We start from the raw sequence: 108,723 nt of genomic DNA on the forward strand, positions 1-108,723 counted from the left end.
GGGTCTGCTGTCCAGACCTCTGGCAGTCTCTATGGGGGTGCCACAGGGTTCAATTCTTGGACCGACTCTCTTCTCTGTATACATCAATGAGGTCGCTCTTGCTGCTGGTGAGTCTCTGATCCACCTCTACGCAGACGACACCATTCTGTATACTTCTGGCCCTTCTTTGGACACTGTGTTAACAACCCTCCAGGCAAGCTTCAATGCCATACAACTCTCCTTCCGTGGCCTCCAATTGCTCTTAAATACAAGTAAAACTAAATGCATGCTCTTCAACTGATCGCTGCCTGCACCTGCCCGCCCGTCCAGCATCACTACTCTGGATGGTTCTGACTTAGAATATGTGGACAACTACAAATATCTTGGTGTCTGGTTAGACTGTAGACTCTCCTTCCAGACTCACATCAAACATCTCCAATCCAAAGTTAAATCTAGAATTGGCTTCCTATTTCGCAACAAAGCATCCTTCACTCATGCTGCCAAACATACCCTTGTAAAACTGACCATCCTACCAATCCTCGACTTTGGCGATGTCATTTACAAAATAGCCTCCAATACCCTACTCAACAAATTGGATGCAGTCTATCACAGTGCAATCTGTTTTGTCACCAAAGCCCCATATACTACCCACCATTGAGACCTGTACGCTCTCGTTGGCTGGCCCTCGCTTCATACTCGTCGCCAAACCCACTGGGGTTTACCTAGACCCTGCTAGGTAAAGTCCCCCCTTATCTCAGCTCGCTGGTCAACATAGCATCACCCACCTGTAGCACGCGCTCCAGCAGGTATATCTCTCTGGTCACCCCCAAAACCAATTCTTTCTTTGGCCGCCTCTCCTTCCCGTTCTCTGCTGCCAATGACTGGAATGAACTACAAGAATCTCTGAAACTGGAAACACTTATCTCCCTCACTAGCTTTAAGCACCAGCTGTCAGAGCAGCTCACAGATTACTGCACCTGTACATAGCCCACCTATAATTTAGCCCAAACAACTACCTCTTTCCCAACTGTATTTAATTTATTTATTTTGCTCCTTTGCACCCCATTATTTTTATTTCTTCTTTGCACATTCATCCATTGCAAAACTACCATTCCAGTGTTTTACTTGCTATATTGTATTTACTTTGCCACCATGGCCTTTTTTGCCTTTACCTCCTTTCTCTCCTCATTTGCTCACATTGTATATAGACTTGTTTATACTGTATTATTGACTGTATGTTTGTTTTACTCCATGTGTAACTCTGTGTCGTTGTATCTGTCGAACTGCTTTGCTTTATCTTGGCCAGGTCGCAATTGTAAATGAGAACTTGTTCTCAACTTGCCTACCTGGTTAAATAAAGGTGAAATAAAAATAAATAAATAAATAAAAGTCACATTCAATAGGAATCAATAGGCACATCATCAACCTTAATGTCCCCCAAAAAAACCACAAAGAAATGCTCATCCAACCCTTAAGTCACAGGGGAGTCAAATACAGACTTATTTTTGTTTTAATATGAATGCCATCAGAGGATGGACTGTTTAAAGTAAGACCGTAATGGAGCCCAAGCCTCATAAAACAGTTTGGGGTTCCCACGTGTATTTAATTACATATTTTTCTAATTTAAGAGAGCAGAACACATCTCCCACTCAATATTTATAAGATGGGGGAGCTGCCATCTTCCAGTTCTGTAGTATTAGCCGTCTAGCTAAAAGAGTTGTATAAGCAACAGTGTCCGACTGAATTCTTGACTGGGGGGTACATATGGGCAGTATTCCAAAAAGGGCTGTAAGGGGAGACGGATCTATATCAGTATCATATATATATCAGAGAAACATTTCCATGTTAATTCCCAGAAACCTGACAGTTTGTGACAGCCCCAAAACATATGATACAGTGTGGCTGGTTCCGTTTTACATCGGACACAGGTAGGATCAAATTCAGAGAATATTCTTCCAAGTTTGGCATATACATCTGAAATTGTACCCCTAGGAAGCTAGTTTGGCTCAAAGATTCTCTCTATAGCTGTATTCGCAGGCCTATGGGGAAATGCAGGTGTTTTAGCTCTGACAAAGTTCCTAGTCTGGAGATAGCGGAAGAAGTGGGATTGGGGGAGGTTGAACTTTCCCTGTATAATCAAAGAATAATTGGGCTAGTGAGGAGGCCCAGTGAGTGCCAGATGCCAAAAGCCCCATCATTTAAAGCCTCAAAGGCTAAACGGAACTGATTCCAAATTTTAAGAGACAATTGGGTTGACACACATTTTGCCTAGGGATACTGGGAGAGACGAGCACAACACAGAAGAAAGTGCAGCAGGTTTACATGATTCAGACTCCATCTGGACCCAGAGTGGTCTTGGGCCAGTAGGATCAGTCTGCAGCCAGTATAAAAAGGGCTCTGAAATTTGCAGCTCAGTAGTATGTCTGAGAATTTGGTAGAGCTAAACCACCCAATGCCTTAGGCTTCTGTAAATGTTTTCTTCCAATCCGTGGTACTTTTCCATCTCAAACAAAATACATGAATGTTTGATCCAGTGAATTTAAAAAAGATTTTGGGATGGAAATGGGTAAACATTGAAATAAATATAAACATTTGGGAAACACATTTATTTTAATGACATGAATCCTTCTTATAGGTAGAGACTTCCAAAAAGTAAAAGATTGTTTCAAACTGTCTGCTAGAGCAACAATGTTTTCCTAAAACAAATTTGAATATTTACTTGTCACTTTAACTCCCAAATAGGTGAATTGATCCCGGACAATCCTAAACTGAAAGCTTGTAAAAGAGCACTTTAAAGCAGCCTTATTTACAGGAAAAAGCTCACTCTTGCCTAGATTCAGCTTGTACCCCGAGATTGATCAAAACTTTTTAAGAATAGATCATGTATATTATAGATAGAACAGATATGGTAATGAGGTATCAGGGTTGGAGATAAACAAAAGGAGGTTGTCAGCATATAGCGAGACTTTCTGCTCTAAGCTCACCCTGATTATACCTTGAACGGCATCATTAGAGTGCAGTGCGACGACGAGGGGCTCGATTGCCAAAGCAAACAACAAGAGGGAGAGTGGACAACCCTGTTTGGATCTGCTGTGCAAGGGAAAATAGTCAGAGGACAAGTTGTTAGTCTGTACCGAAGCCATGGGAGAAAAATAAAGAATCTTTATTCACAGAATGAATTTGGATCCAAAGCCAAATCTATAAAGGGCAGCTGTTAGGTAGTCCCACTCACTGGTCAAAAGCTTTTTCCGTATCAAGCGAGACCACCACCTCCGGGTCCCCCGGCGCTGGGGAGTACAGTATATTCATAAGGCGTCTAATATTGAAAAACTCATTCCTATTTCTCATGAAGCCAGTTTGGTCATAGTGTATTACTTGGTGTATCGAGCCTTCCATACGGATGGCTAAGAACTTGGCTAGGATTTTGTAATCACAGTTAAAAAGCGAGATTGGGCGATAGGATCCACATTCCAGGGGTCTTTGTTTTTCTTTAATAGTAATGAAATTGAGGCCTGATAAAAGGCTAGGCGGTAGCTTTGATGTATTAAGGCATGAGGCCTCAGATTTACAGATCTGATGTGCAAGAAGTTTACTGGCCTTGTCGCCTTGTTCGTACACTCTGTATCAAGCGCGTAAGAGTAATTGTTCAGCTTGTCTGGTAGAAAGCTCATTAAATTCAGATTGGAGTACTTGATGTTCTTTATGTAGATCAGAGGAAGGATCTGTAGCATACTTCTCATCCAATGTGGCTATGGCTTCGCTCAGGTCTCGAAGCCGCTGAGAGCGAGCTTTGTTTTTGTTGGCTTGTATAAGAAATAATTTAGCCACGTATGTATGCTTTGAGAGACTCCCATATGGTAGAGCAGGACATACCTGGCGTTGAATTAATTTCTAGGAATAAGGTGATTTCAGAAGAAATGAAATTGACAAACTCCTTATCTGAGAGTAAAATGGATCAAATGAAACGTGTAGCCCCGGAACATTTACAGTTTACTGGGTCGGTACAAACGGATGCAGTAAACAAATAACCCAAAATATTTTGAGTCAGTGAGACACTATGTAAACAAACTTAATACAATTAAATTAAAATGACTGAATGCTTGTAAGGCAAGCACACTAGATGATCATAACATGAGATCACATCAAATAAGCCTGAGTGGGTTCGCCAACTCCCCAACTATGCAATAATAGTATGTTATAACTAAACATAGTTGTACCACAGGTGGGCTACTTACTTACTATCCACAGATCAGAACTGAACAGTTGCTGATAGACTCCTCCGAAGAATCAAAGGTGTAGTCTTTACCATCAAGAGTAAGCCATAGTTAGGCAGGACATCGCAGTCCATACTTTACACCTGGATGGTCCCGTAGTAGTCATTTGGCCTGCCCCAAAGCTGTGACTGCCTGGACACAGTGGGGGAGTAGTCCTGGTAGATGGAGAAGCTCTGTCCTTGAAAGCTCAGAGTGGTATTGCGGGCTCGTCGGTGAATCTCCATCTTCTCATGGAAAAGGTGCACTTGAATGATGTCACGGGGCCTTCCACCATCCCGGGGCTTTGGGTGCAGTGGCCGGTGGGCACGATCAATCATGGGCTTCTCATCTCGTCTCGTCCCGCTGGATGGTTAGATCTGCTTTTAAAGTATCAGAAACATCCTGTATTCAGGCCTCAATCATAGCAACTACCTCTGTTTTAATTTAAACTATCTCAGAGCGTAGTAGTTTGATGGCATCGAGAATGTTCATTTCAAAATAGAAAGCCGATTCTAGATTTGATTTTGGATTGGAGATGATATGAGTCTGGAAGGAGAGTTTACAGTCTAGCCAGACACCTAGGTATTTGTAGTTGTCCAGGTATTCTAGGTCAGAACCGTCCAGAGTAGTGATGCTAGTCTGGTGGGCGGGCGGGGGCGGGCAGCGTACGGTTGAAAAGCATGCATTTGGTTTTGCTAGTGTTTAAGAACAGTTGGAGGCCACGGAAGGAGTGTTGTACGGTATTGAAGCTCATTTGGAGGTTAGTTAACAGTGTCCAAAGAAGGGCCAGATGTATACACTGTATTATCCTCAAAGCGGGCAAAGGAGCTGTTTAGTTTGTCTGGGAGGAAGACGTCTACACTTGTTTACGAAGCATGTGACAAATCAAATTTTATTTGAATTACAGCATTACTACAGCTGCGTTCACACAGGCAGCCCAATTCTGAGATTGTAGGCCATCATTGTAAATAATAATTTGGTGTTAACTGACTTGCCTAGTTAAATAAACATCAGATCTTTTTCAGAGGCAATTAGTGAAAAGCATAACAGAATTGGGCTACCTATCTAAAAGCAGGCTACTAATGTAGTGTTACAGAGAGCTGCATTGAAAACAGTGTGAACAAGGTGTATTCCTGGGCCTAGAGTGTGAAAAGGACGTCATGTTTTTATTCTAAAATGCTGAAGAAAATGAACTTTATTGATATATTTAACAAACATTCAAGGGTATTAACCTAATAAAAAGAACATTATTTCAAATGATATGTACAGTAATGATTACAGTCAGAATCTTATATTTTATTAATGTTTCAATGTATTTTAAGACAATAAGCATCCATATAAAACAAACATTATAAATAACAATATGTGAATACGTTTGAATAAATAAACATTATATTGTTATGGCTCATTGCTTTTTCCTAATGGTGTCCAGCACCAGCTACAATTTGTTCTGGGTGTTGAAGTAATATCATTCAGCCACATGTCTGTACTGTATAATGACAGTGAAACAACCTCGATACATTACAGTATATTTAAACATAGTTAACATACACAACCTTTATATTGACGAAATATAGTAATTCCATAACATATCTATTTAAAAACGGCCTGCAATTAATAGAAGTTACAATGCAATCTTGTATAAAATAATAATTAAGACAGCAATTTTGGTCCATTTTGACATAGGCCTACATAGGAAAATCTCATGCAACTAAAATATTGCAACATCATCAGGCTCAATGCCAAACCAGTTTAAAATTTAACTTTGTGAAAGGACATGGACACTCTTTCAACCCTGTTTAACCCTGTTAAAAGAGAAGTATTACCTTGAATGTTGCCAAACTGGCCGGCTCCTCATAAACTGCTACTCAAACATGTATTTCTGTATTAATTAAAATAAGATACTTTGGAATTTAGATAAGGAAATGATGGGTGACCTGCCTGAATTGTTTATAGGCCGTAACAAAAACAAGAAGTGCCTGCACATTTGAGCCTGCACATTTTCAGGATCGGCCTGAATCATCATGATTTAAATCGGACTTTCATCCCTGACTCAATAGAAAACCCAACTGTTTGAAACGTTCAACGTACTCCGACCGTGCCCTGCCTTATGCAATGTAAATATTTAAAAGTGCATCATGCCCTTGCATAACCAACATGTTGGTATCTCACTGTGCTATACACACGGTCTCATCCACCTATCCTCATCAACTCATTCCTGACTTTAGCAAGAACTACCTCGACATATACTGTAAGACTCTTTCTAGTGATGGGCACAGATCATCTTATTAATTCACCTCCTTGTTTCAATCTAACATGCTCTTACTCAAATTGTCTTGTGACCACTCCATCCAGACAATTCCAAATCACAAACTCACTAGGACTGAGGCACTGGTGCATGGAGATATCTCCCTTAATGTTATCTTGCAAAAGGTTGCTTCAAACTCAAAGCCCATTTCTCTGGCCTGCCTAGTCAAGTTCTTGGTCAGTACTTCACTCTTTCGCTGTCTTTTCCACAGCCGTTTTGATAGGACTGCCTGGGCTATTGGAATGCAACACCCGCAAAGGGTCGTCACAAGAAGTGATGGTCTCCTTGGAAACGGCACCAGCTCGTTCTTGGTCCTGTTGCATATCCTGATCAGACATGATGGGCTCTGCTTCTGGGTTCTCTGCGTTGACCTGTTGGCTCCTCTTCTTTCTGTAAACCAGGTGTCTCTTTAGCAAGTCATGCCTTTTAACATGGATCTTCGCCCCTTCCAGGTGGAGCAACAGTCCGTTGCTAGATGAATAGAACAGGTCAACATGGTTCTCCATCTGCAGCTGCAGGAAAAGGCACTCTTTCCTGCTGTCCATCTGGTGGGGAGTGACAACAGAAACACAACTTGAATTTGACATGAATAGGTCATATTAAATCTACAAAGTCATATGGTACAATGAATGTGAATAGTGATTTGGGAGAGCAGATTTGACTGTTCCCAGAGTGGCCATCCATGGGTGACCATGCCATGCAATACTTACAGAACTGAACAACTTTCCCTCGATGTCCACACATAAGAAGTGTTTACTTTTAAAGTCCAATATTGGCACACAGTCACTTGTTTCTGTTCTTATTGGGAGGACAACTATGGGAAAATGAAAAAAAAAACTAATTTCACACTAAGTATGGAGACAGACAATTTAAGCAAATGATTTAACAATCCTACAAAATAAGACACTTTGTTGAATTAGTTCATTTGGACACTTGGGCTCTATTTACAGCTGGCATTAAGTGTCAAATGCATTTGTTTTTGCAATTTCTTCATGTAAAAAACTGGCGCACTGGCATTTTCCAGCCCTAACGACCAACCTGTCTAACAACAGCTCGCTTGTGCTGAGTAGAAGGGGTGGTAATAGATGAGGTGTGTCCTTAAAAACAAGTGCAAAACTGACCATTTCATGCAGCGCTAATGGGAGGTTAAGACCCACATAAGCTAGTTAACGATATCGCAGTTGATATTGGAATGGATTTTGAGAGCTGAAGCGCAGCCTATCCAGCCTCACAGTGCCCATGGAAGATTGTGCATTTTGTGCTGGTGAATGCCCTATTTAGAAACGTAAAACACTATTGGTTTCTGGCTGGGCCAGTCAAGGACATTCAGAGACTTGTCCTGAAGCCACTCCTGCATTGTCTTGGTTGTGTGCTTAGGGTCATTGTCCTGTTGGAAGGTGAACCGCCGCCCGAGTCAGAGGTCCTGAGCGCTCTGGAGCAGGGTTTCGTCAAGGATCTTGCTGTACTTTGTTCCGTTCATCTTTGCCTCGATCCCGACTAGTCTCCCAGTCCCTGAAAAACATCCCCACAGCAGGATGCTGCTACCACAATGCTTCAACGTGGGGATGGTGCCAGATTTCCTCCAGACATGATGCTTGGCATTCAGGCCAAAGAGTTCAATCTTGTTTCTCATAGTCCGAGAGACCGTTAGGGGCCTTTTGGCAAACTCCAAGCGTGCGGTCATGCGTCTTTTACTGAGGAGTGGCTTCCATCTGGCCACCATAAAGTGCTGCAGAGATGGCTGTCCTTCTGGAAGGTTCTCCCATCTCCAAAGAGGAACTCTGGAGCTCTGTCAGAGTGTCACCTCCCTGACCAAGGCCCTTCTCCCCCGATTGCTCAGTTTAGCCGGTCAGCCTCTCTAGGAAGAGTCTTGGTGGTTCCAAACTTCTTCCATTTAAGAATGATGGCGGCCACTGTGTTCTTGGGGACCATCAATGCTGCAGACATGTTTTGGTACCCTCCCCAGATCTGTGCCTCGACACAATCCTGTCTCGGGGCTCTACGGACAATTCCTTCGACCTCATGGCTTGGTTTTTGCTCTGACACGCACTGTCAACTGTGAGACCCTACATAGGCAGGCATGTGCCTTTCAAAATCATGTCCAATCAATTTAAATTTACCACAGGTGGACTCCAATCAAGTTGTAGAAACATGTCAAGGATGATGGAAACAGGATGCAACTGAGCTCAATTGAGTGTCATAGCTGAATACCTATGTAAATAAGGTATTTCTGTTTTTAATACATTTGCCAAAATGTCTAAAAAGCTGTTTTCACTTCGTCATTATTGGGTATTGTGTGTAGATTGATTAAATACATTTTTTTCCTCATCAGTTTTAGAATAAGGCTGTAACGTAACAAAATGTGGGAAAAGTCAAGGGATCTGAATACTTTCCGAATGCACTGTATATATAAATAATGTAATGAAATTAGATGTATAAACTTTTTTACATATATAAACCAGTAGGGGAGCCTAAAAGATAAATAATCCACTTGGTCAGAGAGAACATTTTTCATTAGTTAAGTAGTAACATTTCAAGTGAGTATGTTTGGGGCAATCAATGCATGTCAAAATCATCTATTAAAAACTAAGTGTGACTAGGCATTGGTCTGAAGCCGAAAAACAAAGGAAATTCACATCAACACCACAACGCCTATTTCACCCATGCTCTACCAAGGTTTTCCAGCACACAGCTTTGACCTTCTACAGCAGCTATGTTGGTATTGTACTTCACACTATGTGTAGGCAGGCTGCTTAGGATTCAAACCTTCTCAAACAGCCCAATTCAGGCTTTTAGAGGAGGTGCTTCCACAATAATGTGATTTGTACCGCATATAAGATAAAGCATTGGATTATTCACACACCACAGTAAGACATTATCCCATTATGCTACTTTTTCAAGCTAAATGAAAGCTAACTTTGCTTTTATATGTACAAGACCATCAGGCTTGTTTAAGCAGTTTTGTCTTGTAGTAATGTGGGTCATGCCTGTATTTCCTTAAACCTTTATTTTAGCAATACATGTCATTTAACATTTTTTATCATAATAACATCCTTTTTTGGTCAGTAGGTGCCCAACATAACAGGTGGCTGTGTGTTAGACACAGTAGCTCAGATAGATATAGCCTGCCTGCATTCCTGATTTCTGTAACTATTAGCTCACCTGTGTAATATTGAATTAAGCTCAGAACCACTTGTGTTTCAAACATGGTCCTGTTTTGTCAATCGCTGTGCTGATCAATATACAGTTCATTACTTCTGTTAAAATAATGTGTAGCTTAAAGTTGGGTTTGTACTTGTATTTTTTTTTTTGCGATAAAGATGGTGATGCAACAATAGTTCACATTTGCCCCGGTCCAACTGTAAGTGCTGTTATTGTGAAGTGGAAATGCCTAGGAGCAACAACGTCTCAGCCACGAAGTGGTAGACCACACAAGCTCACAGAAAGGGACTGCCAAATGCTGAAGGTTGCAACACTCACTACCGAGTTCCAAACTGCCTCTGGAAGCTAAATCAGCACATCACTTATTTTTACAAGAAACATTAATGTTTTGAAAATCCCAAATTGTTTGCATAGTCAACTTACACACTTATCCCACCAGACATTCCACCAGGCGTCTTTTCACAGTCCCCAAATTCAGAACAAATTCAAGAAAGCGTACAGTATTATATAGAGCCCTTATCGCATGGAACTTCCTTCCATCTCATATTGATCAAATAAACAGTAAATCTGGTTTTAAAAAACAGATAAAGCAACACCTCGCGGCACAACGCCTCTCCCCTATTTGACCTAGATAGTTTGTGTGTATGCTTTGATATGTAGGCTGTGTACTTAAAAAAAAAATGTAAGTAGTTCTGTTCTTGTCCAATGATGTTCTGTATTATGTCGTTCTGTATTATGTTTCATGTTTTGTGTTGGACCCCAGGAAGAGTAGCTGCTGCTTTTGCAACAGCTAATGGAGATCCTAATAAAATACCCCAAAAAAACTGTTCGTTGGGAGCTTCATGAAATGGGTTTCCACGGCAGAGCAGCCGCACGCACACAAGCCTAAGATCACCATGCATAATGCCAAGCATTGGCTGGAATGGTGTAAAGCTCGCCGCCATTGGACACGGGAGCAGTGGAAACGCGTTCTCTGGAGTGATGAATCCCGCTTCACCATCTGGCAATCCGACAGATGAATCTGGGTTTGTTGGATGCCAGGAGAACGCTACCTGCCTCCAATGCATAGTGCCAACTGTACAATTTGGTGGAGGAGGAATAATGGTCTGGGGATGTTTTTCATTTGTTCGGGCTAGGCGCCTTAGTTCCAGTGTAAAGACATCTTAACGCTACAGCATACAATGACATTCTAGACGATTCTGCGCTTCCAACTTTGTGGCAACAGTGTGGACAATTCCCCCGTACACAAAGTGAGGTCCATATGCGGCAGGTGGTTAGTGGTTAGAGTGTTGGACTAGTGGTCAAATCCCAGAGCTGACAAGGTACAAATATGTCGTTCTGCCCCTGAACAGGCAGTTAACCCACTGTTCCTAGGCCATCATTGAAAATAAGAATTAGTTCTTAACTGACTTGCCTAGTTAAATAAAGGTAAACAAATACAGAGATGGTTTGTTGAGATCATTGTGGAAGAACTTGACTGGCCTGAATAGAGCCCTGATCTCAACCCCATCGAGCATATTTGGGATGAATTGGAACACTGACTGCGAGCCAGGCCTAATAGCCGAACATCAGTGCCCAAACTCACTAATGCTCTTGCGACTGAATGGAAGTAAGTCCCAGCAGCAATGTTCCAACATCTAGTGGAAAGCCTTCCCATAAGAATGGAGGCTGTTATAGCAGCAAAGGTGGGAAAACTCCATATTACACCTGATTCTACTATTCATGGTCTTGATGAACCGCTGAGTAGAACAGACAAGCCTGCATAACGCTGTGGATCGTCAACAACAAGTTTGATAACTCCTGATACAAACGCTGCAAACAGAATGACAAACTACTGAGAAACGGAAACACCTGTAAAATACATTCATTAGACAAGTACAAAAAAACTCTTAAGAAAAATTATGGACATATTTACAAATCTGCACTGGGACAGGTTCTGTAAATCCTTGAACACAAAACTTCAGCTCAGATGTCCTAAGCAATGCCTACACAGCTGTTCAACTCCAGAAAAAGAACATGTCCTCGTTTATAAGTGGCAGTGTAAATTGAACACTCGCTTTTAGTTTGTGTGTGAAATAAAAACGAGTCTAAACTTACATTTAACAATTAGATAACTTTAAAATAAAAGCATAGTGTGAAAATAGTTTATTACAGAAAACTAAACTTACCCAGAGAGTTTATGTCGATGGCTTTATGTACATGTCCATTCAAATTCACCTTCAATAAATCATCTCCTACATCGACAGACTCTGGGCGCTTGCTCGTTCCTTTAATTGTTTTGCACGGCTGCGATGGGTCTTGGTGCACAGGGAAACAATTTACCGGCATTGATTGGTGTAGAGCAGCCAGCCAAATCGCGAAGATAGCCGGGTGCATGTTGGGGAAATGTGCGGGTTCACACGCTATTCCGCGAGGTGCTCTAGCTGCAGTGTTGACAACAATTGACGGGAAAAGAGGCCAAAAGTTATATTTGAGAGTGACAGCTCTGTGACTGGCCCAATCCTGTCGATGTTTTTTTTGTTTTACCGGATGTTAGTTTGAGTTTCAAAAACTCATTATATAACACGGCTAACAGTACATTATGCTCGCTTCTACCTAAAAAAAAACGTGTCCCAGGGTCAACAGAATGATGTAGTTTATATGTGCGGGAAATGATGTATGGAATCGTTTAAATCATACATTTAGTAGGGAACTTCACCACCCTCACCTCAAAGGTAATTGGCCCATGTGCCATTCCTGCTCTCTGCTTAAGCAATCGCCTTTACAGGGGTCTGCATTTCTATTGGTTGGTACAGTTTATTTGCATTTTACCTGCATGTAGAGGTTGCCTATCTGAGGGTCTGGGCTCTCTTGTTTATTCTCCCTAGCCTCTTCTCTTGTTTATAAATACTGGACAGGTTAAATCTCTCTCTCGCTTGCTCACACACACACACACACACACACACACACACACACACACACACACACACACACACACACACACACTTCTGTCCAGTTTTTGTCCCTTGGCTTATCCCTGAACACATCTGGAGTGTAGAGGCCCAAATGGAACCATATTCTTCCCAAAACGTGGCTATATTTATTTTTGCCAGAGGAGGGAGCCCCAGCTGCACACACACATCATAGTAATATGAGTGTGCTTAAAAAGTGCAGTATAATCCTTGAAAGAGTTCAGTTTACTTATCAATTGCCACAAAGAAACACTCGCTGGCTTATTTTATTTTGAATAGTGTATAATACACTTCTCAATCTAAAATATTGACTAACTAAATCAATACATAGGAGGTTCTATCATATAAATCCAGTTCACAATTGACATGAACCATAGGCATAACAACAACCCATATAAAACATGTTTTATTATTATTGCAGGGATACAGTTGACTGTTGTGCACAGCACATACGTACAAAAATAAAAGGAAAGCCATTTTTGATATATTAGTATTCTTACTCGTCAACATATGCTTTTCCCCCCAGAAACAAATGATTGGAGAAGTCTGTTTTTCAAACTAATTTACAATCATTTCAATAAATCGGAACTAAGGCAGAAGGTAAGGTATATGTTAAAAAAAAGATGAGGGGGATTTCAGAGGATGCACACTCCCCTCAGTACAGGAATATAAAACTGAGTGAGAACACAAACTAAGGCTGCAGACACACAGGGCACACACAGACTCGCTACCGCCACCTTTGCACACGTTGGAGAGCCCACAATGGATTGCATTGTAAGCTACTGTAGGCTTGAACACCATTTGCGTATCTAACACTCTTTGAGCAGCTTTAATGCATTTAGTACAAAGACTTGTGTGAAGGTCTAACAGGTGTACACTAAACTAGGTGCTCTTTATGACATAAGAAACCATTTTTGACTGAGGCACAATTCCCACACTTCCAAATATCTCTATTTCAGTTCATGTATTTGCTTGTTAATAATAATAATAGATGTATTTTATATAGCGCTTTTCATACAAAATCTCAAGGTTGTCCAGATAGTGTCCTGTTGTCCATATAGACCGGCCCCAAAAATATGAATGATAAATACAATAGGATGTTGTTGCACCACCCAGATTAAATGAAACCATGAATCCTGCTACGTCATCCCAGAAAGACACATGCAAAGCGGTAGAAAAGCTCGTTTTCATTCATTCCACAATCCTGAATAGATCATTCTCAAGACATTTTTCAGTTACATTGTGACAATATAGGTAGGCTTGATCTGGTGCTATCTGTAGAGATAACTCTACTTGGAAGACTGAACAAAACTCCATAATGGCCCACATCCAAAACAGCCTTTGTGTTACATATTTTCATTGTCTGCCATCCTCTTTGTTTGCCATCCGCCTTGTATACCATCTTCCTTGGAAGTAGTGCTTTGCGAGCACTGCACAGCAGGACAATTCCATCTTATTCCTGACTCAAGGTAAATTGATCTGATAACACCTCTGCTTTCTCTTTTGCTGTGGCAGATACAGAGTATGATGGGTGTACACATGGATGCTTTCTGTGTTCCATCTCAACTAGACACTGCATCGAGCCTGCAGCCTGTCTCTTCCTACTACAAGTACTTGGGGGAAGGTCAGCACCAGCTCAAATCCATTTGACAGTTGGCTACCGATGAATGCTGTGTTGGAATAAGAATTGAACTGGTGTAAATGTAAAAGAGGTAAACGATGACAACATCTTATGGATTTTACTCTGACACACCAAACATACCTATAGCACTGTAATAACCAAAGATAAACCGTCTTTAAATCAGATTATGTCACTCCGTTCCCAATAAGTCCATGCTCATTGCCCACCAGTCAAAGAGAGGTACAGAATCATCAAACCACTTACACCTAAACAATCACTGTATGTCATTCATGCAAGGTTTTCTTCGAGCTACATAATCAACCACAAATAAATAAAGGAATAACAGAGCGAATGTAGGTCAAAGGGGAAAAGAGATCCGGGTCAACCCCGGGTCAACCTGAACATCACGTGCCTAGACACAGTGAAAGAAGTCTATGACTCTGACCTTGGACTAAAATGGCTCCGGATGGGAGAGGAAGGATACTTCTGGAATCTCATGGCCATTGTTGAACAAAGGCTTTTACAGTGTCCACTGGACAAGGGGGGTCTGCTCGGGTATTTGGGGAGTAGCTTGTCCAAAATGATCTGCATCCTTAGCAGGTTAAAAGAACAATGGGTACCACATGCACAGTCCCATATAAGTACTCTTCTTCATGTCAGTACAGCACTGTATGGGTTTATCGCTCCACTATGGAAACGTACAGTATTCGAGGAGGAGAGCAAGTAAGCATTGACTTCAATGCACAAAGCCCAAACATCACTACTGTAAAGCCTTTGGGGAAATGCTTTGAGACATTGCTTCTGTTTTTCTTTCACACAAGACCTTACAACTTAACAACTGCTATAAGCAATGAAAGAGAGAAACAGGTACCTATGAGTACAATCGTTATGATCTAACTATCAGATATTATATGTAAAATACAGATTGCACTAGCTACCTGAAATATTGTTAGCAAATCTCAGTTGCGTGAAATAAGCAACATCCCTCAAAAAAATGTCAATGTAATATTGGCATTACTTCAAATGAATGTAGCTGACCCTCATTTCCAGAGTGAATGTGAAAACAAGCACCATTTCTGCAGCTCAACATTTACTGCAGAAATGGAGATACTGTAAGTGCAACAACAGACATCGAACCAGCGCACAAGTTAAGGTTTCAACCCTCATCAGTTTCAAAAGGAATCAAACTGTTTGATTTGTACAGCAGGCTCCCTTTAGTCCAAGACCAGGCACATACACACATTTCAATCTGGTCTGACCATCAAGCCATCATACACTTAGCCTCATAAAACCATCTAGCCTCATAGAAACTAGCCTCATAAAAGCCAGGATTGTCAAGCCCCCTAGGATGGTGGGTCTCCAGCTCTAGCTTTCCACATCAATGGCTTTGAGCTCAGACACAAGAGTCTCAATTAGAGTCTCAATTACTTGATTGACGTTATTCTGAAAAGAAAAGAAACGGAAGATACTTGTGGGCCTTTAGGAATCGGGCTAAAGCCCCCTGGAGTGTATGAGGTTAGTGATGACCTGCGTGTCATCCCTATTTCTGACTGAGGGGCACATTTCTCACATGCAAGGGAAGGGGCTCTCAAGTAGGAATCAAAGGCACACACCATCTCATCACAAAGCAAGGAAACAAGCAAGTGCTCTAGTTACCCTTACTATACAATGGTATAATGTTGACACAGAGGATGGAAAATGTCTAGTCCTTGATTGATAACGACAAAAGTTCAAATTAAACAGGCATTCTTCTCAGTAGAAATTTCATGCACACATTTCTTTCCATTCGGTGACGTGACGCTTTGAGGTAATGAAAAGTATCCATTTCACTTCTAGAGGCTGAGCTGTCATCCACTGACAGGGCAAGGTCTCCACCAGATATGGCAAGCACCCATATCAAGTGGAGGGGACAGACGAAGCTTCTCCACCCCTTATATAATACTCATTAAAATAACAAGCAGCAAATAATGGCATATCCATAAGTTGTAAAACAAAGTAAGCTACCGAAATGTACATATAAAAGACTGAATAAATACCATCATATATAGTGGTATTTCTTTCTTTTGCAGTCCATTTGTATTGGTGTATGCGTGTATACAGTATAATGTTACCTGGAAAACAATCCACATGTGCAAATAAGTGAGTTATTGCCAGTTTTGCTCATATTCTGGGGAGGAAGTGTGTGACAGTCATGGCAGTGGTGGCCTTTTTGCCTCTCTTCAGACGGCCATGCTTGTTGAGAGCAATGTAGGAGCCTCTGTAAACGGAAGACTCATAGGCGTTGTAGTTGTTTGGCAGCATGCTCTCTCTGAACTTGCACTCATCATGGAAGACTGTCTGAAAATAGCAAAGGAGAAAAAGCCTAAGAAAATGCGTGGCCAAGTCTAGTTTCACAGCTAGCAGTTTGATATGGTTGTACAGGATGCACAGAAAAATACTTGCCATGCAATCATTTCATCCTCATCCAGGATTGGTTCACATGTAAAGTAGGGGAGCCATGCACTAATATATTGGAGCACATTTGGGGCTGATAGCAGGCCATGAACCTGCAAACCTTTGTCTCTGAAGACTAGTACATCTCTTGCTCAATCTAAAATTCATAAGAAATAAAAGTGTTTATAAAACCTTGAGGTGATATCTAAACGAAAATTACATTTACCACATAGTTTTTGAAAACTGGAACTCCAAACTTTAAATCAACTGAGATCATCTTGACATATCATATTCATTAAATTTCAAAGGAAATTACAATGTGAATGTTTCTGTTTTGGAGTCATTTGTTCTATTGGGAGCATGCTAACAGAGGCCCTACCACTCCCATACTTTGTGCTTGATAAAGACAATGCTAAACTGCAGCTTACTGAACAAAAACAAATGTTGGTTTGCTTACTCCCTGGGTCTATTGACTTATTTTTGTGTATTAATAAGATGACGCAAATGTGAACCTTCCCTTTAAACATCAATAACTGGGGTATTACGCACAGGTAGCACTGCTGTGACACTTATTTGTCACCCATATGGGTAATTAATTAGCATATTAACCCATGTGTTATTTGTGAAATGATCGATGTCAAAAGGTTTTTAATTGCATACACTTTGTAAGTGTATTTTGGGGGGGGGGGGCTGTTCATTCATGCGCAATTGGAGAGCTGTGGGCATTCTTGTGCGCACCTTGCACTTTGTTAATTGCTAATCGTGTTTGTTTAATTGTCTAACAATATTTTTCAGAGTATTTGTTGGATAGACATTTTTGAAAATGTTCTGCAATAATACGTTGTGAAAAGACGGGATGTGCTGGGACTTCCAACAAGACTGCCTAATGACGTCCGTCAGAGATACCCTAATGGAATCACTTTTGAAATCATCATTCCTGACTCCTGGTTCAATGTCCATAATCAAAGGATGCACTTCGATCAGTGATAGCCATAGCCTGTGAGTGTAACCTAACATGTAAATAGGCCTAATATTCATATTTAAAGGACTAATTACATACAGTCCCAGGTCCCGATGACAGGTTCTGGAGTATCGGGGGGCTTTCCCTCGCACGCAGGGCCGTATTACAGCGCGTGACACAATTATGCGTCTGTTAACCTCATCATTATAGCCGAAGGCAACTCGACCATTAACAGGCCCTTAGCTCATTTACTACTTGTAATTTCAAAAGAATGCATAATAAGATTGGGGGAACATATCGTTAACAATACCAAATAGCCTACCATTCCATTATCATATTTATTCTCACATAATTCACAGCACACGTTAAGATAGGCACACCCAATAGTTAATATGACATGCAAATAAAACCCGACCAGTCATAGCGTAATAGCAAAGACCACTATTCTCGGAGCCATTAACAAATATTGCAGGAAAATAAATGGAATAGCCAACTGTGCATACCTACCGTTCCGTATAACCTTCCTCGGCTATTCATTGCGACAAACAGCTCACTCCTTACCCCATACAAGCTAACCACTCCTCGCTCTACCGTTGAGATCTCTATTAGACCTAATTGAACAAAATACCAGATATTAGATATTGGAAAAATACATCCGATCAGATAGGTACAAAATATGGTTCATAGTGGTTATAGCATATGCTGTGCGTCTGTGGGTGTAACCTTGCAGATTGCTACGCAGGATGCTGAGTCTTTGTTCTATATAAATTCCCACGTTAAATGTTCGATATATGCTCAGAAATGTATAGGTTTAGGCTATCATGTGGACTTAATAATTGCCCTTTTGAACGTACACGGTGACTGTTAGTTTCTCGGCCGCTGTAGGAGCCAGTGTAAAAATAGGTTGTTGTCTAAATACGTCCATACATTCATGTCATGTTTGAGATTAAGGAGACAGTTAGCACTGGTGGATACTGTTTTTAATAGATTTGTCTTTGCTCTAGAAGACATTCAATGCTCCATTCGCGGATGATGACATATCATGCAAAATGGGCTATAGATGCTGTTAGATCCATAATTATCGACGACGGCCCCTTTATGTGATGTATATTGCGTTACATCTGTGGAAGCAACTCACTGTACTGGTTTTCATTATGTACACCATTTATCCTCCCGTCTGGGAGGACCTGGAGGTGAAACCCGATACCCGCGTTGCAGTAGAGCCTCCGGACTCTTTTGATACCTAGCAAATAGTCACTCTCCCAGTTCAGGTCCGATTTCTCCCCCGAGATGCCCAGAATGGAGCGGGAGAAGAGGGTCTCCCATCTTTTCTCCAATAACGTTGCATTTGTCCTGCTCGGAATAGGATATGATGACACAATCCCTACTATGAACCCCAAGAGAACAATCGCAGTCAACGTCCAGTGCGTGCTGGCCTCGTAGGACATACTGATGAGGAACCTTTGCGCAATGGCCATCCGGTTTACCTTCGGGGCACGTGGTCAAAATGAATGGCCCTAAAAATACCACTCTTCTTGTTTTTCTTCCTTCGGCATGCTGGCAGAGGATTATTTTTGGAAAGCTGATCAGGGGTCTGGGCATGAGACGACAGCCCCAATGCAGAGGAGTAGAAATGGGAGTGCGCGTGGCAGTGCTTGAGATGGTGGCGGTGATGATTACCATGTTTTGCAGCCCCGCGCCTCCCTCTCTCTGTGGGCAACGCAGGCCGTGGATAACGCCACTCACCAAAACCCTGTTTCACCTTGCCAGGCTATCGCATCTCTAGATTACATCATGCTGAGTTCACTGCTGCCCCTTCGAATAATACAAGGGCGGAGGATGGGGAGAGTGAAGTTGCAAGCAAGCAAGAAAAGAGGCGCTGAATTGCAGTGCCAAGTCTGTGGAGAGTTCAACTGAACACTGTCACAGCGCCCGTGAAACCGAGGACGGGAGAGATCGCATTGGGTGGCAACTGCGGAACATGATGGACACTTTGGCAGCTCCCAAATTGGGTCGGTGGTCATATGTCTGACAGGCTGCTTCCTTATTTAGAAGGAAGGTGTAAAAACAGTCCACTTGTCACCGGAGAGCAATGGCACCCTTGGGGGCCACTTCCTATGCTGCTGGTTCAAGAACTTTCCAAACCAATTATTCTCTTAAAACACTTGAATAGGCTTACAATTAAAGTGAGATGCATTCATGAGCACAGTGGTGCGTAATTTAGTTACCCGAAACGTCTCTCATAGACTATTCATTCCCCTGAAACATAAATGCATATCATATTTTCTTTGTAATGATGACACCATGGAGCATATGCCTATACGTCAGTGGCGCGCTTCCACCGGTCCCCTCAATGTCATCCAGTTGGTTGGGAATTCCAATAGATGGCGCTATCTCCAAGGTTTTAACTGTGCTTCATGCGCAACCATCATTGACCATAGTTCAAAACATTTCGACAGACGACAAAGTTGTTCTCAGTGACATACAAAATCTCAGACAAGCATTTTTCAATGCAGTACATTTATTTTGTATTAAAAAAAAATCTATTTGGTGACTGCACAATACCCAAGCTGAGGGATTTATAATCAAAATAATATTATATGATTTTTATGAAGGCTGAAAACACAAAGAACAACACATTTGGAGCACGAATTAAAACTTGAGGACATAATGGCAGATTCATAATTCATACAGTCCTCATCAAATAGGACCAATGTGAATAGATCCCTGATTAAGTCTTATACACCCCAGCACATTTACAAAACAGTTTTGTCAATTAACCAAAGCCATCTTAAATGTGACCCTTGGCACTTGCTATCTTGAGACCCAACTAACCTAAACACTGGGCATTTTGACACATAATTAAAGAACCACAACACTGTTGTTAAGTTATTGGAATTCAATGGTTACTTACGCTACATGACCAAAAGTATGTGGACACCTGCTTGTCTAACATCTCATTCCAAAATCATTGGCATTAATATGGAGTTGGCCCCCCTTTGCTGCTATAACAGCCTCCATTCTTCTGGGAAGGCTTTCCACTAGATGTTGGAACATTGCTGCGGGGACTTGCTTCCATTCAGCCACAAGAGCATTAGTGAGGTTGGGCACTGATATTGGGCGATTAGGCCTGCAGTCAGCGTTCCAATTCATCCCAAAGGTGTTCAATGGGGTTGAGGTCAGGGCTCTGTGCAGGCCAGTCAAGTTCTTCCACAACGATCTCAACAAACCATTTCTGTATGGGCCTCGCTTTATGCACAGGGGCATTGACATGCTGAAACAGGAAAGGGACTTCCCCAAACGGTTGCAACAAAGTTGTACGCACAGAATTGTCTAGAATGTCATTGTATGCTGTAGCGTTAAGATTTCCCTTAACTGGAATTAAGGGGTCTAGCCCGAACTATGAAAAACAGCTCCAGACCATTATTCCTCCTCCACCAAACTTTACAGTTGGCAGGTAGCATTCTCATGGCATACGCCAAACCCAGATTTGTCCGTTGGGCTGCCAGATGGTGAAGCGTGATTCAGCACTCCAGAGACTGCATTTCCACTGCTCCAGAGTCCAATGGCAGTGAGCTTTACACCACTCCAATGGACGCTTGTGTGCGGCTGCTCAGCCATGGAAACCCATTTCATGAAGCTCCCGATGAACAGTTATTGTGTTGACGTTGCTTCCAGAGGCAGTTTGGAACTCGGTAATGAGTGTTGCAACTGAGGACAGATGATTTTTATGCGCTACGTTCTTCAGCACCCGGTGGCAACTTTCTGTGAGCTTGTGTGGCCTACCAATTCGCAGCTGAGCTGTTGTTGCTCCGAGACATTTCCACTTCACAAAAACAGCACTTACAGTTTACCGGGGCAGCTCTAGCAGCGCCGAAATTTGACAAACTGACTTGTTGGAAAGATGGCATCCTATGACGGTGCCACGTTGAAAGTCACTAAGCTCTTCAGTAAAGGCCATTCTACTGCCAATGTTTGTATGGAGACTGAAATGCTGTGTGCTCGATTTTATACACCTGTCAGCAACGAGTGTGGCTGAAATAGCCGAATCCACTAATTAGAAGGGGTGTCCGCATACTTTTGTATATATAGTGGATGTCTAACAAATATCAACAAAACGAAATATAGGGGAAACTCAACACAGAGAAACAATACAGTGGTTATAAATGATCCTGATGCAACAGTATCGACTACTTCCTGTTTACTAATAAACAAGGATACAATAGGTTGTTTACCATACTCTGCAAAGGTATTAGTCATCACGAAGACATGCACATCCAGCAAAGTTGCTCCTTTAAAACCAGAACTCATAGAGGAAATAGTCCGGATGAAATAATGATTCGTAGTATAACATTCCTACAGGGACACATTGACAGCAGTCGAGATCAATAAGCTATCTGACTGTAAGCAACCCACGATGAACGAGTGGGATGGAAGAAAATTCAAATCAATTATAGCGCTGAAGTCAAGATGTCTCTTAGCACATCTACACAAAAAATAACAATTTATAATTGTTTTTCACAGAAATAGCTTTTGACAGATGCAACAAAAAAATAATGCTAGATACTTTAATATGTGCTTATGATTTTTAAAAGATCAATAAATAAATAGTTATGTCCAAAAAATAAAAACATTTCGAGAGGCACTTGCAAAACGTTGCTATATTCCCAAGGCGCATGGCAGTATGTCCATATGCTCTACAGTACGTCAGATTAGTATTTACTTGTCTGTGTGCTGGGGGGAATTTTCTCAAAGTCAACTGTTATTTTCACAAAGTTACCGTGTCTGTTTAGTAATTGGTTTTCAACGATGAGTGACGTGGTATTATCTTTCACGAACTGCCAATGAAATATTACAAAAAACAAGTTCATTTTGACCCCATTCTCAAAATGAGATTATATATCCAATAGGGCCAACTGTATTTAGCCAATCTCATCATTGCATAAATGAGCTATTACATTATGTTTGGTTATTATACAGCCATATTTCTGATTGAAAGTCAGAAAAAGTAGGCAAATCATACACCGAATGCATATAACATAACATATTGATTGTAACACAACCGTTTTACTAACAAAACTCCAAGTTTGAAGAATAACCGAAGGCCACAATATATTTAGATTACTGTGTGTGTATTAGGTACACCACCCTGTTCATGAAAATTGTTCACTCCTACAGACAGTGAGTCACCTGGCCGTGGCTTGCTATATAAAGCAGGCAGACAGGCATCGAGGCATTCAGTTACTGTTCTATTGAACGGTCGAATTGGCAAAACGAGTGACATAAGCGACTTTGAGCGTGGCGTGATCGTCGGTGCCAGGCGCCCCGGTTCCAGTATCTCAGAAACGGCCGGCCAGTGCCTAGGGTTTACCGAGAATGGTGCGACAAACAAAAAACATCCAGTTAGCAGCAGTCATATGGGTGAAAACAGCTCGTTGATGAAAGGTCGAAGGAGAATGACAAGAATCGCGCAAGCTAACAGGTGGGTCACAAACAGGAAAAGAACGGTACAACTTGTCAGTCCTTGTCACGGATGGGCTATTGCAGCAGACCACCACACCGGATTTCACTCCTATCAGCTAAAAACATGAAGAAGCGTCTCCAGTGGGCACGCAATCACCAACACTGGACAATTGAGTGGAGAAACATAGCCTGATCTGACAAATCACAGTTCCTGTTGTGTCAGGATTTGGCGTAAACAGTATGAGTCCATGGCCCAATCCTGCTTGGTGTCAACTGTAACAGTTGAGCGAAGTTTCCATGCCCCGAAGAATTCAGGCTGTTCTAGAGGCAAAGGGGTGTCCGACCCAGTACTAAATGGTTGTACCTAATAAACTGGCCACAGTGTACAGCAGCAGATGAGATACAGAAAGTCTGTAGCTTATAGCTATTATTTGTGTGCAGTATTCTGTTAGGTGACTGGAACTCCAGGAGAGACTGCATCCAAAGTCATGTCATGTTGCCCTGCTCTCTCCACTACACTATGAAATTCACACACACGTTTGTTTTACTATCCTTGTGGGGACCAAACAATTGAGTCCCTAAACCTTAACTCTAAACCTAACCCTTACTCCAAACCCTAATTCTAACCCTAACCTCTAAATCAGCCTTTTTCCTTGTGGGGACCGGTGGAATGTCGCCACTTGTCCGAATTTTCCTTGTTTTACTATCCTTGTGAGGACTTTTGGTCCCCACAAGGATAGTAAAATAAACAACAACAAAAAACAGACACGCACCTTTTCACAGACCCATGTTGACCTTCAAAAGAGATGTACAATACACAGAGAAAAGGATAAAAAATATGACAGAACACAAAAGACTGTCATCTTGCATACTAAAACTATTTTCAGTAACCCAGTTCACTGTAACGCTGCAGTGTTGCTAGTATGACTTTTTGGTATTTTGCTCATGGGAATATTAATTGAGTTTCCAAAAAGACGTGCACCTGAATTTTTTACAGCATTGGTTAATTCACCTCATTTACTTTCCTACTGTCATTTCAGATTGAACGTGATAATGGCAGTAGAAATTATGTAATAAATAGCACAATATGGCACTGTCTGAAATTTCTAGAAAAGAGGTGACTATCCTGAGATGACAGACTTCAAACAAAAATGCAATGATGCCATTGAGCCACTTCATTCTAACAACACCACAGTTACACAGATGACCTCACCTAAACAGGTTGCATAAGAAATTCCCATAGGAATATAAATATATGAATTCATATCCAAAATATATACAGTAAACCTGTTTATTATCAAAAACCATCCAAAACTAGGGGCCAGTTACTCTAGGGGCCAGTTACCCCAGTTATTCCCAATTTTTCTATTTGCAGTTTCTTGACGAACAAGTCCAACGGTCTCATTGAACTTATCACGTGTGTGATAACATGTATGTTTCAGTAAGCAATGCAGAATCCATCCATTGTGACTGCAAGCACAACCTGGCTGAGAATAACAAACAGACAGAAATGCCCCTACATTAGCAGCATGGAGCTATGTGAGCCCAGATCCTTTCCCAAGCAGGTGATGGGCTCTCCAGATTGGGTATTTTTCTCTCTTGGCCAGTCTGCATGAGAAGTGGGCAATAATCTCCTGTTGACTTTGACTAAGGGCTGGATTCGATCCATATTGCAGAAGTATCGCGGAAGATCCACGTTATAGGCAATGTTCCCGCATTCCCGCGTACTGCATTCACGGTAAATGCTGTCGGCTTATTCGGAAATTCCATTTACATTTTAACACAGATCTTCCACAGTACGGATTGAATCCAGCCCTAACAGCAGACTGTTTTAAATATATAGCATTGACAAACTCCTCACATAGATGTGAGTGAAATGGTAATAAATCTGTATTCCAGTTGTCTAAGGGCCGATGGAGTCCGCTCATGCTGTGAAGCTAGCTGTACCTGAGGAGAAGGAGAAATGACCCTTCTGAGAGGCCATCTACGTGTCTGAGAGGAACAAGGTGAGAGACACTCTAAATACACAGACACGGTCTCTCTCTTGTAGACACAGTAACTAGCTGCAGTAAATTCTGGAGGGAACAATTGTCATGGGTATACATTTTCCTTTCATTCCTGCCGCACACTTACACACAAACGTATAAACGGGCTGCCTCATTGCAATCCATTGGTAATGCCATGGCAACGGTCAGCGAAGACACTGGAGCGTTGCAAGCGCAGGGAGTGGTAGTGCAGCCAGGGGTGCATTCCTTCACTCTCGGTTCCTGGTTCTTTCAGCTCTTGAGGTCCTTTTGGTCAAAGATGATGTGGTTGGCCAGATAGATGGCGATGATGCCAAAGATGGCGGAGGAGGCCATATAGGCAGTGACGGATTTTGTGAACTGAACGATCATGCCCATGAAGAGAGTGGGAAAGACCTGAGAGAGGAGGAAGGTGCTATCCAGGATGGCAAAGTCCAACCCTACGCCGCGCTTCTCGTAGCCCTCTGGCTCATCCTGCTCGGGGCCCGTGGCTTTGTGGGACGACCCATTCTGGCCTTGGGGAGGGGGGTAGTAGTCTGAGCCGTCTTGGCTGAAGAAGGCATGCCCGTTGTTGCCCCCCAGTTTGTGGGCCAGCCCCCCCTCCTCAGCCACGGGTGTCAAATGCGTGATCGAGTCCTGCTTGATCACAATCCCGTACTTAAGCACGTTTTTTGTTTTCTTTTTTGGCATGTAAACCTGAAATGCAAAGAGAGAGAAGTAAATTCAATACACAGTCTAGGGTTAGGCAGTGTGTGCAAGGGAGTTTGTTTGTGTAGGGCTGGACTGGGTATGTGTACGGAGGGAGGGAGAAAAATGATATGACTATGACCACAATGTGAGCGTTTGTTTGTATTGGAACATATATGGCTGTTTACTCAGCCCTGAAAAATGGCTGTTGACTCCTACGGCATCTAAAGGAGTCAACAGAATAGTATCACAGTTAAAATATGATTTCATATGTACACTACGCTCACGAAGTACAGGGACCACAGAGTAAAGTATGTATGTATGCCTTTCTGTCCTTACCTCCATTTCCTTGTGGTAGTGGCAGGTGAGGGTGTACGGCAGCGTCTGCAGCGTGGCATAGGCAAAGCCGGTCAGAGCCGACATCACGGTGACCAGGACCACACTCTTGGACATACAGATGACCAGGGCAGAGATGGTGAAGCTCACCATGCTGCTCAGGTAGACCCGGCGCGAGCCAAAATGGCGGACCAGTCGGCTCATGAGCAGGGAGAAGACAGTAGAGGTAGCACACTGCAGGAACAGGCCCAGGCTGCCCATACGGATGCCTGCAAGACAGGATTGAAGTTGTGGTAACAAAGTAAGATACAAGATTATGTAATATCAATTATGTCCCTAACATTTATGGGTACAATAATTCTACATGATTATAATTCCTATAATTCCAGTTTGTTAACTAGCTAATCGTCCTAGATTCATGCATAGACAAACAGACACAACCAAAGAACAAGGTCAAACATACGGTACTATAACACCACAACAGGTTGTGGTTGAAAATGCAAAATACGACCATTAACCTCATCCGGACACTTACTATTAAAAAATACCCCTGTAGGAGCCGGCTTTATGATTTAAGTTATTATTGGGGGGTGTTCCATTTCACAGTCTCAACAACACATAATACTTTAATCATGTTTACAGATACAGAACTCTTCACCACATATTAACCTAAAACTGCTTTTACTGTGGCGCATGAATGGACCTTTATGTGTTTTAAATTCTCGGTTTGCTCATGCCAGTACTCGATACCATCTACTGCATCTTGCCTATGCCGTTCTGTACCATAACTCATTCATATATCTTCATGTACATATTCTTTATCCCTTTACACTTGTGTGTATACGGTAGTAGTTGTGGAATTGTTATGTTAGATTACTCGTTGGTTATTACTGCATTGTCGGAACTAGAAGCAGAAGCATTTCGCTACACTCGCATTAACATCTGCTAACCATGTGTATGTGACAAATAACATTTGATTTGATCAACACACGGAACAGATCAGAGCCCTAATCTACGAATCAGGGTTGAGGAGTTAGTTAACTTTGGTCAACTCTGAGTTCAACTTGGGATAACCTGTCCCACGAAAGTGTCTCAACTTTTAGCCAGGTTAATGTCTATGACAACGAATCCTTCAGAACTAACCTGCTCCGAAGCATAAATATCATACCCCCCCCAAAAAAAAAATGCTAGCCTCCCCGGTTATAGTAATGGTGAGAGGTTGTCTTGCGCGTAACTTGCGCGTAACTTTCTCACTCATCATTATGGTTCATTCAGGGTTATCTGTAATCATGATAGCATCCACATTAATGTAGAAGTGTTTAGAAACGTATTCTGTTCTTATTTACAATAACAGTGACTCCAAAATGACACAATACATTATTTACCATTAGTTTCTATTGGGCACAAAATCATCTGAAACACACACACACACACAAAAAAGCTAATGCATCCAGTCACAAGCTTAATGTAGTCATTGTGTGCTAGGAATATGGAACCAAATATGAAACTTTTACTACTTTATACACATAAGTACATTTTGACCAATACTTTTGGTTCCCTAAAATGGAGGGTCTATGTACAAAAAGTGCTGTAATTAAAGCTGACAGTCTGCACTTTAACCTCATAGTCATGTTTAATTTCAAAACCAAAGTGCTGGAGTACAGAGCCAAAACAACAACAATGTGTCAATGTCCTAATCAATGTTCCCTAAAAAAAAAATGCATCTGTGAGCAAATTTCAGGTCTGCTGAGCGCAAACTTGAACATTGTGAAATTTCTGTGCAACTTCTAGTGCGCGTTTACTGTGAACACTGAGGCTTTACCCTCTTTAAGTTACTGTTTTAACAGTGGCCAAGCAAGCTACTGTGGCTATTGATCATAATGTAGGCCTACCATCACAGTCTACCTCAAAGTAAACGGCACAGATCCATATATGGCAATGGTCTATTTGCATATAAGCCCACTGCAGCTCTGATTGGTTATGCTGCACCGGTCTTTGTAGAGTATGGGCTAAGTTGTGTGTAAATGCAATAGAATCCTACTCCGATGCGTTCTGCCTATAACAAAATATATTGTATAGCTAGTTTTGCATACTAAGTCTTGCATAGTTTGTTTTGTTTCAGTGAAAGTGGTTCATATTGTGTTGATTCCATCACGATTGCCACAGTAAAGAGAATGATGATATCCTTTCAAATCGTTCATCTGTGCTTGATTGAGTATGCCTGGCTTAATGGACCAATAGAATAGTCCCAAAACTGCAAACCCCACCCATATTGCACTTCAGGTAAGCTACAGCAAACACTCCAAGTATTTGAAGAGTTGCAGACTCCGCAGCACAAATACTGTATGTCTGAAACCCAGTTTGTTCTACCTTTCCTAGTCTACATGGCATCACAGGAAGGGTCTTCATTCCAAATCAACACAATAAGTGGCCTACAACTCCTATGGAAAGGTGGCTGCCGTATTTAAAGCGGTTTGATATTACTGTTAGCTGTAAGGGGCCGATTTAGACTTAGGAAATGTACACCTTCGTATGCATGCCTTTCCGACACACTTCTCAGTAGTTGGTATTCAGACACCTAATGAAGTCGCGTCATGCGCTCTACAGACGTGGCTACCTTTCACACACTGAATACATTTAATTCAACCGCTGAACACCCTCCGACTTGCTGGCCAACAGATTTTCTCGTGGCGTTTTCATTCGATAGGGTTTCCAGGACATTTATCTTATTAAGCCATCCCTTTAAATACGGTGTACCTTTAACTGGAATTTTGTTGACAGACTGACTAAAATACATTGAGAGAATGGGTTCAGAATATAGGGATCAATGAAAGAAAGCCATCTAAATATATGAATATTCGTCTCTGTTTCAGCACCAACTGGTAGCTTTAAAAATACTTTGATCTTGTAGATTATTTAGGCAAATATTAGAATAAAGAAAGTATGTACAAAAAATCGCCAATATTGATGAATCAAAAATACAGTGTTTTGATTCATCCTGAAAGTTGCCATATTCAAGTTCAATCCATGACATATTAAAATGGTGGAAAAAAGTGTGCAATAGGGGATGAACAATAGTCCTATAAATCTTCCCTAATTCTCACTAATCATGGAACTGTATGACAACGGTCCAGTCGTCGTGAACGTGTACCAGGCTCCAGGTTTAAGCTGCTACTTGTGGCCTGAGTTCCATAATGATTCAAATAGGCTACATGTCCCAAATGTCCACAACATCAGCCTAATATGATCCACTATTGCTAGCGACCCTCAGGAACAGGAAATAAAGCTAAACGGAGTGGAATGGAATGATGCAAAATGTAGGATACAAATTGAGCTAGGATTCCATCCAATTGACAACAGATTTTTATGTGAATATAAAACTATCTGCATAGAGAAAATATGCACATTTTCCTACCAGTGGTGTGTTTCCACCAAACGGACTTGTTGTGGATAAAAAATCAGTGCGTGATGGTAGTGCACACAAAAGGTACATTTTCACGCAAGTTTTCATGTTCCGAATAAAAACCGAAAGTTCAAAGCATTTTAAAAACTTGTTACATAAAAATGTTTCACTAAATAACATATGCCTACTCTGGTCTTGGCACTTGTTCTCTAGCCTACAGCTCACAGATACAGTGCAGGTAGTCTGTGCGGGTACGCTAGTCTACTTGATGAGATTATTATGGATATTATTCTGGATATTTTTATTTGTCAAACGGCAGTCAATCATTGATCATCATGTCACCAGAATAAGACCCTAGATATTTATTGGAAAGCAGCATCAAGCCCATCACCGTGCCCTTTCACCACCCTGAGAAATTCATCCCAATTGATTTAAATCTGTAGCCTAATAATGTTGAATGAACAAATTATCTGTTGGCATCTATAACATTTTACCGAGACTTCCTGTTTCCATCACAGCTGTCTTGTATTTTTATTTTACGGTATGACTTTACCTGCATAAAAGCTGTGGATGAAATGTGGTTACTGGCGGTGGCTCCCGATAGTGGTTAATATTTAACATGATACAAATTGTAAGATAAAACTGAGAAAAGCCCAGGCATATAATTAAACATTGTAAAGCACATAAATCAACTCGGCAGGTTTGGCACTACAGAAGTCTATAGCTTGGGTCTCCAAATTTCATCCCGGCAAATTACGAGGGCATACAATTAAAATTCTGAACAATGGCACAGCTATTTATAGCTTACTTCACTGTGGAGTAGAGGCCACAATACATGACCTGTTGATGTGATTTTCAGTTTGCTTCCATATGACTGGTTTCACATTCGTTCTCAGGGATCATAAGGAAAAATAATCTAAAACAATTGCTAAATGTATTTACAATCCCTTACGTAGCTCTTATCAATAGCTGACACTGGTGGAGACTCTTCAGAGGAGGAAGGGGAGGACCCTCCTTCTCATTGAATTTCATAAAAATAAAATGTTAAAAACATTTAAAAATATACTTTTTAGATACAACTATACTAAATATATTCATGTTACCAAATCATTTATTAAAACACACTGCTTTGCAATGAAGGTCTACAAAGTAGCCTCAACGGCACCATGTAAGATAGCACCATGGTGTAGTCGGAGGACAGCTAGCTTCAGTCCTCCTCTTGGTACATTGACTTCAATAAAAGAGGATTTTGGTCCCTTCCTGGATCTCACCCCCTTCCATAGACTTACACAGTAATTATGACAACTTCCGGAGGACGTCCTCCAACCTATCAGAACTCTTGGAGCATGAACTGACATGTTGTCAGAGAATTAATATATTACTGAGATCATTAGCTACAGCTAAAATGTGGTGAGTAGTTGACTCAAAGAGAGAGAAAGACAAATATTGAACAGGTTATGACTATCCAACACAACACTGGAACTCTTCCAAGTCAAGGGGACTTTTGGTTTTATACATTTATTTCAACCAGGGCCTGCCGGTGAACTGCTAAATTGCTTACTGACTATACACTAATATTACTGCATGATTGTATTAGCTACGTTGACAAGGACATTACTATAGCTGTGTGCAGCATTTTTGATATGGTTTGGCTTAGAAAGGTTTTTTCGCCTGGTCACATACAGCTGATGTGTTGTTCATTGAAGTCCACAAACAAAGGGAAAATGTGAGAGGAGGAGAGGGCATAGATGTGAGAAGGAATACAATGTGGCTGCTAAGAAAGCGAACTGTGTTTGCGCGTGATCAGAGGTGTATTCATTCCGCCGATTCTGTGCAAAAACATTTCTTGAACGGAAGCAAACGAAACGGGCATAAAAATACCTGAATTTGTACAATAGAAACTCTTGTTTGCAACTGTTGAACTAATGATTACACCCTATATCAGCTAGATGCAGGCAAGAGTGTGCAAGGCGGTATTGAATGTGTCACTTCACTCGATCTGTGTGCACCTACGCTGTAAACTTTATTTTAAAGGCTAGGTTGTAGCAACATCATGGTGGGTATAGGGAAAATTTGAGTATCATGTAGTAGCCTAACCATATGGCTGATACTGGTATTTGCCCATGCTTAAATTAATAGTCAGAATATGCGTAGAGACATCTCTGCATGGGTCTGGTGAAGTGTAATTATGAGAGAATTTACAAGGAGGTTGAACGAGATTTAACCGTTTGGGAGAAGTTTCCTGCTTCTTTACAAATTAGGATCGCTTCCATAAAGATGAATGTGTTGTCACGTATTAGTTTCCTGAGCCTGATGATCCCACTCCCTCCACCAGTAGGCTATTGGGGAATGATTGATTAACATATACATACATACCTTTGGAATGGCAAACATCCAAATATTAGGTTTGAGGTGTTACAACGACAGAAGTGTAATTGGTGGACTTGCATTAGCAAATGTTTGTATTTACCACCAATCTTGATCAGCCTACATCAGTCTCTTGGAGAACTATTGAGGAAGAGCTTGTTTCACCTACTAGATTGCAGGATGTGTTATTGTCTGGCATATCTAATAGGAAATGCATACTGTATTTTGGTCCTATCATTTCTAACACAATAGAGAATTTTAGCAAGGTTGAGAAGTGTGTAGGTGTTTCCTGGAAATGGCATCTCCATACCCCTCTATGGCATAACAAGGCTATCACTTCCTGGAATAAACCGTCAGAGTCTAGAGCCTGGTCTGCAAAAGGAGTCAATAATCTAGGGGATATATTTGGATTTATTTAACCTTCATTTAACTAGGCAACTCAAAGGGTCTTCTTTGTTTTCAGGAACGTTGTCTTCGTTTTGATTTGCAAGGGCCGTCATTCTTTCTATATTCTTAAGACTACAGTCAGCGCCATGTGCCTGTGGGGTTCCATGGGGTGTGGGGAAGGCACCCGGTGATAGAGTGGATTTTTACATTCCAGTCCAGCGGTTTTGTGTCTGCTATTTCTTCTCATCTTACAACGATTAAAGCAGAAAGATCTCTCAATGGTTAAAGCATGGGTAGATGATTTGGCCGTCGATGATGAGGCTATTGATTGGGAGAATGTCTGGGAGAATATATTTCACTCATCAAAGAACCCAAACCAGCAATTCATTCATTTGAAACTTTGTCATAGATCGTACTGGACACCACTTGTAAGATTTCATGCAAAACAGACCCATACTGTGACCTATGTAACCTCAATAGACTTGGTACATACAAACATATGAAATGGGATTGTCCTGAGGTTTATGAGTTTGAGGAAAGTGTCGTATATCCTCTCTGACATGGTTGATAAAACTGTACCCCTTGAACCAATTACGCTGTTGCTTAACGATGACACAGGTATGCAGCTGAATGAGTAACAGCTAAAAGTTTGGCTGGCTGGGTTGACTGCTGCCAAAAAAAATGTTGTTCAGCGCTAGTTGTCACCACATGACCTTAATAATATAAGGATTTTTTATTTTTACCTTTATTTAACTAGGCAAGTCAGTTAAAAACAAATTCTTATTTTCAATGACGACCTAGGAACAGTGGGTTAAATGGCCTGTTCAGGGGCAAACGACAGATTTGTACCTTGTCAGCTCGGGGATTTGAACTTGCAACCTTTCTGTTACTAGTCCAACGCTCCAACCACTCGTCTACCCTACCCTGCCGCCCGGCATACTTTCAGGACGTAATTATGTTGGAGTTATCCACTGCTTGTATGGATAAAGCCAGTCCTAGCACCCTGGAAACATGCAAAGCAGCCGACTCAGAAATCTCTGTTGGATGTGATGTAAAATTCTTACTTGATGGTGTTGTATTAGCAAATTGACTTTGCTGTGTATATTCTAGTGTAGTGCGTGTTGTTTATTTGAATTTTAAACAATATATTTATATAAAACAATTGGGGGAAATTGAGGGAAAAGTGTCATTTTAGTTTTATGGTTGGAGTGACCCAATAAAAAACAATTGTTCACAGAAAATAATTTGCGTAGAGAGAAAAGTGCATAAAAAGGGAATTAAGTTGAATTTATGCACACATAACTCAAGGTTTGAATTCCCCCCTAAGACACAGGTTCAGCAACATGCTAAAATTACATGGGGAAAGGATGTGGATGGACTAGCTGTTTGAAAGCAAAGGACCAAGCCCACATTACAAACACTGCATGAGATAGTGGACTAGCTTTAACCAGCATTGGAAGTTCAGGGTATACAATCACATTTTTTAATTTACCTTTATTTAACTAGGCAAGTCTGTTACATAAAGGAGGCTGGGTTGACTGGCCAGTCAACCCTGACATGTTGTTCAGCGCTAGTTGTCACCACATAAGGATTTATTTTTTTTAACCTTTATTTAACTAGGCAAGTCAGTTAAGAACAAATTCTTATTTTCAATGACGGCCTAGGAACAGTGGATTAACTGCCTGTTCAGGGGCAGAACGACAGATACCTTGTCAGCTCGGGGGTTTGAACTTGCAACCTTCCGGTTACTAGTCCAACGCTCTAACCACTAGGCTACCCTGCCGCCCCGATTTGCACTGAGGATAAACCACATTGTGGTGAAAAAGGTCATCTCAATTATGGGGTGTTGTAGTAATACTGTGTTGTGGCTACTTTGCGTGATGTACTGTTGTCTCTACCTTCTTGCCCTTTGTGCTGTTGTCTGTGCCCAATAATGTTTGTAGCCTGTCTTGTGTTGCTACCATGTTGTTTTCATGTGTTGCTGCCATGCTATGTTGTCATCTTAGATCTCTCTTTATGCAGTGTTGTCTCTCTTGTCGTGATGTGTGTTTTGTCCTATATTTTTATTTAATTTATTTATATTTTTAATCCCAGACCCCGTCCTCGCAGGAGGCCTTTTGGTAGGCCGTCATTGTAAATAAGAATTTGTTCTTAACTGACTTGCCTAGTTAAATAAAGTTTAAATACAATAAATAAAATTAAAATAACTTAAATAAATATGTCAGGCTTCAGACTTTTGTGCTTGGCCTCTGCCCTGTACCTGAATGAACATGCTCTTTGTACACTGATTGTTTGACATTAATGCACTGTGAGTGTGACATTCCTCCTTGTCCTGCAGGCATGGGAGGGATGGGGGTGGGTGGGAGGGATGAGGGTGGGGGAGAAGCAGGAAGCCTTGCAGAGCTCCACTACAGACCTGGGAAACTTCTCAGTGTGGGAGAAGGTGTTTCCTTTTGTCCCTTTCACCATTAGTTTTTCTCTCACTTTGTCTCTCTTATCTCTGTTTTTCTGCTGAGTCTGGGGTATTATGTCAGTCAGATTCAACGCAGTTTGAAGGTCTTCTTTTACACTGATCATCTTCTCCTGATCCAATAAAGCTATGCAATATTCTAGGGGATTAGGAACCAGACTCTTAATGACTCTTAATGCACACTTTATTACCAGGGAGAACGGTACAGTGACTGGAAACTCTAGGTAATATTATGGCAACACCGAAGCTTGCTCCTCTGCCTGACTACCTCCCACCTGTGCCATTGGAATGTGCATGCATCCGGCCCAGCTGTGGCGGAGGGAGCTGTCCAAACCGGCAAAGCAGCTGAGTGGCCAGGTGGTGGTGGTGAAGGTGCGGACTGAGGACAGGAGTGGCAGGGTGAACTGGACTGGGGCTGTCTGCACTTTGAGGCCTCACTAGTAGGTTGGGGGAGGATTCTAACTTTCTCTATACAAAATCACTCTATTGGACGTGGCCGTTTGAGAACTTTGGGTTCTCTGATTGTGAATACATCAAAGATCAAGGATATAATGAAGCAGAGCTTGCCCAGCCAAAGTATGTATGTGATAATATCAAATATGGTCTACATGAGAGATGAAGAGGCAATCCGCCAAAGTAAGTGATAGATCACACAGTATATCCACAGAGAAGAAAGACAACTCACCGTCGTCGTAGCGCTGCCTGGAGGCAGTTCCGGGAGCGGCACTGGGCACGCCCTCATACAGCCCCTCCCCCACAAAGTCTGTGTAGAAGAGCATAAAGGACATGACGGCCATCCAGCTGCAGAGCTGGGCCATGCACAGCTGCCTCATTACCTGGGGCACGTGGCAGTAGCTGCGGTAGATGGCTGGCGTCATGGACCAGAACGTCCTCAGCAGGCACAGCAGCGGGCCCGACTTGAGCAGCCGCAGTTTGCATTTGAGCAGGTAGCAGCAGGAGCGTGGAATGCCGCAGCGGCCCGCCTCCAGGAGAGGAGCTGGCTCCAGGGCCGCCACACCAGCACACGGTGGCTCCTCCGACACCTTCATGGTGATCAGCACGCTGATCACGAAGATGAGGATGAGCATGAAGAAGAGGCACTCTGCCTGGCCGCCCAGGTAGACGGACAGCAGGCCCCGGCTCCAGTCCAGCGCAGGCAGCAGGTAGCCCACGCAGCCTCCGAGGCTAACCATAAAGGAAAACATGGCGAAGGCCTGGTTGCAGTCCTCCTCGTCGCGGTACAGGTCCGAGAGGAGCGCCTCTAGCGGCGTGAAGCACACCTGGCCACAGAAGTCAAGCAGGCCCACCCCGAGGATGAGGAAGGCCACTTCTAGGGTGCGTCCGCCCCAGGTGAAGTAGGCAGCCAGCAGGTCGGCATGGGGGATGATGAGGAGGGCTAGGAGGACACCCAGGGACAGCAGCCAGATGAAGGGCCGACGGCGGCCATAGCTGCTGTTGCAGTGGTCACTGGCTGAGCCAATCACAGGGATGAAGATGAGACCTAACACTGGGCCGATACCTGGGGGAGGAGAGAGAGAGAGAGAGAGAGAGAGAGAGAGAGAGAGAGAGAGAGAGAGAGAGAGAGAGAGAGAGAGAGAGAGAGAGAGAGAGAGAGAGAGAGAGAGAGAGAGAGAGAGAGAGAGAGAGAGAGAGAGAGAGAGAGAGAGAGAGAGAGAGAGAGAGAGAGAGAGAGAGAGAGAGAGAGAGAGAGAGAGAGAGAGAGAGAGAGAGAGAGAGAGAGAGAGAGAGAGAGAGAGAGAGAGAGAGAGAGAGAGAGAGAGAGAGAGAGAGAGAGAGAGAGAGAGAGAGAGAGAGAGATAGATAGAGATAGGAGGGCATCAGTGATGTTGATTCATTGGTTGTCAGTTACAAAGTCCAAGGGTTTCTAGGTTGGTGTGTAAAACCAGTTAGTTTAGTTATCAGTATCAAAGCAATAGTCACAAACACATAAAATAGTTAAATAGGTAAACACTGATTGAAATTCCCTTCAAGAACAATTGCGTGAGTTATAGGCCAACATAATAGTTATTGGATTTGAGTTTTTCCACAACATTTCCCTGTGAACTCCAATCCAACAAATGTCCTGGCTGCATCTGATGTTGTCTGGTATCTTCCAGTTTACTACCTTCCCCATGCTGATAGGGCTTGGAGGCAGGATCTCCGGGGGTCTGTGGCCCACTGGCCCCATCACTGTTCCATCCATCTCTCTGAGTGCTTGTGAAGGCTGCCTACAGATGGTTCTGTGCCCCAAGCTAACCCACCATAAGCCTCCCTCTCTTCCCCACTGCTGGATTAGGCTAATTAAAACACCCCATGGCAAAGGATGCTTGTGGAGCAACACAACTTACATTCAACTTACATTCCCCACAATGGCCAGATGTATGCCTCTGGTTTCACAATGGGAGCATGCGTGGGAGGCTTGTTTTGAAAACATGGTTTAAAATTCCATAGAGATGAAAAATATAACATTAATTGGATCCACATGAGGGATGCCATGAGGGTCATTCTGATCAAATATGTGTGTAGACTGGAGTACTGTATGAATAGGTACATTCCATTTTTCCATTCCCAGACAATGACCTTTTATGTAAGGGATAATCAACGATCTATGGAAAATAATGAACGACGTGGAAGGTGTGTTCCATGATGTGCTAGCCGAGTGGAACTAACCTTCCAAGGAGTTGCATTATTTCCCAGTTGATTATCCCTTTCATACCATGGCTATAATTGAACACATTTGACGCTAGAAATGTGTTCATTTTCAAGAAGGTATGTGCTCAACCCCCATTGAAGTAGCTTGCAAGTTTACTAGATAGCTACATTTGAAGACAGAAGCTTACATACACCTTAGCCAAATACATTTAAACTCAGTTTTTCACAATTCCTGACATTTAATCCTAGTAAAAAATCCTTGTCTTAGGTCAGTTAGGATCACCACTTTATTTTAAGAATGTGAAATGTAAGAATAATAGTAGAGAGTGATTTATTTCAGCTTTGATTTATTTCATCACATTCCCAGTGGGTTGGAAGTTCATATACACTCAATTAGTATTTGGTAGCATTGCCTTTAAATGGTTTAACTTGGGTCAAAGGTTTTGGGTAGCCTTCCACAAGCTTTCCACAATAAGTTGGGTGAATTTTGGCACATTCCTCCTGACAGAGCTGGTGTAACTGAGTCAGGTTTGTAGGCCTCCTTGCTCGCAGACGCCTTTTAAGTCTTGCCCACAAATGTTTTATAGGATTGAGGTCAGGGCTTTGTGATGGCCACTCCAATACCTTGACTTTGTTGTCCTTAAGCCATTTTGCCCAAACTTTGGAAGTATGTTTGGGGTCATTGTCCATTTAGAAGATCCATTTGCGACCAAGCTTTAACTTACTGACTTATGTCTTGGGGTGTTGCTTCAATATATCCACATAATTTCCCTTCCTCATGAGGCCATCTATTTTGTGAAGTGCACCAGCACCTCCTGCAGCAAAGCAGTTGTTTTGGAGCAGTGCCTTCTTCCTTGCTGAGCGGCCTTTCAGGTTATGTCCATATAGGACTCGTTTTACTGTGGCTACAGATACTTTTGTCCCTGTTTCCTCCAGCATCTTCACAGGGTCCTTTCCTGTTGTTCTGGGATTGATTTGCACTTTTCGCACCAAAGTACGTTCATCTCTAGGAGACAGAACGCGTCTCCTTCCTGAGCGGTATGACGGCTGCGTGGTCCCATGGTGTTTATACTTGCGTACTATTGTTTGTACAGATGAACGTAGTACCTTCAGGCGTTTGGAAATTGCTCCCACGGATGAACCAGACTTGTGGAGGTCTACAATTTTTTTCCTGAGGTCTGGGCTGACTTATTTTGATTTTCCCATGATGTCAAGTAAAGAGGGACTGAGTTTGAAGGTGGGCCTTGAAATACATCCACAGGTACACCTCCAATTGACTCAAATTATGTCAATTAGCCTTTCAGAAGCTTCTAAAGCCATTACATAATTTTCTGGAATTTTCTTGTAAACTTCTGACCCACTGGAATTGTGATACAGTGAATTTTAAGTGAAATAATCTGCCTGTAAACAATTGATGGACAAATGACTTGTGTCATGCACAAAGTACATGTCCTAACCGACTTGACAGAACTATAGTTTGTGAACAAGAAATGTGTGGAGTGGTTGAAAAACGAGTTAATGACTCCAACCTAAATATATTTAAACTTCCGACTTCAACTGTACCAAACAAACAGACTTGCTTGTTTAGCTAACCAAACCATCAGTCCTTGCTTGCTATTGTGAAAATCAAATTAAATAATGCCAATAATGTTTTCAATTAGATTTTTTTATTTCAAAAGCAGCTCAAACATGGAACATGTAAGATTAAACTATATGGTGTGTTATAGGGAATTATACAACGGGTGGGTCTAATCTTGAATGCTGATTGGTTAAAACTGCACTCCAGACGGTGTCTATTCCACAAGTTAACCACCAGCTAAATCTATGAGTGAAAATGCCGATCTACTCTGTTCCATCTGACTGCACAAACCACTCTCATCAGCCTAACCAGGCAATTTATAAACTTAATCTCCACAAAGCATCAAGATATAATCTCACATTTATTTTAGGCTAACATTTAGTTTTCAACAGGGGAGATTTGTATAAACCTTGCTATCTGTCTCTCCAACATTTGCAACCTTGTTTCAATATTCAAATTCGATCTCCAACGGTCGCATGGAAATTAATGTGTCGGGAGGCAGCTTTTCTTAGCCTGTCCAAATCGTGAATTAGCATTATTTTTATGGATATATACAAAGAAAAATCTATGGAAAACTGGTAAAAAAAATAAACGAAGTGCAGCTAATTTGCAGTCTTTACAGCTTCAGTTTGAAGTGATTGTGTTAGCGGTGTTGTTGGCTAGCTCTTCTGAACAATGTTCTGACGAGAGAGAACATGTTCTATGCCAGGCGAAATCGTGCATCATTCGCTCATTGTTATGGATGTATCCAAATAAATAGCACGAGAAAACAGCTTAAACAAATGCAAATGCAGCTACTTTGTTGTTATTCTGGCTCACTGTTTGACGTGACTGTAAGTTGCTGGTGAGTCTCTGATCCACCTCTACGCAGATGACACCATTCTGTATACTTCTGGCCCTTCTTTGGACACTGTGTTATCTAACCTCCAGGCAAGCTTCAATGCCATACAACTCTCCTTCCGTGGCCTCCAATTGCTCTTAAATACAAGTAAAACTAAATGCATGCTCTTCAACCGATCGCTGCCTGCACCTGCCCGCCTGTCCAACATCACTACTCTGGACGGCTCTGACTTAGAATACGTGGACAACTACAAATACCTAGGTGTCTGGTTAGACTGTAAACTCTCCTTCCAGACCCACATCAAACATCTCCAATCCAAAGTTAAATCTAGAATTGGCTTCCTATTTCGCAACAAAGCATCCTTCACTCATGCTGCCAAACATACCCTTGTAAAACTGACCATCCTACCAATCCTCGAACAACTACCTCTTTCCCTACTGTATTTATTTTATGTATTTATTTATTTTGCTCCTTTGCACCCCATTATTTTTATTTTTATTTCTACTTTCCACATTCTTCCACTGCAAATCTACCATTCCAGTGTTTTACTTGCTATATTGTTTTTACACATTTACATTTACATTTAAGTCATTTAGCAGACGCTCTTATCCAGAGCGACTTACAAATTTGCCACCATGGCCTTTTTTGCCTTTACCTCCCTTATCTCACCTCATTTGCTCACATTGTATATAGACTTGTTTCTACTGTATTATTGACTGTGTATTTGTTTACTCCATGTGTAACTCTGTGTTGTTGTATGTGTCGAACTGCTTTGCTTTATCTTGGCCATGTCGCAATTGTAAATGAGAACTTGTTCTCAACTTGCCTACCTTGTTAAATAAAGGTGATTTTTTTTTAAATAATAAGTTAGCTGTAGTTGGCTAGCTAGGAAGCAAGGGATAAGAATTTTGTCAGCCAGTATGGCAATGGAACATTTAAAACTGGGTCGTGTCTCTGGCAACCGAACCGATAGAATGAACAATCACCCGGCTTGGGTAGGAACTCTAGATTTGCGTTAGGACTATATCTTGTGGAAGGATGAAATAGTATGAATAAAATAATCAAAATAATGTTTTTAATGAGAATATGTAAATCATTTTTTGAACATGTTGGTAACCCTTTACATAAAAGTGATAATTCCCTTGAAGCCGCTGTTTGGAGGATATATTAGCACGGTTTGCTAACAACATCCGTGCCAATATATCTTTCAAACACCGGCTTCGCTGGCATTATCACTTAAATAATGCATGCTCTAGAATGCCAATCAGAAACGAGTGTTCAACTGTGCATGGTATAAGTATGGGATAATCTACCTTGATGGATATCTGACAACAACATATTGTTGAAACTGTTACACAACTAAATAAAATAAATGTAGTCGTTTTCAGGAATTTTTTTTGTACATTCTTGAGGTAAAAAAGACACCGTTATGTTGAGTAGAGAGGAAGGGGCACACTGTGCGTCAGATAGACAGACGGACAGATAGACAGAGTGGATCACTACAGTCCAACCCTCAGTCACATATTTGCCTGGCTGTCACAGGAGCTGTGGAGGCCCATCGTAACAATCCAGTGTGTACAGCTTGAACTCTCACTCACACACAACCTTACACTGCTTAATATAAGCTATCCTTACCTCACCACACCACATACAATACCGGGCAGTGACTTTGTCAATTGCTACAGAATCACACAGTGATTGTCACCAATACAAATCATCAGTGTGTCCTCGGCCCTGTCTGACATCAAACACTATCAACTGATATGAGAAAAATCCACAACAAGTCTGGCGACCAACAACCTTGCACAAACAGAACGTTGCATTGATAACTCTTAACTGGATATACACTGTATTCACCTTAAATATTCCCATTACAAACATAAATGTGCTCTCTAACTAGGGTTGGGCGGTAATCCAGACTTTCTTATCATCATATTGTCCTTCTCTCATACTTGGATATACGGTATTACCGGCTTAGCAGACAAGGGGTCGTCAAAAAAAAATGAGAAAAAAAGCCAATTGGGCATCTATTAACAGAACGCTAACAAAATGAGCACAAGTAATAGCACATTTCAATGGAGGCTGCTAGCTAAGTATGCTAACGAGAGCAAACAAAAATAAACTAATTGTAAAGACAGGCAATCCGGCTCATAAATGTATAAATACTCTATATAGGTAGGAGCTACCAAATGTAATTTTTGGTGAGTTTGGACATGTACATGCGAATGTGAACGAGAGACATTGTGCAAATTAACAAAGTTTGGACGCATGCTTGTCTGGCTCTGGAGCTGCATGTGTAGGCTACAAATTGTGTCTGTCTGGAGTCGCAATGGGCCTGCCTGCTCTGAGAAGATTGGGGAGGAGCAGACAGGCTGAGAGGAGGAAAAACGTAAGCAATTCAAGATAGTGGCAGCTGTACAAATAACTCATCCAGAAAGCTAACACAATATGAAGCCCCGTTACCTTGTTAATTCAGCCACTTACTTAGATGAATTAGCAAATTCAATTTAGGGGTCGCGTTCATGCAGAATTCTGCGTTTTTCACGCAGGGAAAAAATATAAAACGCATAACAATGATCTTGCTGGGTTTTGTAAACGCAGATGTAAAATGCTAGTTATTGTAATTTCTGCTCGGCATTAGACTAATTTCATGCTTCGGTTGCACTTCTCCACTGAGATGAGAACATGAAATGGCATTCTATCAGCAGACAGCGCTCTGACTGATGTGGAGCTATTTTTCGCCGGTACTTTTCTCAGTGTTGCCAGATACCTGATAAAATGCAAGATTAACTTTAATCAAAACACTTTTTATGATAAACATTAGAAATATGATAGCCATGCATCGATTTAGCAAAAAAAGCCCTTGCTTTTTAATTGTTAGCTCATTTACTTCTGTGGCTGCCAGCCAATTAGCGTTGCACTCTTTTCTTCCGAATGTGTCACACTAATGTCTTTTCTGTGAAGGAAAACTATACTGTAGCGACCCGCACAGACAGCTGTGTGTTTGTTATGTGTTAAGGCTCGGAGGTGGTTGTGTTGTACTGACCAGTACCCGGTGTTCGCGGGGTCCGACCTGTCAATCAACCTGCTATCTGCCAATCACGGGAATGCCTGGAATGTTCTGATGCCGGGCATCCTGGTGGTTGGCGGAGTGGCGTGGAGGGGGGTTGGGCAGGGGGGTGGAGCATTGGAAGTTAAGACCAGGTTCAGCCTTTGTTCTCTCTCTCTTACGTCTGGGTTTCACAAGAGAAGGTCACGATTGGCTTGTGGGTTATCTGTCATCTATTTGGCGTGTGCTACGGCCCAAACAGTAGCCTGTGTAAATTTGGTGTAATAAACCGTCAATTCGTAAACTCAAGCCTCTGTCTGGACAATTGTTCATTTATGATCTAGTCAGGTCATTACAATACTAACACGTCCCTGATCTATTGAAGCAAAGAAACACTGTTTACATTCAATATAAAATACAAACCCTGTCAATACAACTTCTGTCTACTTTCTCCCGTTGTGCTATTTATAAACAAACACAATGTAAAATAATGTGACAGGTGAAATGAAGAATGCAATCTGCTTCCTCTCCTAACGTATTGCACAAATTGACTGCAGGTATTTACTTAAAAAGTAGCCAAAAATATTAAAATGAGTTGGGCGATATACTGTGTTTTACAATATAACGGTATTGATGCACGGACCGTTTTTACTTTACCTTCTAAAACAGTCTTTGAATGTTTGATTTGTTAAATGTGATACACTGTGTGTAACGTCAATTCTTATAGTTTACTTCGCTACTTGAGTCATCTCTCTCTGCTCTCCCTCTCTCCGTGCTGCTTTTTACACGTAGTGCATTCGGAAAGTATCCCTTTTCCACATTTTGTTACGTTACAGCCTTATTCTAAAATTGATCAAATATATTTTTCCCCTCATCAATCTAAACACAATACCCCATTATGACAATGGAAAAAACAGGTTTTTAATCATTTTTTCCCACATGTATAGAAAAAATAACATAAATACCTTATTTACATAAGTATTCAGACCCTTTGATATGAGACTCGAAATTGAGCTCAGGCGCATCCTGTTTCCATTGATCATGTTTGAGATGTTTCTACAACTTGATTGGAGTCCACCTGATTGGACATGATTTGGAAAGGCACACACCTGTCTATATAAGGTCCCATAGTTGACAGTGCATGTCAGAGCAAAAACCAAGCCATGAGGTGGAAGGAATTGTCCGTAAAGCTCTGAGACAGGATTGCGTCGAGGCACAGATCTGGGGAAGAGTACAAAAAAATGTCTGAAGCATTGAAGGTCCCCAAGAACACAGTGGCCTCCATCATTTTTAAATGGAAGAAGTTGGGAACCACCAAGACTCTTCCTAGAGCTGGCCGCCCGGTCAAAACGAGCAATAGGGTGAGAAGGGCCTTGGTCAGGGAGGTGAGTTCCTCTGTGGAGATTGGAGAACCTTCAAGAAGAACAACCATCTCTGCAGCACCCCTCCAATCAGGCCTTTATGGTAGAGTGGCCAGACGGATGCCACTCCTCAGTAAAAGGCACATGACAGCCCACTTGGAGTTTGCCAAAAGGCACCTAAAGGACTCTCAGACCATGAGAAACAAGATTCTCTGGTCTGATGAAACCAAGATTGAACTCTTTTGCCTGAATACTAAGCTTCACGTCTGGCGGAAACCTGGCACCATCCTTATGGTGAAGCATGGTGATGGGAGCATCATGCTGTGGGGATGTTTTTCAGCGGCAGGGACTGGGAGACGAGTCAGGATCGAGGGAAATATGAATGGAGCAAAGTACAGAGAGATCCTTAATGAAAACCTGCTCCAGAGAGCTCAAAACCTCAGACTGGGGTGATCGTTCACCTTCCAACAGGACAACGACCCTAAGCACACAGCCAAGACAACGCAGGAGTGGCTTCGGGACAAGTCTGAATGTCCTTGAGTGACCCAGCCAGAGCCCGGACTTGAACCCGATCGAATATCTCTGGAGAGACCTGAAAATAGCTGTGCAGTGAAGCTCCCCATCCAACCTGACAGAGCTTGAGAGGATCTGCAGAGAAGAATGGGAGAAACTCCCCAAATACAGGTGTGCCAAGCTTGTAGCGTCATACCCAAGAAGACTCAAGGTTGTAATCGCTGCCAAAGGTGCTTCAAAGTACCATGTAAAGGGTCTGAATACTTATGTAAATGTGACTGACTGCCTTGATTCAGTCTTATGTAGTAAAAAAAAAAAAAAAACGGTGTTTTTTTTATACATTGGATAAAAGCAGGAAAACAACGCTACAAAATGGTATAGCATACACCGCTACAAAATGGTATAGCATACACCGCTACAAAATGGTATAGCATACACCGCTACAAAATGGTATAGCATACACCGCTACAAAATGGTATAGCATACACCGCTACAAAATGGTATAGCATACACCGCTACAAAATGGTATAGCATACACCGCTACAAAATGGTATAGCATACACCGCTACAAAATGGTATAGCATACACCGCTACAAAATGGTATAGCATACACCGCTACAAAATGGTATCGCATACACCGCTACAAAATGGTATAGCATACACCGCTACAAAATGGTATAGCATACACCGCTACAAAATGGTATAGCATACACCGCTACAAAATGGTATAGCATACACCGCTACAAAATGGTATAGCATACACCGCTACAAAATGGTATAGCATACACTGCATTTGAGGAACAATGGAAAAGTAATTCTGCTTTGAAAGTTAAAACTTGTAACCTCACTTTTGAGAAAATGGCCATTGAATGTTTTGGTATCTAGTGAGAGAGCTCTTCTTTGTCTACACCCATTCAGCATTGTTCACACCCTCTTAAGCTTTAGCCCCAACCATATCGTTGAGGGTTGATCGGAGTGTTCTGCCCTAACAGCAGCAGTCAAGCACCCAAGCTAACTGGCTAATTTGCTAGCTACTTCCAGACACAAATGAGAGAACAGCTCACTTACCATTTTCCTTGCCCTAGCAGAGCTGGTTAGGCTGTTTTGCTGTGACATTCTATTGAAATGGATGCTTGCATAGTGGAGTCTTTTGTTAAGACATGTAGCTAGCTAGCTAAATAATGAATCATAATCCCAACTCATGACGTTACTACCCTGCATGAATAGCTAGTTAACAATAGGCTATAACTAGCAACGCAAATGGCTCTGAAATACGAATAAAAAGATCATACACATAACATAACATTAGCAAGCAAGCCAGCTAACGTTAGCTAGCTAGCTAACAGTACATGTTAACTTGAAATAAACTACTTTCTGTCAAAATTAGAAACATGTAATATCTGAAAATGTAGCTAGCTAGACTATCTTATCCGTATACTTGGAATGGACACTTGGTTGCCCTTAGTTTGAGATGTAATCCAGAGACAAGTGTTTTCTCCATCTCCTTTGCTATCATACTCCAATTCCACTGATTTCAAAACTCGGTCCTCCAAAAGTGGAGAGCAACACTTAAGCAGATCTACAACGCAATATATATATTTTTTAAAGACGCGTTAAACAGGATTACCAATACATACTGACCAGCTCAAATAGACAGAAGCCTGCTATATGCCAGACCAATCCGAACTCATCTCTCAGCATGTCCAGCCCACTCATTATCTCAGCCAATCATGGCTAGCGGGAAGGTTTCTGACTTTTTCTTTGGCTAAACCAACTAGGCTCGTAATTTAACAATTGTATTCCTATTTACAGATGGCATACACATTTGTTATTAAGGCACATGAAATTTCACATGTTCCAGAAGGCATTTCTGCCCAAAAATGCATTTTTATGAAAAAAAAAACACATTTAAGTTCAAGGCTCTACTGTGAATTAGTGACCAACGACATACGCGGGGGAAAAAAACAATTTAATCCATTTTAGAACAAGGCTGAAACCTAACAAAATGTGGACGAAATCAAGGGGTCTGAATAATTTCCAAATGCACTGTACTTATTCCCGCCCCCTGTCACTCAAGGAGCGCATTTGTTGTTCCTCAACTACGAGAGAATTGCGTTCAGTCTGCATTGTTAAGGCAGCACATGCAACAATGTTGATGACAGCGATGCTGTTTTCACTTTGCTCCAATCAGAATGGAGAAAGACCCATTAAAATCACTTATAATGTATGTGTTGCCACCCTAGGGTCAGGCACTACTCAGAAAACAAATGTATAACTTTTATTATTAAAAAAACATAAAATACTGTCATTTTTCATACCGTGATATGAAATTTGGCCATATCGCCCAGACCTATTATAAACGGTATTGAAAAACCATCCCGTGGCTATTTCCAAATACCCAGTTATACGGTATATACAGTATACCGCACAAGCCTATCTCTAACTCATATGCAGTATACACACAACACCATGTGCTTTCCAAGTCATATTCAGTACAAACTCAACAGTGTGAATTTCTAACATAAGACATGCCCCTGGGCCCCTATCCAGAAAGCTTGCTTCCTCCTGACAGACAGAGAAGAGTCGATTAAACAATTAAAGAGTGGCAACTGGCAGTATTAATCCAGAAGTGGCCATTAGATCAAGTAGATGGCCTGCATCTGAGAATCTGACACTACTCCTGGGGAAATTAGCCTTAAGACCCCAGGACACAATATCCATCTCCATTACTAAACACTCTGCCGTTCCATTAGACAAAACTAAGGGGGGGGCATTTATTTTGTGCCATTTCCAGATGAGGTTTACGGGCTGTGGGGGATGACACAAATGCTATTTTTCTCCCATTCGCATGCAGCTGTTTAAAGAGAGAGATAGTGGAGTGTATGTGAACACACGTCATTTTACTGTATCTGTCTATTGGAGCTGTAATTGCCACATGCACGTTTTCGGAGTGGCAATCTGGATCCGTTTGATCACAATGTAATCTGGGAGAAAGAGAAGAAATGCCTTTACAGCAAACCATGTGATAGCCATTTGCGCGCGACAGGATAATGCAGCTACTCACATCGCCTACACAAAAAATGCCCTGCCGCGCGGTGACTATATATACACGGTGTCTTTAAAAAAAAACTTCTAATGTAGCATTAAGGTTAGGTCAAACACAACAACATGTCACTGATTTGCAAGCAATGAGGTCTAATAACAACAACAGTAACCCATCTTTGTATCTATCAGGAAGAGTAGGCCTCTGCTCCACATCTTTAGATTTGCTCTGCTGTTGTTAATGTAAAACAAATCCAAAGCCACAGTCCACAACCAGATTAGAAACTCAACTATGGGGATCTAAAATGAGTCTGTTCCATCAGGGGGAACGTGTGTAAGTTTTTTTGTAAATGAGGTACTGTACTATCAGGCCAGCACCCAAAGAGACAGCAGGTTGCTTTAGATACAGTATCCAAAGGGCTGGTGGGGCACAGCCCTGTCCCTCTACACCCTTCAGGACAGGACCCCTGTAGATGAAGACTCTTTCATGTGTAATGAATGTTTACCTAGCACCATGGTCATGTATTGCTCCTCTACCCCAGCCTCCAGAAGCAGGGGGGGCACGTATGTGATCCCAGCTGCCACGCAGATCTCCAGGCCGCAGGTCAGGGAGTTCAGCAGGACGAGACGGCACTGAGACCTCCATCCAGGCATATTTACAGGGTCGCTAATCCACCTCTACGCCGTTGCTGCCAGGAGAGGAGGAGGCAGACGGTTCCCCGTGGTACGAGGCTCGGGGTCGAGAGGACCACAAAGGAGGGAGAGCAGGGAGGACACACTGACACTGTCTCAGATGACCTGGAGGATCCATTCTGGTTTCAGCATTCTGGATCTGAAAGAACAGAACAGAGGAGAGAGAAACAGGCATTGACGAAAACAGAAAAACTGATTGACTCACTTTGGAAAGCATGAAGGCTGAGAGCTAAGACTGGATAGGTCACTCTCAGGCTAAAGCACCTGGTTGTCAGACGCCTCAGGCACTGAAATTGCTTGATTGCTGCTGCCACGGAGAGTCTTTCTCACAAGACAAAGAGCAGGACTCCAACACGAAGAGACAGGGACTGTTAGAAAGCCACAACCAGACACAAAGGGATTGATACACCAACTTGACTGCTCAGCTTCAGGGCAGCTTGAACAACAGAGAGATGAGTCAGCCCGATGTGGCAACGTGGCAAATGCACCCATTTGGCACTATCATTCCCTCTCTGTTTTCTTAAGGCGGGGAGAGGGAAGGAGGGTGGGCATGACAAAAGTGGTAGTTGACAAAGGAAAAGAAAGAGAGAGACATTCCGGAGGAGCTTTCTCTCTTCCCTGCCTGCAAGGCAGCAGCAGCAGGTGGTGTCTGGGAGCCGGCCTTCCACTTCTCTCTGCTCTGTCATTAAACTAACCGATCCAGGGCTGATTACACCATGCCAAGTCAAGACGCTCCTAACACGGAGCACCTCACTCTCATTTCCACCCATTGTTCACCTGAATCGTTGCTAATGAGCCCGTTTCTACCACTTCCTCCTTTGAGGGGACCAAGACCTCACACACAACGAACAGTAAAATTGGCAGATCAACTCAGACCGAATACTAATTCTGTCTCATTTTCTGCTATGCTCAGAAAGGGGACATTATGATACACAGGGGTCTTTTAGGCAAGATTACATTACGCCGATTGATAACGGCCCTGACCCCAGGCAGCAACGTCATCAATTCAAATGGGAGTAAAAGGCATAGTGAGCATAATGAGACGTTGTCCAGATGAGGGTCAATGGTTCCAAGAACAAAATAATATTTCCTGGTCTTCCAACAAAATATGAGCGAGGTGTCTTTAGCTTTAGTTCCGCTCCAGTAGACAGAAGGAAAGTACACCCTGATCTGATGATCCTGCTTCAAAGATGCCTAAACAGATCTAGGCTTACATAATTTACTGATTCTGGTGTCACAGTTCCTCAAACGTCTGCCCCATCTCACTCACACTCACACACACACACACACACACACACACACACACACACACACACACACACACACACACACACACACACACACACACACACACACACACACACACACACACACACACACACGCGTGCAGACAGAGCTCGACCCAGCTCCATCCCATGCGTAACAGAACACCAGAGTGTACACCCTCAATCTCCCAGATCGCATCCTCTCACAATCCTCCTGTGCCTGACATGTCAATCTTTACTGACGGACCTCTACCCCCCCCCCCCCAACGATGACAAGAAGTGCCATTCTCCATTTCACGCCTTGCTTCCTGCACATTGTCCTTTCTACACAAATACCCCTCTTTAGTCATATTTATTATTTTCTCATGAGAGCAAAGCTTGATTTTTATCTGAAGGAAATTGAAGAGGAAAAGCACAAAGCGAGGTAGAAATGACTGAGGGAGCCACAGCGGCGTACTCTACCCCTCAACTGAGCTCATCCACCGAGGTGATGCAATATCACGTATAGGAACATTGAAAGACCATTCCAAAGAGCATGGATCGAGTGTTCCTCAAGTCGGTCACGCAGCTGATACAGGATCCGATTTCCTCAGCCTCGGTACCAGACTGATTCAGAGTCAGACAGAAAAGGGAGTCTTGCCATGTTCCAGCCTCCTAAGAAAAAAAGACTCATCCTTACTGCCAAGGTTCCATCTGAGCAAGAGATGTGTGAGAACACTGAGGACAGCCGCAGACGCAAAAACAACAAGGTGCTAAATTCATATTTGGTGTGAAATTCCTCCGCCAGTGTGGTCCATCTGTTCATCCCTAGCAAATCAAATGGATATGTCATTTTCAATAACAGACTCAGTTAGTCACGAGAAACCCAGCACAGTAAATAAATACTGTTCAGGTGCATGGAAGGAACTGAGTCTGTGTCCTTCAGGAAAGTTTTAGTAGTGATTATTTGGTTCAACAACAATGAGAGGTGGTGAAGAAACAGAAAAACCACCGCATTAGGCTGTTAGTAGAGTGGGAAGTCAAGTTAATTCAAATGTTGCATAAATGTCAGAACAACATGTCTTTAAATCGAATAGCAGGTCATTCAACCCGGCATTGGATACAATTAACGATCGCATCATCACAGTGTCAGTGAGCAGCGTGAGCGTAGAAACGGGACAAAGCAGATGCTTCAGCAGCCAGCAACCTGCAGGGGGCATGGGTCACTCCTATGGGGGGAGAGAGGGGACATTCACAACCGTCAAATCTCATTCCTACCCGCCTCAAACACCCTGAAATGGACCCATCAGGAGACCAGCCAGTGCTGAAAATGGAATGGCTGCAGAGGTATTGACCTAAGCATTGGTGGGGAGTCAGGGATGAGTCAGGGATGAGGTGGGGAGGGATGTGAGGGAGGAGAGACTAGTCAGACTACTGAGCAGAGGATTTATCAGCATGTTTAGCGAACTCTGACTTATGTGTACAATAAAACCCACGTATTTGGTTTAAACTTGGCACTCGTCACAAATAACGTCAACATGGCACGGAGCAGAGCTCTTGGGGGTCAACTCCTGTCTGGATGGAGCAGAGCGAGGTAGTCGAGACACACACAAGCAACCCACACAACAACCATTCCACACAAGTTTAATGACACCTCTGGCACCACAATATATTCCAGTCAAGCCCATTGATTGTCTGGTTATAACCCCAGCCGTACTTAATCAGAGCATCAGCCCTTAGAGTCTTCTGGAGTGATTACACACACAGGGCCTAGGCACATGGGCAGCCAGAGCCAGCTACTGTAGAGCTAGAGATGGGGCTGAGGGGGGAAGAGAGAGGAGGAGGAGGGGGAAGAGGTGCTTTTGTCTTGTCAGCTCTGCACTCCTGTTGCCCCATTACCAGGCCCATTCAGGCCCAGGCCCGGGCGCATTCAGGCCCAGGCCCCCCAAATCAGTCTTAATGGCTCTGAGGGGTATTATTACAATACAAAACAGGCTTTGTATACATTGTGCCAGTCTAAGTAACTTGATACAGTGAGGTACCAGGCCCATTCAATTGGGCTTTTATTAGTGCGGGGTTTCATATAAAACGGTCAAAAAAAAAACAGCAACTGAAGAGTCTGTGTCTGTGAGTCTGAGACAGGAGGAGGAGAATTGCTGCGACATTACATTACAACCACAAGTGCTGCTTCGGCAGTGGATGAAGAAACCTCAAGGAGACTCTTGTGGTGTTCTGGCTCCCTCTGAATGGCTGCAGAGATACAGCACACTAGTTCTCCCCCTCTATGTTCCTGTTCAGGCACTGCTGGCAGGAGACAGAGGAACAGAGCTGTGTCCAACAACAGCAGGCCGCCTGCGTGGCTTTAGCCTCCAGTCTTCCAGACAGTGAATTCCAGATGGATTCCAGTTGAGGTTGAGCAGGGTGGGGACTGGCCTGGGGAGGATCTCACCCTTGAGAGGCCTTCTCTTTGGAGCCTGAGACACCCATCACATGAGAGAGGCTTGCCTGACCCCACTGCCCTCCAAACCCATAACCCCCCCCCCACACACATCTGTCACACATGACCCCCGGCTTTGGCCAATCTGGTGACCAACAGAACAACTCAAAGTGCGAGTGACAGTCTCAGTCTGGTATTACCATCTTGCGAGACATTGGCACATGAATTTAGTGAACATTACAGTGCTGGCTGTCAACCAGTTGACTGAAAGAACTCTGTCTGGGCTGAGGAGGAAAGGCGTCCTTGTCTTATTTCTGGTGAGTCTAATAATACCTTTGGCTATGTCACACTCCAGCTACATAATTAGGCCAATGACTCAGAATACATCTTAGAAGTAAGTTGAATATGAAGCAGACTTTAATTTAAAGTTATAGGCAATTCATTTTTGTTATTCATTGTTTTGAAACTTTATGCATGTAGCATATATAAAGTATTACAATTTGTTGCAGATCAAGACTCAATTGTCCATTCCACTTTTGACCCTGCCCGCATCACTCCCCCTGCACGCATCACTCCCCCTGCCTGCATCACTCCCCCCCTGCACGCATCACTCCCCCTGCCCGCATCACTCCCCCCTGCACGCATCACTCCCCCCTGCACGCATCACTCCCCCTGCATGCATCACTCCCCCCTGCACGCATCACCCCCCTGCACGCATCACTCCCCCTGCCCGCATCACTCCCCCTGCACGCATCACTCCCCCCCTGCATGCATTACTCCCCCTGCACGCATCACTCCATCCCTGCACGCATCACTCCATCCCTGCACGCATCACTCCCCCTGCACGCGTCACCCCCCTGCACGCGTCACTCCCCCTGCACGCGTCACTCCCCCTGCACGCGTCACTCCCCCCCGCGTCACTCCATCCCTGCACGCATCACTCCATCCCTGCCCGCATCACTCCCCCTGCCCGCGTCACTCCCCCCCTGCACACGTCACTCCCCCTGCCCGCGTCACTCCCCCCCTGCACGCGTCACTCCCCCTGCCCGCGTCACTCCATCCCTGCACGCATCACTCCATCCCTGCCCGCATCACTCCCCCTGCCCGCGTCACTCCCCCTGCACGCGTCACTCCATCCCTGCCCGCATCACTCCCCCCTGCCCGCGTCACTCCCCCTGCACGCGTCACTCCCCCCTGCCCGCGTCACTCCCCCCCTGCACGCGTCACTCCCCCCTGCACGCGTCACTCCCCCTGCCCGCGTCACTCCATCCCTGCACGCATCACTCCCCCTGCCCGCGTCACTCCCCCCTGCCCGCATCACTCCATCCCTGCACGCATCACTCCCCCCTGCCCGCGTCACTCCCCCCCTGCACGCGTCACTCCCCCTGCCCGCGTCACTCCATCCCTGCACGCATCACTCCCCCTGCCCGCGTCACTCCCCCTGCACGCGTCACTCCCCCCTGCCCGCGTCACTCCATCCCTGCACGCATCACTCCCCCCTGCCCGCGTCACTCCCCCCCTGCACGCGTCACTCCCCCCTGCCCGCATCACTCCATCCCTGCACGCATCACTCCATCCCTGCCCGCATCACTCCCCCTGCCCGCGTCACTCCCCCTGCACGCGTCACTCCCCCTGCCCGCGTCACTCCCCCCTGCACGCGTCACTCCCCTGCCCGCGTCACTCCATCCCTGCACGCGTCACTCCCCCTGCCCGCGTCACTCCATCCCTGCACGCATCACTCCCCCCTGCACGCATCACTCCATCCCTGCACGCATCACTCCCCCTGCACGCATCACTCCATCCCTGCACGCGTCACTCCCCCCTGCCCGCGTCACTCCATCCCTGCACGCGTCACTCCCCCCTGCCCGCGTCACTCCATCCCTGCACGCATCACTCCATCCCTGCACGCGTCACTCCCCCCCTGCACGCGTCACTCCCCCTGCCCGCGTCACTCCATCCCTGCACGCATCACTCCATCCCTGCCCGCGTCACTCCCCCTGCCCGCGTCACTCCCCCTGCCCGCATCACTCCATCTCTGCACGCATCACTCCCCCTGCCCGCGTCACTCCCCCTGCCCGCGTCACTCCCCCTGCCCGCGTCACTCCCCCCTGCCCGCGTCACTCCATCCCTGCCCGCATCACTCCATCCCTGCCCGCGTCACTCCCCCTGCCCGCGTCACTCCATCCCTGCCCGCATCACTCCATCCCTGCCCGCGTCACTCCATCCCTGCCCGCATCACTCCATCCCTGCCCGCATCACTCCATCCCTGCCCGCGTCACTCCATCCCTGCCCGCGTCACTCCCCCTGCCCGCGTCACTCCCCTGCCCGCATCACTCCATCCCTGCCCGCGTCACTCCCCCCTGCCCGCGTCACTCCCCCTGCCCGCGTCACTCCCCCTGCCCGCATCACTCCATCTCTGCACGCATCACTCCCCCTGCCCGCATCACTCCCCCTGCCCGCATCACTCCATCCCTGCACGCATCACTCCCCCTGCCCGCATCACTCCCCCTGCCCGCATCACTCCATCCCTGCACGCATCACTCCCCCTGCCCGCATCACTCCCCCTGCCCGCATCACTCCCCCCCTGCCCGCATCACTCCCCCCTGCCCGCATCACCATCTCTGCACGCATCACTCCCCCTGCCCGCATCACTCCCCCTGCCCGCATCACTCCCCCTGTCCGCATCACTCCCCCTGCACGCATCACTCCCCCGCACGCATCACTCCCCCACCTGCCCGCATCACTCCCCCTGCCCGCATCACTCCCCCTGCCCGCATCACTCCATCCCTGCACGTATCACTCCCCCCCTGCACGCATCACTCCCCCTGCCCGCATCACTCCATCCCTGCATGCATCACTCCCCCTGCACGCATCACTCCCCCTGCCCGCATCACTCCATCTCTGCACGCATCACTCCCCCTGCCCGCGTCACTCCCCCTGCACGCGTCACCCCCTGCCCGCGTCACTCCCCCTGCACGCGTCACCCCCTGCACGCGTCACTCCCCCTGCACGCGTCACTCCCCCTGCACGCGTCACTCCCCCTGCACGCGTCACTCCCCCTGCACGCGTCACTCCCCCCGCACGCGTGACTCCCCCGCACGCGTCACTCCCCTGCACGCGTCACTCCCCCTGCACGCGTCACTCCCCCTGCACGCGTGACTCCCCCCGCACGCGTCACCCCCCCTGCACGCATGACTCCCCCTGCACGCATCACCCGCATCACCCCCCTGCAAGCATCACTCCATCCCTGCACCCCGGGCCACAGTCCACTGCAACACAGGTGTGGAACTATAAACCCAATCAGCTCTCCTTTCAGGGGTGGTGGGGGCAGTGCTGGTTAGCCTTTCTGACAGACAGCGGGACAGACGGATAGGGGATCCACACACACAGACAGTTATTAGGTGGACACAGAGCAGAGGAATGTAAGCTGGGGGTGACTGATCTGAGAGTGGAGGAGAGGAAGATCCAGCACCCCTCCCAGTCCTTTCAAACTTTTGAATGGAGCCAGTAACAGATCTGGGAGGTGACTGTTATCACACCAGGCACACAAATAGCACAACAATGGAGATCCAGATTCCAGTCATGTAGCCTCTAATGAATGAATGCCTGTTAACGTCCCCGAGGAACGCTTCCTTTCCCTGCCTCAAACCCTAGTATGTAAAGGTCAAACGACTACTATGAGTAAATAGCCTCCTAATAGAGTAATTTGCACTAAGTTCATTGAAAGGCAAAAACCTGAAATTAAATGGTTTTCATCCTGTGCAGAATTGATCTCGGCTCATATTTATGGTATTAAGTAAAAACAGAGCTTTCAAACCGTCTGCCCTCAAATGGTCAATACATGCCTCCTTCTTGGCAGTGTTGGCACAGTTCCCTCATGCGAGCAAATAACCGGTGTAGTCAAGCATCATCAACTACAATGAGCATGGCGTGGACTGGCATCATGCATGCCTGACAATATTTCAAATCCTAACTGTCAATGAACATACACAACTGAGTGAAAGTCTGTCTGCAGTCAGATAACTGGCACACATAACAAAAGGATCCTATAAGAACAGTGTTTGCATCTGTGAATTCAGTCTGATGGTTCCGACCAGTTTGCGCATTCAATTAGGACTTTATGATCATTCAAAGTAATAGGTAGTAGAATTTAGCAAAATACTTACTATGTAAAGTAGAGAAGTACAGCTGATGTCCAAGAGAATTTCAGAAGTGCATATCTGACTACCACACAGTTTTGTCTAATAACCACTCACACACTGACCACTGGATATTTGCATGCACACCTTATCCAATCAACACTCCACTGGCTAGAGGACAGCTACACAGATCCCTCTTCTTACTACCTGGCCAAACTCATATCATTTATGCTCTCCCCCTCTTTGTTGTCTCCTCTCTGAATGAACCCTCTTCCTCCTTATTAGCCCTCCCTATATTCTCACGCTCTCCCATCCTGTAAAGTCGGGGGGACCTGAGCACTTCAGGAATCGTCTCCTGGAGGAAAAGATATGGCAAGCTAGCTCAAACCTCTTCCTAAAACACTCACACATATGCGATTGGCCAGAGCACAACAGGCTGTTCGGAAACAAAGAGTGAATTCATATCAGTTCCACCTCAGAGCTCCCCTTCCTCCTCCCATCTCCCAGTCTATCACTCCTCCTCCCATCTCCCAGTGTATCACTCCTCCTCCCATCTCCCAGTCTATCACTCCTCCTCCCATCTCCCAGTGTATCACTCCTCCTCCCATCTCCCAGTCTATCACTCCTCCTCCCATCTCCCAGTGTATCACTCCTCCTCCCCAGAAAGTTTGTAGAAAAGCCCCTGACCCGGTATGATGTTAAACTGCCTATCAGGGACAGCCCTCTCACCTCCTCCCAGCCTTAAGCCATACCCCTGTATGTACTCCCGTTCCTGTGATCAGAGCCTCGGTCGAAGGCCCATTCACACACACTAACGCCACTAACCCCACGGCTGCTGACATGTCTGCTCCTCACTTCTCCAAGCAGGCCCAGCTCTCTACGGAGAACCTTTCAATTTGAGATACCGACAGGTGAAGTGGAACGGCGTGGAGAGGAATCAGAGAGAGTAAGTCATTAGAGCATGGCCTGTAGTTTAAGGAATCTCCATTCCTGCAGCCTGGAGTCCAGGGGCAGATCAATATGAGTGCAGCAAATGGCTGGTGGTAACACGTCCCTTGCCCACAAGAGTGGCTTGCATTGCATTAGATAAGCTTTAGAGAGCTCACAGCTTAGGGAATGATCCGAGTTTGTTAGAAGACCATATCCTCCTGACTAACAAAAGCCTTTGCTCCACTTTTGTTTCTCCATCCAGATACATTGACCCGGCATAATGAACAGAAAGGATTCTGCTTTAAAACGTACCATAGGCAAACAAAATGAGGCCGTCTCCGAACGATCCTTTCTAATAACAAGGCTATAATTTATTAAAAAGGTAGCCATGCCTAGTCCCCAGTCATAAGTGTGAATGTGAGATAGTTATACAACTGGATGTTCTTGAACAAGAGTCTAAAAACGAGTCTAGACATACCCCTTTTGTTCTACATTAACAGAGTAAAAGCAGCATGTAAAAGCATTTCAGTACGTGACAGAGTTAAAGGAGACATATGGGCCTTTAACAAAGGAAGAATAATGGGGTTGGTGCTGAGTAAATTGACTTAAGTCAAACCGCCAAGGAACTAGAGTGCCACCCAGTCTCATTTCTATATCCAGCTGGCCCAAATTACTAAAATAGGAGCATATGACAAGTACACATATAGCTACAGCTCTAGACATAGACCACAATATCCAGATTTTTACCTGCAACGAGTCAGTAAATCTGGAATTTCCTAGAAGCACTATTCCACTGAACATGAGATGTTTAGTTTAAATGAAGTTGTTCACGATTCATTACGGTTCATTTGGGCTCCCGAGTGGCGCAGCGGTCTAAGGTACTGCATCTCAGTGCTGGAGGCGTCACTACAGATCCTGGTTAGATTCCCATAGGGCGGCGCACAATTGGCCCAGCGTTCGTCCGGGTTAGGGTTTGGCCAGAGTAGGCCGTCATTGTAAATAATAATTTGTTCTTAACTGACTTGCCTAGTTAAATAAAGGTTAAATAAAAAATACAAATAAATAAATGACAGCGGGTCTTGGCTGAGAACATATCAGCAGGCTAAGTTTTCCATCTCAGATGTTGGTTTGAATATTCCACAAACCCTCCAGGACTACAAGCCAAACCCAGAGTCCATAATAAGCTATGACAGACTTCTCTGCACTTGACTGAGAAGGAGATAAAAAGCCACCATGTCAGAAATATACCAGAAATGCTACTGCTCTTGGCATCGAGAGGAAGGACCCAATAAAACTTAAATGTCACCCACATCACATATGAGTCGGTGGACGGGGGAAGGTTCAATCACTCATTGTGTGTTCACATAACAAATTAACCTTTAAATAAAAATACGTGATGCTGCTGCTAAAATGCAGATCTGCACATTCATTAGCTTAAGCACTGGCTTCCATCCTTAGAGGTTGCCTTGCAAGTAACCATACAGCTATATTGTTCTCTGCTTGCTCTAAATAGATAGCTTATTAGTTGGGGAGAGCGCCCGAGAGACGATGACAATGAAGGAGTAAGGTTGGGCCTTATCAGTGTGATTTCTTGGTGAAAAGGAGCCGCACTGCAGGACATGAGTTAAGCTGCTGGGAAAACAGGCCAACATTATAATAAACACACAGCCTATTACAGACAGCACAGACCGCACTTATGGGCCTATAACAAGAGATGCATTTATAGGAGTCCACTGCCAAATGAAATCTGTATATCTCTGATGCGTTGGGGAACACTTAAACCTGTGTTTGTCGGGATCTGTGTGAGGTTTCTGGGCTTGGGAGTCATGACACACATGTGTAACCCTTCCAGCTGTTTTGTTAGGTAAGCTGGGAGTGTAGAGTCTCGACCTAACCCACATCTGTCCTCAGAGAGAGAGGGTGCCGGAGCTTGGCTGGCTGTTGCTCGGGATTGGTGGGACATCAACAAGGCCCATGTCTCCAGCTGTTGTCAGACCGCAGCGAGCCTCAGGGCCCAATGATTAACGCCTCAGTCAAACTCTACACAAACCAGATGGTGAAGTGAGATGTAAGGGAATACCCCTGTATTGGACAAAAATGAATGGCATGTCATTGGCATCGGACAAACCATATACACATTGGCCAATACCACCCAATTCGGCGTTGATTCATCCAAAGTGTATTGCAAATGCCATATGGTAATTGCCAGTTGTAACACTTTAAAAATTCAACAGGGGGCAAATGCGCTCCACCGGGGTTTTTCATATTGGATATGTAACCCAAATTAATGTCCAAAAGTAAAATTTTGAAAAATGAACTTTTTTTTCAAAAACTTATCACCCCTTAAAAAGTGCTTTCTGGACCGTTTTTCGAACTTCTTTCGATTTTTTTGTCAATTACACATGTGTAAGAACTGTATGAATATACTTTTGTCCAATTTTATTATCATAATTTTTTTAAAAAATTTTATATGCGCATAAGGAATATGTTTTGTCCAATTCCAATATGATTTCATAGGAAGTCAAAGTCAAAAGTCAAAAATGTCAAAATTTTGTAAAAACTTCACACACCCATAAAAAAGTGCTTTCTGGACCGTTTTTCGAAATTCTTTCGATTTTTTGTCAATTACACATGTGTAAGAACTGTATGAATATACTTTTGTCCAATTTTATTATCATAATTTTTTTAATTTTTTTATATGCGCATAAGGAATATGTTTTGTCCAATTCCAATATGATTTCATAGGAAGTCAAAGTCAAAAGTCAAAAATGTCAAAATTTTGTAAAAACTTCACACACCCATAAAAAGTGCTTTCTGGACCGTTTTTTGAAATTCTTTCGATTTTTTGTCAATTACACATGTGTAAGAACTGTATGAATATACTTTTGTCCAATTTTATTATCATAATTTTTTTTTTTTTTTTTACATGCGCATAAGGAATATGTTTTGTCCAATTCCAATATGATTTCATAGGAAGTCAAAAGTCAAAAGTCAAAAATGTCAAAATTTTGTAAAAACTTCACACACCCTTAAAAAAGTGCTTTCTGGACCGTTTTTTGAAATTCTTTCAATTTTTTTGTCAATTACACATGTGTAAGAACTGTATGAATATACTTTTGTCCAATTTTATTATCATATTTTTTTATATATTTTTTTAAATTGTGCATAAGGATTTTTTTTGTGGGCCAAATGACGTAAGAAATTTGACATGCTCAAAAATCCTGCAGAAATGCAAAATTGACTGGCCTGATGAACTCGGGATGGCCGGGCAGTGATAGTTGTTCCTTTCCATCACTCGTTGTGTTGACTTCATCATGTCCATTAGGTGATGTTTTTACACTATAGAATCATATTGCAAGTGCGCGCGCATTTGCAATATGTTTCAATGTGCATTTACCATATGAAATTTGAAATGCTCAAAAATGCAAAATTGACTGGTCTGATGGACACAGGATGGCCGAGCAGTGATAGTTGTACATTTCCATCACTCGTTGTGTTGATTTCATCATGTCCATTAGGTGATGTTTTTACACTATAGAATCATATTGCAAGTGCGCGCGCATTTGCAATATGTTTCAATGTGCATTTACCATATGAAATTTGAAATGCTCAAAAATGCAAATTGACTGGTCTGATGGACACAGGATGGCCGAGCAGTGATAGTTGTACATTTCCATCACTCGTTGTGTTGATTTCATCATGTCCATTAGGTGATGTTTTTTCACTATAGAATCATATTGCAAATGCACGTGCATTGTTGTGCAACTGGTAACCCAAAAATAAAAATATGGTTGTAAATGCATTTACCGGTCATTCTGATATTAATGCTCGCTATGGGAACACAGGATGGCCGGGCAGTGATAGTTGTACATTTCCATCACTCGTTGTGTTGATTTCATCATGTCCATTAGGTGATGTTTTTACACTATAGAATCATATTGCAAGTGCGCGCGCATTTGCAATATGTTTCAATGTGCATTTACCATATGAAATTTGAAATGCTCAAAAATGCAAAATTGACTGGTCTGATGGACACAGGATGGCCGAGCAGTGATAGTTGTACATTTCCATCACTCGTTGTGTTGATTTCATCATGTCCATTAGGTGATGTTTTTCACTATAGAATCATATTGCAAATGCACGTGCATTGTTGTGCAACTGGTAACCCAAAAATAAAAATATGGTTGTAAATGCATTTACCGGTCATTCTGATATTAATGCTCGCTATGGGAACACAGGATGGCCGGGCAGTGATAGTTGTACATTTCCATCACTCGTTGTGTTGATTTCATCATGTCCATTAGGTGATGTTTTTACACTATAGAATCATATTGCAAGTGCGCGCATTTGCAATATGTTTCAATGTGCATTTACCATATGAAATTTGACATGCTCAAAAATGCAAAATTGACTGGTCTGATGGACACAGGATGGCCGAGCAGTGATAGTTGTACATTTCCATCACTCGTTGTGTTGATTTCATCATGTCCATTAGGTGATGTTTTTTCACTATAGAATCATATTGCAAGTGCGCGCGCATTTGCAATATGTTTCAATGTGCATTTACCATATGAAATTTGACATGCTCAAAAATGCAAAATTGACTGGTCTGATGAACACAGGATGGCTGAGCAGTGATAGTTGTACATTTCCATCACCTGTTGTGTTGATTTCATCATGTCCATTTGTTTATGTTTTCTCACTTTTGCAAAGTCACTGTGCATTTGCAATATGGTTCAATGGGCAGGTACCATCACGAATTTGTCATGCTATAAAAATCCTGCAGGAATGTGAAATTGACTGGTCTGATGAACACAGGATGGCCGAGCAGTGATAGTTGTACATTTCCATCACTTGTTGTGTTGATTTCATCATGTCCATTAGGTGATGTTTTTTCACTATAGAATCATATTGCAAATGCACGTGCATTGTTGTGCAACTGGTAACCCAAAAATTAAAATATGGTTGTAAATGCATTTACCGGTCATTCTGATATTAATGCTTGCTATGGGAACACAGGATGGCCGGGCAGTGATAGTTGTACATTTCCATCACTCGTTGTGTTGATTTCATCATGTCCATTAGGTGATGTTTTTACACTATAGAATCATATTGCAAGTGCGCGCGCATTTGCAATATGTTTCAATGTGCATTTACCATATGAAATTTGACATGCTCAAAAATGCAAAATTGACTGGTATGATGGACACAGGATGGCCGAGCAGTGATAGTTGTACATTTCCATCACTCGTTGTGTTGATTTCATCATGTCCATTAGGTGATGTTTTTACACTATAGAATCATATTGCAAGTGCGCGCGCATTTGCAATATGTTTCAATGTGCATTTACCATATGAAATTTGACATGCTCAAAAATGCAAAATTGACTGGTCTGATGGACACAGGATGGCCGAGCAGTGATAGTTGTACATTTCATCACTCGTTGTGTTGATTTCATCATGTCCATTAGGTGATGTTTTTTCACTATAGAATCATATTGCAAGTGCGCGCATTTGCAATATGTTTCAATGTGCATTTACCATATGAAATTTGACATGCTCAAAAATGCAAAATTGACTGGTCTGATGAACACAGGATGGCTGAGCAGTGATAGTTGTACATTTCATCACCTGTTGTGTTGATTTCATCATGTCCATTTGTTTATGTTTTCTCACTTTTGCAAAGTCACTGTGCATTTGCAATATGGTTCAATGGGCAGGTACCATCACGAATTTGTCATGCTATAAAAATCCTGCAGGAATGTGAAATTGACTGGTCTGATGAACACAGGATGGCCGAGCAGTGATAGTTGTACATTTCCATCACTTGTTGTGTTGATTTCATCATGTCCATTAGGTGATGTTTTTTCACTATAGAATCATATTGCAAATGCACGTGCATTGTTGTGCAACTGGTAACCCAAAAATTAAAATATGGTTGTAAATGCATTTACCGGTCATTCTGATATTAATGCTCGCTATGGGAACACAGGATGGCCGGGCAGTGATAGTTGTACATTTCCATCACTCGTTGTGTTGATTTCATCATGTCCATTAGGTGATGTTTTTACACTATAGAAGTGTCATATTGCAAGTGCGCGCATTTGCAATATGTTTCAATGTGCATTTACCATATGAAATTTGACATGCTCAAAAATGCAAAATTGACTGGTCTGATGGACACAGGATGGCCGAGCAGTGATAGTTGTACATTTCCATCACTCGTTGTGTTGATTTCATCATGTCCATTAGGTGATGTTTTTACACTATAGAATCATATTGCAAGTGCGCGCGCATTTGCAATATGTTTCAATGTGCATTTACCATATGAAATTTGACATGCTCAAAAATGCAAAATTGACTGGTCTGATGGACACAGGATGGCCGAGCAGTGATAGTTGTACATTTCCATCACTCGTTGTGTTGATTTCATCATGTCCATTAGGTGATGTTTTTTCACTATAGAATCATATTGCAAGTGCACGCATTTGCAATATGTTTCAATGTGCATTTACCATATGAAATTTGACATGCTCAAAAATGCAAAATTGACTGGTCTGATGAACACAGGATGGCTGAGCAGTGATAGTTGTACATTTCCATCACCTGTTGTGTTGATTTCATCATGTCCATTTGGTGATGTTTTTCACTTTTGAATCATATTGCAAGTGGTTCAATGGGCAATATGGTAATGTGCATTTACAAATTTGTCATGCTATAAAAATCCTGCAAAATGCAAAATTGACTGGTCTGATGAACACAGGATGGCCGAGCAGTGATAGTTGTACATTTCCATCACTTGTTGTGTTGATTTCATCATGTCCATTAGGTGATGTTTTTTCACTATAGAATCATATTGCAAATGCACGTGCATTTGCAATATGTTTCAACTGGTAACCCAAAATAAAATATGGTTGTAAATGCATTTAAAATTCTGAATTAATGACTGGTCTGGGAACACAGGATGGCCGAGCAGTGATAGTTGTACATTTCCATCACTCGTTGTGTTGATTTCATCATGTCCATTAGGTGATGTTTTTACACTATAGAATCATATTGCAAGTGCGCGCGCATTTGCAATATGTTTCAATGTGCATTTACCATATGAAATTTGACATGCTCAAAAATGCAAAATTGACTGGTCTGATGGACACAGGATGGCCGAGCAGTGATAGTTGTACATTTCCATCACTGTTGTGTTGATTTCATCATGTCCATTAGGTGATGTTTTTACACTATAGAATCATATTGCAAGTGCGCGCGCATTTGCAATATGTTTCAATGTGCATTTACCATATGAAATTTGACATGCTCAAAAATGCAAAATTGACTGGTCTGATGGACACAGGATGGCCGAGCAGTGATAGTTGTACATTTCCATCACTCGTTGTGTTGATTTCATCATGTCCATTAGGTGATGTTTTTACACTATAGAATCATATTGCAAGTGCGCGCGCATTTGCAATATGTTTCAATGTGCATTTACCATATGAAATTTGACATGCTCAAAAATGCAAAATTGACTGGTCTGATGAACACAGGATGGCTGAGCAGTGATAGTTGTACATTTCCATCACCTGTTGTGTTGATTTCATCATGTCCATTTGTTTATGTTTTCTCACTTTTGCAAAGTCACTGTGCATTTGCAATATGGTTCAATGGGCAGGTACCATCACGAATTTGTCATGCTATAAAAATCCTGCAGGAATGTGAAATTGACTGGCCCGATGAACTCGGGATAGCTGGGCAGTGATTCTGGTTCATCTCCATGGCTCGTTAGGGTTGATTTCAGAATGTCACTTTTGGTGATGGTCCCTCTCCGTTTAAACATATTGCTAATGTACAAAAGTCAACTAGCAAGTCAGTGTCCATCAGTCAATTAGATGTCATTTTGACACCAAACTGATACCAATTGACACCAAACCCACTTTTTCCAACTCATTTAGAAGCCAACTATCATATATGTCAGAGCAGGCCCATAATTCACAGCGCCTTTAGTTTAAAACATAATAAAAACGTAAAACACATAGTTACGTTCTAGCTGCGGGTCCAGGTCAGACATTATGTGAAGGCCTATGTGAGGCGACCCCGAATCCCGAGTTTCGCTCGATAGGTCCTTCGGTGCCCGAGTAAAACCCTAATTGGTGCTGAAAATCCACTTTTTCCATGCCTTGCTATGGGGTCCTTGAATGAGCTATCGGACCGAAACGTTGGGGTCCGTCTCTATGGGCCGAGCCGGTTCCAATGCACCTAGTCTTGTGTCTCTGAGACTTTTCTAAATGTCGCCATTTTCGTAATGGTCAAAATGAATTGAAATCATTGCAAATGTACGAGGCTATTTCTCGGTCCGAGAACCTTCTAGAGCCACCTAACTCACCACGCACTATCGACCCGAGGTCTAGAACAGGTTTCTAAAGTTTCGGAACTCTAGGTCTGACGGTTCTTTTTTAGCTCGAACAAAGCTAACTATTGGAGGCACTGTCTGTCTCTACAACCCCCAATACGTCCCTCCTTCCAAGTTGTGTGTCTGTGTGATTTAGTTTTCCTTTGAAATTTTATGGGAAAAATGACTGATTTACAGTTCATGGGGGTTGCCTAATCACACATATGAAGTTTTGGACAGATCTGACTTTTTTAACCCTCGAAACAGCCCCTGAGACACCAATTAAGGCACTTCCGGTTGGCACAGGAAGCTATAAGTCAACACATATCCTCACTGGGCTATGCTTTTACAGAATCCTGTGTTTTAAGTCCTTACGTTAAGAATTGACTGATTTACACAGGGTTGAATGCACTATGTCTATCAAACTGCAGGCAGGTAATGGAAAACACTTTTAGGGTGATTTTAACCACTTCCGGTTGGTCCAGGAAGCCTAGAATCAACACAGGTAGACCTCATACTGGCCTGATGGACTGTTATCAAAGACAGGTTCATACGGCATTCATAACCCATATAGACTTCAGGTTGAATTTAGGGGTGCAGGCAATGTATTCCTATGGGGAGAGAAGTCAATGCAAACTATTTGAAGTAAACACCTTCTTTAACTATTAAGGGTTAATGCCACACGGTCAAGGTTAGGCTTGCACGGATCGGAAGGACCTTAGGAACGTACCTGAGGTCGAATTGTGCTTCACCCTAACGGTTCTCTCACTGTCACCCAAAAGCAAATGACGTTGTGGGGCAGGCTTCATTTTGGGCCTACTTTTCTAATGGTCGCTGCGCTCAGACCGAGCGAGCTACGGTCAAGCGGGATATCTCGTTGAACTCGGCACGGCCTAGAGATTATGTTTATGCCATTGCCTGCTCTCTGTGTCTTTGAGAACCGCACTTTTTCACTCCAGCCTTGCTGTGTGTGCGTGTGAGAGCTTTTCTTTGACATCTGTTGGGAGAAATGACTGATTTACAGTTCATGAGGGTTACCTAGTCACACATATGAAGTTTTGAAAAGATCTGACCTTTTTAACCCTTGGAAACTGCCACTGTGACATCATTAAAGGCACTTCCGGTTGGCACAGGAAGCTATAAGTAAACCCATGTCTTGATTGACATAGAAACTTACAGAATCCTGAGTTTTAAGTCCTTACGTTAAGAATTGACTGATTTACACAGGGTTGAATGCACTATGTCTATCAAACTGCAGGCAGGTAATGGAAAACACTTTTAGGGTGATTTTAACCACTTCCGGTTGGTCCAGGAAGCCTAGAATCAACACAGGTAGACCTCATACTGGCCTGATGGACTGTTACCAAAGACAGGTTCATACGGCATTCATAACCCATATAGACTTCAGGTTGAATTTAGGGGTGCAGGCAATGTATTCCTATGGGGAGAGAAATCAATGCAAACTATTTGAAGTAAACACCTTCTTTTAACTATTAAGGGTTAATGCCACACGGTCAACGTTAGGCTTGCACGGATCGGAAGGACCTTAGGAACGTACCTGAGGTCGAATTGTGCTTCTCACCCTAACGGTTCTCTCACTGTCACCCAAAAGCAAATGACGTTGTGGGGCAGGCTTCATTTTGGGCCTACTTTTCTAATGGTCGCTGCGCTCAGACCGAGCGAGCTACGGTCAAGCGGGATATCTCGTTGAACCCGGCACGGCCTAGACATTATGTTTATGCCATTGCCTGCTCTCTGTGTCTTTGAGAACCACACTTTTTCACTCCATCCTTGCTGTGTGTGCGTGTGAGAGCTTTTCTTTGACATCTGTTGGGAGAGATGACTGATTTACAGTTCATGAGGGTTACCTAGTCACACATATGAAGTTTTGAAAAGATCTGACTTTTTTAACCCTCGAAACAGCCCCTGAGACACCAATTAAGGCACTTCCGGTTGTCACAGGAAGCTATAAGTCAACATATATCCTCACTGGGCTATGCTTTTACAGAATCCTGAGTTTTAAGTCCTTACGTTAAGAATTGACTGATTTACACAGGGTTGAATGCACTATGTCTATCAAACTGCAGGCAGGTAATGGAAAAACACTTTTAGGGTGATTTTAACCACTTCCGGTTGGTCCAGGAAGCTTAGAATCAACACAGGTAGACCTCATACTGGCCTGATGGACTGTTACCAAAGACAGGTTCATACGGCATTCATAACCCATATAGACTTCAGGTTGAATTTAGGGGTAAAGGCAATGTATTCCTATGGGGAGAGAAGTCAATGCAAACTCTTTGAAGTAAACACCTTCTTTTAACTATTAAGGGTTAATGCCACACGGTCAAGGTTAGGCTTGCACGGATCGGAAGGACCTTAGGAACGTACCTGAGGTCGAATTGTGCTTCTCACCCTAACGGTTCTCTCACTGTCACCCAAAAGCAAATGACATTGAGGGCCAGGCTTCCTTTGCGCCTTCTTTTTTCAAGATGGCTGCACTCAGAGCGAGCTACGGTCAAGCGGGGCGTCTCGTTGAACTCTGCACAGCCTGGAGACTATGGTGATGCCATTTTTGTGTTGATTTCAGAATGCCATTTTGGTGATGGTCCCTCTCCGTTTAAACATATTGCTAATGTACAAAAGTCAACTAGCAAGTCAGTGTCCACCAGTCAATTAGATGTCATTCTGACACCAAACTGATACCAATTGACACCAAACCCACTTTTTCCAACTCATTTAGAAGCCAACTATCACATATGTCAGAGCAGGCCCATAATTCACAGCGCCATTAGTTTAAAACATAATAAAAACGTAAAACACATAGTTACGTTCTAGCTGCGGGTCCAGGTCAGACATTATGTGAAGGCCTATGTGAGGCGACCCCGAATCCCGAGTTTCGCTCGATAGGTCCTTCGGTGCCCGAGTAAAACCCTAATTGGTGCTGAAAATCCACTTTTTCCATGCCTTGCTATGGGGTCCTTGAATGAGCGATCGGACCGAAACGTTGGGGTCCGTCTCTATGGGCCGAGCCGGTTCCAATGCACCTAGTCTTGTGTCTCTGAGACTTTTCTAAATGTCGCCATTTTCGTAATGGTCAAAATGAATTGAAATCATTGCAAATGTACGAGGCTATTTCTGTCCGAGAACCTTCTAGAGCCACCTAACTCACCACGCACTATCGACCCGAGGTCTAGAACAGGTTTCTAAAGTTTCGGAACTCTAGGTCTGACGGTTCTTTTTTAGCTCGAACAAAGCTAACTATTGGAGGCACTGTCTGTCTCTACAACCCCCAATACGTCCCTCCTTCCAAGTTGTGTGTCTGTGTGATTTAGTTTTCCTTTGAAATTTTATGGGAAAAATGACTGATTTACAGTTCATGGGGGTTGCCTAATCACACATATGAAGTTTTGGACAGATCTGACTTTTTTAACCCCTCGAAACAGCCCCTGAGACACCAATTAAGGCACTTCCGGTTGTCACAGGAAGCTATAAGTCAACACATATCCTCACTGGGCTATGCTTTTACAGAATCCTGAGTTTTAAGTCCTTACGTTAAGAATTGACTGATTTACACAGGGTTGAATGCACTATGTCTATCAAACTGCAGGCAGGTAATGGAAAAACACTTTTAGGGTGATTTTAACCACTTCCGGTTGGTCCAGGAAGCTTAGAATCAACACAGGTAGACCTCATACTGGCCTGATGGACTGTTACCAAAGACAGGTTCATACGGCATTCATAACCCATATAGACTTCAGGTTGAATTTAGGGGTAAAGGCAATGTATTCCTATGGGGAGAGAAATCAATGCAAACTTTTGAAGTAAACACCATCTTTTAACTATTAAGGGTTAATGCCACACGGTCAAGGTTAGGCTTGCACGGATCGGAAGGACCTTAGGAACGTACCTGAGGTCGAATTGTGCTTCTCACCCTAACGGTTCTCTCACTGTCACCCAAAAGCAAATGACGTTGTGGGGCAGGCTTCATTTTGGGCCTACTTTTCTAATGGTCGCTGCGCTCAGACCGAGCGAGCTACGGTCAAGCGGGATATCTCGAACTCGGCACGGCCTAGACATTATGTTTATGCCATTGCCTGCTCTCTGTGTCTTTGAGAACCGCACTTTTTCACTCCAGCCTTGCTGTGTGTGCGTGTGAGAGCTTTTCTTTGACATCTGCTGGGAGAAATGACTGATTTACAGTTCATGAGGGTTACCTAGTCACACATATGAAGTTTTGAAAAGATCTGACCTTTTTAACCCATGGAAACTGCCACTGTGACACCATTAAAGGCACTTCCGGTTGGCACAGGAAGCTATAAATAAACTCATATCATGATTGGGGTATGCCTTTACAGAATCCCGAGTTTTAAGTCTTTACGTTAAGAACTGAGTTATTTACGGAGGGTTTAGTGAGTGTGTGTTATTTCAGAAAATCATAGAAAATCACAGAAATCTCGCAGAGCTCCGCAGCACACTTTAAAAAGATTCGTAAGAACAACCTGCAACTGATCTGTAACCGTTGAAAAAAAAAAAAAACACCTATCCGTGAACATCACCAAGGTGTCGTTGTACGATTTCTCTTAAATGACGATAGATAAATGGCTGGTTCTTTTTTTTTTATTGACACCGGAGGCTCTTGACTTTGACGTGAAGTGGAAAAATAATTTCTCTATTTTCATTTTGGACCTTTAATCCCAGATAAATGGCCATAACTCAAAACCGTTGAGGCCTAGACGCCATCTTGTTCGGGGCCAACTGCCCATTATGCCGCCCTACGCTCACCGAGTTTCGGCTTCTAAATATTTTCAGTTTTCGAGATAAGGCCCCGTCGTGAATCGTGATGTTTTGTAGCAATAGCCATATGATTGCTTATGCCCTCTTGTGGGAATTTCCGGGACATGGGAAAATGACATAAATCTTATTATTTTTGTAAACGGAAACCGAATGTCCGACAACGTTCATTTGATGACTTCCTGGTAGGTCCGGCCCTGCCGCTCGCCCGACGCCGTCCGCGAATTTTACAAACGATTTCGGACGCCTAGTAAGGGACCGTACATTTGCAATATGGACTTTCTCACTAACCATACAGGTACTGCCGAATTCTTCCCTTAAGGTATGACAAGGCAGGAAGGGCTCCCCATACTATACTGACAAATTTAACTTGCGCACACACACACACACACAATCGCTTTGTGTGTTGCTTAGCAGCAGCGTTCACATCACACAACCACACCCTCAAAGACATACAGACAAAGTACTTAAAACACAAAATCAAAACATAAAAGAGCTTTTGAAACATAACTCTCATGGTGAGCCCAAACCATTACAGAGGCACAGCAGGGAAGTCAAAGTCGGCTGGGACAGAAGACATGTCAATCGTCAGCTCTTAACACACAAAAGGCTGTGAACCAAGATTTCCTTCCTTTACATTGATTGGCCTCTCAAACAATCTCAAACATAGACATCACATGGTCTATAGCAAATTGTTTATTGCTGGGATTGGCAGAAATCCCATCACTAACCTTATTCTAAATAAAGACCTCAAAAATCCCCTCACAAAATAGGTCTCTTTCATGGTTCTCGGCGTTTATCAACCCACAGAAATTCCTTTCCGTTCTAGGTACATGTGTGTTAGAAGGAGCAGAAGCCATGTCTAGAAACTAAAGCTTTGGTTGTCTCCCTCTCTGGTTTCCATGTCTTCTCCCTGGACCTCCTCAATGTCCCCCTCTTGAACATCAGATTCTGAGGCCTCATTTTCACTGTCTCTTTCCAACCTTGTTGAGGATGGCTCGTTGTCAGGCTCAAAAAGCCTCAAATTTGCCCGGATGCCCAATTTTTTCAACCCTTGTATTGGTCAGCCTGTTGCGTGCTTTGGTGTGTGTGTTCCTAAACAAGGACCAGTTGCGCTCTGAGGCGGCTGATGTTGGTGGGATTTGGAGGATGATGGAGGCAACAGGGGAAAGAGCCTCAGATACAGAGTTCCTTCTACCAGGTGGCTGATGAGATATGTTGGCACGACTGCTATACTGCATCTCCATCTCAAAGCTCTTGTTTAGAAGTGTACTTGGCCAGACTGCCAAGAACCTTGCCCCCATCCAGGCCAAGGTGGCGAGACACGGTAACGATGACACCATAGACCTTGTTGACCAGACAGAATGCTCATGCCAGCATACTTGGGGTCCAACATGTACCCTGCGGCGTGTATGGGCTTAAGGCAGAAGTCCTTGCGCTTTTTGATGTATATCGGAACTGCAGTTTCCTCTGCTTGGAGCAACAGTGAAGTGGGCAGGGCAGTACGGATTTCTTCTCTTACATCTGCAAGCAGAGTCTGAACATCAGACAGGATGGCATTGTCTCCCTCAATCCGTGCAATGGCTACTGCTATAGGTTTCAGGAGTTTCAGGCTGCTTACCACTCCCTCCCAAAATACATCATCCAGGAGGATCCTCTTGATGGGGCTGTCCAAATCAGCAGACTGTGATATGGTCATTTCTTGGAGAGACTCCTTCCCCTCCATGGAGATATGATGACAACACCACCCTAACGGGTGTTGCTCTTATTCTTCTCACTTTGCTTGGTGAGGTAGATTGCTGCTATAACTTAATGACCCTTCACATACCTAACCATTTCCTTGGCTCTATTGTAGAGTGTATCAGTTGTTTTCAATGCCATGATGTCCTTGAGGAGCAGATTCAATGGATGAGCAGCACAGCCAATGGGTGTGGTGTGAGGGTAGGATTCCTCCACTTTAGACCAAGCAGCCTCGATGTTCAAAGCATTGTCTGTCATCAGGGAATATACCTTCTGTGGTCCAAGGTCATTGATGAATGCCTTCATCTCATCTGCAATGTAGAGATCGGTGTGTCTGTTGCCTCTTGTGTCTGTGCTCTTGTACAACACCGATACCGATTGTTGGAGGACCACAAAAAGCCGAAACCAATTTTTTGTGGTCCTTCTGTAGCTCAGTTGGTAGAGCATGGCGCTTGTAACGCCAGGGTAGTGGGTTCGATCCCCGGGACCATGTAGAATGTATGCACACATGACTGTAAGTCGCTTTGGATAAAAGCGTCTGCTAAATGGCATACATATATATATAATCGTCCAATTCCTAAAAATGTATTTGTTATAATGACAATTACAACAATACTGAATGAACACTTATTTTAACTTAATATAATACATCATTACAAATTCCATTTAGCCTCAAATAAATAATGAAACATATTCAATTTGGTTTAAATAATGCGAAAACAAAGTGCTGGAAAAGTGCAATATGTGCCGTGTAAAAAAGCTAACGTTTGAGTTCCTTGCTCAGAACATGAGAACATATGAAAGTTGGTGGTTCCTTTTAACATGAGACTTCAATATTCCAAGGTAAGAGGTTTTAGGTTGTAGTTAACATAGTATTTTTAGGACTATTTGTCACGTTCTGACCATAGTTCTTGTGTGTTTTCCTTGTTTTAGTGTTGGTCAGGATGTGAGCTGGGTGGGCATTCTATGTTGTGTGTCTAGTTTGTCTATTTCTATGTTTGGCCTGATATGGTTCTCAATCAGAGGCAGGTGTTAGTCATCGTCTCTGATTGGGAACCATATTTAGGTAGCCTGTTTTGTGTTGGGATTTGTGGGTGATTGTTGCCTGTCTTTGTGTTCTCTACACCAGATAGGACTGTTTCGGGTTTTGCCACTCTTCCTTCCCAGGAAGAGAGCCGTTACAAATGGTATAGAGAGAAATAGTGTATTTCATATACCTTTGACAATTGGATGTTCTTATAGCCACTGGAACAGTATAGCTTCCGTCCCTCTCCTCGCGCCTACCTGGGCTCGAACCAGGAACACATCAACAACAGCCACACTCGAAGCAGTTACCCATCGCTCCACAAAAGCCGCAGCCCTTGTAGAGCAAGGGGAATAACTACTCCAAGTCTCAGAGCGAGTGACGTTATTAAACGCTATTAGCGCGCACCCCACTAACTAGCTAGCTATTTCACATCGGTTACACTAGCCATTAGGCCGATAGGCTTGAAGTCATAAACAGCGCTGTGCTTTCGAAGAGCTGCTGGCAAAACGCACGAAAGTGCTGTTTGAATGAATGCTTACGAACCTGCTGCTGCCTACCATCGTTCAGTCAGACTGCTCTATCAAATCATATACTTAATTATAACAATAACACACAGAAATACGAGCCTTTGGTCATTAATATGGTCGAATCCGGAAACTATCATTTTGAAAACAAAACGTTTATTATTTCAGTGAAATACAGAACCGTTCTGTATTTTATCTAACGGGTGGCATCCCTAAGTCTAAATATTCTTGTTACATTGTACAACCTTCCATGTTATGTCATAATTAAGTAAAATTCTGGCAAATTAGTTCGCAATGAGCCAGGAGGCCCAAACTGTTGCATATACCCTGACTCTGTGTGCAATGAACGCAAGAGAAATGACACAATTTCACCTGGTTATTATTGCCTGCTAACCTGGATTTCTTTTAGCTAAATATGCAGGTTTAAAAATATATACTTCTGTGTATTTATTTTAAGAAAGGCATTGGTGTTTATGGTTAGGTACAGTCTAACACAATGATTGTGCTTTTTTCGCAAATGCGCTTTTGTTAAATCATTCCACAGCATCGCATTGATTATATGCAATGCATGACACGCTAGATAAACTAGTAATATCATCAACCATGTGTAGTTATAACTAGTGATTATGATTGATTGATTGTTTTTTATAAGATAAGTTTAATGCTAGCTAGCAACTTAACTTAGCTTTTACTGCATTCGCGTAACAAGCAGGCTCCTCATGGAGTGCAATGAGAGGCAGGTGGTTAGACCGTTGGACTAGTTAACTGTAAGGTTGCAAGATTGGATCCCCGGAGCTGACAAGGTGAAAATCTGTCGTTCTGCCTCTGAACAAGGCAGTTAACCCACCGTTCCTAGGCAGTCATTGAAAATAAGAATGTGTTCTTAACTTTTTATGGCTGCAGGGGCAGTATTAAGTAGCTTGGATGAAAAGGTGCCCATTGTAAACGGCCAGCTCCTCAGTCTCAGTTGCTAATATATGCATATTATTATTAGTATTGGATAGAAAACACTCTAAAGTTTACAAAACGGTCAAAATAATGTCTGTGAGTATAACAGAACTGATATTGCAGGTGAAACCCGGAGGAAAAACAAAACAGGAAGTGGCTTCTATTTTGAAAACTCCATGTTCCATAGCCTCTCTTTGCTGGATTTAAAGGGATATGAACCAGATTACTTTTCCTATCGCTTCCTCAAGGTGTCAACAGTCTTCAGAGATAGTTTCAGGCTTTTATTTTGAAAAATGAGCCAGAACGATAACATCGCTTCAAGTGGTCACATGAGTTTTTGCTCACGCAACAGAATTTGGACAGCTATTGTTTTTCCCTCTCCTACTGTGAAAGACATTTGCGGTTGATATATTATCGATTATATATTTTAAAAACAACCTGAGGATTGATTCTAAAAAACGTTTGACATGTTTCTGTGGACATTATGGAAACTATTTGGAATTCGTGTCTGCGTTGTCGTGACCGCTCTTTCCTATGGATTTCTGAACATAACGCGACAAACAAGGTATTTTGGATATAAAAATAATCTTTATGGAACAAAAGGAACATGTGTTGTGTAACTGGGAGTCTCGTGAGTGAAAACATCCGAAGATCATCAAAGGTAAACAATTAATTTGATTGCTTTTCTGATTTTCATGTCAAAGCTTCCTGATGCTAAGCATACTTAATGTTTTGTCGTGCAATCGATAAACTTACACAAACGTTTGGATTGCTTTCTCTGTAAAGCATAATTTCAAAATCTGACACGACTGGTGGATTAACACAAGGCTGAGCTATGTTTTCCTATATTGCACTTGTGACTTCATGAATATAAATATTTGTAGTAATATTTATTGAATGTAGCGCTATGCTATTCAGCGGTTGTTGATGACACTTATCCCGATAGGGGGATTGTAGCCATAACAAGTTAACTGAATTTTCATAGTTAAATAAAGATATAAAAATGTATTAAAAAAAATAAAAAATTATCGGCAAAATAAAAAATACCGATTTCCGTTTGTTATGAAAACTTAAAATCGGCCCTAATTAATCAGCCATTCCGAATAACCGGTCGACCTCTAGTACATGCATGCACAAGCAGGCATTTAAGTGTCTTTTGGGAGTCGAGCAAGAGTCGACTCCAAAATTCCGGGAGTCTTTCACCGCTAGCTTTAGTTGGTGTGAGAAGACGTTAGCATAGCAACCATTTTTGTTAGAGATCACAACCAATGTTTTTGCATGGTTGAAAGTATTTCATTTTTTGTCCTCAAATGGAAGAATGGCTATTTTGGCACCATGTTTCTGGGGCTAACCCCGAAAACTCCGGAGCAGGGCCAGATAGCCCTGGGCTAAGGTTGGTGCTATCCCACTTTCAAATGTGCAAGTGTGAACACTCGCTTAGCCCCGGCTAAAATCTCCCTTAGCCCAGGGCTAAGGAGACTGGAATAAGGTGCAGTGTGAATGCACCTATATTGATTTAAATCATGGGCTTGATCATTTCAGATTATATGTTGTTCTCAGACATCAAAGGTCTCCCCCACTTCCCTCAAACAGTGGCCTTTAATCCTTTTCAGCTCACGACATAAAAGAGAATAAGGTGGTTTCTCTCATACGAAAAAAAGGTTCTTCTTTTAGGTTCTAGATAGCACCTTTTTTTCCCTAGAGCATGGCAGCAATGACATCCATACTTGGTACAATTAAAGCCCCCTCTACCACACTTCATTCAATGGCTGGTGCTTTGGGTGTATTGCAAAACATCTGGCCAAGTCCTTATCACCATGGGAAAATGTTGGAGGACAAGCCTCTGTGTTATCCAAGCTGCGGGGCCCAGTCTCAGTCTGGCACAAATGTCTGCCATTAGTGTGGTGTGGGGTTTTATTTTGAACAGCATCAGACTGAAGACGTGCTTTTCATTACTGGAGAATTAGCCGAGGCGATGGGCCTTGTGCCCTCCACTCCCTGCTTTCGTGAGAGTTGGATCTGCAGCATTCTCCTCAGACGCCAAGTTCCCACGAAAACACATTATCAAATTAGGCGGAACTGAGTAAAGTTGCTCAATTAAATTATGTCTAGGGAGGGGGTGTCAGACTGCAATGAGGCACAAGGAACAGTTGGGTAAGTTGTTGATTTCTCTTTCAACCAGGAAGTGAGCATTGTTGTGTGAGTAACTTAGTTAGCCTACTCTCAAAAGCATTGGGGGATTAAGGGAGAGACAAAGAGCTTTTCAATGGATACATATGTCTGAAAGGAAAAATCCACCCAAAACCAACCATTCTTATCATTTACAGTGATAAATAACACTAATATGTGAGAACAATATTTTTGGTGAACAAAGTTTTCATTTTGTCGTTATAATGAGTTTGGTAGCAACATGTGAAAATCTGTTGCAGCTCAAGTCAACTACAAAACCCACAATGCAATGCTCTCTCCATGGGCTGGCTGGCTAGCTAACAAACGTAAGTACACACAATAATACCAAAGTCAATATCAGCATGTGAAGTAGCTAGTTAGCTGTAAATTTGTCTAAACAAATTGCACTATATATTTAGGAGTCTACAATCTCACCATGTTCAACCTGCAGAACGATGTGCCTCGCAGAGTGGAGTCTGACATGCGCAACATTCATGCAACGGCACCATGCAATGCTCCCTAGACTGAAGAGGCAGACAAATAGTAGAAATAGCGCGGACCCTCTGTTAAATTACACTTCTCGAGGCAGGAATATTGCAAAAATATGATCAATGGCTCATTTGAGAGAAGGCGTTATGACATTGGCACGTATTGAAATCTGACATGTTTTCTTGATCTAAAAGTGGTATTCCTATTAACTTCCAGTGTACTGAGAGCGACTTTATCACAATGCTACGTCATGCCGGCCGAATTACTGCCTGCTTGAACTGCAATAGCTCAGATACACATTTAAAAACATAAAATCAAATCAAATTTGATTTGTCACATACGCCGAATACAACAGGTGTAGTAGACCTTACCGTGAAATTCTTACTTACAAGCCCTTAACCAACAATACAGTTCAAGAAATATAGTTTAGAAAATATTTACTAAATACTAATAACAAGGCTATAAACAGGGGGTACTGGTGCCGATTCAATGTGCTGGGGTACAGGTTAGTTGAGGTAATTTGTACATGTAGACTGGGGTAAAGTGACTATGCATAGATAATAAACTGCAAGTAGTAGCAGTGTAAAAACAAATGGGGGGTATTTGATTAATTGTTTAATTGTTCAGCAGTCTTATGGCTTGGGGGTAGAAGCTGATATGGAGCCTTTTGGAACTAGACTTGGCGCTCCTGTCCCACTTGCTGTGCAGCAGCAGAGAAAACAGTCAATGACTTGGGTGACTGGAGTCTCTGACAATTTTTTGGGCCTTTCTCCGACACCGCCTAGTATATAGGTCCTGGATGTCAGGAAGCTTGGGCCCAGTGATGTAAAAGGGCCCAATGCACTACCCTCTGTAGCACCTTACGGTCGGATGCCGAGCAGTTGCCATACCAGGCGGTGATGCAACCGGTCAGGATGCTCTCGATGGTGCAGATGTAGAACTTTTTGAGGATCTGGGGACCCATGCCAAATCTTTTCAATCTCCTGAGGGGGAAAAGCTGTTGTCGTGCCCTCTTCACAACTGTCTTGGTGTGTTTGGACCATGATATTTTGTTGGTGATGTGGATACCAAGGAACTTCAAACTCTCGACCCGCACCACTACAGCCCGTTGATTTTAATCGGAGCCTGTTCGGCCTTCCTTTTCCTGTAGCCCACAATCAGTTCCTTTGTCTTGCTGACATTGAGGGATAGGTTGTTGTCCTGGCAGTGTCTCTGACCTCCTTCCTATAGGCTGTCTCATCGTTGTCGGTGATCAGGCCTACCACTGTTGTGTCGTCAGCAAACTTAATGATGGTGTTGGAGTTGTGCTTAGCCACGCAGTCATGGGTGAACAGGGAGTACAGGAGGGGACTAGGCACGCACCCCTGAGGGGCCCCAGTGTTGAGTATCAGCGTGGCAGATGTGTTGTTGCCTGCCCTTACCACCTGGGGGCTGCCCGTCAAGAAGTCCAGGATCCAGTTGCAGAGGGAGGTGTTTAGTCCCAGAGTCCTTAGCTTAGTGATGAGCTTTGTGGGTACTATGGTGTTGAACACTAAGCTGTAGTCAATGAATAGCATTCTCACACAGGTGTTCCTTTTATCCAGGTGGGAAAGGGCAGTGTGGAGTGCGATTGAGATTGCGTCATCTGTGGATCTGTTGGGGCAGTATGCGAATTAGGGTGGGTCTAGAGTTTCTGGGATGATGGTGTTGATGTGAGTCATGAAAGCACTTCATGGCTACTGACGTGAGTGGTACGGGCGCTAGTCATTTAGGCAGAAATTACCCTGGGAAATTACCCTGGATTGAACATCACTCAGATACACAAAAACAATAACATAAAAATGGTTGAATCTTTACTTTAAGGCTCTGCTTATGTACGTTTATAACATTAGTGAAGAACGATAGCATTTACCACTGTGTAATAAACAAAATCTTGTCTAGCTACCAACCACTAAAAAGTTAGATTAATTACGTATGGGGGTGGTTATTTTTAACACCCAAGCATACACTAACCTGACATAGCATGAGTCAAAAAAATGCATGAAACTAAAACCCCTACATACGGGTTTTGACGAGAAGAAGAAACAACTGTCGGGGAGGTTCTCTTCTGCACTGTTCAACCAATCCAGTAAATGTGGAGGAGGAGTTAAGATGGAATGTCACCTTGTTAACGTCCAAAAGCAGAAGTCTCGTCACATGCTCTCTTTTTGTTGGGGACTAGGCAGAGACTAAGCATACACAAGCACAAGGACAACAAGCATGGCCTTAATAATTGGATTTGTCTGCCAGTCTAATTGAAAGGCATTAAAATATTCCCTCAATAAAATATAGCTATTTTTAGAGATTGCCTTCAAACATAAATGTTCATGGTTGTGTTATTTATTTGCCAATCTGCTACCATCTTTTCCCTTTAAAATATCTACTTAAAAATACGACACTGGATTAACACATGTAATTAAATTGAAACTACAAAGTAATTAAAAACATAAATAAAGATGGAAGAGGTACGCAGTTGGTAGAGCCACTGCAGTACTGAACTGGTGCCAATGTTCCCACTGATTGGCATGGAAGGGGTTTATTCTTGCCATTGAGGAAGTCGAGAATGGTTTGATGAGGAGGTAAATTGGATTGGGAGAGAAAAAGCATAGAGGGATCAATCAGATTAAAATGATAGTCTCTCCAACCAATTAGGATTAGCCATCATACAAGGAGTCAAAGAGGTCATATGCAGAAGCGCATCACAGCCCATCCTTCAGATGCCAAAGTTAAGACAATATGTACAGTGCACTCTTTAGCTTAGCTATAACACAGATGGGCATATTCAGTAGAACAGAAATGTCCACCGTGAGACATATCTACCCTAAGGACATAGCAAGGGAATGGTCTAAACAAGCTGTCTGTATTGCATTTCAGCATCCCTCAGTATAGATAGTCCAAAAAAGTATAGTCCAAAAAAGAAAAAATGCAGAGGAACCACCTTAAACACCTTAAGCTCACGAAAATTGATCGCTCCTATAGTGAGTCACGTGGCTGTGGCTTGGTATATAAAGCTTGCAGACAGGCATCGAAGCATTCAGTTACTATTCGATTGGTTGTTGGAATGGGCAAAACAAGTGACCTAAGCAAATTTGGGCATGGTATGATTGTCGGTGCCAGGAACGCCGGATCCAATGTCTCAGAAATGGCCGCCCTCCTGGGCTTTTTACGCACGGCAGTGTCTAGGGTTTCCCCAGAATGGTGAGACAAACAAAAAACATCCAGTCAGCAGCAGTCTTAGAGGCAAAAACAGCTCGTTGATGAGAGCGGTCGAAGGAGAATGGCAAATGAACAGGCGTGCCACAAACAGACAAATGACGGTGCAGTAAAAAACAGATATACCCTATTTACAAAGGCATTCAGACCCTTTGCTATGAGACTCGAAATTGAGCTCAGGTGCATCCTGTTTCCATTGATCATCCTTGAGATGTTTCTACAACTTGATTGCAGCATTGAAGGTCCCCAAGAACACAGTGGCCTTCATCATTCTTAAATGGAAGAAGTTTGGAACCACCAAGACTCTTCCTAGAGCTGGCCGCCCGGTCAAAATGAGCAATAGGGGGAGAAGGGCCTTGGTCAGGGAGGTGACCAAGACCCGATGATCTCTCTGACAGAGCTCCAGAGTTCCTCTGTGGAGATGGGAGAACCTTCCAGAAGGACAACCATCTCTGCAGCACTCCACAAATCCGGCCTTTATGGTAGAGTGGCCAGACGGAAGCCACTCTTCAGTAAAAGGCACATGACAGCCCGCTTTGGAGTTTGCCAAAAGGCACCTAAAGGACTCAAGACCACGAGAATCAAGATTCTCTGGTCTGATGAAACCAAGATTGAACTCCGTGGCCTCAATACTAACAGTCAAATCTGGAGGAAACCTGGTACCATCTCTACGGTGAAGCATGGTGGTGGCAGCATCATGCCGTGGGGATGTTTTTCACCAGCAGGGACTGGGAGACAAGTCAGGATTGAGGGAAAGATGAACAGAGCAAAGTACAGAGAGATCCTTGATGAAAACCTGCTCCAGAGCCCTCAGGTCAACAGACTGGGGTGAAGGTTCACCTTCCCACAGGACAACAACCTTAAGCACACAGACAAGACAACACAGGAGTGGCTTCGGGCCAAGTCTCTGAATGTCCATGAGTGGCCCAGCCAGAGCTCGGACTTGAACCTGATCGAACATCTCTGGAGAGACCTGAAAATATCTGTGCCGCAATCCTCCCCATCCAACCTGACAGAGCTCGAGAGGATCTGCAGTGAAGAATGGGAGAAACTCACCAAATACAGGTGTGCCAAGCTTGTGGCGTTATACCCAAGAAGGCTCGAGGCAACAATTGCTACCAAAGGTGCTTCAACAAAGTACTGAGTAAAGGGTCTGAATACCTATGTAATTTTTCTGTTTATGTTTTATACATTTACAAATATTTATAGAAACCTTATTTTTGCTTTGTCATTTTGGGGTATTGTGTGTATATTGATGAGGGAAACAAATATTGAATTCATTTTAGAACAAGGCTGTAACGTAACAAAATGTGGGAAAAGTCAAGGGGTCTGAATACTTTCCGAATGCACTGGGATAGATGTGGACATCTGAAGGGTGAAATTAAAATGAGAGGGATTGGTTGACTTTACAATGCACTTGGAGTCCAGTACAAAAGGAAGAAGCTATATTGTATATATTGCATCTTAATGTTTTCCACCAGGTCCTCCAACTAGGTGAGGGGTGGTAAAAAAATATATATATAAAAAGGGGATTAGATATTATGCAAGTAATGTTATTTGATAGACTAATATGTCTCATGGAGGCATAACATGCGCAGTTTGAGCTATTCCAGTAAGTGACGTTGCAGGCTAGCTCAGTACTGCCCCCTCTCATTGAGTATATCAAGTTGAAGGCCGACCGGGGTACTGAAGGCTGCTGTTAGCAACTGAATTATCCTTATAACTTCTGTGTGCAGTTTTTAAATAATCTGTTCAAGGACATACATCTGGTGTATTAGAACTAATTACTGGTACCAGGATTGTCTTCCAAAATGTTTTTATTGACCACGAAGATTGCCATTTTTCCATTCACTATAATGGGGGATCGTGTTTTCTGCTAACAATGCCTACAGTGCTGCGTTTGGCCTTGTACTTCAGTGGTTTCAATGACAGGGGTCAGTCGTTCTTCCATGAATGTTACAAATGAAAAAACATATTCTATTTGTGTGATCTACTACCTCAAAATGTTGACTTACATATCTCAAAATGTTTAGATAGTATCGACATTACAAAAGAAATTGTGGCAGGAATGGCTTCCATAGTTTTACATGGCCCAGTGCAGCAGTCAGGTGTGACAATTTCTGAATGAAACATTCTGTTACTAAAACTCAATAAAACAAGTCTCAAATATAAGGACATTTCTATACATTTCAGCTGTTTCAAAAAACACTGCTCTGCTATTACCATTTATACCGTAGGAGTGTTGAGCTCAACGAGACAATTATGTTTATACTGCCTTGCTTGCAGGGGGGCAACTGTTGGGCAAGTCTCATGCACGACCTCCGCAGGTAGTGCTGGAGACGTTTTAATTTTGCAAGTTTACACAACGGTATTGTCTCTCGAGAACTTCTCGAAAATATCCCTTTGCTATTGTCAATGTAAAAACTGTCTTAGCTGCTTGGGCCCAGTGGCTCAGATTTCTTCCAACCCAAAGCCATTGTTAATATTCAAGTGTGGTCAAAGATAAGGTCTCATATGGAAAGAAAATCAACAAAGGCAACTAGAAATTATGGATCAAATTAAAGAAAATGTTCCAATAATAACATTAGCCAATAATATTAGCCAACAACATGCTAAAAAACTGATACTGGAGGCCCTAATAATACATATTTTCTGTCTGGACAACAAGTAAAAGTCTCTAAACAAAAAAAAGATGAAATCCAATTCCACGAACAGGCAGAGAGTGCTCTCAAAGACTTCAATGCAAGCCGCCTACGCAGTTCTCAGAAGCTAGACAACCATTGTGTAGATTACATACCACTGATTGTTCATGGCATCATATGATACCAGTATAGCATACAATGCTTTAAACAGGAGGAAGAGCTTCGAGGAGTGAATAGCCTCTAAGCCCACTGAAACACACGTTTTTCAGCTCAGTGAAAGGCATTGAGCTAATTTCACTCACAGTGGTCATGCTAAACTTATTTCCTAGGAACAACACTTCACTAATACCTGCTTCTACAATGTGGTTAACAACAAGCAGTAGCAGGAGATATTGGCTAGGCCTATCTATCAATGTGTGTTTAAAGGTCTTGAGTAGTTTTAAGCAGCTTGCCGGGTGGTGTGTGATTATCCTGCTCGCTACAGCATTAGGGAGCAGTGCAGCTGGTCAGGCAGGAGCATTCGGGGTGAAGGACATTTCTTCAGGATGGAGTAGATGTGGCCTAAGAAGATCAACCCAAGGCCCTCTCAATTGGCGACTACAGGCTCTGGTGAAAAACCATGGCCCAACATACTGTACATACTGTGTTTGTCTGCCCACAGTCCCTAATTGCATATTCTCAATAAGATTTTTTTGTTTTTTAATAAGTGTGTTATTACCAGGGGATAATCAGCATATTACTTAGCAGGCTAAGTGATTATTGGATGTTGATGTTTAGCCTAAATCACATTATTAACAGGATCATAAAACAACCCTAGTCTATTTAAAGTAATGATCAGTCCTAGGCTGGAAGAATAGGTTGGGAAGTGAGATGTACATTTGCTGACGTTATAACTGGACTGCACAGTAACTAGCTGAGAACAGAGCAGATGCTGATATGGATGGAAGAGGAGAGATCGACTCAGGCAACAGGACTGAAAGGAAGTCTGTATTTTACTGAAATACACGAATAACACACTCAGAGGTAGCGTGAGTCATGGCCACAGAGACAATAAAAGTCCCTCTGTCATGAGTTGAAGCTGTTTAACCTTTTGATCCTCTTTGTAAGTACTGTGGGTTTGGCCCTTCAGTTCCTGGTAAAACGAAAGCACCATATATAGGCTATTTAAAAACATTGGAAACTTTTAGTTGTAATTGCCATTTATACACATGTAATATGACAACCTCTGTTTACAGAATGAGTCTCATGGAAAATGTGCATTACCTCGTTCCTGTTATTTTGTTCTCCAGCCAGGGAAGTTTAAATAGAAACAGAGAAAAAAACACAGACCATTTGACTAATGGCTCTACAGTCAATCGTCTAGCATTGGGGGCAGTTCTTTTAAATCTACAACAGAGAAAATGTGTCACTCCAATCGCTAAATTGAAACTCTAGGCAGATTGAATGTCTAGGATCCATCTTCAAAATATATATATATTTTAATTTAACCTTTATTTAACAAGGCAAGTCAGTTAAGAACAAATTCTTAGTTACAATGAAGACCTAACCCGGCCAAACCGTAACCCGGACGACACTGGGCCAATTGTGCGCCACCCTATGGGACTCCCAATCACAGCCGGTTGTAATACAACCTGGAATCGAACCAGGGTCTGTAGTGACATCTCTAGCACTGAGACCACTGCGCCATTCAGGACCCGAAACATCATGTTTGATCTCCAGGAATGTATGAAATTGGCCTACATTACTTTTGAAAATATAAGGGCAACAGTATGAAAATGTCAAGTTATTGAAATATCAGCCAGCTGTTGTAAACTACTTTAAAAAATAAAAAAAACATTCGTTGCATAAGCAAGCATAACATGTGAATTAATCTCCAGATTTATGAAGTGGAAGTTGTTTGGGAGAGATTTGTCATGTCGCACTGTATGTGAAAGTAATTTACTTTCCCTGTTCAATGAATATTTTTTTTGTATTAGACATAACCCTTTTTTTAAATATATATATTTTTCTATTCCTGGTTCGTGTTAATTGGAACATACTATAATAGAAGAATTACAACTCTGTTAGTACACCGTTTTCCACTTGACCAATTAGTTCATTTTAAAAGGTTTATCTCTATGACCTCAAAATACTTGCAAACGGTTCCTCCCCCACATCCATGTGTCAAAACAGCAGGGGTCACCCCAACAGCGCCAAATGTTTAGAGCAAAGATAAAAAATGCTTTCGAGGAGAAAGAAAGCCACTGATTTGCCATTGCAATCGGTATACACTCGTTGCCACCATGGCACTTGGCACAATATCAATTTATAGAGAGCAAACTATATAGCAACTAAGACAGTAAGAAACAACTTAAGGTCCTTAAAAACCACAACGTCGTAGACACATGCGCTCATTTTGAATGAAACATCACATTGCTTTAGGTTCGTTCGAAAGACCATAACCGCAACAGGACTTCAAAGCAAAGCATTATATTTTTCAAAAGCAAAACCAATAAACATGCAGTGGGCGCGTTGTATAAAGCGGAAGTTATAAACATACAATTACTAAGTTGTACACGTTAGTAGTTCAGTTATCGCGAGCTGCGGCGCTACATTTGGAAACACGGAAAGTATGTTGCATACCACAACAAACCCGGCATAAGAATGGCCAATTCTTAGATATAATTGCGAAATACTGTACCTTGTCGACGCAACTCCCGTAAATCCATGCAGCAACTTGTCCACTTTTCACGATGTTCCGTCGTTGCCCAACTTGTAGGAAGGACTGCTGTGACGTTGAGGGATTCTATGGAGCGGGGGAAGAGAGGAGAGAGATCATGGGAGGATGGAGGCGACTGTTTTCCTGAGGAGTGCGGAGGGGCTCAATGGTAGACTTCATGCTGAACTCTAGTGAAGACGAACATTTTTTGCTCTCCTTTATTTTACATCCACCTGTAATAATACGATTGACACAATGTATCAGCTTATCAATTATACAATGTATCAGATACTCAATGTAACACGAACAGTTGAATCACTTTATTTTGATGGTGAACTCAATAGGGCATTTGAAGAAATTGTTTTTATTTCTAAATACTGACTCAAACAGAAAGAGATGGGACACATGTCAAAATTACAAAGCTATGTTTACATTACATCAACACTGAACAAAAATATAAACGCAACATGCAATGTTATTCCCATTTTTCCTGAGCTGAAATAAAAAATCCCAGAAATGTTCCATAGGCACAAAAATCATATTTCTCTCAAATGTTGTGCACAAATTAATTTCTGTTCATGAGCATTTCTCCTATGTCAAGATATTCCACCCACCTAACAGGTGTGGCATGTCAAGAAGCATGTTAAACAGAATGATCATCACACAGGTGCACCTTGTGCTGGGGACAATAAAAGGCCACTTTCAAATGTGCAGTTTTGTCACACAACACAATGCCACAGATGTCTCAAGTTGTGGGAGCGTGCAATTGGCATGCTGACTGCAGGAATGTCCACCAGAGCTGTTGTCAGGGAATTGAATGTTCATTTCTCTACCATAAGCTGCCTCCGCCGTTCTAGAGAATTTGGCAGTACGTCCAACCGCAGACCATGTGTAACTATGCCAACCCAGGACCTCCATATCCGTCTTCAACACCTGCGGGGTCAGTATACTTCAGTGTTACACAATTTCAGAAGACGTTGTTGATGTTGAATGAAATCAGGTGTCAGGACCATCATGTTGCCTACCCAGAGGTATAAGGAGTTGGGCAACATAACACTAGCTACTACCAATATTAATAATAGACTAGCCTAGTCTTTATTTAACATTAATGAAGCCAAAGTAGGCAGAGATTAATAGCCCTGTGGTCACCTCCATGCTTAATGCATTGACATCTAGCCCCCCGGAGGCCATTCCCTAGACTTCAATTATAAACTGGTGAGGTTGGGAACGTTCCTTTAAAATCAATTTTCACTGTATAATCTGTTGAGTTTCTTATGGTTTCTATGCATAACAGTCATAAGCTTGTGTCAATCCTCCACATTGGCACGGTAACATAAAACAGCACACTGTTGTTAGCTTCTCGGGAGCCAATAAGAGTCTCTTCTGTGTCATGTGGACAGGGTGCACTGTGCTATACAGAAGGGGTAAAACTTCAGAGTAGCTCCATGCCGGCGTAGTATTTATATTGTAATAATATTGTGTTAACACATTTTTCGAATGGTCCTTATTCCACTTGTGTCGCAGCAATAACCCCTAAACTCAATTTGACACAATAACAAAGCTATTATTAAAGTGTTACTAAAACAGATAACAGCGAGATACAAGTGAATACTCATACTCATATCTGAACCCTCCTTGGCAGAGAAAAAGCCATCGATCAACAGTGTGAAACTAAAATCATCTCCAATTAATTGATTTCTTGCTGTGCAAGAGCATTCATGTCTTGTTTACCAGTTTGATTAAATCCAGGGCCCTGTACTGTAAACAGAGCACTCACCCCCAGCAGGAAAAACAGAACTAGACAATAATTTGTGCCAAGTGTGATATCCCTCCTAAACAGCTCGGGCTAACGTTCCTATCCACCCAGTAAGGTCAGCAGGCTAGTCTCTTTCATTGGTATATACTGAGTGCAACTTGTGAATTTAATTTTGTATTGTCAATTTGTTGTCTACTGTATTTAAACACGTACATGATGCTGCAACAACATTTCCCCACGGGGGACTATAAAGTCAGTAAAGTGTGTCAAACCAAGACTAGTCTGACATGAACGTGCCACATAGGGCTAGTTGTGTACCTGAACCCAGGAACCAATCACCCCCCTAGGAGGTCAATTGTTCCAGGGATTTGCTGTCCTCGTCAGAGGGTCTATGTGTGAGGCTCTGAAATCCAGGCTGCCTGGCTGCACACAACACCAGGGAGGAGGAAGGACAAACACTGGGCCCGGCCGGTGCATGATGCTGCTGACTCGGCACCATGGTTCCTCTGCCCCAGGGAACCCAACACTTAAGGCCACCGAGACCAATGGCAAGAATGCAAGGTATTCAGTGACACATTTCCGTAGCGTTATGTGGGTTCTCACCACTGCAGTACGGTATAAAAAGTGCAGCAAGTTAACACGACACCAATTTGAGAGCTCGGGGGAGAATGCCAACAGCCATCTGTTTTTCACTTAAAAAAAGACACTGTTTTGGTTAGTGCACTTGATCTGTTTAATCATCTCAATACTGACACTGATATTCAGGGCAGGAAAGTGTTTTTATTTTTTATTTAACTAGGCAAGTCAGTTACGAACAAATTCTTATTTACAATGACGGCCAATACCGGACGACGCTGGGCCAATTGTGCGCCACCCTATGGGACTCCCAATCACAGCCGGATGTGATGCAGCCTGGATTCGAGCCATGTACTGCTGTGCCGCCTCTTGCACTGAGATGCAGTGTCTTAGACCACTGCGCCACTCGGGAGCCCGAGCGTCTGACAATAATAATTATTTAATCTACCTAAAATTACTTAATCCAAGCAGAAATGGAATGCAATTACTATGTCATATTAGCTTCAGGGAGATTAGCCAATCGTGGATTATTCCTAAACAGAAAATAAAATTGTGCAGAAACTGCAATATGGTGTAGACTATACTCCAGTGCTTTAGGTCCCAGTAAAAAAAATGTAAATAATGTCAAATCAGAAACATTTCACAGAGATGAGATTCACATTAGATCAGTAATGTAAGTTTGTGACTATATACACAGCCTGTCATTCTCCTTGAAACAGTTTCAACACTCCTTACATACATTTCTACTAAAAACATTTACCGCCGAGGTGTAAACACGGAGTAAATTGGAATTCATTGGAATGCCACATCGAAAAGTTTAATTGCTGAACTTGTGTATGGTCAATAGGGTGCAACTTTAATGCCAACTGTAAATTTCATAATAAAAGATAAAGTCCATGTTTAGGCACAAAGTAGAATAAACATCTATCAGAGAGTTGGGGGCTTTGTCTCTGAGAACAGTGCCCTCTGCTGTTACTCGAGTGGAGAGGAATAATGACAGACAGAGCCGTCACTATAATTCACTGCAATGCACAAAAACTGCATAATGCTCGTCTCGGACAACAACACAATCTATCTTTTTGGCAAGATGATGTCACCTTGCCCCGAGATGATGCCGCCTTGCCTCAAGATGCTAATTATGCAAGGGGGTTGATAAAGTCATCCATCACACTAACCCCTGTGAAATGCAACTATTTAAATATGTTTGCTGGAACTCAGTGTTGACAGTTTCCAAGCCAATGTGATTGGTCCTGTGTCTCCCTCAGCGTTTGGAGGTGAGCGTGAGGGTGGAGGAGACGCGGAAGATCTGAGGCAGCATGTTGCTCAACTGGTAGAACATCTCCTCCGATATACTCTGTCAATAAAACACAGACAGCAATGCTTAGTGAGCACGCATGGAACGGATGTCTTTCCAACAGAGTAGCCTAAACGGACACAAACGGCTTACATGCACAACATCAACTTGGGGGAAATTCTTAACATACAAATTCACAACATTTTTGTTGTTGTCGCTTATTTGTGTACAAGAGTTAACGACAACCTAAGCAGGAACCTTTGGCTCAGCGCCACCTTTAGCTCGGTGTCCCATTTCCTGTGGGATCAGTCAAGATGCTGTAATCATGTGTGCTCTGACAGCTATGGCTCTCATAGGGAACATGTTAGGTCACAACTCTAACAGGCCTTCTAATAAGCATTTTAAGTATTAACGTCTCTCACAACACTCGCATTTAGAGAGCATACAGTACGTGTCTCGTTTGAGGTGTAGAAAATGCTGTTTTAGAAGTTCTATTTTGAATGGTATCGGAGCGTAAGGCTGGCAGACGTAACCCTTGATGCTGGTCTTATCCCCTGAGCCTGTCAACATGTAAGCATAGTATAGGCAACCCAGTCTATAGGGATCCTCCCTCAGAACAATAGACTTATATAACTAACCTGTAACAGAGACACATTAATAAAGGGAATGGTTCTATAGAGAAATAAGAGCTCTCACCAAAACAAGTCATATAAATAATCCTACACACACATAGATAAATACAAACACACACACACACACACACACACACACACACACACAACCAGTCAAAAGTTTGGACACACCTACTCATTCAAGGGTTTTTCTTTCTTAAAAAAAAAAAACACATTTCTACATTGTAGAATAATAGTGAAGGAATCATGTTGTAATAAAAAAAAAAGTGTTAAATAAATATAAATATATTTTATATTTGAGATTCTTCAAAGTAGCCTTGACAGCTTTGCATACTTGTGCCATTCTCTCAACCGGCTTCATGAGGTAGTCACCTGGAATGCATTTCAATTAACAGGTGTGCCTTGTTAAGTTAATTTGTCGAATTTCTTTCCTTCTTAATGTGTTTTTTGGCTACTACATGATTCCATGTGTTATTTCATAGTTTTGATGTCTTCACTATTATTCTACAATGTTCTACAAAGTAGAAAATAGTAAAAATAAAGAAAAACCCTGGAATGAGTAGGTGTCCAAACTTTTAACTGGTACTGTATATATTCTGCAATACAGTGCAAGCTAGGTCTGAGTCATCAAGGTTCTGGCCAGTTTACCAGCAGATCTATTCTTACCTGTGGAACTAGAAACTGAACAGTCCGTGAGATCCCTCCATCCCACGATGCCATCTCCATCATGAAACCTGCAGAGGGAAACATCTTAAGTCAGGACAGAGAGGTCTCAGAGGAGACACGAGGGGAAAATGCCACTGGTGCGTCTTACTATCTCACCTTTGACACATTTGAAGACCAGCTCGGCCCGCTTCAGGCACCACGGGATGGTCATCTCCTGCAGGTGAGAGAATAAGAGGAGTCAGTCAGACCACAGGATGCTGGAACACACTAATCCTCTGTCACCCTCACTGTTCCCTTCTACTCTGCCTGCCTGACGTTGTCAAAAAGCATATTTTCATAAAGCATAAACATTTTCTCATTGCCTTCTATTGCTCCTTTGACGAACTATGCTGGTCATTATGTCACTGTACATATAAACTGAGCTGGGCAAAAGTACAATTTCTTCAGTTGGAAAAAGTACTGGAAAAGAAGAATCCCGACGGAAATGCTTTCAACTGAAAAAGAGACTGGTTCCTGCACCTTAGGAAGTGAGAATACTATACAGAATACATTTGTGAACACGCTCTTGCTTTGACTTGAGAGAAGACGTTTCATCAGGCATGTAGTGGCACGATAAGGAGAGGGCCCTCTCTGCACCACAGTGAGGAGGTCTACATCAGGCAGCAGCTTGTTAAGAAATGGCTGTTCTCAGGTTCTGGGTTGCTCAATGTGGACTCAGGAGTGGTGCTGTCTTTCAATGCTATCGCTACCCTCCTCTGTGTGTACAGAGTGCTGAATACTCAGTTTGAGTAAACACAAATGTTCACGACTCTCTGCTTTTCCCTCAATGGAGGAAATGCTAAAGGAGAGTTCACAACCAGAGCTGAACAGGCCAGAACACTGCCGAGGTTGCACTGAACAAACAAGCAGAGAGACGTGGAGGAGGAAGTAGACATGAGAGACAGTATCAAAGGCTTGTGAATGTGCCATCGGGGAGGGTAGGAACATGTCAGGATGACACTGGGAATGGAGACAACAGACTGAATGAAGCCCACTGCACTGCAGACCTGGGTTCAAATACATGTGTATTTGATTATTTGTTTTTTAAATACTTATTTTCTGTGTATTTGAGTATTTTTAAATCTTGTGGCCTAAATCAACTACTTATATTGGAAGTATTTTAAAGTAATTTAAAATAATTTGAGATATTTGAAATAGCATCTGAACCCAGGTCTGCAGCACTGTTTAACTGCAGGCCAGGAGGGGCAAATCAGTTCCTAAGGCCTGAAATAACACCGTCATTACTCCGCTTTTCCTTCTTCCTCAGTCAATTTTTCCATCCTTTTCTCCTTCCCCAACTAATCATCTAACCAAGGAACCAGGAGTGGTCAGTACAGTTCACTGGGTTTACACCATATAACTGTACAGTTAACTAATAAGTTATCAAAGCTCTTCACACAACCCTTTCCTATTAAACATCACCAACATGCTGGACCCCAAAAAACGATTTTGATTGGTGTTCATAAATGCAAAATGTAGCATAATGGTAACTGCTGGTGACCTGAACTTACAACACTGTACATGCATTATGCATCCGACTTCTGGGACCTCGAGGTAAATTATCTTCTCCTTTTACACACATAATATGAGGCTCTCTCTCACCTCTGACATGTCGTGGACCAGTAGCAGAGGGATGGTGATGGTGGTGATGTCGTGAGTGCAGCAGACCTTGAGGATGTTGCGGAGGCCCATGATGGCAGGGTCCCGGGCCGTGATGTTGCCTGAGCGCACGTTGTCATCCACACACAGGTGGAACACTATGTGGACCTCAGACAGGTTGGAGTGGCGGGAGATGTAAAATTCACCTGAGACCATGACAGAAGAGAATTTAGGGAGTAAGATAAGGTATTAGAAATGACAGCCTATGACTTGTTTTTTTGTGTGTTTTTTCCCCCCTCAATTTTCGTGATATCCAAATTGGTAGTTACAGTCTTGTCCCATCACTGCAACTCCCGTACAGACTCGGCAGAGGCAACGGTCGAGAGCCATGTGTCCTTCGAAAACACGACCCTGCCGCACTGCTTCTTGACACACTGCTTGACACACTGCTCGCTTAATCTGGAAGCAAGCCGCACCAATGTGTCGGAGGAAACACCGTACACCGTGCCTGCGCCCGGCCTGCCAGAGGAGTCTCTAGAGCGCGATGGGACAAGGACATCCCGGCCGGCCAAGCCCTCTCCTAACCCGGGCGACGCTGGGCCAATTGTGCTTTGCACCATGGGTCTCCCGGTCGAGGTCGGCAGCAACACAGCCCGGGATCGAACCCGGATCTGTAGTGACGCCTCAAGCACTGCAGTGCCTACGACCACTGAGCCACTCGGGAGGCCCTATGAAAGCCTATTTCTAAACTAGGCAAGTCAGTTAAGAACAAATTATTTTTTACAATGACTGCCTAGGAACAGTGGGTTAACTGCCTTGTTCAGGGGTAGAACGAAATTCGCTACACTATACTTGCTTGTTTTGTCACAATCTGAAATAAGGCAAACTATTAGAATTTTAGCAACCAGGAAATGGCAGAGCGTTTTCTGCATAGTGCATCTTTACGTCAAATGTTCACAATGTCAGGATTCATCCCTTAAAGAATTTGTCAAAACCATATATTCAGTCAACTTTACCTGGTAAGATATTGGAGGGATTCCTTTCCAAATTTTTGTTTTTATCTTCAGTATTAGTTCCATTCCTAGGAACCTCTGTCAAAAGGAAAACAAGAGATGAGTTAAGAATTTCCTGTTTGGAAAACATGTGAGCAAACATGACCTTTCAGGAAGTAAATGACAATAGCAACAGAGGTCACAGGCCCATCCATATAAGGCCTGATAGCCAGGAGGACCGTTTCCATACTCAGCTCTCTGATAGCTCTCCACTCAAACAGCCATTCAATGGGGATTGTTATACGGATCTTGACAGAGGTTTCCGACAACACACGTTGGCAATGATGTCAAAAGAGCCTTGTCCTTCCTCCTGACATAATCCCTAACACATATTTCCAGTTTGACATATACTTTGCCCTTGTTCAAACATGACTTTACTGGGCCAGGATCTGACAGATGTATAAAATCGAGCTCACAGCCATGCAATCTCCATAGACAAACATTGGCAGTAGAATGGCTGTAGTGATGCCTCTAGCACTGAGATGCAGTGCCTTAGACCGCTGCACCACTCGGGAGCCCCATCATGAACTTGACCCAGTAGCAGGACACTTCAGCCAAAAACCTGTTTGCCTCTGCCAGGAGGCTAAAACTTGGCCGCAAGTGGATTTTCCCGGAAGACAATATCCCCAAGCACACATCAAAATCCAAAAAGAAATGGTTAATTGACCACAAAGAAATGTAAATTTTACTATTGCCATCTCAGTCTCTAGACTTGAACCCCATTAAAAACCTGTGGTTTAATTGAAGAGGGAAGTCCATAAGAGCAGACGAAGGATATCAAGGATCTGGAAGGATTCTCTATGGAGGAATGGTCCAACATCCCTCCCAATGTGTTCTCCTCGTAAAACAGTTTGAAAAAGGCTCAGTGCCGTTATCTTCGCAAGGGGTTGTATTGAAAGGTATTGAAAACAGGGGTGCCAATCATTTTCATCCCTGTTGTTGTGTGTGTGACTGACTCACCCGGCTGGACTTTGTGCTTGCTGCTCCTCTGAGCCCAGGCATAAAGCACCACCTGCTGGACCACCTCCAGCTGCTCCTCCAGCCGAGGGAAGTGGAAGTCTGTACACTCCTTAGATACTGTGGCAAAGTCTGGGGATCACACACAAACACATGATGAGGAGTCTTACAATCTCACAATGTTTATGAAGGTTAGGGGTTGGCGTATGTTCTGTGACAATACCTTTATGAGCTATCGTCATGCTCAAACATCTAACTCACTGGTGTCCTCAAGCCAAACATCTTCATATGTGGTCATGGCAATAAGAAAGATTGAATTGATTCAGTAACGATAAATGGGTTTTACACTCTCATGTAACTAACAGGGCCTAACAGTGTGGTCTCCTGCTTAATGTTGACCACTGACCCTTGGCCCCTGACCTCTCACCTCTCTTGATGCCGCTATAGGAGTTGACCCGGTTGTCCACCAGCAGCACCAGGCCACACAGGGACGAGGAGTAGAGCGACAGAGCAGTCTGCAGCCGCCGCAGCTTGGTCCCGCTGCTGCCATGCCGACGGTGCTTACAGAAGTCCAGCACGTCTGCCCGCACCAGCCGCAGGTTGTGCATGGTCTTCAGCTGTGCACCTGGACGACACCGTCAAAATACATCAGAAACAAACGAAAATATACACTCAACACGTATGGGACGTCTTTATATTTTACGATGTCAGGAAGTAAAGTATAAATCCAGTGGCTGTCATCAGGGTTCATTTTTATCATAGGCTTGGTTGGACCAGGCAGCAGTGTTTCCATGGGGACACAGACAGTATAGTACCTAAGTGGATGGTGAAGCTCTCCTCCAGCTGTCGCTGCTCCTCATACAGCCTGGCCCCAGGCTCAGACTCCACTGTCAGCTGACTGGGCTGCACCTTGATCTCCTCACTGACAAACACAACCTCACACTGTAAAGGGCAGGGTTCACAAGATGACTAGCCTTGTCCCGGACCTGTGTCTGCCGTCTTGCCCACGCTAATGAGCATCGAAGTTGGCTGTACAGCACAAACAGATCTGGGACTGGAAGATGAGTGGACACAGGGCTACGAAGATAACCATCTGACGGGAGAGCATGGCACAATATGTTTTCGCCAAAGTGAACCATAAAATTAGGTTCCTGGCAAGAACCTCCAAATATCTGAATAAGAATGCAATGGGGACATTGGCAGGGGCTCTTGTTCAGTGCCACTTTGATTATGCAAGCTCTGCCTGGTACAATCGTGCCTCCAAGATATAAAAAAATGTATTAAAACAATTTAGTCATGATTATTCTTAAACTTCCAGCACACATCTTGACTACTCCCACTTTGAAAGCCTAAGATGGCCTAAAGTGGAGGAGAGAGTGGCTCAGATAAAATTGTGTCTTGTACATAAGATTGTCCACAGTATGGTCCCCAGGTACTTATATAACTACCTTAACTTAGTAAGGGATAACCATAACTATTCAACTGGAAGGAGTGAAACTGACATAGTTCCTTTTAGATTTAAAAGTGGTATAGGGGGAAAAAATGTATACTCGGCTGCCATTCTTTGGAATAATCTTCATAGTAATTTTTAAATGGTTGTTGTTTCAAGTTCTCACTGAAAAAATAGCTAAATAGTAGCATGTCTCAAAAGTGAGTGGTAAGATTAAAGTAGGTGACAGGGAGGGAAATGTCCGTGATAGCATATGGTCTGCCTTTTGGGTGCCTGTTGTTTATTATATTGTGACTGTCTTGTGTATGTATGTATTAGAGGTCGACCGATTAATCGGAATGGCTGATTAATTATGGCCGATTTCAAGTTTTCATAACAATCGGAAATCGTTAATTTCGGTTTGGATGCTCGCTGTGTTAAGAAGCAGTACGGCTGGTTGGGTTGTGTATCGGAGGACGCATGACTTTCAACCTTCGTCTCTCCCGAGCCCGTACGGGAGTTGTAGCGATGAGACGAGACAGTAGCTACTACAACAATTGGATACCACGAAATTGGGGAGATTTTTTTTTAAATAAATAAAACTAGGCAAGTCAGTTAAGAACACATTCTTATTTTCAATTACGGCCTAGGAACGGTGGGTTAACTGCCTTGTTCAGGGGCAGAACGACAGATTTTTACCTTGTCAGCTCAGGGATTCAATCTTGCAACCTTACGGTTAACTAGTCCAACGCTCTAACCACCTGCCTCACGAGGAGCCCGCCTGTTACGCGAATGCAGTAAGAAGCCAAGGTAAGTTGCTAGCTAGCATTAAACTTAATCAATCATAATCACTAGTTATAACTAACTACACATGGTTGATGATATTACTAGTTTATCTAGTGTTTCCTGCGTTGCATATAATCAATGCAGTGCGCATTCGCGAAAAAGGACTGTTGTTGCTCCAACGTGTACCTAACCATAAACACCAATGCCTTTCTTAAAATCAATACACAGAAGTATATATTTTTAAACCGGCATATTTAGCTAAAAGAAATCCAGGTTAGCAGGCAATATTAACCAGGTGAAATTGGGTCACTTCTCTTGCGTTCATTGCACGCAGTGTCAGGGTATATGCAACAGTTTGGGCCGCCTGGCTCATTGCAAACTAATTTGCCAAAATGTTACGTAATAATGACATAACATTGAAGGTTGTGCAATGTAACAGCAATATTTAGACTGATGGTTGCCACCCGTTAGATCAAATACGGAACGTTTCCGTATTTCACTGAAAGAATAAACGTCTTGTTTTCGAGATGATAGTTTCCGGATTCGACCATATTAATGACCAAAGGCTCGTATTTCTGTGTGTTATTATGTTATAATTAAGTCTATGATTTGATAGAGCAGTCTGAGCGATGGCTCAGCAGGCTCATAAGCATTCATTCAAACAGCACTTTCGTGCATTTTGCCAGCAGCTCTGCTGATTGACTTCAAGCCTATCAACTCCCGAAATTAGGCTGGTGTAATGATGTGAAATGGCTAGCTAGTTAGCGGGGTGCGTGCTAATAGCGTTTCAAACGTCACTCGCTCTGAGACTTGGAGTAGTTGTTCCCCTTGCTCTGCATGGGTAACGATGCTTCGAGGGTGGCTGTTGTCGATGTGTTCCTGGTTCGAGCCCAGGTAGAAGCGAGGAGAGGGACGGAAGCTATACTGTTACACTGGCAATACTAAAGTGCCTATAAGAACATCCAATAGTCAAAGGTACATGAAATACAAATGGTATAGAGAGAAATAGTCCTATCTATAATAACTACAACCTAAAACTTCTTAACTGGGAATATTGAAAACTCATGTTAAAAGGAACCGCCAGCTTTCATATTTTCTCATGTTCTGAGCAAGGAACTGAAACGTTAGCTTTCTTACATGGCACATATTGCACTTTTACTTTCTTCTCCAACACTTTGTTTTTGCATTATTTAAACCAAATTGAACATGTTTCATTATTTATTTGAGACAAATTGATTTTATTGACGTATTATATTAAGTTAAAATAAGTGTTAATTCAGTATTGTTGTAATTGTCATTATTACAAATACATTTTAAAAATCAGCATGGGCGTTGAAAAATCATAATCGGTCGACCTCGTAAGTAAGTAAGTAAGTAAGTAAGTATGTATGTATGTATATAGATATATATACTGTTTATATATTAAGGGTATGTGAGACAAGGAAGATGTACCTGTCCATAGTTGTTTATTAGGAACGGAAATTGTATTAATTATCAGATGTTGTGAAACAAACAACAATTGTTTCTGTCATTGTCTGTTGTCATTACAATCACCGCCTAACCTTGTTGTATTTCACCTTCCCCTTTCCTTCTTCAAAAGGACCACGATGAAAATAAGCTGTTAAGCTTTATTGTGTTATCCTTGATGATTTTCTTAAATTGTATGTGGAGGCCTCACCATGTATGTATTTTACAAATGGTCAAATAAATTCTATCAATCAAACCCCAGATGAGGTGCATTGGGACTGACGAACTGCACAAAAAAAGGAGTAAACCATATACAACAACATAAAATCAGTAAGGATGCTCTTTCAATGGCTCTTGAGCGTGCATTTGTAAGTGCTGCTGTGTGCAGATGTCATTCCACTGTGTCTGCAAGCTTTCTTTCCCATCCAAGCACTTAACCACCTGACTCGACTAGTCATTATCTTGATTTAACCAATGTTGCTTCACTGTGAGCCTTGAAAGTGTTAGTAGGATTTCAAGGAACAGAAAAAAACCTGCTGATTTGCACCCCCCTAAAAAGCCATTTGAGAGTAAGTACATTTCTGCACATATGCATTCACAAGCACGCAAACACACATATAGGCACCAACACTCTCTCTCTCTCTCTCTCTTACTTAATAGTGCTGTTATTGGGGTTCTGCATGTCCTGGTGCAGTTTGATCACCCACTCCTGATACTCCTGCTTCTGAATATGAGTCACCTGTTTCAGTTCATTGGCCCACTTGTTCTCCAGCACCTGACCAGAGAGAAGAATGACCAATCGTGAATATTCATGACTGTGTAGCTCTGTGCATAGAGCATTGCAATGCTTGTAGCTCAAATGGACAAACTGACTGGTTCTGTGTCTTACCTGCTGGGCATCGAAGTGTTGAGAGGCAACTGCATTTACATCCTGGTCAGTCATGGTCTTTCCCAGCTCCTGCATGACTTTGTCCATCTCTGCTGCCTGTCTGGGAGTTGAGAATAACAGAACAACGCTAAACGCATTAGGCATTTGTTATACGAAACTAACTTCAACTACGATGACTTAATTGGCTCCTTTGCAATTGAGGACTTATCTCTATGATCATACCAACCTCTCTTGTAACTTATTCAGCTCCATGTCTCTCTCACTGATGAGCTCTGAGACGCTGACAAAGTAGTTGTGTTCCAGGTTGAGCAGGGTGTCAGAGGCCGGGGAATGGATGAGCTCGTGGTAAACATCTGCAAAGTCCTCATCCCAGCAGGGCTCCTCAGGACGAGCATGTTCCAGCGTTGTCTAAATAGGAACAAGGAAAAGAGGATGATGGCGTCTGGGAGTAACCTTTTGAGAGTAAAGGGAAATCACAGGAAGACATTGTTCAGTAGATCAGAGGAAATTGTAGGAAGTGAAAAAGTGAGTGACTGTGCTGTACGAAAGACCCGGGCAACAATTGTGAGTGGACAGTGTGAAAAGCAAGAGGCGATTCTCCTTAACGAACGTAATAGAGGGGAAGCTACGAGAGGGACCTTGTACTCGTGCCATATTTAGAATGGGCATAGAAAAGTTTAGAGTCTTCCTCTATTAATATAAGTCCAGGGATCTTTAGGCAGCAAACATGATATACATTAAAAAGACCTTCGCAGTTCCATCAAATACACTGGACAGCATCCATGAGTATTTCTGCACTAGTGCAGTAAAATGTTAATGGTTACCCTGTACACATCACAGCAGTGAGCAACCAAGCTTTATTGGAGCGCCAACCTTGTTAATTTTTACAAGTGCTTGAGCAAGTGGCAGCAGAATTAAGTCCAGAACTTTGAAGTGCATGAAGCCGATGAACTTGTCGACTTTAAAAGACAAAAAAAGTAGGGAAGATATTCTGTTTCAAAGGGAGTTTCCGCTTTCATCCATTTAAAGTAAAAGCCACCATACCATGTCTAGTAATCTCTCTCATCAGATCACAGATGTTTTAATGATTTTAATGACGACGCAGGTCTTGCTTGTATAAAATTGATGAGCTGCAACTCAAAGACAAACACTACATCTTGGCAACTTTCGAGAACTTTTCGCAAATCTTTCCAATCTAATTTGATACATTGTTTCCGAAACTTAAGGAGCAGTCAACTGTCTGTGACTCACTGACTTTCTGTATCAATATAATGATCTATGACCACAACTCAGACACTGGGAGATAATTATATTATCAGGAGGCACAGTACGCAAACACTTCTCTAGCTCATCTTTCAGATAATTGGATTGTTCCATACAGAAAATAACATACGAATACAGATTGCACTGTAGTCTCATACATCCAACAGTGTCATCCACTTCTGTAATGTGAGGTGAACAACATGAGGAAATGAAAAATATATCTATAATTCGGCAGGTGCGACACTATCAGACAGAAGCGAGGGATCAGGGAGAAGAAGCGAGAGGACAGAAGCAGGGGCGGGGTTAGCTTTAGGGACAAACAAGTTAATGTGAAAATATGCTTCTAAACATGGTCTTTGGTTTTGAGTTCTGCTTTTACCTCAGAGTAGGCCTTAGCCCATGTGTTTGTAAGCTGGTTGATGTCCACCTCTCCTGTTGTCAGTCTCTGTAGGGCCAACTCTGCTTCTCTGTCATAGTCCTGGATGGTTTCACTCTCAATAAAGGTGGACAGTGTGCTCTTCAGTTCTAAACCAAGATACATTAAATAATTAGTACCAAACGGTATGTTTGGATGAATAGAAGAGACAAAGTTTCATTTTATTTAGTTAAATGGAAATCTCACCATTCTCAACGAAGCAAGGTATTTTGTGCAGCAGCATAAGTCGTCCATGAAGGTCACTGACATTTTCTTGGACAGGGAATTGCAGAGGTACTTTGAGGACACAGACATTCCTCCCTGCCCTGAACCGAAATACAAACTCCTTCTCAGTGGTGGTGTTCACCTTTCCCTTGTTTTTCTTCATTTTCTCAGCTGAAAGCAGATGAAAGAAGTTACAAACCAATTCAAATTAGAGTAGTGAGTATATGTACAGTAATAAGAACGCAATCACATCCTGTGTCATGTATACCAGATATGCATCTCAAACTATCATTTTTCCCCTTTCCAATCAGTGTGGAATTTCCTTCCTCTCGAACATATAAGACAAAAAATTCCAAACAGTCCTTTTACTAGCAAGAATGTTGTCCGGTGACTGTTGTTATTCGGATGGAAATATGAGAGAAAATACCCACACGAAAGTGTTAATAACGCGACTTAAAACACGAGTGTCTCTGTGTGTGGCCATCATGGTTTGCTTGCTCATCACCTACGGCAGGTGCACAAGACGGAAGTGCATGCACGCATACTAACTGAAAGTCTTGCAGGTGTTTACATGGTTTTGTGCATGTGCCTGGTGGTAGAAACCTCAATGTCACCAGAGTTATGAAAAGTCGGTTTAATAATACTTTCCTTTGGATAATTCTTCTTTCATTTCAACCCTAATAAGAACAAACAGGGACAACCAGTACAGTAATCTGGCTTGTAAGGAAACTTTCCAAGTCTTTGCAGTGCTTTAATTCAGACTGTGCACCCAGAAAGCTTGTATAACAGTCTGATTTATTAGGCAAGCGATCATTCTCAATTTCTACAGAAATTATAGGCAGCAGATGCGACCCACTTGCTAACAACTGCACTAGGGTCAGACAGGCTTCCAGTGTAGATTAAGACCCCGTGGAGCCGGCGCAAAATATGGCCTGGAAAACATAACACAATCTAGGGATGAGAAATGCGTCGTACTCCGAATTGTCCCATTATCCCAACTGCTACACAGAGAAGATTAGTCGTTCCATCTTCTCGGTGTAACAGTTGGATAATGGGACAATTCGGAGTACAACGTTTTTCTCATCCCTGGAGTGAGGTACGTTTCCAGGCCATATCTTGCGCCGGCTCTGCAGTATCTTAATCTACACAGGAAGCCTGTCCGACCCTAGGGCAGCTGTAAGCAACCGGGTCGGATCTGCTGGCTACAGAAATAGCCTGGGGCCATTTAGTATCTATTGGAAATATAATAATTTAGCTAACTACCAGGCTTGCATGGTAACAGATTATTGCTGACAGATACCTAGCTAGCTAATAAAAACAATAAGCATTAATGTGTTAGCCCCATTGGTCCCTTCAGCTAACGTTAGGTAATACACTAAATACAAAAGTATGTGGACACCAAATGAGTGGATTTGGCTATTTCAGCCACACCGGTTGCTGACAGATATATAAAATAGAGCACACAGCCATGCAATCTCCATAGACAATAGAATGGCCTTAATGAAGAGTTCAGTGACTTAACGTGACACTGTCATAGGATGCCACATTTCAAACACATTTCTGCCCTGCAAGAGCTGCCCCGGTCCGACGGATGAATCGGAGTTTGGCTGATGTCAGAAGAACGCTACCTGCCCCAATGCATAGTGCCAACTGTAAAGTTTGGTGGAGGAATGGTCTGGTGCTGTTTTTCATGGTTCAGGCTTGGCCCCTTAGTTCCAGTTAAGGGAAATCTTAACGATACAGCATACATTCTAGACAATTCTGTGTTTCCAACTTTGTGGCAACAATTTGGGGAAGGCCCTTTCCTGTTTCAGCATGACAATGCCCCTGCGGACAAAGCGAGGTCCATACAGAAATATTTTGTTGAGATCGGTGTGGAAGAACTTGATTGGCCTGCACAGAGCCCTGACCTCAGCCCCATCGGACAACTTTAGGATGAATTGGAACGCCGACTGCGAGCCAGGCCTAATCGCCCAACATCAGTGCCCGACGGCACGATACTCTTGTGGCTGAATGGAAGCAGGTCCCCGCTGAAATCTTCCATATGTAGTGGAAAGCCTTCCCAGAAGAGTGGAGGCTGTTATAGCAGCAACTCAATATTAATGCCCATGATTTTGGAATGAGATGTTCGACGAGCAGGTGTCCACATACTTTTGGTCATGTATTGTATATAGTCATGATGCGTCAGGTTACGTAACTAAAGCTTTCGCTAGTTAGCAATAGTAGCTAACATTGCAGTGATCGGTGCCTAGCTTAGTGCAACCAATAACAACAATATTGACACTAATCATACTGCAGCCGTGATACATTTGTTTCAGAAGAATAAAGATGGGAGAAGTCAAGTTTTACCTGCACATTAGTATTTTGAGGATGTAAACTGACGCCCGCGTAAGTGTCCTTGTTTGGACAATCATCTGACTGACACAACTGAGCTAGCTGGGCTTTTGAAATACAACTTTCGTCGTATTGTATTTTTTTTGTAAATGTAGGACACACAAGTGGAACCATATGGAGTTTTATATCTTATTAGTCGAATAATGGTTTCCATTGTCATTAACAGTAAGGTTATATATTTCAACATTTTGTCAACGTACACAAAAAAATAACGAATCACCTAAACAGAAACACAATAGAGATGTGCCAGATTCCGTTTGTCGCTGGATAGCTTGAAATAAGTAATCAAGTACTTATTTCAATGTGGTCGTTTAGCTAAGTTATTTAGTATTCATTTGTTATAGTTTGTACACTGTTAAGAGACTTGAGACACGTCATTTAGCAACTAACGTTAGCAAGCTATACAGTTATCAGTTCTCTGTGTCTGACTTTAGTATGGAGCTGCGGCTCTGAGAATTGTTTCTTCATCCTATGTAATGTATTCCCACTGAAATTGCTAATGTTTCTTTCCCCCCTGTTCAGAGAAATTAGTCATTGAAGTTAGGTTAATGTCCCATACTACATCCTGACCACTAGATGGCACTGTTCCTGTCATTAGTTAAAACAAGTTTAAAGATCCCTCCTCAATGTTAAAGGGATAGTTCACCCAAATTTCAAAATTACATTTGTTTCCTTACCCTGTAAGCAGTCTATGGATAAGGTATGACAGCAACATGCGTTGGTTTTATTGGCCACAAAGGGATAGTTCACCCATACAAAATGACATTGTTTTTCTTACCCTGTAAGCAGTTTATGGACCAGGTATGACAGCAACCATGCAAGTCAATGCTGCCAATATTAGCATTTTCACGCTTCATGTTCGAATTATCCTAAAGTATCTCAAATTGATTACAACTCAATGATGCTACTTATAGATTTTTTGGGATATGAAGTGTGAAAAATGCTAATATAGGTACCAATGACTTGCATTGGATTTGTGCCACAAATGCTAAAAAGTTATAATTTGAAACAAGGAGCAGGTTGACTAAACCAAAGCATGATTGCTGTCATACCTGGTCTATAAACTGCTTACAGAGTAAGACAAACAATGTCATTTTGTATGGATGAACTATCCCTTTAACATTGGGGGATCAGAAGCTGGTAATATCAGGATGTAGGGTGGGACATAAACCTAACAACGTCAATCACTAATTTCTCTGAACGGGGGAAAAAAACACCAAATTCACTGAGAACAGTACTCAGTAGCCGCAGCTCTATACTAGGCTACTTGTCAGAGATAGAGAACTGATATTGTATACTCGTTGTTGGGTTGGGATTGGTGTGGGGGGGTCCATGGGTGGCTTTTGACCTTTCCTTTGGATACCTCATGCCTAACACATTGTTAGAAAAAAGTTTTGTCCAGCTCGGATGTTAGGTACTTTATTTAATATTATATGCATCCTATAAATTAAAACTGCCAATTTGGGTGCAATCAATAAACTTAATTTCTCAGATAAAAGTATATTTCAACATAATAATGTAGCAGGAATGCTAATTTGATCTGTTTCTGACTACAGAAATGATTTCAGAACAATCTGAGATCGTGGGTGTCATGGCTTGCTGAAATGACATAGCACGACCCAGCCGCAAAGACTATGATAACTGTTTCATTTAAGTGTGATGAATGAGGACTATTTGCTCTTGTCAACAGAGCCAAGAACCAATTAAATCACTCGTACTTGAGGGGGATGATGATGATGGGGATGATGATGATGATACCAACTGTTACAGAATGTCAAAGCCCCAGGTTTTGGATTATTATTATTTTTTGTACAATCAGATGAAGATTTTGCCTGTATGAAAGGACCTCCCAGCAATAAAGATTGGGTCCTTGTCAAAGAACCACAGAGAGACAAGAGACAGTGTCAATCAAGCTAATCTTTCAGTTAGGATTCAAAGAATGTAGGCCTATAAATTGTATTTTGATTTAAATGAAAACGCTACATGTTTTGTAGGTGTCACAAAGAAAAACAACTTCACGCACTGCCAACAAGTTAGGCACTATTTTGATCAGTGAATCCATCCGTGCAACATGAATCTTCATAGGGAAAATCATAGCCATGCTAGCGCAACAATGTTGGAGAACTGCAAATTGGTAGTGCACACACTTTGTACATTTAGTGAGAACCAGTTTTTTAAGATTCCTGTACTCCTCAGCATCTGATGAAGAGGGACACTTTATGGGAACATGACATCTATCTATACAGTAAGTGACTCCATGGAAGAAACCCATATTCATAGAACTCTTCCTCGTAGTTGTCTTGAGCAGCAGCATCAGGGACCTTGATGTAACTGTCAGTTTACACATAGCATTGCAGACGTTGTGGACTATTCTACATACAGTCGGTTCACTTACAGCACAAACATCTAGATGCCAAAAACCTCAAGGTGATCAGTACTTGTAGGGAAGGAGAGATGGACCTCCCATGAAGAGAGTCAGCTAAAAGCCTTGGCTCAAGCAAACAAATCATGTCAGTTGCAATTTCTTTGTACATACGGAAATGGTCATGTAAATTGATTTCATCAAAATCCTTCTGTGGGTTACTCCTGTCTATAACCACCTTTCTGGCTGGCCTTGGCGGTGCTCTTTGATCATCATTGAAATAGTCCAGGTAATCCATTCTCCTCCATTGCCAAGGTCAACCTGGCGGCCAACATCCATTAATCTGAAGTTAAGCCTGCCTCTGGCCAGGTTTCATTTAAGCCTTCACTTAGATCTAGATGAACTCTAATTGTCCTTCTGGAAATCAGACTTTTTCAATCTCGACTAGGGCAAGCCTGAGACTATTTTAAACCATGTCTGAGAAATGCAATTTCAGTTAGCCCAGTTTAAAAGTGCAATTTAGCCTAAGATTAGGCTTAATCTGTTTCCACCAAACCACCCATCAGAGCATGACCAGATTTTTGATGAGGAGGATTAGAGCAATGAGGAGTTCACTGCAAAGAAAGTGGGAAATGGGGAAGAAAACCAGAACAGCTCAGCCTCTAAGAAAGCAGATGAAAAGAGGCCTAAAAACACTGAAGAATAAAGAAAGGGACACTTCAAAGTCTTCAATGTTTTTAGTAAAACAGCATACTAGTACCGATAGATGTGCTTGGCTGTGGCTTCTGTGCTAGTGGTAAGATGTTAGTGGTAAGGTTTCATAAATGAGCTCTTCAATGATTCATTTGACAATTTAGTTATTTATCTATCTATTTTTAGCTTTACACATACCTTATTTAGTGACAAAAATAACAGAAGTCACTTTCAGTGAATGGAAGTCTTATTTTTCTCAGTTGGCATTTGTAACTCTTGTCATGGCAGTTAAACATACAGCATGTGTTGTTGTAGCCTAGGCTTACTATACTCTCAACATATAGTATCTATGGAAACCTGAACTGTGTTCTGATGCCCCTTTGGCTTAGAGGGATAAACTTGTTTAACGGCCCTGTTTGTGAGCAAGTTGTTTGTGTCTGTAGTAGAACTCTACAAGCATTTGGCACCTTAGAAGGGCTATGTTTGGAGTTACAGGGACTAAAGCAGGTTTTGATTTCACAATCCATAGACAAGACACATATTAAAGATGCATGTTGTGTCCATTACAGGTATTTAACTGATTTTCTTACACGTCTCTCCATCCCGGATGACAGCTATTCAGCCACAAATCGCACATAGACTGAACTTAACAAACATCTCAGGTAGCCTAGCCACTATTATTGGGATGTATAGCCACTCCTGTGTTATTGTCATACTTAATTTATTGTAGTGACTGCATGATAAGCATTACAGGTGTTTCACTGAATTCAATCAGGAATTATCTTGATTGGGTATACTGCATCTGGTGACAACTGCAAGGATATTGATTTCATCAGTGGAATTGTTCAGTAGCTTATTGGACTGTTGGCTGATGATGAGTAAACACATCAGTGACAATCAGATCATTTCCTAATAACAACAGACGTGAAGATGTATGAAAAAAAAAGTCACAGCAGGCATAGCCTACCATTGTAGAAATTACCTTGTAGGCTACAGTTACTGTACATGCCAAGTGACAAAAAAATCCCTTTCTTATTTGGGTCATTCTTTATAGTACGTTTATGACCTTGGGGCCTCGGGGAAGGACACTACCTGGTCCAAACCCGATACAGTTGAAGTCGGAAGTTTACATACACCGTAGCCAAATACATTTAAACTCGGTTTTTCACAATTCTAGAAAAAAGTCCTTGTCTTAGGTCAGTTTGGATCACCACTTTATTTTAGGAATGTGAAATGTCAGAATAATAATAGAGATAATTATTTATTTCAGCTTTTATTTATTTCATCACATTCCCAGTGGGTCAGAAGTTTACATACACTCAATTAGTATTTGGCAGCATTGCCTTTAAATTGTTTAACTTGGGTCAAACATTTTGGGTAGCCTTCCACAAGCTTCCTACAATAACTTGGGTGAATTTTGGCACATTTCTCCTGATAGAGCTGGTGTAACTGAGTCAGGTTTGTAGGCCTCCTTGCTCGCACAAGCTTTTTCAGTTCTGCCCACAGATTTTCTATGGGATTGAGGTCAGGGCTTTGTGATGGCCACTCCAATACCTTGACTTTGTTGTCCTTAAGCCATTTTGCCACAAATTTGGAAGTATGTTTGGGGTCATTGTCCATTTGGAAGACCCATTTGCAACCAAGCTGATGTCTTGAGATGTTGCTTCAATATATCCACATAATTTTCCTCCCTCATGAGGCCATCTATTTTGTGAAGTACACCAGTCCCTCCTGCAGCAAAGCACCCCCACAACATGATGTTGCCACCCCGTGCGTCACGGTTGGGATGGTGTTCTTCGGCTTGCAGGCTTCCCCCTTTTTCCTCCAAACATCACGATGGTCATTATGACCAAACAGTTCTATTTTTGTTTCATCAGACCAGAGGACATTTCTCCAAAAAGTAAAAAAAAATTCCCCATGTGCAGTTGCAAACCCTAGTCTGGCTTTTTTTATGGCGGTTTAGGAGCAGTGGCTTCTTCCTTGCTGAGTGGCCTTTCAGGTTATGTCGATATAGTACCTGTTTCCTCCAGCATCTTCACAAGGTCCTTTGCTATTGTTCTGGGATTGATTTGCACTTTTCGCACCAAACTACGTTAATCTCTAGGAGACAGAACGTGTCTCCTTCCTGAGCGTTATGACAGCTGCGTGATCCATTGGTGTTTATACTTGTGTACTATTGTTTGTACAAATGAACGTGATGTCTGATGTCAATTAGCCTGATGTAGCTTCTGACTAAATGATGTCAATTAGCCTATCAGAAGCTTCTAAAGCCATAATATAATTTTCTGGAAATTTCCAAGCTA

General features: G+C 42.7%; 5 protein-coding genes across 5 annotated transcripts; 1 reads left to right on the forward strand and 4 right to left on the reverse strand.

Annotated features, from left to right (window-relative positions):
- Positions 1 to 5,409: 5,409 nt before the first annotated feature.
- LOC118401041 (fibroblast growth factor 23-like) lies at positions 5,410 to 12,322 on the reverse strand. Its single transcript, XM_035798211.2, has 3 exons — positions 11,871 to 12,322; positions 7,251 to 7,354; positions 5,410 to 7,085 (listed from the first exon to the last, which is right to left on the reverse strand). The coding sequence occupies exons 1-3, from the start codon at positions 12,076 to 12,078 to the stop codon at positions 6,726 to 6,728; spliced, it is 672 nt and encodes a 223-aa protein (XP_035654104.1). The 5' UTR covers positions 12,079 to 12,322; the 3' UTR covers positions 5,410 to 6,725.
- A 719-nt stretch (positions 12,323 to 13,041) lies between these two features.
- Positions 13,042 to 19,690, reverse strand: LOC118401042 (fibroblast growth factor 6-like). Its single transcript, XM_035798213.2, has 3 exons — positions 18,807 to 19,690; positions 18,176 to 18,279; positions 13,042 to 16,611 (listed from the first exon to the last, which is right to left on the reverse strand). Exons 1-3 carry the CDS (start codon positions 19,144 to 19,146, stop codon positions 16,435 to 16,437), a joined length of 621 nt encoding a protein of 206 aa, XP_035654106.1. The 5' UTR covers positions 19,147 to 19,690; the 3' UTR covers positions 13,042 to 16,434.
- Positions 19,691 to 20,177: 487 nt separating this feature from the next.
- Positions 20,178 to 48,496, reverse strand: LOC118401043 (solute carrier family 45 member 3). The gene is made up of 4 exons (XM_052474774.1): positions 48,349 to 48,496; positions 35,491 to 36,324; positions 26,182 to 26,447; positions 20,178 to 25,851 (listed from the first exon to the last, which is right to left on the reverse strand). The coding sequence occupies exons 1-4, from the start codon at positions 48,494 to 48,496 to the stop codon at positions 25,408 to 25,410; spliced, it is 1,692 nt and encodes a 563-aa protein (XP_052330734.1). The 3' UTR covers positions 20,178 to 25,407.
- A 4,488-nt stretch (positions 48,497 to 52,984) lies between these two features.
- On the forward strand, positions 52,985 to 55,375 carry LOC127910563 (uncharacterized). Its single transcript, XM_052474617.1, has one exon. The coding sequence runs from the start codon at positions 52,985 to 52,987 to the stop codon at positions 55,373 to 55,375; it is 2,391 nt and encodes a 796-aa protein (XP_052330577.1).
- A 33,081-nt stretch (positions 55,376 to 88,456) lies between these two features.
- c22h12orf4 (chromosome 22 C12orf4 homolog) lies at positions 88,457 to 103,422 on the reverse strand. Its single transcript, XM_035798215.2, has 14 exons — positions 103,321 to 103,422; positions 100,954 to 101,142; positions 100,711 to 100,856; positions 99,295 to 99,476; positions 99,069 to 99,168; positions 98,833 to 98,954; positions 95,313 to 95,419; positions 94,925 to 95,122; positions 94,501 to 94,629; positions 93,505 to 93,579; positions 92,492 to 92,694; positions 91,007 to 91,064; positions 90,851 to 90,918; positions 88,457 to 89,612 (listed from the first exon to the last, which is right to left on the reverse strand). The coding sequence occupies exons 2-14, from the start codon at positions 101,132 to 101,134 to the stop codon at positions 89,520 to 89,522; spliced, it is 1,662 nt and encodes a 553-aa protein (XP_035654108.1). The 5' UTR covers positions 101,135 to 101,142; positions 103,321 to 103,422; the 3' UTR covers positions 88,457 to 89,519.
- Positions 103,423 to 108,723: the final 5,301 nt, after the last annotated feature.

Source organism: Oncorhynchus keta, chromosome 22 (genome assembly GCF_023373465.1).
Source record: "Oncorhynchus keta strain PuntledgeMale-10-30-2019 chromosome 22, Oket_V2, whole genome shotgun sequence".
Classification (NCBI taxonomy): domain Eukaryota; kingdom Metazoa; phylum Chordata; class Actinopteri; order Salmoniformes; family Salmonidae; genus Oncorhynchus; species Oncorhynchus keta.

Bases quoted from the DNA above. Each gene is read 5' to 3' on its own strand.
- LOC127910563 (XM_052474617.1), top strand. From the start codon at position 52,985: ATGCATTACTCCCCCTGCACGCATCACTCCATCCCTGCACGCATCACT.
- LOC118401042 (XM_035798213.2), bottom strand. From the start codon at position 19,146: ATGGCCATTGCGCAAAGGTTCCTCATCAGTATGTCCTACGAGGCCAGC. The intron at 18,280-18,806 runs GTGAGTTGCTTC...TTGTTCAATTAG, and splicing joins ACATAATGAAAACCAGTACA to GTCTAATAGAGATCTCAACG. The intron at 16,612-18,175 runs GTAGGTATGCAC...TGCTATTTTCAG, and splicing joins GAGGAAGGTTATACGGAACG to ACAGTCTTCCATGATGAGTG.
- LOC118401043 (XM_052474774.1), bottom strand. From the start codon at position 48,496: ATGCCTGGATGGAGGTCTCAGTGCCGTCTCGTCCTGCTGAACTCCCTG. The intron at 36,325-48,348 runs GTAAACATTCAT...CTCCTCCCCCAG, and splicing joins ATACATGACCATGGTGCTAG to GTATCGGCCCAGTGTTAGGT. The intron at 26,448-35,490 runs GTGAGTTGTCTT...CCTGTCTTGCAG, and splicing joins CAGGCAGCGCTACGACGACG to GCATCCGTATGGGCAGCCTG.
- c22h12orf4 (XM_035798215.2), bottom strand. From the start codon at position 101,134: ATGAAGAAAAACAAGGGAAAGGTGAACACCACCACTGAGAAGGAGTTT. The intron at 93,580-94,500 runs GTGAGTCAGTCA...TCCTTTTGACAG, and splicing joins CAAGCACAAAGTCCAGCCGG to AGGTTCCTAGGAATGGAACT. The intron at 89,613-90,850 runs GTAAGAATAGAT...TTTTATTGACAG, and splicing joins TTCAGTTTCTAGTTCCACAG to AGTATATCGGAGGAGATGTT.
- LOC118401041 (XM_035798211.2), bottom strand. From the start codon at position 12,078: ATGCACCCGGCTATCTTCGCGATTTGGCTGGCTGCTCTACACCAATCA. The intron at 7,355-11,870 runs GTAAGTTTAGTT...ATTTTCCCATAG, and splicing joins CATCGACATAAACTCTCTGG to TTGTCCTCCCAATAAGAACA. The intron at 7,086-7,250 runs GTAAGTATTGCA...ACTCCCCACCAG, and splicing joins AGGGAAAGTTGTTCAGTTCT to ATGGACAGCAGGAAAGAGTG.